At 38.4% G+C, this 102,123-nt stretch overlaps 1 long non-coding RNA gene and 25 other non-coding genes across 27 annotated transcripts; 17 read left to right on the plus strand and 9 right to left on the minus strand.

The window, feature by feature from the left end:
• Positions 1 to 2,092: 2,092 nt before the first annotated feature.
• trnap-agg (transfer RNA proline (anticodon AGG)) lies at positions 2,093 to 2,164 on the plus strand. The gene has a single exon. It is a non-coding gene; the product is annotated as a tRNA-Pro (tRNA).
• Positions 2,165 to 2,463: 299 nt separating this feature from the next.
• trnap-cgg (transfer RNA proline (anticodon CGG)) lies at positions 2,464 to 2,535 on the plus strand. Its single transcript has one exon. It is a non-coding gene; the product is annotated as a tRNA-Pro (tRNA).
• A 5,358-nt stretch (positions 2,536 to 7,893) lies between these two features.
• Positions 7,894 to 7,965, plus strand: trnap-cgg (transfer RNA proline (anticodon CGG)). The gene has a single exon. It is a non-coding gene; the product is annotated as a tRNA-Pro (tRNA).
• Positions 7,966 to 10,898: 2,933 nt separating this feature from the next.
• Positions 10,899 to 10,970, plus strand: trnap-ugg (transfer RNA proline (anticodon UGG)). Its single transcript has one exon. It is a non-coding gene; the product is annotated as a tRNA-Pro (tRNA).
• Positions 10,971 to 13,434: 2,464 nt separating this feature from the next.
• Positions 13,435 to 13,506, plus strand: trnap-agg (transfer RNA proline (anticodon AGG)). The gene has a single exon. It is a non-coding gene; the product is annotated as a tRNA-Pro (tRNA).
• A 9,640-nt stretch (positions 13,507 to 23,146) lies between these two features.
• trnar-ccg (transfer RNA arginine (anticodon CCG)) lies at positions 23,147 to 23,219 on the minus strand. The gene has a single exon. It is a non-coding gene; the product is annotated as a tRNA-Arg (tRNA).
• Positions 23,220 to 23,956: 737 nt separating this feature from the next.
• Positions 23,957 to 24,029, minus strand: trnar-ucg (transfer RNA arginine (anticodon UCG)). Its single transcript has one exon. It is a non-coding gene; the product is annotated as a tRNA-Arg (tRNA).
• A 1,838-nt stretch (positions 24,030 to 25,867) lies between these two features.
• Positions 25,868 to 25,940, plus strand: trnar-acg (transfer RNA arginine (anticodon ACG)). The gene has a single exon. It is a non-coding gene; the product is annotated as a tRNA-Arg (tRNA).
• A 1,480-nt stretch (positions 25,941 to 27,420) lies between these two features.
• On the plus strand, positions 27,421 to 27,492 carry trnae-uuc (transfer RNA glutamic acid (anticodon UUC)). The gene has a single exon. It is a non-coding gene; the product is annotated as a tRNA-Glu (tRNA).
• Positions 27,493 to 28,121: 629 nt separating this feature from the next.
• Positions 28,122 to 28,194, plus strand: trnar-acg (transfer RNA arginine (anticodon ACG)). The gene has a single exon. It is a non-coding gene; the product is annotated as a tRNA-Arg (tRNA).
• A 20,988-nt stretch (positions 28,195 to 49,182) lies between these two features.
• On the minus strand, positions 49,183 to 49,255 carry trnar-ucg (transfer RNA arginine (anticodon UCG)). The gene has a single exon. It is a non-coding gene; the product is annotated as a tRNA-Arg (tRNA).
• Positions 49,256 to 52,851: 3,596 nt separating this feature from the next.
• Positions 52,852 to 52,923, plus strand: trnae-uuc (transfer RNA glutamic acid (anticodon UUC)). The gene has a single exon. It is a non-coding gene; the product is annotated as a tRNA-Glu (tRNA).
• An 86-nt stretch (positions 52,924 to 53,009) lies between these two features.
• Positions 53,010 to 53,096, plus strand: trnay-gua (transfer RNA tyrosine (anticodon GUA)). Its single transcript is given in 2 exon segments — positions 53,010 to 53,046; positions 53,061 to 53,096. It is a non-coding gene; the product is annotated as a tRNA-Tyr (tRNA).
• Positions 53,097 to 53,181: 85 nt separating this feature from the next.
• On the minus strand, positions 53,182 to 53,253 carry trnae-cuc (transfer RNA glutamic acid (anticodon CUC)). The gene has a single exon. It is a non-coding gene; the product is annotated as a tRNA-Glu (tRNA).
• A 295-nt stretch (positions 53,254 to 53,548) lies between these two features.
• On the plus strand, positions 53,549 to 53,621 carry trnar-acg (transfer RNA arginine (anticodon ACG)). Its single transcript has one exon. It is a non-coding gene; the product is annotated as a tRNA-Arg (tRNA).
• A 1,616-nt stretch (positions 53,622 to 55,237) lies between these two features.
• Positions 55,238 to 55,324, plus strand: trnay-aua (transfer RNA tyrosine (anticodon AUA)). The gene is given in 2 exon segments: positions 55,238 to 55,274; positions 55,289 to 55,324. It is a non-coding gene; the product is annotated as a tRNA-Tyr (tRNA).
• An 85-nt stretch (positions 55,325 to 55,409) lies between these two features.
• Positions 55,410 to 55,481, minus strand: trnae-cuc (transfer RNA glutamic acid (anticodon CUC)). The gene has a single exon. It is a non-coding gene; the product is annotated as a tRNA-Glu (tRNA).
• A 295-nt stretch (positions 55,482 to 55,776) lies between these two features.
• On the plus strand, positions 55,777 to 55,849 carry trnar-acg (transfer RNA arginine (anticodon ACG)). Its single transcript has one exon. It is a non-coding gene; the product is annotated as a tRNA-Arg (tRNA).
• An 8,214-nt stretch (positions 55,850 to 64,063) lies between these two features.
• Positions 64,064 to 64,136, plus strand: trnak-cuu (transfer RNA lysine (anticodon CUU)). The gene has a single exon. It is a non-coding gene; the product is annotated as a tRNA-Lys (tRNA).
• Positions 64,137 to 66,288: 2,152 nt separating this feature from the next.
• Positions 66,289 to 66,361, plus strand: trnak-cuu (transfer RNA lysine (anticodon CUU)). The gene has a single exon. It is a non-coding gene; the product is annotated as a tRNA-Lys (tRNA).
• A 1,303-nt stretch (positions 66,362 to 67,664) lies between these two features.
• trnak-cuu (transfer RNA lysine (anticodon CUU)) lies at positions 67,665 to 67,737 on the plus strand. Its single transcript has one exon. It is a non-coding gene; the product is annotated as a tRNA-Lys (tRNA).
• A 3,362-nt stretch (positions 67,738 to 71,099) lies between these two features.
• Positions 71,100 to 71,173, plus strand: trnan-guu (transfer RNA asparagine (anticodon GUU)). Its single transcript has one exon. It is a non-coding gene; the product is annotated as a tRNA-Asn (tRNA).
• Positions 71,174 to 74,173: 3,000 nt separating this feature from the next.
• si:dkey-59l11.7 lies at positions 74,174 to 76,519 on the minus strand. Of its 2 annotated transcripts, none has more exons than XR_015942717.1 (5): positions 76,319 to 76,519; positions 74,732 to 75,965; positions 74,613 to 74,660; positions 74,411 to 74,491; positions 74,174 to 74,333 (listed from the first exon to the last, which is right to left on the minus strand). It is a non-coding gene; the product is annotated as a si:dkey-59l11.7 (long non-coding RNA). The 2 variants fall into 2 exon arrangements; XR_015942718.1 differs by lacking the exon at positions 76,319 to 76,519 and having other exon boundaries at positions 74,732 to 75,253; positions 75,330 to 75,501.
• A 12,267-nt stretch (positions 76,520 to 88,786) lies between these two features.
• trnag-gcc (transfer RNA glycine (anticodon GCC)) lies at positions 88,787 to 88,857 on the minus strand. Its single transcript has one exon. It is a non-coding gene; the product is annotated as a tRNA-Gly (tRNA).
• A 1,366-nt stretch (positions 88,858 to 90,223) lies between these two features.
• trnag-ccc (transfer RNA glycine (anticodon CCC)) lies at positions 90,224 to 90,294 on the minus strand. Its single transcript has one exon. It is a non-coding gene; the product is annotated as a tRNA-Gly (tRNA).
• Positions 90,295 to 91,177: 883 nt separating this feature from the next.
• trnag-gcc (transfer RNA glycine (anticodon GCC)) lies at positions 91,178 to 91,248 on the minus strand. Its single transcript has one exon. It is a non-coding gene; the product is annotated as a tRNA-Gly (tRNA).
• Positions 91,249 to 102,123: the final 10,875 nt, after the last annotated feature.

Below are 102,123 nucleotides of genomic sequence, written 5' to 3' on the forward strand. Positions count from 1 at the left end.
CTGTTTTGCAGTGGCTCGGTGGTCTAGGGGTATGATTCTCACTTAGGGTGCCCTTGATTCGTTAGGGAAAGATTTCTGACTATCTGACGCCTTGTGAAATTCTCTCAATTTAGTGGTTCATTGGTCTATCTGTATGATTCTCGCTTCGATTGCGAGAGGACCCGGGTTCAATTCTCGGATGAGCCCTTGCAGGTGTACTGTGTTTTACAGGGCATTATATCTTTCGTAAAAACGTCTTTCAAAGAATTGCAAATTGTCAGCAGATAGTGTCGCCACATAAAATATTTCTTGCATAGTGGCTTGCTGGTCTAGGAGTATGATTCTCGTTCATGCCATGAGAAATCCTAGGTTCACATTTCAGTTGAACCCTTACAGTTGTCTTTTGTTTTGTAAGGGCGTTGTGGCTTACACAGAGGCCTTTTTCTGAGAATGCCGGTTTGTCAGCAGATAGTGTTGCCATGTAAAGTTACTGTTTTGCAGTGGCTTGTTGGTCTAGGGGTATGATTCTGGCTTAGGGTGCCCTTGATCCGTCAGAGAAAGTTTTCTGACTATCTGATTCTTCTGACGCCATGTGAAATTTTATCACAGTAGTGGCTCGTTGGTCTAGGGTTATGATTCTCGCTTTGGGTGTGAGAGGTCCCGGGTTCAAATCCCGGACGAGCCCTTGCAGGTGTCATGTGTTTTACAGGGCACTATGACTTTCATTAAAATGTCTTTCGAAGAATTCCAGTTTGTCAGCAGATTGTGTCGCCACATAAAACATTCCTTTGCATAGTGGCTTGCTGGTCTAGGAGTATGATTTTCGTTCATGCAATGAGAAATCCCAGATTCAAATTTCGGTTGAGCCCTTACATTTGTCTGCTGTTTTGTAAGGTTTACGGGCTTACACAGAGGCCTTTTTTCTGAGAATGCCAGTTCATCAGCAGATAGTTTTGCCATGTAAAGTGGCTGTTACAGTAGCTAGTTGGTTTAGGGGTATGATTCTCGCTTAGGGTGCCATTGATTCGTTAGAGAAAGTTTTCTGACTATCTGATGGTTCTGACGCCATGTGAAGTTTTATCAATGTAGTGGCTCGTTGGCCTAGGGGTATGATTCTCGATTTGGTTGAGAGAGGTCCCGGGTTCATATCCCGGACGAGCCCTTGCAGGTATCATGTGTTTTACAGGGCACTATGACTTTCATTAAAATGTCTTTCGAAGAATTCCAGTTTGTCAGCAGATAGTGTCGCCACATAAAACATTCCTTTGCATAGTGGCTTGCTGGTCTAGGCGTATGATTTTCGTTCATGCAATGAGAAATCCCAGATTCAGATTTCGGTTGAGCCCTTACACTTGTCTGCTGTTTTGTAAGGTTGTTGTGGCTTACACAGAGGCCTTTTTTCTGAGAATGCCAGTTTGTCAGCAGATAGTGTTGCCATATAAAGTTGCTGTTTTGCAGTGGCTCGGTGGTCTAGGGGTATGATTCTCACTTAGGGTGACCTTGATTCGTTAGAGAAAGATTTCTGACCATCTGACGTCTTGTGAAATTCTCTCAATTTAGTGGCTCATTGGTCTATGGGTATGATTCTCGCTTCGGTTGCGAGAGGACCCGGGTTCAGTTCCTGGATTAGCCCTTGCAGGTGTACTGTGTTTTACAGGGCATTATGTCTTTCGGAAAAACGTCTTTCAAAGATTTCCAATTTGTCAGCAGATAGTGTCGCCACATAAAATATTTCTTGCATAGTGGCTTGCTGTTCTAGGAGTTTGATTCTCGTTCATGCCATGAGAAATCCTAGGTTCAAATTTCAGTTGAACCCTTACAGTTGTCTTTTGTTTTGTAAAGGCGTTGTGGCTTACACAGAGGCCTTTTTTCTGAGAATGCCGGTTTGTCAGCAGATAGTGTTGCCATGTAAAGTGGCTGTTTTGCAGTTGCTCGTTGGTCTACGGGCATGATTCTCGCTTAAGATGCGAGAGGTCTCGTTTTCAAATCCTGGACGAACCATTGCAGAAGTCCCGGGTCCAAATGAAGCAAAAGCCCTGCTTCAATGTTTGTTAGATAAGGATTTCTGACCATCTGTTCCTTCTGATGTCTTGTAAAATATTCAAGCTTTTGTGGCTCGTTGGTCTAGGGGTATGATTCTCGCTTAGGGTGCGAGAGGTCCCGGGTTCAAATCCCGGACGAGCCCTTGCAGTTATTCTTTTGTTTTACAGGGCATTATGGCTTTCAAAAAAAACGTTTTTCGAAGAATTCCAGTTTGTCAGCAGATAGTGTCGGCACATAAAGCATTCCTTTGCATAGTGGTTTGGTTGTCTAGGACTATGATTCTCGTTCATGCCGTGAGAAATCCCAGATTCAAATTTCGATTGAGCCCTTACAGTTGTCTGCTGTTTTGTAAGGGCGTTGTGGCTTACACAGAGGCCTTTTTTCTGAGAATGCCAGTTCGTCAGCTGATAGTGTTGCCATATAAAGTTACTGTTTTGCAGTGGCTCATTGGTCTAGGGGTATGATTCTCGCTTCGGGTGTGAGAGGTCCCGGGTTCAAATCCCGGACGAGCCCTTAAAGGTGTTATGTGTTTTACAGGGCACTATGTTTTTCATTAAAATGTCTTTCGAAGAATTCCAGTTTGTCAGCAGATAGTGTCGCCACATAAAACATTCCTTTGCATAGTGGCTTGCTGGTCTAGGAGTTTGATTCTCGTTCATGCCATGAGAAATCCTAGGTTCAAATTTCAGTTGAACCCTTACAGTTGTCTTTTGTTTTGTAAGGGCGTTGTTGCTTACACAGAGGCCTTTTTTTCTGAGAATGCCGGTTTGTCAGCAGATAGTGTTGCCATGTAAAGTGGCTGTTTTGCAGTTGCTCGTTGGTCTACGGGCATGATTCTCGCATAAGGTGCGAGAGCTCCCGTTTTCAAATCCTGGACGAACCATTGCAGAAGTCCCGGGTCCAAATGAAGCAAAAGCCCTGCTTCAATGTTTGTTAGATAAGGATTTCTGACCATCTGTTGCTTCTGATGTCTTGTGAAATATTCAAACTTTTGTGGCTCGTTGGTCTAGGGGTATGAATCTCGCTTAGGGTGTGAGAGGTCCCGGGTTTAAATCCCAGACGAGTTCTTGCAGTTATTTTGTTGTTTTACAGGGCATTATGGCTTTCATAAAAAACGTTTTTCGAAGAATTCCAGTTTGTCAGCAGATAGTGTCGCCACATAAAATATTTCTTGCATAGTGGCTTGCTGTTCTAGGAGTTTGATTCTCGTTCATGCCATGAGAAATCCTAGGTTCAAATTTCAGTTGAACCCTTACAGTTGTCTTTTGTTTTATAAGGGCGTTGTGGCTTACACAGAGGCCTTTTTTCTGAGAATGTCGGTTTGTCAGCAGATAGTGTTGCCTTGTAAAGTGGCTGTTTTGCAGTTGCTCGTTGGTCTACGGGCTTGATTCTCGCAAAAGGTGCGAGTGGTCCTGTTTTCAAATCCTGGACGAACCATTGCAGAAGTCCTGGGTCCAAATGAAGCAAAAGCCCTGCTTCAATGTTTGTTAGATAAGGATTTCTGACCATCTGTTGCTTCAGATGTCTTGTGAAATATTCAACCTTTTGTGGCTCGTTTGTCTAGGGGTATGAGTCTTGCTTTGGGTGTGAGAGGTCCCGGGTTCAAATCCCGGACGAGCGCTTGCAGGTGTCATGTGTTTTACAGGGCACTATGACTTTCATTAAAATGTCTTTCGAAGAATTCCAGTTTGTCAGCAGATTGTGTCACCACATAAAACATTCCTTTGCATAGTGGCTTGCTGGTCTAGGAGTATGATTTTCGTTCATGCAATGAGAAATCCCAGATTCAAATTTCGGTGTAGCCCTTACATTTGTCTGCTGTTTTGTAAGGTCTACGGGCTTACACAGAGGCCTTTTTTCTGAGAATGCCAGTTCATCAGCAGATAGTTTTTCCATGTAAAGTGGCTGTTACAGTAGCTAGTTGGTTTAGGGGTATGATTCTCGCTTAGGGTGCCATTGATTCGTTAGAGAAAGTTTTCTGACTATCTGATGGTTCTGACGCCATGTGAAGTTTTATCAATGTAGTGGCTCGTTGGCCTAGGGGTATGATTCTCGCTTTGGTTGAGAGAGGTCCCGGGTTCATATCCCGGACAAGCCCTTGCAGGTATCATGTGTTTTACAGGGCACTATGACTTTCATTAAAATGTCTTTCGAAGAATTCCAGTTTGTCAGCAGATAGTGTCGCCACATAAAACATTCCTTTGCATAGTGGCTTGCTGGTCTAGGCGTATGATTTTCGTTCATGCAATGAGAAATCCCAGATTCAGATTTCGGTTGAGCCCTTACACTTGTCTGCTGTTTTGTAAGGTTGTTGTGGCTTACACAGAGGCCTTTTTTCTGAGAATGCCAGTTCGTCAGCAGATAGTGTTGCCATATAAAGTTGCTGTTTTGCAGTGGCTCGGTGGTCTAGGGGTATGATTCTCACTTAGGATGCCCTTGATTCGTTAGAGAAAGATTTCTGACCATCTGACGTCTTGTGAAATTCTCTCAATTTAGTGGTTCATTGGTCTATGGGTATGATTCTCGCTTCGGTTGCGAGAGGACACGGGTTCAGTTCCTGGATTAGCCCTTGCAGGTGTACTGTGTTTTACAGGGCATTATGTCTTTCGGAAAAACGTCTTTCAAAGATTTCCAATTTGTCAGCAGATAGTGTCGCCACATAAAGTATTTCTTGCATAGTGGCTTGCTGTTCTAGGAGTTTGATTCTCGTTCATGCCATGAGAAATCCTAGGTTCAAATTTCAGTTGAACCCTTACAGTTGTCTTTTGTTTTGTAAGGGCGTTGTGGCTTACACAGAGGCCTTTTTTCTGAGAATGCCGGTTTGTCAGCAGATAGTGTTGCCATGTAAAGTGGCTGTTTTGCAGTTGCTCGTTGGTCTACGGGCTTGATTCTCGCATAAGGTGCGAGAGGTCCCGTTTTCAAATCCTGGACGAACCATTGCAGAAGTCCCGGGTCCAAATGAAGCAAAAGCCCTGCTTCAATGTTTGTTAGATAAGGATTTCTGACCATCTGTTGCTTCAGATGTCTTGTGAAATATTCAAGCTTTTGTGGCTTGTTGGTCTAGGGGTATGATTCTCGCTTAGGGTGCGAGAGGTCCCGGGTTCATATCCCGGACGAGCCCTTGCAGTTATTTTGTTGTTTTACAGGGCATTATGGCTTTCATAAAAAACATTTTTCGAAGAATTCCAGTTTGTCAGCAGATAGTGTCGCCACATAAAACATTCCTTTGCATAGTGGCTTGCTGGTCTAGGAGTATGACTTTCGTTCATGCAATGAAAAATCCCAGATTCAAATTTCGGTTGAGCCCTTACAGTTGTCTGCTGTTTTGTAAGGTCGTTGTGGCTTACACAGAGGCCTTTTTTCTGAGAATGCCAGTTCGTCAGCAGATAGTGTTGCCATATAAAGTTGCTGTTTTGCAGTGGCTCGGTGGTCTAGGGGTATGATTCTCACTTAGGGTGCCCTTGATTCGTTAGGGAAAGATTTCTGACTATCTGACGCCTTGTGAAATTCTCTCAATTTAGTGGTTCATTGGTCTATCTGTATGATTCTCGCTTCGATTGCGAGAGGACCCGGGTTCAATTCTCGGATGAGCCCTTGCAGGTGTACTGTGTTTTACAGGGCATTATATCTTTCGTAAAAACGTCTTTCAAAGAATTGCAAATTGTCAGCAGATAGTGTCGCCACATAAAATATTTCTTGCATAGTGGCTTGCTGGTCTAGGAGTATGATTCTCGTTCATGCCATGAGAAATCCTAGGTTCACATTTCAGTTGAACCCTTACAGTTGTCTTTTGTTTTGTAAGGGCGTTGTGGCTTACACAGAGGCCTTTTTCTGAGAATGCCGGTTTGTCAGCAGATAGTGTTGCCATGTAAAGTTACTGTTTTGCAGTGGCTTGTTGGTCTAGGGGTATGATTCTGGCTTAGGGTGCCCTTGATCCGTCAGAGAAAGTTTTCTGACTATCTGATTCTTCTGACGCCATGTGAAATTTTATCACAGTAGTGGCTCGTTGGTCTAGGGTTATGATTCTCGCTTTGGGTGTGAGAGGTCCCGGGTTCAAATCCCGGACGAGCCCTTGCAGGTGTCATGTGTTTTACAGGGCACTATGACTTTCATTAAAATGTCTTTCGAAGAATTCCAGTTTGTCAGCAGATTGTGTCGCCACATAAAACATTCCTTTGCATAGTGGCTTGCTGGTCTAGGAGTATGATTTTCGTTCATGCAATGAGAAATCCCAGATTCAAATTTCGGTTGAGCCCTTACATTTGTCTGCTGTTTTGTAAGGTTTTCGGGCTTACACAGAGGCCTTTTTTCTGAGAATGCCAGTTCATCAGCAGATAGTTTTGCCATGTAAAGTGGCTGTTACAGTAGCTAGTTGGTTTAGGGGTATGATTCTCGCTTAGGGTGCCATTGATTCGTTAGAGAAAGTTTTCTGACTATCTGATGGTTCTGACGCCATGTGAAGTTTTATCAATGTAGTGGCTCGTTGGCCTAGGGGTATGATTCTCGATTTGGTTGAGAGAGGTCCCGGGTTCATATCCCGGACGAGCCCTTGCAGGTATCATGTGTTTTACAGGGCACTATGACTTTCATTAAAATGTCTTTCGAAGAATTCCAGTTTGTCAGCAGATAGTGTCGCCACATAAAACATTCCTTTGCATAGTGGCTTGCTGGTCTAGGCGTATGATTTTCGTTCATGCAATGAGAAATCCCAGATTCAGATTTCGGTTGAGCCCTTACACTTGTCTGCTGTTTTGTAAGGTTGTTGTGGCTTACACAGAGGCCTTTTTTCTGAGAATGCCAGTTTGTCAGCAGATAGTGTTGCCATATAAAGTTGCTGTTTTGCAGTGGCTCGGTGGTCTAGGGGTATGATTCTCACTTAGGGTGACCTTGATTCGTTAGAGAAAGATTTCTGACCATCTGACGTCTTGTGAAATTCTCTCAATTTAGTGGCTCATTGGTCTATGGGTATGATTCTCGCTTCGGTTGCGAGAGGACCCGGGTTCAGTTCCTGGATTAGCCCTTGCAGGTGTACTGTGTTTTACAGGGCATTATGTCTTTCGGAAAAACGTCTTTCAAAGATTTCTAATTTGTCAGCAGATAGTGTCGCCACATAAAATATTTCTTGCATAGTGGCTTGCTGTTCTAGGAGTTTGATTCTCGTTCATGCCATGAGAAATCCTAGGTTCAAATTTCAGTTGAACCCTTACAGTTGTCTTTTGTTTTGTAAGGGCGTTGTGGCTTACACAGAGGCCTTTTTTCTGAGAATGCCGGTTTGTCAGCAGATAGTGTTGCCATGTAAAGTGGCTGTTTTGCAGTTGCTCGTTGGTCTACGGGCATGATTCTCGCTTAAGATGCGAGAGGTCTCGTTTTCAAATCCTGGACGAACCTATGCAGAAGTCCCGGGTCCAAATGAGGCAAAAGCCCTGCTTCAATGTTTGTTAGATAAGGATTTCTGACCATCTGTTCCTTCTGATGTCTTGTAAAATATTCAAGCTTTTGTGGCTCGTTGGTCTAGGGGTATGATTCTCGCTTAGGGTGCGAGAGGTCCCGGGTTCAAATCCTGGACGAGCCCTTGCAGTTATTCTTTTGTTTTACAGGGCATTATGGCTTTCAAAAAAAACGTTTTTCGAAGAATTCCAGTTTGTCAGCAGATAGTGTCGGCACATAAAGCATTCCTTTGCATAGTGGTTTGGTTGTCTAGGACTATGATTCTCGTTCATGCCGTGAGAAATCCCAGATTCAAATTTCGATTGAGCCCTTACAGTTGTCTGCTGTTTTGTAAGGGCGTTGTGGCTTACACAGAGGCCTTTTTTCTGAGAATGCCAGTTCGTCAGCTGATAGTGTTGCCATATAAAGTTACTGTTTTGCAGTGGCTCGTTGGTCTAGGGGTATGATTCTCGCTTCGGGTGTGAGAGGTCCCGGGTTCAAATCCCGGACGAGCCCTTAAAGGTGTTATGTGTTTTACAGGGCACTATGTTTTTCATTAAAATGTCTTTCGAAGAATTCCAGTTTGTCAGCAGATAGTGTCGCCACATAAAACATTCCTTTGCATAGTGGCTTGCTGGTCTAGGAGTTTGATTCTCGTTCATGCCATGAGAAATCCTAGGTTCAAATTTCAGTTGAACCCTTACAGTTGTCTTTTGTTTTGTAAGGGCGTTGTTGCTTACACAGAGGCCTTTTTTTCTGAGAATGCCGGTTTGTCAGCAGATAGTGTTGCCATGTAAAGTGGCTGTTTTGCAGTTGCTCGTTGGTCTACGGGCATGATTCTCGCATAAGGTGCGAGAGCTCCCGTTTTCAAATCCTGGACGAACCATTGCAGAAGTCCCGGGTCCAAATGAAGCAAAAGCCCTGCTTCAATGTTTGTTAGATAAGGATTTCTGACCATCTGTTGCTTCTGATGTCTTGTGAAATATTCAAACTTTTGTGGCTCGTTGGTCTAGGGGTATGAATCTCGCTTAGGGTGTGAGAGGTCCCGGGTTTAAATCCCAGACGAGTTCTTGCAGTTATTCTGTTGTTTTACAGGGCATTATGGCTTTCATAAAAAACGTTTTTCGAAGAATTCCAGTTTGTCAGCAGATAGTGTCGCCACATAAAATATTTCTTGCATAGTGGCTTGCTGTTCTAGGAGTTTGATTCTCGTTCATGCCATGAGAAATCCTAGGTTCAAATTTCAGTTGAACCCTTACAGTTGTCTTTTGTTTTGTAAGGGCGTTGTGGCTTACACAGAGGCCTTTTTTTCTGGGAATGCCGGTTTGTCAGCAGATAGTGTTGCCATGTAAAGTGGCTGTTTTGCAGTTGCTCGTTGGTCTACGGGCTTGATTCTTGCATAAGGTGCGAGAGGTCCTGTTTTCAAATCCTGGACGAACCATTGCAGAAGTCCTGGGTCCAAATGAAGCAAAAGCCCTGCTTCAATGTTTGTTAGATAAGGATTTCTGACCATCTGTTGCTTCAGATGTCTTGTGAAATATTCAACCTTTTGTGGCTCGTTTGTCTAGGGGTATGAGTCTTGCTTTGGGTGTGAGAGGTCCCGGGTTCAAATCCCGGACGAGCGCTTGCAGGTGTCATGTGTTTTACAGGGCACTATGACTTTCATTAAAATGTCTTTCGAAGAATTCCAGTTTGTCAGCAGATTGTGTCACCACATAAAACATTCCTTTGCATAGTGGCTTGCTGGTCTAGGAGTATGATTTTCGTTCATGCAATGAGAAATCCCAGATTCAAATTTCGGTTGAGCCCTTACATTTGTCTGCTGTTTTGTAAGGTCTACGGGCTTACACAGAGGCCTTTTTTCTGAGAATGCCAGTTCATCAGCAGATAGTTTTGCCATGTAAAGTGGCTGTTACAGTAGCTAGTTGGTTTAGGGGTATGATTCTCGCTTAGGGTGCCATTGATTCGTTAGAGAAAGTTTTCTGACTATCTGATGGTTCTGACGCCATGTGAAGTTTTATCAATGTAGTGGCTCGTTGGCCTAGGGGTATGATTCTCGCTTTGTTTGAGAGATGTCCCGGGTTCATATCCCGGACAAGCCCTTGCAGGTATCATGTGTTTTACAGGGCACTATGACTTTCATTAAAATGTCTTTCGAAGAATTCCAGTTTGTCAGCAGATAGTGTCGCCACATAAAACATTCCTTTGCATAGTGGCTTGCTGGTCTAGGCGTATGATTTTCGTTCATGCAATGAGAAATCCCAGATTCAGATTTCGGTTGAGCCCTTACACTTGTCTGCTGTTTTGTAAGGTTGTTGTGGCTTACACAGAGGCCTTTTTTCTGAGAATGCCAGTTTGTCAGCAGATAGTGTTGCCATATAAAGTTGCTGTTTTGCAGTGGCTCGGTGGTCTAGGGGTATGATTCTCACTTAGGATGCCCTTGATTCGTTAGAGAAAGATTTCTGACCATCTGACATCTTGTGAAATTCTCTCAATTTAGTGGCTCATTGGTCTATGGGTATGATTCTCGCTTCGGTTGCGAGAGGACACGGGTTCAGTTCCTGGATTAGCCCTTGCAGGTGTACTGTGTTTTACAGGGCATTATGTCTTTCGGAAAAACGTCTTTCAAAGATTTCCAATTTGTCAGCAGATAGTGTCGCCACATAAAGTATTTCTTGCATAGTGGCTTGCTGTTCTAGGAGTTTGATTCTCGTTCATGCCATGAGAAATCCTAGGTTCAAATTTCAGTTGAACCCTTACAGTTGTCTGCTGTTTTGTAAGGTCGTTGTGGCTTACACAGAGGCCTTTTTTCTGAGAATGCCAGTTCGTCAGCAGATAGTGTTGCCATATAAAGTTGCTGTTTTGCAGTGGCTCGGTGGTCTATGGGTATGATTCTCACTTAGGGTGCCCTTGATTCGTTAGGGAAAGATTTCTGACTATCTGACGCCTTGTGAAATTGTCTCAATTTAGTGGTTCATTGGTCTATCTGTATGATTCTCGCTTCGATTGCGAGAGGACCCGGGTTCAATTCTCGGATGAGCCCTTGCAGGTGTACTGTGTTTTACAGGGCATTATATCTTTCGTAAAAACGTCTTTCAAAGAATTGCAAATTGTCAGCAGATAGTGTCGCCACATAAAATATTTCTTGCATAGTGGCTTGCTGGTCTAGGAGTATGATTCTCGTTCATGCCATGAGAAATCCTAGGTTCACATTTCAGTTGAACCCTTACAGTTGTCTTTTGTTTTGTAAGGGCGTTGTGGCTTACACAGAGGCCTTTTTCTGAGAATGCCGGTTTGTCAGCAGATAGTGTTGCCATGTAAAGTTACTGTTTTGCAGTGGCTTGTTGGTCTAGGGGTATGATTCTGGCTTAGGGTGCCCTTGATTCGTCAGAGAAAGTTTTCTGACTATCTGATGCTTCTGACGCCATGTGAAATTTTATCATAGTAGTGGCTCGTTGGTCTAGGGGTATGATTCTCGCTTTGGGTGTGAGAGGTCCCGGGTTCAAATCCCGGATGAGCCCTTGCAGGTGTCATGTGTTTTACAGGGCACTATGACTTTCATTAAAATGTCTTTCGAAGAATTCCAGTTTGTCAGCAGATAGTGTCGCCACATAAAACATTCCTTTGCATAGTGGCTTGCTGGTCTAGGAGTATGATTTTCGTTCATGCAATGAGAAATCCCAGATTCAAATTTCGGTTGAGCCCTTACATTTGTCTGCTGTTTTGTAAGGTCTACGGGCTTACACAGAGGCCTTTTTTCTGAGGATGCCAGTTCATCAGCAGATAGTTTTGCCATGTAAAGTGGCTGTTACAGTAGCTAGTTGGTTTAGGGGTATGATTCTCGCTTAGGGTGCCATTGATTCGTTAGAGAAAGTTTTCTGACTATCTGATGGTTCTGACGCCATGTGAAGTTTTATCAATGTAGTGGCTCGTTGGCCTAGGGGTATGATTCTCGCTTTGGGTGAGAGAGGTCCTGGGTTCATATCCCGGACGAGCCCTTGCAGGTATCATGTGTTTTACAGGGCACTATGACTTTCATTAAAATGTCTTTCGAAGAATTCCAGTTTGTCAGCAGATAGTGTCGCCACATAAAACATTCCTTTGCATAGTGGCTTGCTGGTCTAGGCGTATGATTTTCGTTCATGCAATGAGAAATCCCAGATTCAGATTTCGGTTGAGCCCTTACACTTGTCTGCTGTTTTGTAAGGTTGTTGTGGCTTACACAGAGGCCTTTTTTCTGAGAATGCCAGTTTGTCAGCAGATAGTGTTGCCATATAAAGTTGCTGCTTTGCAGTGGCTCGGTGGTCTAGGGGTATGATTCTCACTTAGGGTGCCCTTGATTCGTTAGAGAAAGATTTCTGACCATCTGACGTCTTGTGAAATTCTCTCAATTTAGTGGCTCATTGGTCTATGGGTATGATTCTCGCTTCGGTTGAGAGAGGACCCGGGTTCAGTTCCTGGATTAGCCCTTGCAAGTGTACTGTGTTTTACAGGGCATTATGTCTTTCATTAAAATGTCTTTCAAAGATTTCCAATTTGTCAGCAGATAGTGTCGCCACATAAAATATTTCTTGCATAGTGGCTTGCTGTTCTAGGAGTTTGATTCTCGTTCATGCCATGAGAAATCCTAGGTTCAAATTTCAGTTGAACCCTTACTGTTGTCTTTTGTTTTGTAAGGGCGTTGTGGCTTACACAGAGGCCTTTTTTCTGAGAATGCCGGTTTGTCAGCAGATAGTGTTGCCATGTAAAGTGGCTGTTTTGCAGTTGCTCGTTGGTCTACGGGCATAATTCTCGCTTAAGATGCGAGAGGTCTCGTTTTCAAATCCTGGACGAACCATTGCAGAAGTCCCGGGTCCAAATGAAGCAAAAGCCCTGCTTCATTGTTTGTTAAATAAGGATTTCTGACCATCTGTTGCTTCTGATGTCTTGTGAAATATTCAAGCTTTTGAGGCTCGTTGGTCTAGGGGTATGATTCTCGCTTAGGGTGTGAGAGGTCCCGGGTTTAAATCCCAGACGAGTTCTTGCAGTTATTCTGTTGTTTTACAGGGCATTATGGCTTTCATAAAAAACGTTTTTCGAAGAATTCCAGTTTGTCAGCAGATAGTGTCGCCACATAAAATATTTCTTGCATAGTGGCTTGCTGTTCTAGGAGTTTGATTCTCGTTCATGCCATGAGAAATCCTAGGTTCAAATTTCAGTTGAACCCTTACAGTTGTCTTTTGTTTTATAAGGGCGTTGTGGCTTACACAGAGGCCTTTTTTCTGAGAATGTCGGTTTGTCAGCAGATAGTGTTGCCTTGTAAAGTGGCTGTTTTGCAGTTGCTCGTTGGTCTACGGGCTTGATTCTCGCAAAAGGTGCGAGTGGTCCCGTTTTCAAATCCTTGACGAACCATTGCAGAAGTCCTGGGTCCAAATGAAGCAAAAGCCCTGCTTCAATGTTTGTTAGATAAGGATTTCTGACCATCTGTTGCTTCAGATGTCTTGTGAAATATTCAAGCTTTTGTGGCTCGTTGGTCTAGGGGTATGATTCTCGCTTAAGGTGCGAGAGGTTCCAGGTTCAAATCCCGGATGAGCCCTTGCAGTTATTTTGTTGTTTTACAGGGCATTATGGCTTTCATAAAAAACATTTTTCGAAGAATTCCAGTTTGTCAGCAGATAGTGTGGGCACATAAAACATTCCTTTACATAGTGGTTTGGTTGTCTAAGACTATTATTCTCGTTCATGCCGTGAGAAATCCCAGATTCAAATTTCGGTTGAGCCCTTACAGTTGTCTGCTGTTATGTAAGGGCGTTGTGGCTTACACAGAGGCCTTTTTTCTGAGAATGCCAGTTCGTCAGCTGATAGTGTTGCCATATAAAGTTACTGTTCTGCAGTGGCTCGTTGGTCTAGGGGTATGATTCTCGCTTAGGGTGCCCTTGATTCGTTTGACAAAGATTTCTGACAATCTGATGCTTCTGACGCCATGTGAAATTCTCTCAATTTACTGGCTCGTTGGTCTAGGGGTATGATTATCGCTTAGGGTGCGAGAGGTCCCGGGTTCAAATCCCGGACGAGCCCTTGTGGTTATTTTGTTGTTTTACAGGGCATTATGGCTTTCATAAAAAACATTTTTCGAAGAATTCCAGTTTGTCAGCAGATAGTGTCGGCGCATAAAACATTCCTTTGCATAGTGGTTTGGTTGTCTAAGACTATTATTCTCGTTCATGCCGTGAGAAATCCCAGATTCAAATTTCGGTTGAGCCCTTACAGTTGTCTGCTGTTTTGTAAGGGCTTTGTGGCTTACACAAAGGCCTTTTTTCTGAGAATGCCGGTTTGTCAGTAGATAGTTTTGCCATATAAAGTGGCTGTTACAGTAGCTAGTTGGTTTGGGGGTATGATTCTCATTTTAAGGTGCGAGAGGTCCGGCTTCAAATCCTGGACAAACCCTTGCAGAAGTCCTAGGTCCAAATGAAGCAAAAGCCCTGCTTTAATGTTTGTTAGATAAGGATTTCTGGTCCATCTGTTGCTTCTAATGTCTTGTGAAATAATCATGCTTTTGTGGCTCGTTGGTCTAGGCGTATGATTCTCGCTTAGGGTGCCCTTGATTAGATAGAGAAAGATTTCTGACTATCTGATGCTTCTGACGCCATGTGAAATCCTCTTAATTTAGTGGCTCGTTGGTCTATGGGTATGATTCTCGCTTCGGTTGCGAGAAGACCCGAGTTCAATTACTGGATTAGCCCTTGCAGGTGCCCTGAGTTTTACAGGACATTATGTCTTTCATAAAAATGTCTTTCGAAGAATTCCAGTTTGTCAGCAGATAGTGTCGCCACATAAAACATTCCTTTGCATAGTGGCTTGCTGGTCTAGGAGTATGATTTTCGTTCATGCAATGAAAAATCCCAGATTCAAATTTCGGTTGAGCCCTTACAGTTGTCTGCTGTTTTGTAAGGTCGTTGTGGCTTACACAGAGGCCTTTTTTCTGAGAATGCCGGTTGGTCAGCAGATAGTGTTGCCATCTAAAGTGGCTGTTTTGCAGTGGCTCGTTGGTATAGGGGCATGATTCTTGCTTCGTGTGCGAGAGGTCCTTTGTTCATATTCCAGATGAGCCGTTGCAGTTGTCTAGTGTTTTACAGGGCATTATGTCTTTCGTAAAAATGTCTTTTGAAGAATTCCAGTTTGTCAGCAGATAGTATTGCCATGTAAAGTGGCTGTTTTGCAGTAGCTTGTTGGTCTACGCGCTTGATTCTCGCATAAGGTGCGAGAGGTCCCGTTTTCAAATCCTGGACGAACCATTGTAGAAGTCCTGGGTCCAAATGAAGCAAAAGCCCTGCTTCAATGTTTGTTAGATAAGGATTTCTGACCATATGTTGCTTCTGAAGTCTTGTGAAATATTCAAGCTTTTGTGGTTTGTTGGTCTAGGGGTATGAATCTCGCTTAGGGTGCCCTTGATTCCCTTTAGAGAAAGATTTCTGACTATTTGATGCTTCTGACGCCATGTGAAATCCTATCACTTTAGTGGCTCATTGGTCTAGGGGTGTGATTCTCGCTTTGGGTGTGAGAGGTCCCAGGTTCAATTACCGGATGAGACCTTGCAGGTGTCCTGCGTTTTACAGCACATTATGTCTTTCATAAAAATGTCTTTCGAAGAATTTCAGTTTGCCAGCATATAGTGTCGCCACAAAACATTACTTTGCATAGTGGCTTGCTTGTCTAGGAGTATGATTCTCGTTCATTCCGTGAGAAATAACAGGTTAAAATTTCGGTTGAGCCATTCAGCATATAGTGTTGCCCTGTAAATTTGCTGTCTGAGAAAACTATGCTTTTAAGCCAGGGGTCACCAAACTTGTTCCTGGAGGTCTTAAAATGACAACCAAAGAGGTTGTTTACAGTTTTTTCCAGTTGTTTACACACATTTTCTGAAAGCATGTCTCATATTGTCAGAACTCTACACACAAATCACAAGACACACACACATTGGGCAAAACTCTTCAATTCTTATGCAAAATGAAATTATAAGTTCAAAACAATGTGATTTCTTCTCAAAAAGGTATTTTGTTTTCAAATGACACACACAAGCCATCACATTAATAGATATTCATAAGATCAGTTGAACACTAATGTGCTTAATGTAAAACACTATGACCACTTCTTCTCTATTCATCATAATGACTTTCTGTAAGCCTTCTTCTGTTCAGTGTTACACTTACTACAGACAGTACATAGACCTACAGAAGTGCATTGTAAAATTTTTCGAAAATTGTTTTAATACAAAACAAACAAATACCAAATATATTTTACTGTATTTTCCTCACAAAAACAGCGTACACAGTGTTCATCCCAACCAACACAAAGTTGCAGAAAATGTGGTCTACATATACCATCAACAGAAGTGTTTACTAAATACAGTTACAGAAAATACATAAATAAATAAATAAATAAAAAACAGCTATACTGCATTCTCTTTTCTGTTTTGGTGTGGCCAAGCAGTGGGGCAAATGTCACCTTGCATGGCAAATCCAGCCACGAAAAGCATCAACTGCTATAGCTTGGAGAAGGGGTATACATGTGTTTGGATTTCGGTCATACACTTTTCATCTCCAGGCAGGAAAAAAATCCTCAATAGGTTTGAGGAATGGAGAATATGGAGGGGGAGATAAACAACTTAAAAACATGGGTGTGCAGTCAACTAGTTGTGAATCAGATGAGCTCTTAAATGTAACTCATTTTGTCGCACTATCCATTATGCCTCAAAGCTATACAGTTTTATAATTAATTTCGTTAATCTCTATAAAAAAAGCACACGCACCACCTGAACTAAGGCGCTGATGGGATTTGAGCCCAGGATCTCCTGTTTACAAGGCATTTTGACCAGCTAAGATACAGCGCCACAAAAATTAATTGTAAGAGACATTTGCCCGATAACAAAAATCGAAGAAGAAATAAATATACAACAAAAACCAGCATGTCAGGATGCAGAAAATGCTGACAAGACGGACGTGGTCTTTTAGAGTCTGGATGATCATGTCTCAAACCTGACCGGTAACCTGGCCTCTGTTCAAGATCAAAGCAAAAAATGCATTATTTTATTTTTATTTAATCTACCCTTAATCATGTGTTAATTGTTTTTTGGAATATCCACTTTTGATGAGAGTTTTTAAGACTTAATGAAAACTGATGTTTTTTTTTCAGACCTAATTGAAGAGAATGAGGGAAGTAAAGAGGAGGAACATCATGTCAAAATTGAGGAAAAAAACAATTTACAGACTGATGGTATTTTAAAAAGGAGAGACAAGAATGCTGTTTATTTACAAATGTGTTAAGCTGAGATAATGCATACACTGTAAAATGCTAATGGTTTTTTTCTCCCCTTTGTTTGTTTGCTTGTGCATCTTCTTCTGGTTTTTCATTGGTGAGATGTTCTATTAAAGTCAGTTGCTGAATGTGATCTGCTCTGCATTCAAATTAATTGAAGTGTGAACTCTTTTCTGGATTTGGATTGTCTCAACTTCCATCGGTGCGTGTCTAATTGTGGAGTTGGACTGGCGAGCCTCCCATTAAGTGGATTTTTTGGATACACCCGTTGGAAAGATACAAAGTGAAACCTATTCAGCGTCATGGTAAGAGTGTAAATTTACAACAAACTCACAAGTGCAACATCCTGGATCTCTGGAACTGAATTTGCAACCTAGTTGTTTTGCAAAAGAATCTTTTTGAGTGTTCATCACCTGTACTGGACTTTTGGGAAAATTTGAAATGTTTTAAGTAAATGTTTTATTTTCATTTTTATTTTATTTGTACATTGTTTCATTGGAGTGTTCATTTGTTGCAATTTTTGAAGCTTTATAGAGAGAAGTTAATTGGTTTAAGAAGGGAAACCTTGATTATATATTAAATAATAAAACAATTTTAATATTGTACTATTAAGAGGGTTTTGGACGATGGCATTATATAGCATGGTATGGTGATGCGTAACCAATTGGACTTTAAAATTTTTAAGTCTAGACATTCAAACATGCAGTGCTATCGTTTTTACCGTTTCTTTTTTCGATTAAACAATTACCCCCTGTCTGGTTTTGTGGCTTAGTTAGTCAAAACACCTGTCTAGTAAACAGAATATCCTATGTATGAATCCCAGCAGTACTTTATCTGCAGTGAGCTGTGCTTTTATGGTATGAGAGTACCAAAAATTGCTTTCTGTGCAACAGTGCTAGAGGCAGGAGCTCTGTGGTGCAATGGATAGTGCATTGGACCTCTAGGCTGTGAGCTGAGGCCAGTGCGAGCCAGGACGAGCCGGGGCAATTGCCCAGGAGGTTAAGCAGTGAGGCCGAAATCATGTTGCGTTTCCACTGTCGGGCTAGTAGCTCGCAGCACGTCACGCAAACCCCGCCCCATAACATCCCCCGAATCAAACGTCACACAACCCGCCCACTTCAGCAGGAATCAGCCAGATAAAGCACACCATCACATCCTCACGAAACCATTCAAATAAAGACAACTGAAACAAACAATTGACACGTTACTGTACAACATTACATTTTATGTCTATACGCACATGCCTGTGTGTTCTCATTCATCATATTCATTTACTCACCGACCGACTGAATTTGAAACTAATTTTCATGCGAAGCAATACGCCCCTTCAGCTACTCCAGAACGCAGCAGCATGAGTGGTCTTTAATGAATTGAAAAGAGCACATGTCACTCCGCTACTCACCCGTTTGCACTGGCTGCCAGTTGCTGCTCGCATCAAATTCAAAGCTCTGATGTTTGCCTACAAAGCAACCTTTGGCTTTGCTCCCTCTTATCTGCTCTCACTTCTGCAGATTTATATGCCCTCAAGAAACTTGCGTTCTGTGAATAAACTTCGCCTCGTGGTTCCATCCCAAAGAGGGAAGTAATCACTTTCCCGAACTCTCGCATTCAATCTGCCCAGTTGGTGGAATGAACTCCCTAACTGCAACAGAACGGCAGAGTCACTTGCTGTCTTCAAGAAACGACTAAAAACTCAACTATTTAGTCTCCACTTCACTTCCTAATCTGCAATTGCCTCTAGCTATACCACTAACTGTACTCAAAAAAAATTCTTACATTACTAATGCTTTCCTTTTTAGACTTTACACACCTGAAACTTGCCTACAGCACTTATTTATTGTTGCTCTTATAGTTGTGAAAATTTCTTCCTTGTCCTCATTTGTAAGTTGCTTTGGATAAAAGCGTCTGCTAAATGACTAAATGTAAATGTAAAACAGCGAGCTGTGTACACGCCCCCAAAATGACACATTATAACACATCATAATAAAAAATCTGAATTGTTTTTTGAACTGAACCTAAACTGGCACACTCAGAAGAACCATAATAATAATGTTAAATCATAAAAAAGGGGTAAACTATGTTACCTTTAAGCAATGTGTTAACTTTACTATTTATTCTATAATCATCAAGATTGATAAAAAAGTTCAACACATTCACACAGCAGTGAACGTGCACACACACACACACACACACACACACACACAGTTGGTACAGTAGGCCTACATACTGCATCTACCTTGGAAGAAGCGATGTGGTCCTTTAAAGTGTTGTTTTACATATGGAACCTGATTAAATTTTACTATAGTGTCTTTGTAAAAACAGCTGTCCAATCCCTGAAAATAGAAAAAAAAAGTTGTAAATAAAGAAACTGCAAAGAAACGATTCAATCATATTGAAGAAATTTGAACTAATTTTCTAACACAGCTAGCGGTCTAGGTCCCTGATGGAATATGGCTCCCCAGACATGAATTTTTCTGGATGCTTTGCTTTCGGTTTTACAACATGGCGGTTTATTAATAGGGTAGTATAAAGCAAATAGCCTAAATAAAGAGATGCATGAATGAATGTTAATTGAATCTTTTCATTATGGCATTGATCAAAATGGCTTACCTGGCTTTTCCATAGGTCCACCTGAGTTGTTTTAATGGTTTTCTAATAGTGCAGACTGATGCTTTTAACTGTATTCTAAACAGAAGCTCGCTCTGAATCTTTTTAGCAGATCGCTCATTGTCCTTGTGCAGTTTTTCGTCAATCGTTTTAAGTGCAGCACTATACAACAAACAAACACATACAAAAAATTTATTAATAACTTTTTGACATCAGTGTTGCTGAAATACTTGATTTGACAAGATGATAATACACAATACCTGTTCATTTTCCTTGCAGTTGTTTTTCTAGGAAGGCCTACAGGTCTTTGATGTCTATAGAGTCGTCTTATAGTGGTGTTGTAGACGTGCACACCCGACTGCAACAGGAAAGCCCTGATGTCAGCAAGAGAGTGCTTTGATGTGTTGATGCATCAGTTTTTTTTTCACTGCAATAATTGGTTGAAATGATCTGAAATTAAAGCTATAAATGAAACACAAAACGGTTATGATAGCTAAGTGATTTTGAGTCGATTTGTTAATGTGCTGCAATATGCAGAAAGGTTGTTAACTGTGCCCGATGAACTGTGAAGTTTGCGGCCATCCATTAACATGATCATCAACGTAAATGGATGAATAAAACTAGCGCACGCATTGCACTGGCAAAAATAATCATCATGATTATGAATGTGTTGCTTAAATGTTTGTATAAACGCATATTATGCAAAAAGCTTAGTTTGGTATTGTGAGAATGAAGATATCTGCACATTTGTAGTCAGTTTTTTGTAGTTAAAGTTTGCTTAACCAAAGATTGATCTTATCCACCTGTGACCCACCCATAAGTAAATATGCAGACAAGTTTTTGATTAGCTGACCGGAGCATTAACAGCACCCAGTGATATAGCTGAGGAATCAAGTGGGATAAACATGATAGAGGGATTAAATGGTAAAGTACGGGGGAATTTCGACAAAAACGCAGGGTTAAGTTGCCTAAAGAAACTTTCCGGTAATAGGTCAGTAAAAAATATATATTTTATAACATCCTCTTTTTGATAGACGTCGTCAAACATTCTGCCCAAATGCTCAGGAGAAACCTAATCATATTAACATTTCCCTAGACTATATGACACTTGATAGGTAATTTCCCTTTATTTATGAGAATAATTTAAGGATGTTGCATATTATTCGGTTATCAAGGAAATTGTTAAGTGTTGCAGGACATAAGTGCAAGTAATAAAATATAGACTAGGCTATAGCTTATATTTTATTCATTCATTCATTTTCTTATCAGCTTAGTCCCTTTATTAATCCGGGGTCACCACAGCGGAATGAACAGCCAACTTATCCAGCAAGTTTTTACACAGCGGATGCCCTTCCAACCGCAACCCATCTTTGGGAAATAGCCTTTATCTCCTTGCGCTCAACAGCTATAATAAAGCTTTACATTTATTTTATTTATTTATTTTTTTATTTAACCATGTCAGACAAAAACATAAACACTTGTTTGCGCAGGACTGGATGACAGAAAAGAAGGTAGGTTTCTGATGGTTTTACTCTCTGTTTGCGTAATTTCTAAATGCTCTGTTTGCGTGATTTGATTAATGTCATCTTATCCAAATGCTTCATATTTAATATTTCAAAACTCTTTTGTTGTGTATTGTTTTTTGTACATATAATTTAGCTATGCCCCATATGGTCCAAAACCTTACAGGTAGACAAATCTAAGCTTAAGTTTTTAATAACACAAATATAAATATGCATATAATAAACAATACTGCTGCTAATAATAACATTATAAAAAAAGCAAGTTGTTATGAATGAACTAAAAACAAGCCACCCGAGATGAAGAAGGCATGGAGGCAGCAGTTTTTATATTTATGTAGAAAATAATAACTTTTGTAATATTTTAATCCTTTGAAACATATTTGCGTGTTGCTGTAACAACTTGTCTATTGCTACTTTGCAACAATTTTTTGTAAAAAAAAAAAAAAGAAAGCTAAAGGATTAGGGTAAGTTGATAAATTTAGGCTACTGTATACAGTACAGGCTATTGACATATTCAAAAGATAGGCAAAGATTCACAGCTTTGCATTCCCACCCACATTTCACAACCTGTATGAGCCCATAAGGCCGCAAGTGCCACAGACCCTGTAGAACTTTTCTTAGCTGATCTTCTGCGTGACCTATTTAGTCATTAATAACAGCTCATCTTTTTACGGAAAGAGGACCAGGAACTCAAAAAGGGTAATTATTACACCATTCTTTCTTTCCGTTATCTCCTTCATGATTATTTGTACTGTTTTCCTACATTTCATGTTTTAAAATCATTTTAACTAACTTAAGAAAACAGTGGAGAAGAGGGTGAAGAAGCGCATGGTCTCCAAAATAGCGGTAATTTAATAATATAATAATATATATGTATAATAAAAAAAATATTTTCTGAAATCAACTCGGCTGGCCCGATTCCATATTCAAGTTGGTAAACCAATTTACTGTTCCACCAAACATTATCATACACCATAGTAGCATGTAGGCTATAAAAAGGCAACATATCGACTTATGAGCACGATGATTGACATATAATATTTGTAAATGAGTGGTTGGTAAAACCTCTTCTTGGTTCACCGCAAATCTTGCCTTAAAAGGAAAGTGCATAATTTAGCCTTACCCTGAGTTTGTTTACACTCTGCCTGTATTAACATACATGCTGTATTTTAATATGGCTAATTTGGATGAATTGGCTCTAACTTTTGACAGCTTTTTCTTCTTTTTACGCGGTTATGTGCAAATTATATTTCACACGCAAGGTGACTAAAAATTAAAATTAAAATACCAAAGATACTGAGCCATTACTACAAGTAAAAAAACCAAACAAAAAACAAAACAACAATTATACTTTAAAGGAGAACATTGACGTTTCGAAAAAATGAACTGAACTACAACTAAATTATTAAAAATAAACTTGCGGGACTTCATTTATGTCCTGCGGCAAAATGATTTTTTTTTTTTTTGTACTTTTAGTGATCTGCTTGAGGTAGGTGAATTTATTTTTATGCTTAATCAACAACAAAATCATAAGTAAAAATGTAAATGAAGATATAAATGAAAAAGCTTAATAAATGACTGTCCTAGTCCTATCAAAATAGCAAACAACATCTTTTTATATTTAGGCTAAAAGACTGCTTTATTTATTTATTTAGGCCTACTTATTTGTTCTGAATGTTTGTGCTTATATTTGAGTTGTTTTTTATTTCTTCAATTCTACTTTCCAAAATAAATCCTCATTGCACTTAACAAGTTTACAATGATAATAAAGCGTGTTAACAAATGTTTAATGATTAATAAAGGAATTATAATGCTTTGTTTTATCGTTTCATCTTTATTTATAAGAACAGTAGCATATTTACAGCTGCTGTATAGGCTATTTCTGTCTGTTAGCATCCCTTTGTGCCCCCTGGCGGCATATTCACAGACTGCGGTCATACATTAAAAACTCGTGCTTGTCCATTTAAAGCGGCGGCGGTATATGCCACGGCGGTAATAGCCACATTGAACTCTCAACTACTGTAAATCATTCTAACATGTACAATACAGACAAAAAAGCAGTGGCAATGGTTTGGTTATTAGATTTGTTTATGGATCTTGAAAAACCCACCAGCTTTATATGTAAGCACAGAGTACCCTTTTAGTCATAACAGGAAATATGTATGACAATGAAGGAAGTTAATGACACACAAACACATCTCAAGAAGGTTTTCACAGCTACTGTGTTTTATCCAACAACCATTGCTCCCAAGTTGAAGTGAGACCTTCAAAAACAACCCAGGTGGGACTTGAACCCACAATCCCCAGCTCCGGAGGCTGATGCCTTATCCATTAGGCCACTGGGCCACGTCACTAATAGTACAAACATTTTATTTCTGCTGTCATTCACATTCTTGTCTCATCGGTCCTGGGGTATGGTTCTAGCGTATAGTGCGACTGGTCTTGAGAGTTTCAAATTCCAGTCAAGGCCACTCTCATTAACTTGAAATCACAACCTTTCTGCTGCTATTTTCTTGTTTGCATTTCATCATCATCCACCTAACATGAGACCATTATTTGAAAGCCACCGGGTACTTGAAGTCAAGATCTCCATTACCAGAGCGTAACGTGATTGGATAATTCACGCAAGATTGGATGAATCTTAATTGAAGTGTGCAGCAAGTCTGAGAATTTGAAGCGAACTATTGACCTTGGATCATCACGCATAAGCTTTGAGGAGACATGTCAGGATTTTTTCCATACAATTTATATGTAACCCAACAAACACAACCCAAATGGGACTTAAACCCACAATCCCTAGCTTTGAAGGCTGATTCCTTATCCATTAGGCCACTGGGCCAATACTAGCGTTTGCCATATCTGTTGTATGGCTCAGGAAGTTCTTATAACTCAGAAAACAGCACTTTAGGATTCCTATACCATATTGCATTCAGACGATCTGGTGTGTACACCTAATGACAAAACAGATTCTCTAAAGAGTTTTCCATTGTCATGTCTTTTTGACCTAAGGGTATAAACCTAGCTTTTTGAAGATCACACTGAATTGTGCTGCATAGCCAACTTAATAAGAACTGTATCAAAGACAACCCAGGTGGGACTTGAACCCACAATCCCCAGCTTCGAAGGCTGGTGCCTTATCCATTAGGCCACTGGGCCATTTGTACTGCCTGTGAACTGTAATACGCATCCAGGGAGTTGCTGACGCACATAACAAAAAACAACATGAACAAAAAGTAGATTGGACCGGTTTCACTGAATTTTTTTGTGGCACTGCCAAACAGACAAAAAAGTAGCATCTTATAGGATTTCTTTGAAGGAATTCAATTAGAATTTTGATCATATTTTGGAACCATTCCTATAGGATTGTTTTATAGTACAATACATAAAAATCCTTTTGGATAATTTCTACAGTATTTCAATGAGATCTAATTTATATCTTAATTAAGATATGCTTTTTTTTTATAAGATATGCTATTTTTATACAATAGTTTTGAATCTATTATGCTGTTTGCTAAAGCTCACCTTCATGTACTTGAGTGTACAGTATTACTGCACAAATTTCCAAAGAAACATGTCCATACCAAAAACATATACAATGTTGCTAGACCAAACTGTGGGCTGGTCCACTCGAAACAGAATTTCACTTTGGGCCCATAGCAAGTCCACACAAAGTGGAGTGTATATAGCCACAATGGGCGAAGTATAGGTATACTATCTGAGTCAGAAGTATGTCCTATGAGCATGCTCTGTGGGCATTTAGTAATTAACAAAATAGTTAGGTCCCACTAATACTAAGTTGAGTCCAGGCACAAAATGTGCCTATAAGGTCCCAGTAAAGCACTTTTATGCAGGGCCATTGTGGCTTTAACACAAAACAAAACTAGTTCACTTCTACTATGTAGCAAAACAGCACAATATCACTTCAACTGCATAATTACATATTTTGAAAGAATAAACTAAAATCAGTAATAAATGAAACATCTAAAAATATAAAGACAACATGGACTATTTTTCAAAGGTTTGGGACAAAACTGCTTTAGTTTATAAAAATGCAGATATAAAAGTAACCTTGTAAATAATTATTCCTTTTTAATATGTTAACTTTTCCATTTGAATATGTTAAAATATAATTTATTCCAATGATGTTAAAGCTGCATTTGAGGCATTTGTGTCCTACATAAAATAATTTGAGACAAAACAACAAAACATATAAAATATACTTAGTTAAAAGAAAAACAAAGTAAGATTTTCATGTGTGTATTTGTACCTTAAAGGGTCACGAAACTCCAAAACACATTTTTTGAGCTGTTGACAGTCATATATGTTGTCCCACACTGCTAAAAACACTATTAGGACACAAATATTTCACTAAAAAGTGTAAATTGGTTGTTTTTGCGTGATTTCAAGCAAATTTGTACTTGCGGTTTGAAACTAATTTTTGAAGCTGCGTCTTAACCATGAGATAATAGTGTGTATTCCAGTGTGCAGACTGGATGTCTGTGCCAGAGTGTGTCTTATTACGTCTTACAGTGCGGCTCGAAGGACATCTTTTGCATTCAGAGCTGCTTTCGTGAAGAGATCATCGGCAACATTGCTCAAAGTTTACCATAGAGGTGAAAAGGAAGTTCCCTGACCGGGAATCGAACCCGGGCCGCGGCGGTGAGAGCGCCTAATCCTAACCACTAGACCAACAGGGAAGGTCTGGCTGAAGGTTGCCCTCAAGTCTAGCTGTGGGCCTCCACCCAGGTGTGCTGCAGCTGCTCTGACAAAAATAACTCTAACCTTTGCAACCTCCTCCTGGGGAAGAGAAAGTCTCAGAGCCTGGATCACAGTTCTTCTTGGGAGGGACTGTCACATGCTCGGTGTAAGAGCATCCTATCGACACCACAACTTGCCATGACAACAAAGCACAGCATGCGTTGAAGGAACTCTGTGTTCACCGAGCCGTGTCCTCTTTCCAATCAGCATGCTACTGAGCACTGCTGACGCGGACTGGGCCAGTGGCGCAATGGATAACGCGTCTGACTACGGATCAGAAGATTCTAGGTTCGACTCCTGGCTGGCTCGTTCAGGATCTTTTTGCGTTGCTCTCAGTGCAGTGTGGTCGCGGTTTGCCCCTGCCGGAGTTGTTCGGTTCTACTCTGGAGTGAATCGAGTTTCTGGGGCCGCCAGCACAGAGCCTGTGGGGTGCTCTCCTGGGTTCAAAGGCTGCCCCATCTGCTCTCATGTCTTGGTCCCGTACGTCCCTCAAGACTTCCAGAAGAAACCAGTACAGCCACTCTCCTGGGAAGACGGCAGTGACAGCTTGTAGACCAAATAGTTTGCTGTGAGGCTAAGGCGTTCTACTGCAGCACAGATACGCATTCGAAAATCAGACAATATTCAAAAACAAAGTGCCAGCCTAAAACAAGATTGCAGTCAAAATGACCACCTCAGACAAGTGTGAGCAATGTTTCCGTCTCTGTTATATGTCGGCAAATATGCCACACAGTGCAGACGCTCATACTACTGAAAAGGAAGTTACCTGACTGAGAAAGGTATCAATAGAAATCGGAGCCTGCTCCAAATGGCCTGGTCAGCTCCAAGCGGGTGAGACTTGAGCTCCAAGTGGGCTGTAAAAACTTACTGGAGTTTTCATTCATTTAATGTCTGGTACAAGACACTGCGCCCAACCAATTATGTTTGAATGTCAAACCTACCCCAATCCTTAACCCAACCTCACAGTTTCCTGCTGTGTTTTATCAACCTCCCAACCTACCCCAACTCTTAACCCAACCTCACAGTAACAAACCTCCATGTGGGTTTCATTGATTCAATGTCTCGTACATGGCGCAGAATACAACCTATCGCAGTTTATTAAAATCACACCTACCCCAGCCCTAGGCCCAACCTCACGGTAACCTGCTGTGTTTTATTCAATTTTACTCCTACCCCAACCCTAAACACAACCTCAGAGTAAGCAGTTTATATATATTTTTTATTTTTGTGAATGTCTACTACAGCTACATCAATCGCAAACCCAGCCTACGTGCGGCATAAGTGCCTACCACTTAGAGGTCATCCAGGCAACTTGCAGTGTAATCTCCTCCACTTGTAGGTCTCTGAGCTGCAGCAACACCTAAGCGCTCTGACACACAGACACAAAAGAAACCATTGCTTTTAAACTCCTCTTGGAGAGGAGAGAGTCTCCGACCCTGGATCTCAGCTCTTCTATGGAGGGACTGTCAGGAATCCTGTAAGAGCATCCCATCCACACAACCTCTTGCCATAAAAACAAAGCAGAATTTGTGGTGAAGGAACTCCGGGTTGACAGAGCCTTGTCCTTGCTCCAAGCAATGTGCTAACAAGGTGCTGAACAGAGTGACGGCGGCACAAAGGTTAGCGTTTATGACTACGGATCAGAATGTTCTCAGTTACGGAAACCAAGAAACTGTGTATGAGAGAGTGCGTAAGTGTATGAGTGGCACTTGTGCAAGCGGAGCAGAGACGTGCCAGCGATCAGAATGAACTGGAGTTTGTGCCAAGACTGGCTTTCCAAAGTGGCAGCTTCCATATGGTCTAGCGGTTAGGATTCCTGGTTTTCACCCAGGCGGCCCGGGTTCGACTCCCGGTATGGGAAGGCTTGAGTGCTTTTGCTTCTGTCCTTTTTGGCCAGCGGTCGGACTGCAGCTACCTTATAGGATGTGGTTGTGAAACTGCCCCGTAAGCCTTCGATAGTTCAGTTGGTAGAGCGGAGGACTGTAGGTGGGATGATGGCAATCCTTAGGTCGCTGGTTCGACTCCCCCTCGAAGGACATCTTTTTCGCTCAGAGCCGCTTTCTTGCCTTCGTCAAGTGAGTTCACGACTGCTCAAAGTTCCGCATGGAGATGAAAAGGAAGTTCCCTGACCGGGAATCGGACCCGGGCCGCGGTGGTGAGAGCGTCGAATCCTAACCACTAGACCACAAGGGAAGGTCCGGCTGAAGGTTCCCCTCAAGTCTAGCTGTGGGTCTCCACCCAGGTGTGCTGCAGCTGCTCTGACAAAAATAACTCTAACCTTTGCAACCTCCTCCTGGGGAAGAGAAAGTCTCAAAGCCTGGATCACAGTTTTTCTTGGGAGGGACTGTCACATGCTCGGTGTAAGAGCATCCTATCGACACCACAACTTGCCATGACAACAAAGCACAGCATGCGTTAAAGGAACTCCATGTTCACCGAGCCGTGTCCTCTTTCCAATCAGCATGCTACTGAGCACTGCTGACGCGGACTGGGCCAGTGGCGCAATGGATAACGCGTCTGACTACGGATCAGAAGATTCTAGGTTCGACTCCTGGCTGGCTCGTTCAGGATTTTTTTGCGTTGCTCTCAGTGCAGTGTGGTCGCGGTTTGCCCCTGCCGGAGTTGTTCGGTTCTACTCTGGAGTGAATCGAGTTTCTGGGGCCGCCAGCACAGAACCTGTGGGGTGCTCTCCTGGGTTCAAAGGCTGCCCCAACTGCTCTCATGTCTTGGTCCCGTACATCCCTCAGGACTTCCAGAAGAAACCAGTACAGCCACTCTCCTGGGAAGACGGCAGTGACAGCTTATAGACCAAAATGTTTGCTGTGAGGCTAAGGCGTTCTACTGCAGCACAGATACGCATTCGAAAAGCAGACAATATTCAAAAACAAAGTGCCAACCTAAAACAAGATTGCAGTCAAAATGACCACCTCAAACAAGTGTGAGCAATGTTTCAGTCTCTGTTATATGTCGGCAAATATGCCACACAGTGCAGACTGGGCCAGTGGCGCATACTGGCACCTGTAAGTCGTGGTTATTCTTGGCTACACCGGCCAATCACGTTCCGAGTTGGAACCAAGATTTTTCTTAATTCATGGTTACGCTGGCCAATCACGTCCCAAGCTGGAACCAAGATTCACCCTATACTTGGTTACGACAGCCAATCATGTTCCGAGTTACAATGAACGCTATGGCCAATCAGAGCCCTTATACCATTCAAGATTTGTACTGTAATACCAGATTTCGTTGCAGATTAATTCGGACAACAATTGCAAACTAAGTATTTTTATAACAAGTTGGTTTAAATGAATAACCATTACAGTAACATTAATTACTACAACACGATTATTATATGATTGTTATAGATGTTGTATAACGTTATTTGGTAAGATTAACTTAGCTGACCAAGCACTCTTTAAAGTTTTACTACAAACATTTTAATGCAGTTATTATACATTACAACACTTTATATTATTATTTACTACCATAGTTACAATAATGCCCGTGCATTATTCTAACACATCAATGAATCACTCACTTATAATAAATATAAGGCTCATTTCATCAGTCACTGATTATAAACAAATATTATAATAACGCTCACATATGACTACATCACTAATCATAAACTAATCTAATAAATCAATCACAAAGCAAAAAAACAATATGGATCACGCATGAATGCATCACTAATAATAAACCAATAATAGAATAATGCTCACACATTAATTCATCACTAATAATAAAGCGATAATATAAGGGTCACACATTAATGCATCTTCAATAATAAACCAATAATATAATAATGCACACGCATTAATTTATCCCTAATTATAATCCAGTAACAAAGTTTACATTAATAATCTTCTTTAATTTTCTATTTCACAGACAAAGATTAAATTTAGTAACAGACTAAAATATAAGTAACTTCAATTAAAAGTAATAGTTTGATATATTGAATATGTATGAAGACAGTTGTGCCTTGTCTACTAAAGAAAGACAATTGATTGATTTATGTTTAATACAAGCAAGGCGTATTGCTTTATGCTGGAAAAAAGTTAATCGTCCCTCCATTGGATTTTGGTTGAGAAACCATATAACATGCTTGGCTCTTGAAAAGCTCACATATATAATAAGGAAAAAATCCGCTGAATTTTGTGACATCTGGGAATTGTTTTTGAACTTTGTAAAAAACGGAGATATTGAAGAAGCTTCGGAAGTCTGAAGTTGTGGGATGTTAATTGGTGCTTGATTTTTTTTTATTTATTTATTTATTATATTTTTTATGTGTATATGTATATGTGTAATTTATTATTTTATTTATTTGCATTTTTTTAATTATTTATTTATTTTTATATTTTTTTTCCCTTAGCCTGTCTAGGGTAAGTTTTGGGTTCAATACTCAATAAAGACATGTTATACAAAAGTAATAGTTTGAATGCACTGCTTTTACATGTAATAAAACAGTAGTTTTCAAAATGTAGAAAATATTTTCTTTTTGGAAATGAAAATGTTGTCTTCAAAAAATGTACGTATGTAAATTACGTATGTAATGTACATTATTACATTACAAAAGAGATAAAATAAAATTTCACTTATTCACTGTCTCAACTAGGACAAACATTGTTATTAATGATGTAATTATTTTATTGATGGCAGCCTGAATCTGACAAATAGAGGCAACAAAAGTAAAGGAAGCTAACAAAGGAAAGTCATACAGAAAACTGTCCCCAGAGGCAGTACTGGACAAGACCAAAAAAACTTAAATGAGCACCACGGAGATGTGATTAACAGAAAACATCTGCTGGGTTTCTTTGAAATCCAGTTTGGTGAATTTTGTGGCCAAACATTCAGGTGGGTGGCTGAAAATGCGAGCTGGAACCGAGGAATCATCAGGGTGAAAAGAGAGGTATAGCTGGGTATCATCAGCATAGCAGTGGTAGGAAAATCCATGTTTCTGGATGACTGGTCCTAAAGATGTTGTGTAGATGGAGAAGAGAAGTGGCCCAAGAACAGAGCCTTGAGATACCCCACTGTTTAGATGCTGTAGGTTGGACACCTCTACCCTCCAAGACACCCTGAATGACCTGTCAGTGAGGTAAGATCTGAACCATTGTATAACAGTGCCCGCAACGCCCAGTGACTCGAGCGTAGATAGCAGGATCTGGTGGTTTACAGTGTCAAAAGCAGCTGACAAATCCAGAAAGATGAGGACTGATGATTTAGAGTCTGCTTTAGCCAGTCTGAGATCCTCCACGACCGAGAGCAGGGCAGTCTCAGTTGAATGGCCTTTCTTAAAGCCAGATTGCCAGCTTAACTAGACTAAAAGCTTACCTCTTGGAAATGTAGCAAGCTAAGCTAAAAACTCCTTGGCAAAAGTAGTGTAGCTACACCCAAGCTAATTTTACAATATTCATATTTAAATCGAAGCAACTTAAATCCAAGTCAATCATATCTTAGTGATCAATAAAACTGTCAATGAAAAATGATTCAGTTCAGTTATTTACTGTAAATATTATGTTGTACCAAACAGAAACAAATTATGTCATATAACAGCAAAAACTAAAAATCCAATAAAACCAGGTGTTACACAAATAAAATACTATAGTTATTTATAGTAAAGGGAAATACTCTGCAATAAGCATTATATTGTATATATTTTTACAACTTTTCATTAATGAATTACACCCTAATCTAATCTTTCTGTCATCTTTTATTCAAGCAAGTTTCTCGTGTCAGCCCAATGATTGTTTGGCTACATCACCAACCAGAGCAAGAGGTGGCAGTAACGCATCAAAAACTTTGTTATCGACCACCGTAAAACAGGAAGAAGAAGAAAATGTCATTCTTCTAAGGTAGAAACTTCTTTGTTATTGATCGGTAAAGCTGTTTCAGTAACCGAAGAGGCCTCCGGTGCACAGAACTGCACAATAGGTGGTTGGCGCTGACAAGCAGTAATACACACGTTGTGTTTGGCAACCCCCCATATGGGAGTCCAGGGCCGTAACATCCACTGTCTCTAACATTAGCTTAAAAGATTTCCGGCATCAAAAGCAGTAGGCGTTGCGGTCATTTCCTGGCACAGGCTTAACCCAAACTCAATTCGGATTCCTTGGCCACAGCGACACTTTCCCATTTTAGCCGACAAACTGGGCTAGTGACTATCTTGTTCTGTACCTCACCTCAAGTAACCATATGACGGGTGCGCACACTTTCGCGATTTCTGCTATAACGTGGAGGTAGAGGTGCACTCAACGTTACGCTGCATTAATTTTAAAATAGCCTACATTTGTAACAGTTCATTTTGTTACGGTATGAACTTAATCCTAGGAAAGGCAACAAAATGCATAAAATTAAGACCTTTGTAACAAAATTCAAGATGTTGTATACCAAATTCAAGGCTATAAGGCCTTAATTTGAGATTATCAAATTTAAGACTTTTTCAATGCTTTTAAGACCCCACGGGTACTCTGGACATGGACCTTCAGCATGCAGTGGTACAGTTTGCTGCTGAGTGTGACATGGCAGAGAAAGAAACAGCACCTCTAAGTCAGAAACCATAATGCTTGAATGGAAAACAGTGGCCACCTCCAGTTTGGCAGAGTCCTTACCCCAAATAGAGTGTCTGATTTTTTTTTTTTTGCCATGAGGAATGTAATATGAGATTAAAAGATGGATCAGTGCAGCGGCAGCAGTAATAATAATAATAATTCCTTACATTTATATATGATTATATATGATAATAAATGATTTATTATAAAATGTAACTCATAGAACAATCAATCAATGCAACCAACAAATGTCTAGGGATACTAATGAAGATAAAGAACTTTGGATATAAATCACAACAACACTTTAACTACATGGTATAAGTAATGCAAAACAAAACCATAAGGTTAAAGAATCAATGAGATGGGAGGTCTTGACATGAGGACTCATGAGTAGCTAGCACAACAACTTTTATATATCCATTGATGAGTAATGCAGGCATCCAGTCACGATTTACCACATACTCCAACCTGGATTTCTCATTCAGGGAATCAGACAGATAACATCATCCAACACAACACTAGCTACATGAACGCACTGGAGAGTGGATAACAGATGAGATTTCAAGCCGCAGAGGTGCTGTTTGCCAAATGTTTATGAAACTGTACTTCTCTCAGCCGCCATCATTGTGTTTACATAAATGCGAGGAGCGCGACACATTTACAACCCCACCTACTGCAGTGTAGGAAAACAGTATACCGTTACTCAGCCTTTTCAAACATTATTCAGACATGAAACATCCTGTGAGAAAATGTTTTGCTGCATTCATGTCATGTGTGCAACTTTTTGTCCATGTGTTTTTAAGCTGCTGCGAATGAGCGAAACTCTGTAGACACTGATCAGATTTGTACGTTTCTCTCCAGTGTGAATCCTCTTTTGTGTTTTCAGATGTGTTTACTGATTAAACCTCTTGTCACAGTTTGAACAATTGTACGGTCTCTCCAGTGTGAATCGCTTGGTGCAGTTTTTGGAGCTGAAATAAAAGTCTTCTCACACTCAAAGCACATATACTCTTTCACACCAGAGTGGACCTTCATGTGTTTATTAAGGTTTTCTGATTGGTTTAAGCTTTTCCCACACTGAGTACATGTAAATGGTTTCTCTCCAGTGTGGAAGTCTATGGGCATAAAAGTCCAGTGTGACCGCAGCTTAAGTGCAAGTGAATGGTTTCTCTCTAGTGTGGATCCTCATGTGTTTATTAAGGTATGATGAGCAGTAAAAATTCTTCCTACACTGAGTGCATGTAAATGGTTTCCTTCCAGTGTGAATCATCATGTGTTCATTAAGGTGTGATGATTGGCTGAAGCTCTTTTCACACTGAGTGCAAGTGAATGGTTTCTCTCCAGTGTGGATCCTCATGTGTCGATTAAGGGAGGATGAGCAGTTAAAACTCTTCCCACACCGAGTGCATGTGAAGGGTTTCTCTCCAGTGTGGATCCTCATGTGTAGATTAAGGTGTGATGAGCAGGTAAAACTCTTCCCACACCGAGTGCATGTGAAGGGTTTCACTCCAGTGTGGATCCTCATGTGTAGATTAAGGGATGATGATCGGCTGAAACTCTTACCACACTGAGTGCAAGTGAATGGTTTCTCTCCAGTGTGGATCCTCATGTGTTTATTAAGGTGTGATGAGCAATAAAAATTCTTCCTACACTGAGTGCATGTAAATGGTTTCTTTCCAGTGTGAATCATCATGTGTTGATTAAGGGATGATGATTGGCTGAAACTCTTCCCACACTGAGTGCATGTGAATGGTTTCTTTCCAGTGTGAATCATCATGTGTTCATTAAGGTGTGATGATTGGCTGAAGCTCTTTTCACACTGAGTGCATGTGAATGGTTTCTCTCCAGTGTGGATCCTCATGTGTTGATTAAGGGATGATGATTGGCTGAAACTCTTCCCACACTGAGTGCATGTGAATGGTCTCTCTCCAGTGTGAATCCTCATGTGAATCTTAAGTTTGCTTTTGCTTGCTAAACTCTTTCCACACTGAGTGCAAGAGAATGGTTTCTCTCCAGTGTGGCTCATCATGTGTACATTAAGGGATGATGAACGGATAAAACTCTTCCCACACTGAATGCATGTGAATGGTCTCTCTCCAGTGTGAATCCTCATGTGAATCTTAAGTTTGCTTTTGTTTGCCAAACTCCTTCCACACTGAATGCAGGTGAATCGATTCTTGTCTTTCCTTTTCAAAATATCATCAGTCTGTAAATGAGTTTTTTCCTCAGTTTTGACATGATGTTCCTCCTCTTTACTCCCCTCATTCTGTTCAATTAGGTCTGAAATAAATAAATAAAAAATTAGTTTTTATTAAGTCTTAAAAACTCTCATCAAAAGCTGAAAAGTGAAAAGACACTGGAAACATTGGCTACACACTGTAATTTTGATGCACATTAAAAGTAAAATAAATCAGATCATATTTTGTTAAATCCATTAACCTGTACATATTAAAGCAGATGCAATTCAATTCATCTTTATATATCTAGTGCTTTTACAACGTAAATTGTGTCAAAGCCGCTTAACATAGAAGTTATAGTAAATTAAAACTGTGTCAGTCCACATAGTTATGAGAGTTTCTCATAAAAGTAATTTTGATCATATTGATAAGACAAAGAAAAAAAGCTGTTAATGGCCTATTAATATTCGTGTATATTCACTATTTATGTTTTTATGTATTCATATATATTCAAGTATATGAATACTTGTTTATGTGCCTGACTGGTAAACACATCAGAAAAAAAGTTCTGGGGTAACAGCTGAATATTTGCCTTGCAGACATAAGACATACCTGTACAGCATCTGCATAAAGGCTGGAATGTGCACGTACCTTTCCCCTTGTGTGTTGTAATAATAATAATAATAATTCCTTACATTTATATAGCGCTTTTCTGGGCACTCAAAGCGCTTTTACACAATGGGGGGGGGGGGGGGGGGGGGGGGAATCTCCTCATCCACCACCAGTGTGCAGCATCCACCTGGATGACGCGACAGCAGCCATTTTGCGCCAGACCGCACACCACACACCAGCTGATTGGTGGAGAGGAGACAGAGTGATGATATGCCAATCATGATATGGGGAGGTTAGGAGGCTAATGTTGTTGGGTCATTTTAATCTAGTCTAGGGTGATTTTAAGGTTTATTTGAAAAAAAAATCCTTCTCTGTGTTTCAGCAAATTAACTGATATTTGGGGACATCCATTTTTTGACGTATTCTGGAAAAATGCTTTGAAATAAAAAAATAAAAAAATTCAGTACACTGTAACGTACAGTCCGTAGATAAAAATGACGTATTGATTTTATAAAGGAGTCTGAGTCTCCTCTGCGTGGGCTTATGACTCCTGGTGCCACATAGGCCATACTCACACTATGTACAGTTGCCTCGAACCAGGCCAAGGCATGCTTGTCCCCCCTCCCGTCTCCCTCGATGGCCCGCACTTACACCACAATCAGGCCTGGGCACGCTTACGTCATTGATGCTGTGCTGCGTTGTTCAGTAGGGAAGCGCTCTCGCTCAGCACAGTAGAGATTTCTCTAGTTATATCGTTTCAGTCGTTTGTTATGCAGTGACATGCAGTCAAATATTTCGCCATACAGTCCTTAGGGATGCGATGACAAGCCGTCAGATATTTTGCCGAACAGATCAACCACTTTTTGCGCTCATAAACAATCTTAAAGCCCTCGTGGTGCAGGAATGAGGAGGTTCGCTGAAGGTGCGCAGCTGTCGTGCAGTGAGGTGTTTGTGTCTTTATAAAACTACGGCAGTTTGTGTTCATTGAACAGTAAGATTGATTAATAGATCCATATGAATCAGTCCCTTAAAACTCACGTCCTGCTTTCAGTTTCGGGCTTTGGCGCGTTTTGCACTCACACTACAAGCCCAAGTAAACCACGCTCATGCCCACCTCTTCCAACCGGGCCAGGGCCGGCAAAGTGAACCGTTCCTGAGCCCGATTCAGCACACTCGCACTTCTCAAACGATCTGAGAAACGGGCCTGGGCACGGTTCGGATAGTATAGTGTAAGCACACCCAAAGTCTGTTGATGCTGTTGGAATATCAAGCTAATTCCATGCGTGTTCAAGAGAAAAGGTCTGGAGAGGTTTTTCTTCAATGCCAAAAATCGTAACAATTTATTAGATACAAATGAATAATTCGATGACAGAGCTCTGGGTTACATTACCCCAATGCAATACAAGAATTACATTCAAGAGGTTCGCAACTAACATATATTTCCTGACTTCAGCATATATACACCACTGATCTTAACAGGTGGAGTTTTGGTGTAACGTCACTTGTCAGTCATTGTTCAGTCCTCCATTGGCCGCCCCTTCGGCATACTTCCTCTTTTTCTATGAATTCTCTGCCCAACAACAAAGTATACATCTTTCTATGTTCTGTGTTCAGTTTTAACACCTTTCTTCAGACAGGAAGTTTCTGCAGAGCTGAATTTAATTTTGGAACCGCATCTATCTACTTCTGCAAAAATGCTAATTAGTATGCACAGCACTCACCCACAACATTAGAAATTCACTTAATATATGACCCTTACATGACCAATACAAATAATTGTTTGATTAAAAGAAAAGAGACAAAAAATAATAAAAAATGGTTCCTATTATTCAATAATCCCCCTTTCTGCTCCTCATTGGAGCAGACAAAAACAAAAACAGATAATCAAATCCCCACAAATGTTTTAACTGTCATTACTGCAGGCCTTTGCCTAAATCTTTGTTTTACCTCTTATTCAAAATAATCTCTAACATCACAGTGCTCTTTCAGTGTTAGATGATGCCCAAAACCCCTTTTAACTCAATTTCTTTAACTTTTCTGGATTCAGTTCATAATTTCCACACTCTTGGTTCTCCTCTTCGGTGGTGCCGTCTCTTCCCTCTTGAAGTCACTCCGATATATTCTTTTAATAAGATTTATACTTGCTATATTCAGGCTTATTACTCCCAACACTCTTATTAACTTCCAATTATCCCATAATTCAAATTTTCCATTCGTATACACTTTAGCAATAAAGGTAATTTTTTTTCTTCTTCCCCAACAAAATTAGAATAAGAATGAGAATAATAAACAGCAAACAAAATTTAAAAACTCCAACACAAAAAAATAAAAATCTTATTAAAAGGAAATCCACACCCATAAAGATATGCTCTAATTAATAATCCCCCTTAATAGTTCAAACTGAATTTCAACATTTTAAAGTCATTAAAGAACAAAATCACAATTGAGTTTTAGGATGAAAAATCAACAGCTTCAAAGTAGGATTAAACTCGACAATTATTAAAATGAAAAGTTCAGAACTAAATCATAACAAGTTTATTAAACTAACAATTCAAACTCGTCACCAAATTTTTAAAACCAAAATTCAAACATATAGATTCTTTTTTTTTTTTTTTTCAATGTCTTTAAATGGGAAAATCAAAAGCACAACAATGTACTTAAAATAAAAATCTTAAGAATCTCTTCAAATAAAAGGTTCAAAAGCAACAATGGCTTAAAATAAAATCTTAAAATGTCTTTAAATGAAAGATTTAAAAACAACAATGGCTCAAACTAAAATAATCCTTAAAAATGTGTTCAAATAAAAGAATCTTCAAATAAAAGAATCTTACAATCATAATGATGTGTTTAAAATAAAATAATCTTAAAAATGTCTCAAAATAAAAGATCCAAAAGCATCTTAAAATAATATATATATATATATTTTTTTAAAGCATTGAATGTATTAAAATAAAAGATTATGACAAACGTCTTTAAAATAACAAAGGATTTAAAAAGCATTAGAAAGGTATTAGAATAAAAGATAAAAAGTCATGGAAATTTCTTAAAATGAAAGATAATAAAAATATAAAAATGTCTTCACATAAAAGATAAAAAATGTGTCTTAAAATAAAGAATAAAAATACTAAAAAATAAAATAAAAAAACTAATGTGTAAAATAAAATAATATTAAAATAAATTTTAAATATTAAATTTTTCTAAAATTTCTCCAGTCTAATTTGTCCAATTCATTCATTCATTCATTTTTTTTTTTTTTTTAAAGCTTAGTCCCTTTATTAATTTGGGGTCCCCACCGTCAGTGAAATGAACCGTCAACTTAACCAACATATGTTTTACACAGCGGATGCCCTTCCAGCTGCAACCCATCTCTGGGAAACGTCCATGCACACTTTCTGTCAGATTGTCATCTGCTAGTAAATCAGTCTTAGTTTCTCTTTCTATTTTAGAATTTAATGTGGTTTTCGGTTCTTTTTTGTGTTGGCCTGTATCTAATATACAGTTGGCCTCATGCATTGGTGGTGCAGCGTGTTCAGCTCCCACACCAATACATGCTTACACACTCCAATTAGATATCAGATATCCCCTTTTTGTGTTTTATCCCCCTTTTTACACCCCTATATTGACTGTCAAGTTAATCCGGCCAGCCTCACACCTTCAGCAACCTGTTTAGAAGAAATAGGGAATAAGATTGTTAATTTGTCATTATATAATCTCTACATAAGTGATCCACTGCACATCCAAGCTGCACCAGGTCCCCAAAACTGCAGTCCTGTAAACAATGCAAAAGTCATTAATTCCATTGTTTTGTTCCATAACAAACTAATACCCCTCAACATGATTTTTATCCAATTCAGTTTGGTCTGTGCACAGAATTTTGCCAATTGTGTTTAACTTTGAATCAATTTTCTCTACCTTTCCCTGTAATTATTAGTCTTACACCATCCCTAAATTCATGCTTTAGGCCCATTACTTGCTGCAATTTCAAATATTCATTATTTCAGTGTTTATCATTATCCAATCTAGTTCTTACTCAACATCTATTTGTTTCTAAATCGTCGTTCATTAAACACTTCATCACTGTCTGACTGTACTCCTTGCTTGCTGGCCACTCCTCTAGCCATTCACTATAGCTGTCAATCATGACTAGCACATATCTTTTTATTCACCTGTTCTCCCATATCTCTATAATCAATTATAACCTCACCCTCATTCTTCTCTTGCAGTTTCTGATATCTCTAAATATAATTTTGTCTTATTATCAATATTAGTCTTATTATCATGTCTTTTACAGTCACCAGTTTACAGTTATTTGAAATGGCTTATTTATTTAGTGATCTGACTCCACCTATCCCAGACATCACTTGTCCCAATATTATGGCGTGTTATCTAATCACCTATAATTTTTTATTTACTTCCTTTAAATCTAGTTCCATATAAATGTCATAACAACTGCTTACTTCTAATCCATTAGTTGTCCACTTTTTTTCTGCAAGTAAGACTTCATCAACATGCTTAATCAACACCACTCTCTCTGATAATTCAAAAATCAATCACTTTACATTTTTTATCAGTATGACCAGATTTCTTCATACACTATTATTTTATAATCCTCCATTTAAGTATTTCACTAATAATCAATCAGTTTTTGAATTTGACACTACTTTTGATAATTCATTTTCTCAACTATTTATTACTTAGTTTGTTCTAATCATTTTTATGATTTTCTTTTGGCTACTAATTAGTTCTACGTCATTTTGGTTCAACTAGTTGCCCATACACTTTTTATATACTTTTATAAGCTAACTAAAAATCACTACATTTTTTCATCCGTTTCTTTCAGCTGTATTTTGACTTCATCATTAAACTTCTTCACATGGTTACATGTGAAAGAAAATCTGTTTTCTTAAACTCTCTTATTCTGTTTCAATTCTTTTATCAGATTAGAACTATTAATTTTTCCCCGATGACGTGAGTTCAGTTTTTCATGTTTCAATTTCTTCTTTACACATAAATAATTTTTTCTGTTACCAACCTTTTCAAGTTTTTAATTTCCCATCTTAATTTAGATGATTCAACATTATATTTTGCTTTTAGTAAATCTTTACTTAAATAATCAATTCCATCAAAATTGATAATTTAAATTACTTCTTCAGTTACCAATAGTTGTTTCTTCTTCTTTAGTCACCACCATACATTGTACTTCCTCCCATATTCTGTTCCTGCCCTGTATCAGTAAACCTATAAAAATTTGCAAAAATAGTTAAATATCATTTCAACATTTTACATTTAGAGATTCATTGTATATTTTCCTTTAAGTCTTTTTCTTAGTTATTATTTTCATAAAACCTTAATAAATTCTGTCTCTTTTATATTACCAGTCATCATATGGTCTCAAATGGTTCTTGACAGCACCCTGCCTCTTACTTTACCCACAAGTTCCTTTTTCTGAGTGTCTGATCTCCAGACATATTTAGCAGTTTGCTGTGGTCTGGTTTGGAGGAGCCCACATTTCTGAGCGAGACCACTGATCTTTCACAGTGCCCCTCAATACTCGGATGCTCTAGGCCTTTCAAGCATCACTGCTCCACTCCACAACCATCTCACTCAACACCTGCCTACCTGTACAGGTGCCTAGTCTCCGCGACAAAATTCCTGGCTTAGGTCGCTCCCGGTGGCCAACGAGAGTCTTACCCGTCTTTGGAATAATGTCTCATGGAGACCAGTTACTGCTCTTCTCCACTGCCACCTCCTTCTCAGTTTTCCTTCAGAACTTGGTATCTCTGATGTTAGGGAAACATGCACTCAAGAACCATGTGAGCCACTGAGACTACATTCTAGAGTCTAACCAATGAGACAGGTTTTATTAAGTTTAAAATCAATTTGACCTCCAATAATAGTTTTAAGTAAAGTTTGGCATCTTCACTCCCATCCACTCAGCACTATGGTCTGCTTAGTCTGCAGGCAAAGTTGTAGGGCACTACAATGGTGGAGACTAAAAAACAAGACAAAGTTGGGTTATTATTCATAAAACACAAATTATGACATGGCCTACCCTGTGGTATAATTGTTCAACATTACTTCTATATCTCATGGTTCATATTAGGCATTGACCCCACATATTTGTTTAAAATGTTGTTGTTTTTTTTATCTGAAATAAAATGTTTAATTATCAATTTCTTTCTTGGTGTTTATCATTTTTAAATTTAGAAAAATTGAACTCACTTCATCTTGTTCATCCACATCCACTAAGTGTCCATGATTTTTCTTTGACCCTAGATGATGGCTTAGATAGTCTTATGCTGTTGACTTTCAAAGATGAAAACAGCCAGTGTAAGCCATAACAATTTTTTTAAATCATTATTATTACTAATATTATTATTCTATTTAGTTTTGCACCTAAACTCAGTCTTGTCCTCTCACATCAAATCTCAGTTCCTCAAAGTTGTACTTCCCCAAAGTGTTACAAGTGCAACTATTTTTCTAGTTTCTATCTCATCGGTTTAATGTCTCTGTCTTTCTCTCTCTCTATGTATATAATATTTTTCAAACATATTTCAATATATTTTAAACATATCTTCTTCTTTTTTCTATCAAACCATAACTTGGATTTCTTTAATTCTAAGCTTTTAAGTTTTTCTTATCCATATTTTTTATCTTCCTTACATATTTGCTCATTAACTCTTCAGTTGATCAATATTAAACTGTCACATTTTCTTCTAATTTTTCTCTTCATCGACCAGAGACTTATGCCAATTTTATCTCTTTGCTGTTTAACAGCTCATCTCGAAGTCATGTTCCTCATTTTTCCTCTAATGTATTTATTCTAATGTTTCTTTAGTAGCTGGTCTTTATGTTGTATGTTAATTTCTCTTTATTTTTCCTATTAGTATTTATAATTTATTTGTTCTTATTGTTCTAGTCAACAACTACTGGTCTATTGTTTAAGTCATCCTCCTCTATTTAGTAAATTCATTTCTTTATTAATATATTCATTCAAATAGCTTCAAATTCCATTTCAACAAATATAACTGTATTAAGCATATTTCCCATTATTTCTTTATTTCACTTGTCTTTTTTATACCGATTTGTAATAGATCTGTTTATTTTGTAACTGATACTATATCCCTAATTATTATATCACAGTCTATCCTTATTTAATCAAAACAATTTTATATACTCTTTTAATAAAATTTACTCTCTTCTGCCCCTACTTCAACTGCTTCTTCCTCATGAAAAGGAGTGGCTTCTTTTTTCTGACTTCCTTTTTGTTGTCAGTCTGTCTAAGATTGTCTGCCTGAGCACTTCCTCTTTTTTCTACCCTCATCTGTCTTTCTACAGCCGTTCCAACAAATGCCAAAATCATGCCACATTACAAATTCCAACAATTTTTTTCCATTTCTTACTGCCACAACATCGTTATGGCCCCCTTTTGCTATGTTATTAACTTTGTAAAACTCAAATTCTCTGTTTCTCAAAATTCTTCTAAATGACATTTCATTGAATATCATATACGCTTATATACAGCGGCTAAATATCTGTACACTATGCTTATTTCAACTGTTAGTTACTAACGCAACAGACTAATCTGTCTAATCGACCACACCTTAACAGAGTCGACTTTTCTCTGTATTTTCTACAGCGTCACAACCTCAGTGAAGCAAATTATCCACACACAGTCACAACCTCGGCGACTAAACTGTCCCTATTTTTTAGATTATTTACAATCTGACCCTATAGCTGTCTTTAACGCTTGGACCTACTAAAACGTTGGGATTTGCACCCGGACTGTTCGGGACCCCCCGTCGGTTCGTCTGCTGGGCTCCCGCCCTTAGAGTCCAAAAAATTCAGGTGATTCGTCAAACACCTGTCCAGGTAAAATCACAGTATTCAGTACTCGGTAGTCACCTGAACAATACACCCTAGGATGGTATTTTATTCAATTCCGTGTAAGAAGCACAGACCTCGTCTGATCTTTCCTTCTACCAAACAAGCAAAAACAGTCAAAGTGTATCAACTTATGTTCTGATTTACTTAGTGAATGCCATATGACAAAACCGTAATAATACCCGAAGCGGCAGTTACCCCTGGTTGCCCCACAACTCTATACTAACGACAGTTACCCCTGGCTGCCCCACAACTCTATACTAACGACAGTTACCCCTGGCTGCCCCACAACTCTATACTAACGTATCCTAATATTTACAAACCAGTTAACACTTAAAGCAAATATACATTTAAATTCATCAAATTATTCAAATGCTTATACTTTTAACTACATCAATCCTACAAATCACATGACATCATTTAATTTAGATTAGGCCAATTGCAGAAATTCGATTTAACAGGTTTTCTGCTTACCTTATTTTTTCGGCGCCGATGATGTCAATGCAATACGACAGATCAATAACTTCTTCTCCCCCTTTTCCACGTCGGAGGTCACCAAATTGTTGGAATATCAATCTCTATTCCATGCGTGTTCAAGAGAAAAGGTCTGGAGAGGTTTTTCTTCAATGTCAAAAATCGTAACAATTTATTGGATACAAATAAATAATTCGATGACAGAGCTCTGGGTTACATTACCCCAATGCAATACAAGAATTACATTCAAGAGGTTCGCAACTCGCATACATTTCCTGACTTCAGCATATATACACCACCTATCTTAACAGGTGGAGTTTTGGTGTAACGTCACTTGTCAGTCATTGTTCAGTCCTCCATTGGCCGCCCCTTCGGCATACTTCCTCTTTTTCTATGAATTCTCTGCCCAACAACAAAGTATACATCTTTCTGTGTTCTGTGTTCAGTTTTAACACCTCTCTTCAGACAGGAAGTTTCTGCAGAGCTGAATTTAATTTTGGACCCGCATCTATCTACTTCTGCAAAGCTGCTAATTAGTATGGACAGCACTCACCCACAACATTAGAAGTTCAGTTAATATATGACCCTTACATGACCAATACAAATAATTGTTTGATTAAAAGAAAAGAGACAAAAAATAATAAAAAAATGGTTCCTATTATTCAATAGTACCTAACCAGGTTATCAGCATAGTCACAGTAATGGGCACAGAGGGTTGAGGAAAGCATCAGATATATACTAACCGACAGTGATTGGAAGTTGTTGTAAAATGGTGTTGGAAGAATATTCTTTAGTACTACTGGACCAGTGTACAGAAGAAACTGCCTAAAGTCAGTAGCTTTCTAGCGATCCAGTTCAGAGAGTGATCGTGGCTTTCGTGCAAATTCAGAGGGTATGTATTTTGACATTCCTACAAGACTCTCTGAGATGTTACTTATTATATGGGAGCTCTGTCTGTTTTTTAGGTTGCCCTTGGTCCAAAAATTGATCATCTTTCTTGTCACACCAAGGCAAACAACATGCATATAATCCAGCACGAGTTGTCTGACCATTCCCAAACTTAATGTACTGAGTATGGAGTGACCTCTGTGGTGGTTTTCATCATGCATTTCTGTAAAGGACTCATCTGTCCTGAGTGGAGCATGTGTTTCTGGGAATATAATTTTCCGTTCCTTATAAGATCCTTCCTGCGTGCAACGATCGCAACCACTATAACCTCCATGCCCCTTTGTTTGTTTTATGAATGATCGTGCAGGAGCATCACAGATAAAGCAGTCCAGGGAAAGATGAAACAGCCTTTCATCCACAGTGAAACCTTGTTCTAGTGCGGAAACCTCCTCTGCAAAATCTTGGGAGATAAAATCTTGCTGTTTCCACAAAAGACACCAATGACAAACGGGTCCCTTTCAAAATAAATTTTTCCTAAATTTGGCCAAATTTGTTTCTGTGAGCTTTTGAATAATGGCAGTCCATCTATATTGACCTGCATCTTAATTTTGTCAGTTTGTGACATCAGGGCATCTCTGTTTTGAAGCAAGTGTTCCAATATTCCAAAATGGACATAATCCCCATCATCCATTTTTTTGACTTTACGTGTGTGTGAAATTTTCATCAAAGTTCTCACACATTTAGGAAGTAAGGGGATGTGTTTGTTTAGAATTTTAAGTAGGCTGTCGACGGCATTTTGTGTCACACCACACTCTACAACCCACTGACGCAGCTCATCTGGCAAGTCATCAAAGGAGCCTCTGTCTTGTGTGTCACTAAAATCTAAATATCTATCTTCTTCCTCGCTGAAATTGCTGAGGTAGTCTGTAAATCTGTCATCATCATCATCATCAGTGACATCATCAATGTCTCTTTCAAGGTCAGTGTTGGTGTTTGTGTTGTTTGAAATTTGAGATGTTATCACAGTTCATTTCTTCATCTTGTCCTGTTTCAGAATTTGCCAGAAGATATTCATTGAGACCAGCCACTTGGTTGTTGATGTCAAGTGTTTGTGTAGTATGGAGATTATGAAGTATATTCTGGACACGCCTCCATTTGGTAACTGAACTCACACCTCCAAATTTTCCATGTTTCTGAAAGAATTAAAGCACAAAAATTTACATAAAATGTTTTTTTTTAAATAACATTTTAAATAAATGTTAATGTAGAGCACCAGTCACCTGGCCACATTACCATCATAATATTTTCTAAAGAAGATTCTTATGCTCATCGAGCCTGCATTAATTTAGTGCATTAACATTAATATAATAACATATTTTTCTATTTGACATTTTTATTTACTATAATTACATATTATATACAAATTTTTTTTTTTGCTTTTTTTGTACAAAAAAATATATATATATATATTTATTTTTATTTTTTTGTCAAAATGTTCCATAAATGTATTGCTCAGTCTGCAATAAATGTCTTGTCAATTCAAAAATACAAGTTGCCAACTAGTACAGCTTAACATTTTATGTTGCCTTAACTAAAAGCAGCAAGAACAATAATGTTTTTACAGTGTAGATAAGAAATTGTTCAAAGACTTTGACTAATTTAGCTGCCACATTAAATTATTATCTGATTAATTATGTGAAGTCTGTCTAATTTGCCTATTTGATAACTAGTCTACTTTTGGACTTTGTATTCTCACTATAAAAGCTAGCCCCTTTAATATTGCCTAACCTAACTTAAAATATAATCAATACTTACAATAAAAATCTGTAATGAAGCAAAGAACAGAGGTTTCTAACTATCTTCCTAGTGCTAGTGCGTGATTGGAATTTCTGAACACGGCAATCAAGTATACTTTATCAGCTCTGTTTTAAAATCTCAATCATCTGTTCAGACGAATAAAATGGGGAAATCCCTAAATGGGATCCGCCTTGAATACGTGCCTGGAGCAACTAGCAGTCACATCACTGGAAGATAGATAATCTTTAATAAAGGTAAGTTAAACGTTGTTTTATTCTAATTGAATTAGATTTTATGTTTTTTTGACGCACAGCGGCTATGAACCAATTGAAGTTTTACTCACCAGTGTCCAGTCGCGGAGACAGTGATGTAGACGCTAAAACTTTAGTTAAACTACAAAACAACGATGCAAACTACTTAAACACTAGTAAATAGTTAACTTAATGATTATTAGACGAACACTTGATCAGCAAAAAACTTAACGTTATATATACAACCTGCACTAAGTAAACTACAAACCTTAACCCATCAAACTGTACACTAAAACTACAAATACTAACAATACATGAACAATATAAACACTACACAGTATACTTTAACCTAAAACCAAAATAACTAACTTTATCTACACAATATTTATCTAAAAAACGCGAATTCAATAGGACCAGGTCTATTTCCACCACCGTCTGCAATCAACAAACGTTAATCTAGTTTTTTCCGTTATAAGTACCGCTGACAAGAAGCATTACGTTTAATTCAAAAATTTCCCCCTCTCGGTCAGGATCTGAATCGCATAACTACATAAGTATCACAGCATCACATAATCAGTTCAAACAACTGGTTATCTTCTGCAAATTAGGGAAATAGTGTGTGAGTGTGTGTGTGTGTGTGTGTTTATCTATACAGATACACAGCTGTCAAGTCAAAATTCCTCCTGTAAAGAACAAAGGAATCTTCACAGTAATTCTTATAAATTTCCCGGATTCCATATCCGGGACCAGGCCATATCCTGAGCTGCTGCTGCGCTGATGGTCGTGGGGAGTGGAGAACATGAGTCTGATTCCAGCGACGCTCCAGGGATAGACGAGTCTTCGCTGAGGCCATCTTCCAGCCTAAACCACGGCGAATGAAGCTCTGCACAAGACTTTTGGCCAGTGGAGAAATTAAAATGGCCGTGCCCAACTGAGTCTGGTTCTCTCAAGGTTTTTTTTCTTCACTCCCCTCAGGTAAAGTTTTTTTTCCCTCTCCGCTGTCGCCACTGCCTCGCATAGTTCAGGATTGGTAGAGCTACGCATCGATGAATTGGCTCTTCAGTGTTTGAACTCTCAGTAGTGATTAAATCACACTGAACTGAGCTAAACTGAACTGAACTGAACTTAAACACTAAAACCTGAACCACACTGTTCCAGTTACTATGACCATTTATGTGCAGCTGCTGACACAATCTACATTGTAAAAGCGCTATACAAATAAAGCTGAATTGAATTGAATTAAAAAAATATTTCTTGTAAAAGTCAGTTTTTATAGTATTCCTTTATTTTAGTTTGGCTTAAATAAAAGCAATTAAACTATTTTAATGTCAATAATATTAGCCTCCTTAAGAATATATTTTATTGTTCACAAAACAAAGTTATCCAGTAACTTTCCTAGTTAACCTGCTTAATCCTTAAAATTGCACTTTAAGCTGAATGCTGGAATCTTGCAAAATAACTAGTAAAATATTATGTACAGTCATCATGACAGAGACATAAAAAATTTTCCTTTTTTTGAAAAATGAATATGATTTTTTTTCAGAGCTTGTTCATCCAGAATAATTCTTTAATTAAAGTTAACCTATACACTCTCTCAGGATATATTATAAGTGTTATTCAGCAACCCAAAAAGCAGAGGTGCCCTGAGAAAAATTTCTTAGTGGTGGCCAGAAAAAGCCACACCGAATCTTTGGGTGGAACACAAAAAATAATGAATTCAGTGTAACATTATATTTTTGTTTCTGGTAAATGAAATAATGTGTTTTTAATTTATTTAATTAATTAATCTTGAAATATTCCAATTTATTCCTTGAGGTAATTCAGCAAGTACATGTGCGAACCAAAAAAAATAAAATATATATATATATCAATATTTAGTTTATTTTGTCTTCATGTTTTTGGTTATTGAATTCATGTAGAAAATTGTGTGCCTGGTTTAAAAATGTTCTTGTTCATGACATCATGAATGGTGAATGTGTGTTTTTACAGGTCAGTTGATAGCAACGTTGTCTAGTGCCTGGAGTGCCAGAAGCCACAGACCACTCTCTCTGTACACCTGACCAGGCTGTGCATGAAGGCCAGCACACCAGCGGAGAGAGCCAAGGAGCTTTCAACAAGATGCCAATGCATGGAAAACTGCACTTTAGGATCTTAATGCCAGTTTGCATTCCGTCAAATAAGATATGTGCAACTAATGGACAAAAATTTTCTTTGTGCAATCATCCATATTTGTGTTTAATTGGTCCTGGGGTATGGTTCTTGCGTATGGTGTGACTGGTCTTGAGTTTCAAATTCCAGTCAAGGCCACTCTCATTAGCATGAAATCACAACCTTTCTGCAGCTATTTTCTAGTTTGCATTTCATCATCATCCACCAAACATGAGACTATTAGTTGAAAGCCACCGGGTACTTGAAGTCAAGATCTCCATAACCAGAGCTTAGCTAAACCTTTTATGTTTGTAACGTAATTGGATAATTCAAGCAAGATCGGATGAATCTTAATTGAAGTGTGCAGCAAGTCTGAGAATTTGAAGCTAACTATTGTCCTCAGATCATTACACCTAAGCTTTGAGTAGACAAGTCAGGATTTTTTCACACAACTTAAAAGTAACCCAACAAACACAACTTGAACCCACATTCCCCAGCTTTGAAGGGTGATGCCTTATCCATTAGGCCACTGGGCCAATACTAGCATTTGCTATATTTGTTGTATGACTCAGGAAGTTCTTGTAACTCAGAGAACAGCACTTTAGGATCCCTATTGCATTCAGACGATCTGGTGTGTGCAACTAATGACAAATCAGCTTCTCTGAAGAGTTTTCCATTATAATGTCTTTTTGACCTAAGAGTATGAACCTAGTTTTTTGAAGGTCACACTGGATTGTGCTGCACAGCCAACTTCAAAAAACTGCATCAAAGACAACCCAGGTGGGACTTGAACCCACAATCCCCAGCTTCGAAGGCTGGTGCCTTAAACATTAGGCCACTGGGCCGTTTTTTACTGCCTGTGAACTGTAATATGCATCCAGGGAGTTGCGTAACAAAAACAACATGAACAAAAAGTAGATTGGACCGGTTTCACAGAATTTTTTTCTGGCACTGCCAAGCACTTCTACATGGCTTATTGGTCTTGGGGTATGATTCTCACTTAGGGTGCAAAAGGTCCTGGGTTTAAATCCTAGACGAGATCTATGTCTGTCACAGAAAAAAGCAGTGGTGCTGTGCTGTGCTGTCTAGGGTGTTTATGTGTTAATTGTAGCACCTTCAGCTGTGTTTTCAGTTAATGAACATGTAGTGGATTTCTGATCTAAATCAGTCTAACTTTTACAATTATACAGACACAAAAGAAGCATCCTATCAGATTTCTTTGAAGGAGTTATTTTAGAATTTTCATCATATTTTGCAACCATTCCTATAGGATTATTTTATAGTACAATACAGGAAAATCCTTTAGGATAATTTCTACAATATTTTAATTGGATCCAATTTATATCTTAATTAAGATATGCTTTTCTATTGTCTCTCTAAGCCTATTATACAATAGTTTTGAATGTTTAATGCAGTTTGCTTAAGCTCACCTTCATGTACTTGAGTGTACAGTTTTAGTGCACAAATTCCCAAACTAACATGTCTATACCAAAAACATATACAATGTCGCTAGACCAAACTGTGGGCTGGCCCACTCGAAACAGAAGTTCACTGAGGGCCCACAGCAAGTCCACACAAAGTGTAGTGTATATAGCCACAATGGGCGAAGTATAGGTATACTATCTGGGTCAGAAGTATGTCCTATGAGCATGCTCTGTGGGCATTTAGTAATTAACAAGTTAGGTCCCACTAATACTAAGTTGAGTCCAGGCACAAAATGTGCCTATAAGGTCCCAGTAAAGCACTTTTATGCAGGGCCATTGTGGCTTTAACACAAAACAAAACTAGTTCACTTCTACTATGTAGCAAAATAGCACAATATCACTTCAAATGCATAGTTACATATTTTGAAAGCATAAAGAAAAATCTGTAATAAATGAAGCATCTAAAAATATAAAGACAACATGGACTATTTTTCAAAGGTTTGGGACAAAACTGCTTTAGTTTATAAAAATGCAGATATAAAAGTAACCTTGTAAATAATTATTCCTTTTTAATATGTTAGCTTTTCCATTTGAATATGTTAAAATATAATTTATTCCAATGATGTTAAAGCTGCATTTGAGGCATTTGTGTCCTAAATAAAATAATTTGAGACAAAACAACAAAACATATAAAAATATACTTAGTTAGAAGAAAAACAAAGTAAGATTTTCATGTGTGTATTTTCTCTACCATTTGTACCTTAAAGGGTCACGAAACTCCAAAACACATTTTTTTAGCTGTTGACAGTCATATATGTGTCCCACACTGCTAAAAACACTATTAGGACACAAATATTTCACTAAAAAGTGTAAATTGATTGTTTTTGCGTTATTTCAAGCAAATTTGTACTTCCGGTTTGAAACAAATTTTTGAAGCTGCGTCTCAACCATGAGATAATAGTGTGTATTCCAGCGTGCAGACTGGATGTCTGTGCCAGAGTGTGTCTTATTACGTCTTACAGTGCGGCTCGAAGGACATCTTTTGCATTCAGAGCTGCTTTCGTGAAGAGATCATCGGCAACACTGCTCGAAGTTTACCATGGAGGTGAAAAGGAAGCTCCCTGACAAGGAATTGAACCCAGGCCACAGCGGTAAGAGCACTAAGTCCTAACCACAAGACCACCAGGGAAGGCCTGGCTAAAGGTTGCCCTCTAGCCTAGCTGTGGGCCTCCACCCAGGTGTGCTGCAGCTGCTCTGACAAAAATAACTCTAACGTTTGCAACCTCCTCCTGGAGAAGAGAAAGTCTCAGAGCCTGGTTCACAGTTCTTCTATGGAGGGACTGTCACATGCTCTGTGTAAAAGCATCCTATCGACACCACAACTTGCCATGACAACAAAGTACAGCATGCGTTGAAGGAACTCCATGTTTACCGGTCCATGTCCTCTTTCCAAACAGCATGCTAATGAGCACTCCTTGAACAGTGTGTGCCAGTGGCGCAATGGATAACGTGTCTGACTGATCAGAAGATTCTAGATTCGAGTTTTGGCTGGCTCGATCAGGATTTATTGCATTGCTCTCAGTCAGTGCACTGCAGTTGCAGTTTGCCCCTGCCAGAGTTGTTTGGTTCTACTTTGGAGTGGATCAAGTTTCTGGGGCTGCCAGCACAGAGCCTGTGGGGTGCTCCCCTGGGTTCAAAGTCTGCCCCAACTACTCTCATATCTTGGTCCTGTACATCCCTCAGGACTTTCAGAAGAAACCAGTACAGCCACTCTCCTGGGAAGACAGCAGTGACAGCTTGTAGACCAAAATGTTTGCTGTGAGGCTAAGGCGTTCTACTGCAGCACAGATACGCATTCGAAAAGCAGACAATATTCAAAAACAAAATGCCAACCTAAAACAAGATTGCAGTCAAAATGACCACCTCAGACAAGTGTGAGCAATGTTTCAGTCTCTGTTATACGTCGGCAAATATGCCACACAGTGCAGACGCTCATACTACTGAAAAGGAAGTTACCTGACTGAGAAAGGTATAAATAGAAATCGGAGCCTGCTCCAAACGACCTGGTCAGCCCCAAGTGGGCTGTAAAAACCTCCTGGAGTTTTCATTCATTTAATGTCTGGTACAAGACACTGCGTCCAACCAGTTATGTTTGAATGTCAAACCTACCCCAATCCTTAAACCAACCTCACAGTTTCCTGCTGTGTTTTATCAACCTCCTAACCTACCCCAACTCTTAACCCAACCTCACAGCAACAAACCTCCATGTGGGTTTCATTGATTCAATGTCTCGTACATGGCACAGAATACAACCTATCGCAGTTTATTAAAATTACACCTACCCCAGCCCTAGGCCCAACCTCACGGTAACCTGCTGTGTTTTATTCAATTTTACTCCTACCCCAACCCTAAACACAACCTCAGAGTAAGCAGTTTATATATTTTTTTTATTTTTATGAATGTCTACTACAGCTACATCAATCGCAAACCCAGCCTACATGCGGTATAAGTGCCTACCACTTAGAGGTCATCCAGCCGACTTGCAGTGTAATCTCCTCCACTTGTAGGTCTCTGAGCTGCAGCAACACCTAAGGGCTCTGACACACAGACACAAAAGAAACCATTGCTTTTGACCTACTCTTGGAGAGGAGAGAGTCTCCGACCCTGGATCTCAGGTCTTCTATGGCGGGACTGTCAGGAATCCTGTAAGAGCATCCCATCCACACAACCTCTTGCCATAAAAACAAAGCAGAATGTGTGGTGAAGGAACTCCGGGTTGACAGAGCCTTGTCCTTGCTTCAAGCAAAGTGCTAACAAGGTGCTGAACAGAGTGACGGTGGCACAAAGGTTAGCGCTTATGACTACGGATCAGAAGATTCTCGGTTACGGAAACCAAGAAACTGTGTATGAGAGAGTGCGTAAGTGTATGAGTGGCACTTGTGCAAGCGGAGCAGGGACGTGCCAGCGATCAGAATGAACTGGAGTTTGTGCCAAGACTGGATTTCAAGTGTGGCAGTTCCCATATGGTCTAGCGGTTAGGATTCCTGGTTTTCACCCAGGCGGCCCGGGTTCGACTCCCGGTATGGGAAGGCTTGAGTGCTTTTGCTTCTGTCCTTTTTGGCCAGCGGTCGGTCTGCAGCTACCTTAGGATGTGGTTGTGTAACTGCCCTGTAAGCCTTCGATAGCTCAGTTGGTAGAGCGGAGGACTGTAGGTGGGATGATGGCAATCCTTAGGTCGCTGGTTCGACTCCGGCTCGAAGGACATCTTTTGCGCTCAGAGCCGCTTTCTTGCCTTCACCAATCGAGTTAACCAATCCTCAAAGTTCAGCATGGAGGTGAAAAGGAAGTTCCCTGACCGGGAATCGAACCCGGGCCGCGGCGGTGAGAGCGCCGAATCCTAACCACTAGACCACCAGGGAAGGTCTGCGTAAAGGTGGGCCTCAAGTCTAGCTGTGGGCCTCCACCCAGGTGTGCTGCAGCTGCTCTGACAAAAATAACTAACGTTTGCAACCTCCTCCTGGAGAAGAGAAAGTCTCAGAGCCTGGATCACAGTTCTTCTTCGGAGGGACTGTCACATGCTCGGTGTAAGAGCATCCTATCGACACCACATCTTGCCATGACAACAAAGCACAGCATGCGTTTTAGGAACTCCATGTTCACCGAGCCGTGTCCTCTTTCCAAGGACCATGCTAATGAGCACTGCTGATGCGGACTGGGCCAGTGGCGCAATGGATAACGCGTCTGACTACGGATCAGAAGATTCTAGGTTCGACTCCTGGCTGGCTCGTTCAGGATTTTTTTGCCTTGCTCTCAGTGCAGTGCGGTCGCGGTTTGCCCCTGCCGGAGTTGTTCGGTTCTACTCTGGAGTGAATCGAGTTTCTGGGGCCGCCAGCACAGAGCCTGTGGGGTGCTCTCCTGGGTTCAAAGGCTGCCCCAACCGCTCTCATGTCTTGGTCCCGTACATCCCTCAGGACTTCCAGAAGAAACCAGTACAGCCATTCTCCTGGGAAGACAGCAGTGACAGCTTGTAAACCAAAATGTTTGCTGTGAGGCTAAGGCGTTCTACTGCAGCACAGATACGCATTCGAAAAGCATACAATATTCAAAAACAAAGTGCCAACCTAAAACAAGATTGCAGTCAAAATGACCACCTCAGACAAGTGTGAGCAATGTTTCAGTCTCTGTTATACGTCGGCAAATATGCCACACAGTGCAGACGCTCATACTACTGAAAAGGAAGTTACCTGACTGAGAAAGGTATAAATAGAAATCGGAGCCTGCTCCAAACGACCTGGTCAGCCCCAAGTGGGCTGTAAAAACCTCCTGGAGTTTTCATTCATTTAATGTCTGGTACAAGACACTGCGTCCGACCAGTTATGTTTGAATGTCAAACCTACCCCAATCCTTAAACCAACCTCACAGTTTCCTGCTGTGTTTTATCAACCTCCCAACCTACCCCAACTCTTAACCCAACCTCACAGTAACAAACCTCCATGTGGGTTTCATTGATTCAATGTCTCGTACATGGCACAGAATACAACCTATCGCAGTTTATTAAAATCACACCTACCCCAGCCCTAGGCCCAACCACACGGTAACCTGCTGTGTTTTATTCAATTTTACTCCTACCCCAACCCTAAACACAACCTCAGAGTAAGCAGTTTATATATTTTTTTTATTTTTATGAATGTCTACTACAGCTACATCAATCGCAAACCCAGCCTACGTGCGGTATAAGTGCCTACCACTTAGAGGTCATCCAGCCGACTTGCAGTGTAATCTCCTCCACTTGTAGGTCTCTGAGCTGCAGCAACACCTAAGGGCTCTGACACACAGACACAAAAGAAACCATTGCTTTTAACCTACTCTTGGAGAGGAGAGAGTCTCCGACCCTGGATCTCAGGTCTTCTATGGAGGGACTGTCAGGAATCCTGTAAGAGCATCCCATCCACACAACCTCTTGCCATAAAAACAAAGCAGAATGTGTGGTGAAGGAACTCCGGGTTGACAGAGCCTTGTCCTTGCTTCAAGCAAAGTGCTAACAAGGTGCTGAACAGAGTGACGGTGGCACAAAGGTTAGCGCTTATGACTACGGATCAGAAGATTCTTGGTTTACGGAAACCAAGAAACTGTGTATGAGAGAGTGCGTAAGTGTATGAGTGGCACTTGTGCAAGCGGAGCAGGGACGTGCCAGCGATCAGAATGAACTGGAGTTTGTGCCAAGACTGGATTTCAAGTGTGGCAGTTCCCATATGGTCTAGCGGTTAGGATTCCTGGTTTTCACCCAGGCGGCCCGGATTGACTCCCGGTATGGGAAGGCTTGAGTGCTTTTGCTTCTGTCCTTTTTGGCCAGCGGTCGGTCTGCAGCTACCTTAGGATGTGGTTGTGTAACTGCCCTGTAAGCCTTCGATAGCTCAGTTGGTAGAGTGGAGGACTATAGGTGGGATGATGGCAATCCTTAGGTCGCTGGTTCGACTCCGGCTCGAAGGACATCTTTTGCGCTCAGAGCCGCTTTCTTGCCTTCGCTAATTGAGTTAACCAATCCTCAAAGTTCAGCATGGAGGTGAAAAGGAAGTTCCCTGACCGGGAATCGAACCCGGGCCGCGGCGGTGAGAGCGCCGAATCCTAACCACTAGACCACCAGGGAAGGTCTGCGTAAAGGTTGGCCTCAAGTCTAGCTGTGGGCCTCCACCCAGGTGTGCTGCAGCTGCTCTGACAAAAATAACTAACGTTTGCAACCTCCTCCTGGAGAAGAGAAAGTCTCAGAGCCTGGATCACAGTTCTTCTTCGGAGGGACTGTCACATGCTCGGTGTAAGAGCATCCTATCGACACCACATCTTGCCATGACAACAAAGCACAGCATGCGTTTTAGGAACTCCATGTTCACCGAGCCGTGTCCTCTTTCCAAGGACCATGCTAATGAGCACTGCTGATGGGGACTGGGCCAGTGGCGCAATGGATAACGCGTCTGACTACGGATCAGAAGATTCTAGGTTTGACTCCTGGCTGGCTCGTTCAGGATTTTTTTGCCTTGCTCTCAGTGCAGTGCGGTCGCGGTTTGCCCCTGCCGGAGTTGTTCGGTTCTACTCTGGAGTGAATCGAGTTTCTGGGGCCGCCAGCACAGAGCCTGTGGGGTGCTCTCCTGGGTTCAAAGGCTGCCCCAACCGCTCTCATGTCTTGGTCCCGTACATCCCTCAGGACTTCCAGAAGAAACCAGTACAGCCATTCTCCTGGGAAGACAGCAGTGACAGCTTGTAAACCAAAATGTTTGCTGTGAGGCTAAGGCGTTCTACTGCAGCACAGATACGCATTCGAAAAGCATACAATATTCAAAAACAAAGTGCCAACCTAAAACAAGATTGCAGTCAAAATGACCACCTCAGACAAGTGTGAGCAATGTTTCAGTCTCTGTTATATGTCGGCAAATATGCCACAGTGCAGACTGGGCCAGTGGCGCATACTGTCACCTGTAAGTTGTGGTTATTCTTGGTTACACCGGCCAATCACGTTCTGAGTTGGAACCAAGATTTTTTTTAACTCTTGGTCATGCTGGCCAATCACGTCCCGAGCTGGAACCAAGATTCACCCTATTCTTTGTTACGGCAGCCAATCATGTTCCGAGTTACAATGAACGCTATGGCCCTTATACCATTCAAGATTTGTACTGTAATAACAGATTTCGTTGCAGATTAATTCGGACAACAATTGCAAACTAAGTATTTTTATAACAAGTTGGTTTAAATGAATAACCATTACAGTAACGTTGAATACTACACTGTTAAAAATTGTCCCGTTAAAAAACAGTAAAATACTGGCAGCTGCAGTTGCCAGCAATGTACTGTTATTTTACAGTATGTTGCTGTAAAAATACATGGACTACATTGATTTGCACAGTACTCAAGTGAACTCATTTTGCTCACTGAAAGCAACTGCCTCAACTTGGTCAACTGCTGAATGAGTTTATGAGGTAATGTGCTATATATGCTTAGAAGCATACTTATAATGATAACTTATTTTAGTTAATTAGAAAAGTTCGGTTTAACTCTAATGTCTTATTCTTCACAACAGCACACATACATGTAAATCTGGAATCACCAGAGAGATTCTGACTGCATCAGCAACTAAACAGCTGCTATCTTTAAATAGAAAAAAACCATGCAGAATAACATCAGCAGTTCATTGTTCATCTTTAACTAATACACTGGCTCTACTCTCCTCCACAACGGTGACAGACAGAAGAAATTAGCTTCAGGTCTTACAGTAAAATACTGTTTTTTCCTTGATTTAACAGTAATCTACTGGCAGCTGTGGTTGCCAGCAATCTACTGTTTTTTACAGTCTACTTCCGTAGTTTAAGTTAACAGTATATTACTGTTAAAATACATTTTTCACTGTGTTTTTACCTCTCACACCTTTAACCCTTTAAACCCCAGAGCATATACTTCAGTTTTTATTGAAGTGTCCACACTACTGAGTGTTCAAGAAACATGTAGCAAAGCTGAAGTAAATTCATTAATTAACTGACTAATTAAATGATAATGGAAGATTAACAATGAATAAATGAAGAAATAGTGAAGGGGAAAAAACAAGAACAGAACATACAAAACTTTAGTCACAGCTTTATAATGAAATAACCTGAAGAACAACAAATGATTAAATCATTTAAATGATCAGCGGATGATTAAACAACTCTACAAACATCATCACCAGCTACACTTATTACTTAATACATGTATTTTTGTATAACATCTACTAAAGTTCTTCTTGAGAAAAAGTTAAAGTTTTACGTCACCATCATGGAGAACAGAGTTTGCTTTAGTTGGGCTCTTAGCCCTGTCATTTTTAACATTTATATATCTTGGCTGCTGCAATTGTTAAGAACTTTGTTTAAAAAGCTCCTTTGTTGAGGCAAGCCAGCCGAAAACCTAAATAAGATCTGGTGATATTCATGTTGCTGTTAAATGGCAGAGTCTGTTCTCATTTAGTATAATAAAATTTACTGCTGCTATTCAATGTTAAATCTATTGTTTTACATTATATGTCTATATATGGCAATGATTTCTGGAAGTTTTTAAGAATATCTTGGACAATAACACTGCTCTATGGTGTAAATTGCACTCAAAGAGACATCAATAATCAGCATATGAACCTCAATAATGGTGACAACTAACAAAATTAACAGTTTAACTCACAAACAGGCAACTGAAAGTCGAAACATAAACAACAGCAGAATCAAACACAAATAAAGAAAACTGTTAGACCATTATACAACATTTATTTATAGCGCAATGCATCTTGGGATATTTGTATTGTGCCACTCCCAGCATGCATTGCAGCATGAAACATTTGAGATGTTACCATTGTTGAGATACAAGGTCAGATTCATGAGGTCTGAGTGTGTATTTGTCATAACTGAACTGTTTTTGTATGTTATTTCTTAACTGTTAAGTAATTACGGAGCCATCTTTTCTGTTTCCACTTCTCATTAATTAAATTAATACCTGCAACTAAGCATAAAATCTATTGCATGAGGCCCTTCTTCCAGATTTATACCGAAACATTTATCAGAACTAATTTCAGACAAATAGATTTCTCTATTTATTGACTTCCCAACTTTATTGCTATAGTACAAATGATTTGTAAACTCTGCATTACAGCAATTGGAAAGTCTTCTTAAACGAGTTCAAGGGTGAAGAGCCCAACTAAATCAGCCCCTCACTCCATTACGGTGACACAAAAAACACCTTAATTTCTGTTGGATCTCAATGAGAATAGTATGGAAGTCAAATCAGTCAGTAATAAGTGTGTCTGCTGTTGTTTGTGGAGTTGTTTAATGATCCTCTGCTGAGACTGAAGCTGTTTTATTTTACTTGATTTTATTTAATGTTGTAACTCAAGTCACTGTTTGTATTTCTTGTTTATTTTCTTCAGTAATTGTAATTATTAACAGCAGGTGTTCATCAGTGTCTGAATTCACTCATTAGTGTTCATTAACTCTGTCAGGTGAACTATATTAGTTAACTAGTGTATGAAATAGTGAACAAGGGCACAAAGTGTGATTTTAAACACAGACTTCAAAACATTGAATCTGAACTCTGTTAGCTCACAGTTTTCTGCAGTTGGTTACTTTCTCGAAAACAAAAATGTTACCCAGAAAGCACTGTTTTTAACAGAATATTACTGTTTTAGTGAAAAAACATTATTTTACCATAGAATCTGACCGTTTTTTAACAGCAATTTTTTACAGTGTGTTTGTTGCCGTTTTTAACCGTTGTAAATTCATTTGAATGACTATTCGACTATTCATTTGAGATTATTAACGCATTTATAGGGTAAAATTGCTACTTTTTACTGTCATTCAATGTGTTTTGGTCATTATCAATGCACTGTCACTTTAATTGAGCGTGAGCAGTGTGGCAAAAATAGACCCAGCGCCGAAACTATCGCTGCACTGCTGCTTCGGCGACGCTCACGCCTCGCTCTGACGCGCTGCTGCTGCGTGGGGTATGAAAGCTCTAATCTGTTAACATGGACGCTGAAAACACACGCGCTGCTCACGCTCTGCTCATGCGCCGCTGACGCTTGCGGTGTGAAACAGGCGTTATGTAGAGATTATATAATGAGAAATTAACAACCTTATTCCCGATTTTTTCTAAACAGGATGCTGAAGGTGTGAGGCTGGCCGGATTAACTTGACAGTCAATATAGGGGTGTAAAACGGCCTGGAGCTAGGCCCAGGCCGAAAGGGGGATAAAACACAAAAAGGGGATATCTGACTAATTGGAGTGTGTAAGCATGTATTGGTGTGGGAGCTGAACAAGCTGCAACACCAATGCATGAGGCCAACTGTATATTAGATACAGGCCAACACAAAAAGGGGAACCAAAAACCACATTAAATTCTAAAATAGAAAGAGAAAATAAGACTGATTTACTAGCATATCACAATCTGACAGAAATTAAGTGTGTATGGACGTTTCCCAGAGATGGGTTACAGCTGGAAGGGCATACGCTGTGTAAAACATATGATGAATAAGTTGGCGATTCATTCCACTGTGGTGGCCCCAGATTAATAAAGGAACTAAGCCTTAAAGAAAATGAATGAATGAATTAATTGGACAAATTAGATTGGAGAAAATTTAGGAAAAATTAAATAAATGATCACATTTTAAAATTATTTTATTTTATTTTACACACGTAAGTTTTTTTAATTATTTTTATTCTTTTATTTTAGACATATTATTTTTTTATATTTTATGTGAAGACATTCTTTATATTTTTTATTATCTTTTAATTTAAGAAATTTTTATGCTTTTTATCTTTTATTTTAAGACATTTGTATGTTTTTCATAATCTTTTATTTTAAGACATTTTAAGATTATTTTATTTTAAACACATCATTATGAGTTTAAGATTCTTTTATTTGAAGAGGATTTTAAGATTCTTTTATTTGAACACATTTTTGAAGATTATTTTAGTTTGAGCCATTGTTGTTTTTAAATCTTTAATTTAAAGACACTTTAAGATTTTCATTTTAAGCCATTGTGGTTTTTGAGCCTTTTATTTGAAGAGATTCTTAAGATTTTTTTTTTTTATTTTAATCACATTGTTGTGTTTTTGATTTTCCCATTTTAAGACATTGAGAAAAAAAAAGGAATCTAGTTTAAATATGTTTGAATTTTGGTTTTAATCATTTGGTGACGAGTTTGAGTTGTTAGTTTAATAACATTGTTACGATTAAGTTCTGAATCTTTCATTTTAATAATTGTTGAGTTGAATCCTACTTTGAAGTTGTTGATTTTTCATCCTAAATCTCAATTGTAATTTTTGTGCTGTAATAAATTTAAAATGTTGAAATTTAGTTTGAACTATTTATGGGGATTATAATTTTGTATTAGTGAATTTCTAATTCCAATCACATGTGTTTTCACAGGTGTTGATCTTTGATCGTAGTTATACAGTGGGATTTTTAATTAGAGCATATCTTTATGGGTGTGGATTTCCTTTTAATCAGATTTTTATTTTTTTATGTTGGAGTTTTTAAATTTTGTTTACATTTTTATTATTGTCATTCTTATTCTAATTTTGTTGGGGAAGAAGAAGAAAAAATTACCTTTATTGATAAAGTGTATAAGAATGGAAAATTTTAATGATTGGTTAATTGGAAGTTAATAAGAGTGTTGGGAGTAATAAGCCTAAATATAGCAAATAAAATCCTTATTAAAAGAAGATATCGGAGTGACTTCAAGAGGGAAGAGACTGCACCACTGAAGAGGAGAACCAAGAGTGTAGAAATTATAAACTGAATCTAAAAAAGTTAAAGAAATTTAGTTGAAAAGGGTTTTAGGCATCATCTAACATAATGAATGAGCACTATAATGTTAACGATTGTTTTGAATAAGAGGTAAAACAAAGATTTAGGCAAAGGCCTGCAGTAATGACAATGGGACATTTTTGTGGAGATTTGATTATCTGTTTTTGTTTTTCTCTGCTCCAGAGAGGAGCAGAAAAGGGCAATTGTTGGAGAAAAGGAATTTATTTTCATTACTTTTGTGTTTTTTTATTAGGAAAATGTTTAGACTAACAACAGATTAATCAATCTTTTCTATTGTATTATAAAACATCTTGACCAGACAAACTTCCTCTTTTTTACTGTGCTGCATACTTTTTAGAAGAACTGCTGACAAGTGGAAAAAGCAGAATAAGAATAAATTTAGGTTTGTTCCAGAAGTCTAGACATGTCACAAGTTGTCATGATGCTTGTAGAAGTGTGAAATATATTAAAGATGCACGGAAGTGTTCAGTTCTGGTATGCAGAGAAAGGTTGCAGAAAGAGGAAGTAATGTCCAGGGGTAACAAAGGGCCAAGGGATTGCAGAATGACTGATAAGTGACGTTAAACCAAAACTCCACCTGTTAAGGTCAGTTGTGTATATATGCTGGAGTCAGGAAATGTATGTTAGTTGCGAACATCTTGAATGTAATTCTTGTATTCCATTGGGGTAACGTAACCCAGAGCTCTGTCATCGAATTATTCATTTGTATCTAATAAATTACTAATATTTTTAGCATTGAAGAAAACCCTCTCCAGACCTTTTCTTATTGAACACGTATGGAATTGGCAAGATATTCCAACAGTAGAGCATGAGACTCTTAATCTCAGAGTCCTGGGTTCGAGCCCCACGTTGGGCGTTTCTGTTACTTTTCTCTCTCTCTCTCAGGAAACTTACATTAGGGTTCAAATAGCAGACCTTTTGAGACAAAGTTCCGCCTTTCTACCACTGTAGGTGACCTTTCCCTAAGTCTTTCTGGCGCAATCTGTTAGCGCGTTCGGCTGTCAATTGAAAGGTTGGTGGTTCAAGCCCACCCAGAATCAAATTAGGCATTTTGCTGCCTTGCAACTGCTTAACACGTGCACTGGGCATATTAACTGGGCCACATTCTGTCCAGCGTTACAAGATGAAATCAGGATTTAGCAGAAGATTGTCACGGGTAGGGAAGGTATTACTGTAAACGGTGTCTAGCTCTTAAACGAGCTTCAGCCGGCTAATTCAGTTGGTAGAGCATGAAACCCTTAATCTCAAGGTCGTGGGTTCGAGCCCCGCGTTGGGTGTTTCTGTTGCCTCTCTCTCTCTCAGCAAACTTTCATTAGGGTTCTTATAGCAGACCTTTTGAAACAAAGTTCCGCCTTTCTACCACTGTAGGTGACGTCATACTCAGTCTCTGTGGCGCAATCGGTTAGCGCGTTCGGCTGTTAACTGAAAGGTTGGTGGTTCAACCCCACCCGGGGACGAATTAGGCATTTTGCTGCCTTACAACTGCTAACACGTGCACTGGGCATATATCCTGGGCCACATTCTGTCCAGCGTTACAAGATGAAATCAGGATTTAGCAGAAGATTTTCAAGGGTAGGGAAGGTATTACAGAAAACAGTGTCTAGTTCTTGAAAGAGTTTCTCATCAGCCCGGCTAGCTCAGTCGGTAGAGCATGAGACTCTTAATCTCAGGGTCGTGGGTTTGAGCCCTTCGTTGGGTGTTTCTGTTACTTTTCTCTCTCTCTCTCAACAAACTTACATTAGGCTTCGTATAGCAGACCTTTTGAGACAAAGTTCCGCCTTTCTACCACTGTAGGTGACTTCTTACTCAGTCTCTGTGGCGCAATAGGTTAGCGCGTTCGGCTGTTAACTGAAAGGTTGGTGGTTCAACCCCACCCAGGGACGAATTTGGCATTTTGCTGCCTTGCAACTGCTAACACGTGCACTGGGCATATATCCTGGGCCACATTCTGTCCAGCGTTACAAGATGAAATCAGGATTTAGCAGAAGATTGTCACGGGTAGGGAAGGTATTACAGAAAACGGTTTCTGGTTCCTAAAAGAGTTTCTCATCAGCCCAGCTAGCTCAGTCGGTAGAGCATGAGACTCTTAATGTCAGGGTGGTGGGTTCGAGCCCCACGTTGGGCGTTCCTGTTACTTTTCTCTCTCTCCCGGCAAACTTACATTACGGTTCGTGTAGCAGACTTTGAGACAAAGTTCCGCGTTTCTACCACTGTAGGTGACCTTTCACTAAGTCTCTGTGGCGCAATCGGTTAGCGCGTTCGGCTGTTAACTGAAAGGTCGGTGGTTCAAGCCCACCCAGGGATGAATTAGGCATTTTGCTGCCTTGCAACTGCTAACACGTGCACTGGACATAGATCCTGGGCCACATTCTGTCCAGCGTTACAAGAAGAAATCAGGATTTAGCAGAAGATTGTCACGGGTAGGAAGGTATTACTGTAAACGGTTTCTGGTTCCTAAAAGAGCTTCTCATCAGCCCCGCTAGCTCAGTCGATAAAGCATGAGACTCTTAATCTCAGCGTCGTGGGTTAGAGCCCCACATTGGGCGTTTCTGTTACCTCTCTTTCTCTCAGCAAACTATCATTAGGGTTCATATATCAGACCTTTTGAGACAAAGTTCCGCGTTTCTACCACTGTAGGTGACCTTTCACTAAGTCTCTGTGGCGCAATCGGTTAGTGCGTTCGGCTGTTAACTGAAAGGTTGGTGGTTCAAGCCCACCCAGGGACGAATTAGGCATTTTGCTGCCTTGCAACTGCTAACATGTGCACTGGACATAGATCCTGGGCCACATTCTGTCCAGCATTACAAGATGAAATCAGGATTTAGCAGAAGATTGTCACGGGTAGGAAGGTATTACTGTAAACGGTTTCTGGTTCCTAAAAGAGCTGCTCATCAGCCCGGCTAGCTCAGTCGGTAGAGCATGAGACTCTTAATCTCAGGGTCGTGGGTTCGAGCCCCACGTTGGGCGTTTCTGCTGCTTTTCTCTCTCTCTCCCAGCAAACTTACATAAGGTTGCATGTAGCAGACTTTGAGACAAAGTTACGCGTTTCTACCACTGTAGGTGACTGTAGGCGTTTCTGTTACTTTTCTCTCTCTCTCCCAGCAAACTTACATTAGGGTTCATGTAGCAGACTTTGAGACAAAGTTCCGCGTTTCTACCACTGTAGGTGACCTTTCAGTAAGTCTCTGTGGCGCAATCGGTTAGCGCGTTCGGCTGTTAACTGAAAGGTTGGTGGTTCAAGCCCACCCAGGGATGAATTAGGCATTTTGCTGCCTTGCAACTGCTAACACGTGCACTGGACATAGATCCTGGGCCACATTCTGTCCAGCGTTACAAGATGAAATCAGGATTTAGCAGAAGATTGTCACGGGTAGGAAGGTATTACTGTAAACGGTTTCTGGTTCCTAAAAGAGCTTCTCATCAGCCCGGCTAGCTCAGGCGGTAGAGCATGAGACTCTTAATCTCAGGGTCGTGGGTTCGAGCCCCACGTTGGGCGTTCTTGTTACTTTTCTCTCTCTCTCCCAGCAAACTTACATAAGGTTGCATGTAGCAGACTTTGAGACACAGTTACGCGTTTCTACCACTGTAGGTGACTTTTCACTAAGTCGCTGTGGCGCAATCAGTTAGCGCGTTCGGCTGTTAACTGAAAGGTTGGTGGTTCAAGCACACCCAGGGACAAATTAGGCATTTTGCTGCCTTGCAACTGCTAACACGTTCACTGGACATAGATCCTGGGCCACATTCTGCCCAGCGTTACAAGACGAAATCAGGATTTAGCAGAACATTGTCACGGGTAGGGAAGGTATTACTGTAAACAGTGTTTAGCTCTTAAAAGTTCATCTCATCAGCCCGGCTACCTCAGTTGGTAGAGCATGAGACTCTTAATGTTAGGGTCGTGGGTTCGAGCCCCACGTTGGGCGTTCCTGTTATTTTTCTCTCTCTCTCCCAGCAAACTTACATTAGGGTTCATTTAGCAGACTTTGAGACAAAGTTCCGTGTTTCTACCACTGTAGGTGACCTTTCACTAAGTCTCTGTGGCGCAATCGGTTAGTGCGTTCGGCTGTTAACTGAAAGGTTGGTGGTTCAAGCCCACCCAGGGACGAATTAGGCATTTTGCTGCCTTGCAACTGCTAACATGTGCACTGGACATAGATCCTGGGCCACATTCTGTCCAGCATTACAAGATGAAATCAGGATTTAGCAGAAGATTGTCACGGGTAGGAAGGTATTACTGTAAACGGTTTCTGGTTCCTAAAAGAGCTGCTCATCAGCCCGGCTAGCTCAGTCGGTAGAGCATGAGACTCTTAATCTCAGGGTTGTGGGTTCGAGCCCCTAGTTGGGCGTTTCTGTTACTTTTCTCTCTCTCTCTTAGCAAACTTACATTAGGGTTCATATAGCAGACCTTTTGAGACAAAGTTCTGACTTTCTACCACTGTAGGTGACCTTTCACTAAGGCTCTGTGGTGCAATCGGTTAGCGCCTTTGGCTGTTAACTGAAAGGTTGGTGGTTCAAGCCCACCCAGGGACGAATTAGGCATTTTGCTGCCTTGCAACTGCTAAACCGTGCACTGGGCATATATCCTGGGCCACATTCTGTCCAGCGTTACAAGACGAAATCAGGATTTAGCAGAACATTGTCACGGGTAGGGAAGGTATTACTGTAAACAGTGTTTAGCTCTTAAAAGTTTATCTCATCAGCCCGGCTACCTCAGTCGGTAGAGCATGAGACTCTTAATGTCAGGGTCGTGGGTTCGAGCCCCACGTTGGGCGTTCCTGTTATTTTTCTCTCTCTCTCCCAGCAAACTTACATTAGGGTTCATTTAGCAGACTTTGAGACAAAGTTCCGCGTTTCTACCACTGTAGGTGACCTTTCACTAAGTCTCTGTGGCGCAATCGGTTAGTGCGTTCGGCTGTTAACTGAAAGGTTGGTGGTTCAAGCCCACCCAGGGACGAATTAGGCATTTTGCTGCCTTGCAACTGCTAACATGTGCACTGGACATAGATCCTGGGCCACATTCTGTCCAGCATTACAAGATGAAATCAGGATTTAGCAGAAGATTGTCACGGGTAGGAAGGTATTACTGTAAACGGTTTCTGGTTCCTAAAAGAGCTGCTCATCAGCCCGGCTAGCTCAGTCGGTAGAGCATGAGACTCTTAATCTCAGGGTCGTGGGTTCGAGCCCCACGTTGGGCGTTTCTGCTGCTTTTCTCTCTCTCTCCCAGCAAACTTACATAAGGTTGCATGTAGCAGACTTTGAGACAAAGTTACGCGTTTCTACCACTGTAGGTGACTGTAGGCGTTTCTGTTACTTTTCTCTCTCTCTCCCAGCAAACTTACATTAGGGTTCATGTAGCAGACTTTGAGACAAAGTTCCGCGTTTCTACCACTGTAGGTGACCTTTCAGTAAGTCTCTGTGGCGCAATCGGTTAGCGCGTTCGGCTGTTAACTGAAAGGTTGGTGGTTCAAGCCCACCCAGGGATGAATTAGGCATTTTGCTGCCTTGCAACTGCTAACACGTGCACTGGACATAGATCCTGGGCCACATTCTGTCCAGCGTTACAAGATGAAATCAGGATTTAGCAGAAGATTGTCACGGGTAGGAAGGTATTACTGTAAACGGTTTCTGGTTCCTAAAAGAGCTTCTCATCAGCCCGGCTAGCTCAGGCGGTAGAGCATGAGACTCTTAATCTCAGGGTCGTGGGTTCGAGCCCCACGTTGGGCGTTCTTGTTACTTTTCTCTCTCTCTCCCAGCAAACTTACATAAGGTTGCATGTAGCAGACTTTGAGACACAGTTACGCGTTTCTACCACTGTAGGTGACTTTTCACTAAGTCGCTGTGGCGCAATCAGTTAGCGCGTTCGGCTGTTAACTGAAAGGTTGGTGGTTCAAGCACACCCAGGGACAAATTAGGCATTTTGCTGCCTTGCAACTGCTAACACGTTCACTGGACATAGATCCTGGGCCACATTCTGCCCAGCGTTACAAGACGAAATCAGGATTTAGCAGAACATTGTCACGGGTAGGGAAGGTATTACTGTAAACAGTGTTTAGCTCTTAAAAGTTCATCTCATCAGCCCGGCTACCTCAGTTGGTAGAGCATGAGACTCTTAATGTTAGGGTCGTGGGTTCGAGCCCCACGTTGGGCGTTCCTGTTATTTTTCTCTCTCTCTCCCAGCAAACTTACATTAGGGTTCATTTAGCAGACTTTGAGACAAAGTTCCGTGTTTCTACCACTGTAGGTGACCTTTCACTAAGTCTCTGTGGCGCAATCGGTTAGTGCGTTCGGCTGTTAACTGAAAGGTTGGTGGTTCAAGCCCACCCAGGGACGAATTAGGCATTTTGCTGCCTTGCAACTGCTAACATGTGCACTGGACATAGATCCTGGGCCACATTCTGTCCAGCATTACAAGATGAAATCAGGATTTAGCAGAAGATTGTCACGGGTAGGAAGGTATTACTGTAAACGGTTTCTGGTTCCTAAAAGAGCTGCTCATCAGCCCGGCTAGCTCAGTCGGTAGAGCATGAGACTCTTAATCTCAGGGTCGTGGGTTCGAGCCCCACGTTGGGCGTTTCTGCTACTTTTCTCTCTCTCTCCCAGCAAACTTACATAAGGTTGCATGTAGCAGACTTTGAGACAAAGTTACGCGTTTCTACCACTGTAGGTGACTGTAGGCGTTTCTGTTACTTTTCTCTCTCTCTCCCAGCAAACTTACATTAGGGTTCATGTAGCAGACTTTGAGACAAAGTTCCGCGTTTCTACCACTGTAGGTGACCTTTCAGTAAGTCTCTGTGGCGCAATCGGTTAGCGCGTTTGGCTGTTAACTGAAAGGTTGGTGGTTCAAGCCCACCCAGGGACGAATTAGGTATTTTGCTGCCTTGCAACTGCTAACACGTGCACTGGGCATATATCCTGGGCCACATTCTGTCCAGCGTTACAAGATGAAATCAGGATTTAGCAGAACATTGTCACGGGTAGGGAAGGTATTACTGTAAACGGTTTCTAGCTCCTAAAAGAGCTTTTCATCAGCCCCGCTAGCTCAGTCGATAAAGCATGAGACTCTTAATCTCAGCGTCGTGGGTTAGAGCCCCACATTGGGCATTTCTGTTACCTCTCTTTCTCTCAGCAAACTATCATTAGGGTTCATATATCAGACCTTTTGAGACAAAGTTCCGCGTTTCTACTACTGTAGGTGACCTTTCACTAAGTCTCTGTGGCGCAATCGGTTAGCGTGTTTGGCTGTTAAATGTAAGGTTGGTGGTTCAAGCCCACCCAGGGACGAATTAGGCATTTTGCTGCCTTGCAACTGCTAACACGTGCACTGGGCATATATCCTGGGCCACATTCTGTCCAGCGTTACAAGATGAAATCAGGATTTAGCAGAAGATTGTCACGGGTAGGAAGGTATTACTGTAAACGGTTTCTGGTTCCTAAAAGAGCTTCTCATCAGCCCGGCTAGCTCAGTCGGTAGAGCATGAGACTCTTAATCTCAGGGTCGTGGGTTCGAGCCCCACGTTGGGTGTTCCTGTTACTTTTCTCTCTCTCTCCCAGCAAACTTACATAAGATTGCATGTAGCAGACTTTGAGACAAAGTTCCGCCTTTCTACCACTGTAGGTGACCTTTCACTAAGTCTCTGTGGCGCAATCGGTTAGCGCATTCGGCTGTTAACTGAAAGGTTGGTGGTTCAAGCACACCCAGGGACGAATTAGGCATTTTGCTGCCTTGCAACTGCTAACACGTGCACTGGACATAGATCCTGGGCCACATTCTGTCCAGCGTTACAAGATGAAATCAGGATTTAGCAGAAGATTGTCACGGGTAGGAAGGTATTACTGTAAACGGTTTCTGGTTCCTAAAAGAGCTTCTCATCAGCCTGGCTAGCTCAGTCGGTAGAGCATGAGACTCTTTATCTCAGGGTCGTGGGTTCGAGCCCCTAGTTGGGCGTTTCTGTTACTTTTCTCTCTCTCTCTTAGCAAACTTACATTAGGGTTCATATAGCAGACCTTTTGAGACAAAGTTCTGACTTTCTACTACTGTAGGTGACCTTTCACTAAGTCTCTGTGGTGCAATCGGTTAGCGCGTTTGGCTGTTAACTGAAAGGTTGGTGGTTCAAGCCCACCCAGGGACGAATTAGGCATTTTGCTGCCTTGCAACTGCTAAACCGTGCACTGGGCATATATCCTGGGCCACATTCTGTCTAGCGTTACAAGATGAAATCAGGATTTAGCAGAACATTGTCACGGGTAGGGAAGGTATTACTGTAAACGGTTTCTAGCTCCTAGAAGAGCTTTTCATCAGCCCCGCTAGCTCAGTCGATAAAGCTTGAGACTCTTAATCTCAGCGTCGTGGGTTAGAGCCCCACATTGGGCGTTTCTGTTACCTCTCTTTCTCTCAGCAAACTATCACTAGGGTTCATATAGCAGACCTTTTGAGACAAAGTTCCGCGTTTCTACCACTGTAGGTGACCTTTCACTAAGTCTCTGTGGCGCAATCGGTTAGCGCGTTATGCCTGTTTCACACCGCAAGCGTCAGCGGCGCGTGAGCAGAGCGTGAGCAGCGCGTATGTCGAGCAGTAGCAGCACGCAGGCGTTTGCCTTTCACACCAGCTGCGTCTGCAGCGCAGCTCTTCGGCAGCTGCTGCTGAGATCAACCTATCTCTGTCTATTCTATCTAGTTACCCCTCTATATACAAATACACTTTTTAAACTTTTCATCTGTACCAAGGCCCCTCCTATGCTGTTTCATTAACCTGCAAATGTTTATTTTACTAATTTTATAGATCAAATAGTACTGTATGCTTCTCAAGCTAACTTATATGAGAATTGTCTACAGTCGGAAAACAATCGCCTGTGATATCATGTCATTTGTTTTTTGATTATCAGGTTGCTGTAGACCTAGTTATAATCATATTTATACAATATAGTTATAATGATATTTATACATGATCAAACTAGTGTTAATTTCCCCGCTTCAGTGATGTCCAGCGGCAGAATAACAGCTCGTTAATTCATGCTCGTGCAGATGATGAGACGGACAAAAGTAATTAATGCATGCCATTCTTTTACTTATTTTCGTGTTGTCAGATTCACAGTGCAAACAGCTCCCGGTAGGAATAATTCGAGTGAACATAAAACAAAGCCGATTAAAACTTTCTTGCTCTGCTAGCTGCACAGAACACAGCGAGCTCACATAATCCAGCATGCGTGTCGCACTACACTAACGTTACCCACAATACACTTCGCTATGGACTACAAATCCCGTAAATATTCCATTTCCCCTCTCCTACAACACTAGTGTGCAACTTAAGCAAAACTGGTAGTAAAATAGTTTTACATTTGGTTTTGTAGTTCGGGCCTAAATAAATGTTTGTTGCCGTTTTTAATCGTTTTAAGTTCATTTGAATGACTATATATAAACCATTTGACATTATTAACGCATTTATTGGGTAAAATTGTTAGTTTTTACTGTCATTCAATGTGTTTTGGTCATTCTCAATGCACTGTCACTTTAATTGAGCGTGAGCAGCGCGTCAAAAATAGACCCAGCGCCGAAACTATCGCTGCACTGCTGCTTCGGCGACGCTCACGCCTCGCTCTGACGCGCTGCTGCTGCGTGCGGTATGAAAGCTCTAATCTGTTAACATGGACGCCGAAAACACACGCGCTGCTCACGCTCTGCTCACGCGCCGCTCACGCGCCGCTGACGCTTGCGGTGTGAAACAGTGTTTAGCTCTTAAAAGTTCATCTCATCAGCCCGGCTACCTCAGTCGGTAGAGCATGAGACTCTTAATGTCAGGGTCGTGGGTTCGAGCCCCACGTTGGGCGTTCCTGTTATTTTTCTCTCTCTCTCCCAGCAAACTTACATTAGGGTTCATGTAGCAGACTTTGAGACAAAGTTCCGCGTTTCTACCACTGTAGGTGACCTTTCACTAAGTCTCTGTGGCGCAATCGGTTAGCGCGTTCGGCTGTTAACTGAAAGGTTGGTGGTTCAAGCCCACCCAGGGACGAATTAGGCATTTTGCTGCCTTGCAACTGCTAACACGTGCACTGGACATAGATTCTGGGCCACATTCTGTCCAGCGTTGCAAAATGAAATCAGGATTTAGCAGAAGATTGTTCTAGTAGGAACTCCTCATCCACCTGGCTAGCTCAGTCGGTAGAGCATGAGACTCTTAATCTCAGGGTCGTGGGTTCAAGCCCCACGTTGGGCGTTTCTGTTACTTTTCTCTCTCTCTCTCAGCAAACTTACATTAGGGTTCATATAGCAGACCTTTTGAGACAAAGTTCCACGTTTCTACCACTGTAGGTGACTTTTCACTAAGTCTCTGTGGCACAATCGGTTAGCGCGTTCGGCTGTTAACTGAAAGGTTGGTGGTTCAAGCCCACCCAGGGACGGATCAATCATTTTGCTGCCTTGCAACTGCTAACACGTGCACTGGACAAAGATCCTGGGCCACATTCTGTCCAGCGTTACAAGATGAAATCAGGATTTAGCAGAACATTGTCATGGGTAGGGAAGGTATCACTGTTAACAGTGTCTAGACAAAGTTCCGCGTTTCTACCACTGTAGGTGACCATTCCCTAAGTCTCTGTGGCAATGTGTATATTTGGTTTTATTAAGAATTCCTCTGATGTAGTCACAAATGATTGACTGGGACTGCTCATTCTCAATGTAGACAGGCACTTGAGAACGGGGTTTTAGTGGAAACCAATTTGACCTTTTCCCACCGAGTATATCCTTTGGGCCATAGAAGGAAATTATATTTCATATGTAAATGCACAAGTAATTAATTATATTTGGCAAATAATAGTTAAATTGTCACTTGACTATATTTAAGTCAACCATACTCAGAGTCTAGAGGAGTAATTTAAAGTGGAACCATCTATACCACCAAATGCTGCTCTGCTGATTTTGATGTGATAATCAAGTCCACTAATCTTTTGTCATTCCTTTCCCGATCTTGAACTGCTTGGACATGTGCCGGAAGATTGAATGTGGTTTTTCTTTTCACCCTAAAAAGGAGTAGAATCTTTCCATCCAAGACACTTCTTGCCTCCTCAGTCCAGAAAGCAAATCTGTGCCCATAGCTTTTAATAACAAGACAAGACAAAATCCATAATTACTGTGTAACGAGGAGACTGACACGGAGGGATCCATTATGCAGTATTTATTAATCAAAACTTCACTCAAACACACAATATGCACCGGAGTGCACACACACATCCACAGTAGTAGTATGGGTATCAAGACTGATGATGAACAGACACAGAGTGAGTTACCAGCCATGAGTGGAAGGGAGTGAGCGAGAACCAGGATCCGTTATGCAGGCTTGGGTCAAGGGCAGGCAGCAAGGATCAGAGTCCGTATAACAGGCGTGGTTCGTGGGCAGGCAAAGAGAGAGTCAGAGTCCGTATAACAAGCGTGGGTCGTGGGCAGGCAGAAGGCGAAGCAAAGTAAGAGACAGGCTGGAGTCGTGTGTAACGGAGGCCAGCTAGTGTGTGCTGTGCAGGTAAACCTCACTCCTCTGACCTCTAAAGGTACTCTAGTGACAGACGCTAGAGGCCATGCTATTTAGCCTCCTTGGTAAAGCACCTGACTCCCATGCGGAAAGTTGCCGGTTCGATACCAGCTCGGAGCAGGTTGGGTGGCATAGGACCGGTGGGGTTACACGTGCACAGGAGATCAGGATGGAGATAATGCTCAGAAATGCTGGCCGGGGCTAAACAAGACTTCGCCCTGAATGAGTGTTTGAGTGCGGCTTATAAGAGGTACGTGGGTCATTAGCCAGATTCCAATCAGGTGTATGCGCAATCAGTGTAGATGGATGACGTAATGCTAAAAGTCTGGAGATGGTGGCCTCTGCTGGCCAGCGAGGGGAGTTACTGGGACCGAGTCGGTGACATACTGGTCACCGGTAAGAGAGATTTTAAGTATGTTTTGTTATTCATGTTACAAGTTGTTGTATTGACTCAATATAAATTTTTAATTTTACAGATTTACAAGAAAAATAAATAAATACTGACATACCCATCAATTTGAAATCGTTCCATGATTAGAAGGCACCACCACTGACGGATGATAGGCATATCCATCTGAAAGAAAGACTGTTTAGTCTGACAGTTAACCAACATGTTTTTGTTAATACATGATGTTGGGTGTGCTTGCAATAACCATGCCCCTTTTTTTTTTAAAGATATGTTGCTTAGAAGAAAGCAAGATAATATACATTAAAATAGTTACATTTTAGCTATGATTAAGAAAAGCACAAACAAAATAAAGTTACATAAATAATAAAATAATACCTCCTGGAATTGAAACCCAATGCCACACACCATTGAGAGGGTGTACTGAAAAGAGAGAAGCCACAGTCATTTACAATGTTTACAAAATCTTTAAATCAATTAACTCAATTTATATCTTACCAAGAGTACAAAAACACCACAATCATCCCCTTTTGTCTGACGTGGCAAAGCCTAAAATAGGCAAAGCAAATCAATTTTATTTTAGAATAATGTACAAAAAATTTAATTGTTGTAAAAGTATAAAATAATTTTTTTTTTTTAAGTTGATTCCTCACTGGAAAATCATATCCAGTCTTTTGATCTTGGTAAGCAATTTTCCTGTAAACCAAACATATTAGTAGTAATACTAACAATTACAGCTCACCTCAACTCTAGAACACCATGCATAAAAAAGGCTAGATGAACATAGCCAGAAGTTCAAGAAACGGCTATAGGAACGTAGCCAAATGTGACAGAACTATAATACATGGTTAGGAAATAAATAGAATCGGCTATAGGAACGTAGCCATATATCACATAAAGGCTGAAACATGTCTTAGTTTATTGATAGACCTAAAAATTGCCCTGTATTCCTCATCTCCAAATCCTGATTCATGCTCTGCGTACAGAGAGTCTAAAAACACCATCCCTCTTCGAAGCGGCATCATTATCTACAATGTTAAAGGTGTAAAAATATTTCATTTGAACATTATTGCTTCTTCCAAGATTTTTCAGTGTTTTATTTTAGAAACACACACATTGCAATACCAATTAATGTATGCACTAGACATTTCAATATTTTCTTACACAGACAACAAAGTGGTCTGGTCCATTGGCATTTGTCCATGCTGGAAAGGCTAACAGGTCTTTCAAGTCTGCATCTTCCTGAAATTGATCAGGACAGTTATGTCGTTTAATTTAGTTTGTACTTCTCACACAGTAAATACAGTACATACACGCACCGGTAATCCAGTAACAATGTTGTTAGGAGTTTCTTTCCACACAGGGACAACATAAAAGTCCTCAATGTATATGTCCTTGCCCTACATGAATAAAAAGAAACTGTTGACAATGACATTAACATTTTCACACAGTTTAGAAATTGTTTTTTTTTTTTTTTGGATCAAGTTAAAACAATCTATATAAATATTGTTTTATACATACAATTTGTCGAGCCATTTCACAAATAAGCTTCATGCAGGCGTTTCCAATCTGCAATAAATACTTTGATAAGTCAATGTTTTTAATAAAAAAAAGTTATAATAAAAAAACAGACTGCTTACATGGGAGTCCATGTCCCTCAACAATCCAAGGCTCCAAAATTCTTCTCGAATAAGGCACACTTGCCCCTCCTTCACAATTATTTCACTGCCAGGGCGATTTCGGTCCAGCACATAATCAAGCTGTAATAATAATAACAATAAATGTGTTTGTGTGTGTGTGCGTTTGCATGTAATGGTAATTGTTCACCAGTTTCTCTTGTAATGGATGCCAGTCCCTCTCCCAAGGCTTAGTAGGTTCCGAAAAATTCAGAAGAGTGGTAGGTTCACAAGCTGTTTTTTCTGTAATTGGTACTGATGACAGAGAAGATGTAACTGATGTTATGCTTGGTGATGCAGCGGTCGTTTGTAAAGTCACAATATTTTTGGCAGTGCTGTCAGTGGTCCTTAGAGTACATTAAAGCATCAAAATTAGAAAATAACACATAATAATTAGTGAACAGAAACTTGACACTGAGCAACTGGAAAGAACAGTCAAATTACCAAGTGACATGTCCATGCATTTCTCTGTGGAGGATGGATTTTCTATAAATACAAATATACACATAAGTACAGTTATGGATATAGTGATGTATTTGTTACAAAGTAAGGGAAACATTACCTAACACAACCTGGCTGTGGTCATTCATGTGAATGTTTGTGTTGAATTCCTTTTTTATGTCATGAAGACGTTTCTCGTTTTTTCTGACATTGTAATGGTGGATGATGTTTCGCATGAGGAAAACATGTGTGGATGGCAATGCCATGTTCATAAAGTAGTTATTTTTCTTTAGCTTTGAAGAAAGCTGTTCTGCAGCCGGACTGTTAACTTTGCCAGCTAGTTGAGGCACAAGACGAAGCTTCCTCAGTGAATCACGAGGATCTTTTGTGTTGTCTTCGTGAAAGCGGTCATACAGAACATAGTGTTCTGCAGAACCAGTTATTGGATAACCATCCGGATCTGGACTTTGCTTTTTTGCAGTGAGCCATGGCAGAGTTACCTGTAATTTTCCTGATTTTGCTTTTGCAATATTTTCAGTGGTTGGTTCGAGTAACCTTCCCTCGAAAGGTGTGAAAGTTATGGGTTGCCTCAAATTTGTGTGGGTGGACAGTCCACGGGCAAAGTCATAAATAACAACATTAGGCAGATGCTTCAAAAACAGAAGCATATCTGCAAAATCCCGTGGACTTTCTGCTCGCAGATTACATTTTATACTGTAAACTATGCCACAAGGACACATGATGACAGCCCAACCTCCTGGAACAGACAAAAAAGATAAGCAAATAGTTAAGAAAACATAATCAAATCCCATTAATGACATTGGGACTTAAATGACCATAGGTTATGATGGAGGGCAGTGGCATTAACCTTAACAAAGTATACTTTTAAAAAATTTAAAGATGCAGTGCCTCAGAGATGTAAATACACTCCCCCACACGGAAAGCAACAATAGGTGTCAGACGAGGCCACCTCCAACACCCCCCCAGAGCTGTACACCACCAGTCACTCCCCAATCAGTGCCAAGCAGAAAACAGGACCCATTATGTCTATGTGACTTTGTACATTTCTGATTTATTTGTAATATTTTAATGTGCAACATTGAGGTTTACCTGAAGCAGCCCAAATCTTTTCAAAAACCTTGTCATAGGCCTCCCTTGACCTCATCTCCTCCGAAAGTCGCAGGAGTAGATCTGTGCGAGAGCCTTTGGCATCTAAACCACACTCTTGACACAGTCTTCTTATCCCTCCCACCTATCACATAAAACACACATGTTAAATGAAATGCCAACACTGACGAATAATACATATAATTAGCATTAAATATTTTACTTTCTGTTTTTCCTTTAAGTTCGTTCTTTAAGCGATCTTCAGAGACAGTTATTTCTGTTCGTTCTGCAGTTTTTGCTTTGTGCACTTTCTCAAATTCAGTGTTGAGAACAACATTCGCTATGCGAGTCTTACTCCCGATCCAGGGTGCCTAAAAGTTGTAACTAGGTGTAACACAAAATGGATTGTTTTTTTGACCTTTAGGACAAACAAACATGTTAGTACATCAGTGAATTTAGATTGTACTCCTGAAAACACTTATGAAATTAAATAATGATGACATGCCATTTCTGATATAATAAATTTCCTTACTTGAAAAAAATCCTCGAGCAATTCGTTCTTCTGTCATTGCCTTCCAAAACATATCTAAATCCACCTCTCCATTAAAATCTTGTGGAGGCTGTGAAAGATCACTCACTAAAAAAAATAAATACATACTATAAACTTACTAATAGTTTTACTAATAAGACTTACCTCTCTGCAGTAAAAAGGAAAGATATTTGCCAGAGAGATAAAAGGATGCCTTCTTGTGGAGGTCCATTATGACCACAGGTGGATGGTCACCACAAGATACACATGAATACTCGTATTCATGGTCAGTTAGGGCCTCAAAATGCAGATAGCCGTGGAGAAGAGTAACTGCTGAGGGGAACTGTACACCTGGAGTTACCTCCAAGTACTCCACTACTCTGCTGACTGCTGTATGCACCTATGATAAAGAAATCACAGTTAATCAGTACTTATATAGGCAAGGCAAGGCAAGTTTATTTATATAGCACATTTCATACACAATGGTAAGTCAAAGTGCTTTACATAAACAAGAATAAAAGAGACAAGTATAAGAAAATAAAAACAAAGAATAAAAATTATTTAAAAAACAGTTAAAAACAGAAAACATAATAGTGTGAACTGTCGGACGTAGCACAGTGCTCATTCAGTAAAGGCACAGCTAAACAGATGTGTTTTAAGTCTTGATTTAAATGTACCTAATGTTGCCTAACATAAAATCAACACTATGAAGAAATCCTATTGTTGTAAAAAATGTAAAATATGTATAACATATAATATATGTATTGTATAACGATTACCTGCAACAGGTTTCTTATGGTGAGGCAGAGAGAGAGTTCAAGGAGGACATGGTCATTGAAGTTATGCAAACCATTAGCCCACTCTTGGTAACGGTACACCATTCCACAGAAAGGACAGAATTTGTAGTAGGTTGAAATATCTGCACATACAGAATGTAAATTAAATGGTTTAGTATCTTTTTCATAATTAAAATAAAATAAAAAAATGTAAGTAACAATTATCCACCTTGGACAATTACTGTAGTTGTACGAATTTTCGCTTTACGTGTAATGCAGACAGGATCACTGAGCAATGTGCGTTCTGAGCAGTGGTAGCACATTGTCTCATCAGGGATTAGGTGTTTTGGAAATTCCTTATAGTCTGAAGAAAGCCTCAAATGACTGGGAATAGTAGATGGTAGCTTTTTATTCATTAAGATGTATTCTACCATGCTCTTTACTTTAGCAATGTCCTTTGGAGGGTAATTCTCACTTTCATCACTTTCCTCCATCGCTGCTGCCTGAAATTCTTCAGCGCTTTCAGTGCTCCGAACTTTTCGGAAGAGTTCAGGGTGAATTTGAAAGAGGTGCCATTTTGCTATGTATTTATGGGTACATGATCTCTGGGTTTTTGCACAGGGACAGTGCCATGAATTCTTCTTGGTGTCATATGATACCATGACTCTGCCCAGTCTACTATAATATGATATATTAGGCTCGTAGACCGATATGAACCTTTTTGTTGGTGGGACTCCAATCTTGGATTCAACTGCCAGCCGTCGGTGGTTTGCCGTCTGAGGAATGTCAGGTGCTTGTAGCGGGAGGTTGTTTCGTTAGCGCTTCCGCTTTCGTTAGTGAAGTTCTTTTGCGGAACGTTTGTAGATCCTGTTGTGTTCTTCAAGCTATGTCGTTTGAGCACTGTGCTGATAGGCTGACGTAAGAAAACAGGACACAAAATATACAAGGCAAAAGTGCAAAGCACGGAGCTCTAGGCAAAGGCGGTCCGAACCGCAGCAAAGCAGGAGGTCGACATGTCCAAATAGACCAAATCAGAAACTAAGCAGAGAAAAACGGCATCTGTAGAGAAAGAAAACCGATGGAACAGGTGGTTTGCAAGCACAGGTACGTCTGCTGCAAGTACAGCGCCGTCAGGAGACAGGGGTTGCTGGCCCATTCCCCAAGCTCGGTGGCTGGACATCACCGTCCTGGAGTACGGCCGATAGAAAACGGCGGCTGACGGCTGAATTTTTGAAAAAGAACAAAAAATGAAATATTTTTAAAAAATAACAAAAAATCAAAAAAAATTTTAAGAATAAAAAAATCGAAATTTTTTGAAAAATAACAAAAAAAAATTTTTTTTTTGAAAAATCACCAAAAAATTAATTTTTTGAAAACTCACCAAAAATGAAAATTTTATGAAAAATCACAAAAAATGAAAACATTTTGAAAAAATAACAAAAAATGAAATTTTTTTGAAAAATCACCAAAAATTTATTTTTTTGAAAAATCACCAAAAATGAAAGTTTTTCGAAAAATAACAAAAAATGATAATTTTTTGAAAAATAACCAAAAATTTATTTTTTTCTAAAAATCACCAAAAATGAACAATTTTTGAAAAATAACAAAAAATTACATTTTTGAAAAATCACAAAAATGAAAAAATTTTGAAAAATCGCAAAAAATCACAAAAAATGAAAGTTTTTCGAAAAATCAAAAAAATGAATATTTTTTGAAAAATTGCAAAAAATCACAAAAATGAACATTTTTTGAAAAATAACAAAAAATCACAAAAAATGAAAAATTTTTGAAAAATCGCAAAATATGACATTTTTTTGAAAAATCGCAAAATATGAAATTTTTTTGAAATATCACAAAAAATGAAAATTTTTAGAAAAATCGCAGAAATCATAAAAAATGAAATTTATTCGAAAAATCACAAAAAATGAAAATTATTTGAAAACTCACAAAAAATGAAAATTTTTTGAAAAATCGCAGAAATCACAAAAAAATTAAATATATTTGAAAAATCACAAAAAATGAAATTTATTTGAAAAATCACATAAAATGAAAATTTTTTAAAAAATCGCAAAAAATGAAAATCTTTTTAAAAATCACAAAAAATGAAAAATCACAAAAAATGAAATTTTTTTGAAAAATCACAAAAACTGAAAATATTTTGAAAAATCACAAAAAATGAAATTTATTTGAAAAATCGTAAAAAATGAAAATTTTTTGAAAAATCGCAAAAATCACAAAAAATGAAATTTATTTGAAAAATCACAAAAAATGAAAATTTTTTGAAAAATCAGAAAAAATGAAAAATTTTTTAAAAATCGCAAAAAATGAAAATCTTTTGAAAAATCACAAAAAATGAAATTTTTTTAAAAAATCACAAAAAATGAAAATCTTTTGAAAAATTACAAAAAATGAAAATTTTTCGAAAAATCGTAAAAAATGAAAATTTTTTGAAAAATCGCTAAAATCACAAAAAAAGAAATATATTTGAAAAATCACAAAAAATGAAAACCTTTTGAAAAATCACAAAAAATATTTTTTTTTGAAAAATCGCAGAAATCACAAAAAATGAAATTTTTTTGAAAAATCACAAAAAATGAAAATTTTTTGAAAAATCACAAAAAATGAAAATTTTTTGAAAAATCGCAAAAAAATTAATTTTTTTTAAAAATCACAAAAAATGAATTTATTTTGAAAAATCGCAAAAAAATAAAATTTTTTTGAAAAATCGCAAAAAAAGAACATTTTTTTGAAAATTAACACAAAATCGAAATTTTTGAAAAATCTCAAAAAATGAATATTTTTGGAAAAATAACAAAAAAACAAAATTTTTTGAAAAATCACAAAAAATTAAAATGTTTTGAAAAATCACAAAAAATGAAATTTTTTTTGAAAAATAACAAAAAATCTAAATTTTTGAAAAATCACAAAAAATTAAAATGTTTTGAAAAATCACAAAAAATGAAATTTTTTTGAAAAATAACAAAAAATCTAAATTTTTTAAAAAATCACAAAAAATGAAAATTTTTTGAAAAATCACAAAAAAATCTAAATTTTTTGAAAAATAACAAAAAATCAAAATTTTTTGAAAAATAAAAAATTGCAATTTTTTGAAAAATCGCAAAAAAATGAAAATTTTTGGAAAAATAACAAAAAATTAAAATTTTTGGAAAAATAACAAAAAATTAAAATTTTTTGAAAAATAACACAAAATCGAAATTTTTTGAAAAAACGAAAAATCACAAAAAATGAAATTTTTTGGAAAAATCACAAAAAATAAAAAATGTTTTGAAAAATCACAAAAAAGAAAATTTTTTGAAAAATCGCAAAAAATTAAAAAATTTTGAAAAATCGCAAAAAATCACACAAAATGACATTTTTTTGAAAAATCACAAAAAATGAATTTTTTTTGAAAAATCACAAAAAATAAAATTTATTTGAAAAATCGTAAAAAATGAAAAATTTTGAAAAATCGCAAAAAATCACACAAAATGACATTTTTTTTGAAAAATCACAAAAATGAATTTTTTTTGAAAAATCACAAAAAAATGAAAATTTTTGAAAAATCGCAAAAAATCGCACAAAATGACATTTTTTTTGAAAAATCGCAAAAAATGAAAATTTTTGGAAAAATCGCAAAAAATTTAATTTTTTTGAAAAATCGCAAAAAATGACTTTTTTGAACATTTTTTATTTTTTGCGATTTTTCATAAAAATTTAATTTTTTGTGATTTTTCAAAAAAATAGATTTTTGTGATTTTTGTGATTTTTCAAAAAATTTTAATTTTTTGTGATCTTGTGATTTTTCAAGATTTTTAGTTATTTTTAAAAATAATTTACATTTTTTGCGATTTTTCAAAAAATTTGCATTTTTTGCGATTTTTTAAAAAATTGTCATTTTTTGTGATTTTTCAAAAATTTTTCATATTTTGTGATATTTTGTCATTTTTCTAAAAATTTTCATTTTTTGTTATTTTTCAAAAATTTTTAATTTTTTTGTGATTTTTCAAAAAAAAATCATTTTTTGTGATTTTTTTAAAAAAAGTCATTTTTTGCGTTTTTTTTAATTTTCAGTTTTTGTGATTCTTCAAAAAAATTCATTTTTTGTGATTTTTTGCAATTTTTCAAAAAAATTTCATTTTTTGTGATTTTTCAAAAAATATATTTATTTTTGGTGATTTTTCAAAAAATGTTTTTTTTGGTGATTTTTCAAAAAAAAAATTCATTTTTAGTGATTATTCAAAAAATTCTCATTTTTTGTGATGTTTTGCGATTTTTCAAAAAAAATTCATTTTTTGTGATTTCAAAAAAATTTCATTTTTTGTGATTTTTCCAAAAAATTTCATTTTTTGTGATTTTTTGCGATTGTTCAAAAAATATTCATTTTTGGTGATTTTTCAAAAAAAAAAAAATTTTTGTGATTTTTCTAAAAAATTTCATTTTTTGTTATTTGTCAAAAAATTTTCATTTTTGGTGATTTTTCAAAAAATTTTCATTTTTTGTTATTTTTCAAAAATTTTTCATTTTTTGTGATATTTTGTGATTTTTCAAAAATTTTCATTTTTTGTTATTTTTCAGAAAATTTTCATTTTTTGTGATTTTTTGTGATTTTTCCAAAAATGTTTATTTTTTGTGATTTTTCAAAAAATGATCATTTTTTGTGATTTTTCAAAAAAATAATTTTTTTGTTATTTTCCCAAAAATTTTCATTTTTTGTTATTTTTTTAAAAAATTTCATTTTGTGTTATTTTTCAAAAAATTCTTTTTTTTGTGATTTTTCAAAAAATGTTTATTTTTTGTGATTTTTCAAAAAATGATCATTTTTTGTGATTTTTAAAAAAAAATCGATTTTTTGTCATTTTTCAAAAAAAATTCATTTTTGGTTATTATTAAAAAATTTTGCATTTTTGTTATTTTTAAAAAAATTTGCATTTGTTATTTTTCAAAAAAATGCATTTTTTGTTATTTTTCAAAAAATTTGCATTATTTGTTATTTTTCAAAAAATTTGCATTATTTGTTATTTTTCAAAAAAATTGCATTTTTTGTTATTTGTAAAAAAAAATTCGATTTTTTGTTATTTTTCAAAAAAAATTCATTTTTGGTGATTTTTCAAAATATTTGCATTATTTGTTATTTTTCAAAAAAATTTCATTTTTTGTTATTTTTCAAAAAATTTGCATTTTTTGTTATTTTTCAAAAAAAATTGCATTATTTATTTTTCAAAAAAATTTCATTTTTGTTATTTTTTTAAAAAAAATCGATTTTTTTGTTATTTTTCAAAAAAAATTTATTTTTTGTGATTTTTCCAAAAATTTTCATTTTTTGTGATTTTTTGCGATTGTTCAAAAAATATTAATTTTTGGTGATTTTTCAAAAAAAAAATTTTTTTGTGATTTTTCAAAAAAAATTCATTTTTTGTGATTTGTCAATAAATTTTCATTTTTGGTGATTTTTCAAAAAATTTTCATTTTTTGTTATTTTTCAAAAAACTTTCATTTTTTGTGATTTTTTAAAAAATGTTCATTTTTTGTTATTTTTCAGAAAATTTTCATTTTTTGTGATTTTTCCAAAAATGTTTATTTTTTGTGATTTTTCAAAAAATGTTCATGTTTTGTGATTTTTCAAAAAATTTTCATTTTTTGTTATTTTTTAAAAAAAAATTCATTTTTTGTGATTTTTAAAAAAAAAATCGATTTTTTGTTATTTTTTAAAAGAATTTCATTTTTTATGATTTTTCAAAAAATTTTCATTTTGTTATTTTTCAAAAAATGTGCATTTTTGGTGATTTTTCAAAAAAAATTGCATTATTTGTTATTTTTCAGAAAATTTTCATTTTTTGTGATTTTTTGTGATTTTTCCAAAATTGTTTATTTTTTGTGATTTTTCAAAAAATGTTCATTTTTGTGATTTTTCAAAAAATTTTCATTTTTTGTTATTTAAAAAAATTAATTTAGTTATTTTTCAAAAAAATTTCTTTTTTTGTGATTTTTCAAAAAAAAAATTTTGTGATTTTTTTTTTAAAAATCGATTTTTTTGTTATTTTTTAAAAGAATTTCATTTTTTATGATTTTTCAAAAAATGTTCATTTTTTGTTATTTTTCAAAAAATGTGCATTTTTTGTTATTTTTCAAAAAATTTGCATCATTTGTTATTTTTCAAAAAATTTCATTTTTTGTTATTTTTCAAAAAAATTGCATTGTTTTTTATTTTTTTTTCAAAAAATTTGCATCATTTGTTATTTTTCAAAAAATTTCATTTTTTGTTATTTTTCAAAAAAATTGCATTGTTTTTTATTTTTTTTTTTTCAAAAAATTTGCATTATTTGTTATTTTTCAAAAAATGTTCATGTTTTGTGATTTTTCAAAAAATTTTCATTTTTTGTTATTTTTTAAAAAAAAATCATTTTTTGTGATTTTTAAAAAAAAATCGATTTTTTGTTATTTTTCAAAAGAATTTCATTTTTTATGATTTTTCAAACAATTTTCATTTTGTTATTTTTCAAAAAATGTGCATTTTTGGTGATTTTTCAAAAAAAATTGCATTTTTTGTTATTTTTCAAAAAATTTGCATTATTTGTTATTTTTCAGAAAATTTTCATTTTTTGTGATTTTTTGTGATTTTTCCAAAATTGTTTATTTTTTGTGATTTTTCAAAAAATGTTCATTTTTGTGATTTTTCAAAAAATTTTCATTTTTTGTTATTTAAAACAAAATTCATTTAGTTATTTTTCAAAAAATTTTCTTTTTTTGTGATTTTTCAAAAAAATTTAATTTTTTGTGATTTTTTTTTTTAAAAATCGATTTTTTTTGTTATTTTTTAAAAGAATTTAATTTTTTATGATTTTTCAAAAAATGTTAATTTTTTGTTATTTTTCAAAAAATGTGCATTTTTGGTGATTTTTCAAAAAATGTGCATTTTTTGTTATTTTTCAAAAAATTTGCATCATTTGTTATTTTTCAAAAAATTTCATTTTTTGTTATTTTTCAAAAAAATTGCATTGTTTTTTTTTTTTTTTTCAAAAAATTTGCATTATTTGTTATTTTTCAAAAAAATTGCACTTTTTGTTATTTTTTAAAAAATTAGAATTTTTTGTTAATTTTCAAAAAAAATTCTTTTATTGTTATTTTAAAAAAATCATTGTTATTTTTCAAAAAAAATTCTTTTTGTGATTTTTCAAAAAAATTTCATTTTTTTTGATTTTTTTAAAAAAATCGATTTTTTTGTTATTTTTCAAAAGAATTTCATTTTTTATGATTTTTCAAAAAATTTTCATTTTTTGTTATTTTTCAAAAAATGTGCATTTTTGGTGATTTTTCAAAAAATTTGCATTTTTTGTTATTTTTCAAAAAATTTGCATTATTTGTTATTTTTCAAAAAAATTGTATTTTTTTTTTTTTAAATTAGCATTTTCGTTATTTTTTAAAAAAAATCTTTTATTGTTATTTTTCAAAAAAATTCGATTTTTTGTTATTTTTCAAAAAAAATTCATTTTTTGTTATTTTTCAAGAAAATTTCATTTTTGGTGATTTTTCAAAAAATTTGCATTATTTGTTATTTTTCAAAAAAATTGCATTATTTGTTATTTTTCAAAAAAATTGCATTATTTGTTATTTTTCAAAAAAATTTCATTTTTTGTTATTTTTCAAAAAATTTTCATTTTTTGTTATTTTTCAAAAAATGTGCATTTTTTGTTATTTTTCAAAAAATTTCGATTTTTTGTTATTTTTCAAAAAAATTTCATTTTTGTTGATTTTTCCAAAAATGTTCATTTTTTTTTAAATTTGCATTTTTGTTATTTTTCAAAAAAATTGCATTTTTTGTGATTTTTCTAAAATTTTTCATATTTTGTGATATTTTGTCATTTTTCTAAAAATTTTCATTTTTTGTTATTTTTCAAAAAAATTTAATTTTTTTGTGATTTTTCAAAAAAAATTCATTTTTTGTGATTTTTTTTAAAAAAGTCATTTTTTGCGTTTTTTTTTTAATTTTTTAGTTTTTGTGATTCTTCAAAAAAATTCATTTTTTGTGATTTTTTGCAATTTTTCAAAAAAAATTCATTTTTAGTGATTTTTCAAAAAATATATTTATTTTTGGTGATTTTTCAAAAAATGTTTTTTTTTTGGTGATTTTTCAAAAAAAATTCATTTTTAGTGATTATTCAAAAAATTCTCAATTTTTGTGATGTTTTGCGATTTTTCAAAAAAAATTCATTTTTTGTGATTTCAAAAAAATTTCATTTTTTGTGATTTTTCCAAAAAATTTCATTTTTTGTGATTTTTTGCGATTGTTCAAAAAATATTCATTTTTGGTGATTTTTCAAAAAAAAAAAATTTTTTGTGATTTTTCTAAAAAATTTCATTTTTTGTTATTTGTCAAAAAATTTTCATTTTTGGTGATTTTTCAAAAAATTTTCATTTTTTGTTATTTTTCAAAAATTTTTCATTTTTTGTGATTTTTTGTGATTTTTCAAAAATTTTCATTTTTTGTTATTTTTCAGAAAATTTTCATTTTTTGTGATTTTTTGTGATTTTTCCAAAAATGTTTATTTTTTGTGATTTTTCAAAAAATGATCATTTTTTGTGATTTTTCAAAAAAATAAATTTTTTGTTATTTTCCCAAAAATTTTCATTTTTTGTTATTTTTTTAAAAAATTTCATTTTGTGTTATTTTTCAAAAAATTCTTTTTTTTTTGTGATTTTTCCAAAAATGTTTATTTTTTGTGATTTTTCAAAAAATGATCATTTTTTGTGATTTTTAAAAAAAATTCGATTTTTTGTCATTTTTCAAAAAAATTTCATTTTTGGTTATTATTAAAAAAATTTGCATTTTTGTTATTTTTAAAAAAATTTGCATTTGTTATTTTTCAAAAAAATGCATTTTTTGTTATTTTTCAAAAAATTTGCATTATTTGTTATTTTTCAAAAAATTTGCATTATTTGTTATTTTTCAAAAAAATTGCATTTTTTTTATTTGTAAAAAAAAATTCGATTTTTTGTTATTTTTCAAAAAAAATTCATTTTTGGTGATTTTTCAAAAAATTTGCATTTTTTGTTATTTTAAAAAAATTCATTTAGTTATTTTTCAAAAAATTCTTTTTTTGTGATTTTTCAAAAAAAATTTCATTTTTTGTGATTTTTTTTAAAAAGAAATCGATTTTTTTGTTATTTTTCAAAAGAATTTCATTTTTTGTTATTTTTCAAAAAATGTGCATTTTTGGTGATTTTTCAAAAAATTTGCATTTTTTGTTATTTTTCAAAAAAATTGCATCATTTGTTATTTTTCAAAAAAATTCATTTTTTGTTATTTTTCAAAAAAATTTGCATTGTTTGTTATTTTTCAAAAAAATTGCATTATTTGTTATTTTTCAAAAAAATTGTATTTTTTGTTATTTTTAAAAAAATTAGCATTTTCGTTATTTTTCAAAAAAAATCTTTTATTGTTATTTTTCAAAAAAATTCGATTTTTTGTTATTTTTCAAAAAAAATTCATTTTTTGTTATTTTTCAAGAAAATTTCATTTTTGGTGATTTTTCAAAAAATTTGCATTATTTGTTATTTTTCAAAAAAATTTCATTTTTTGTTATTTTTCAAAAAATTTTCATTTTTTGTTATTTTTCAAAAAATGTGCATTTTTTGTTATTTTTCAAAAAATTTCGATTTTTTGTTATTTTTCAAAAAAATTTCATTTTTGTTGATTTTCCAAAAATGCTCATTTTTTTTTTAAATTTGCATTTTTGTTATTTTTCAAAAAAATGCATTATTTGTTATTTTTCAAAAAAATTGCATTATTTGTTATTTTTCAAAAAATTTGCATTATTTGTTATTTTTCAAAAAATTTGCATTATTTGTTATTTTTCAAAAAAATTGCATTTTTTGTTATTTTTCTAAAAATTTGCATTTTTTTGTTATTTTTCAAAAAAAATTCATTTTTTGTTATTTTTTCAAAAAAATTTCGATTTTTTGTTATTTTTCAAAAAAATTTCATTTTTGTTGATTTTTCAAAAATGTTTCTTTTTTTGTGATTTTTCAAAAATATTTCATTTTTGTTATTTTTCAAAAAATTCAGCCGTCAGCCGTCGTTTTCTATCGGCCGTACTCCAGGACGGTGATGCCCAGCCACCGAGCATGGGGAATGGGCCAGCAACCCCTGTCTCCTGATGGCGCTGTACTTGCAGCAGACGTGCCTGTGCTTGCAAACCACTCGCTAGTAACTGTGGCAACGCATGAAGAGTTTGAGCTTCCTCCAGATGCTTGCTTTGTGTTTTGTCATCAGTTGGGCTGCCAACACATGGATTCCACTGGACGCACTCGATCTGGGGATAACAGACCCTCTATGAGGGGAGGGGATCCTCCTGTTCTTTCTTTCTTTTCCTCCATCTGTTTTCTTTCTCTACAGATGCTGTTTTTCTCTGCTTAGTTTCTGATTTGGTCTATTTGGACATGTCGACCTCCTGCTTTGCTGCGGTTCAGACCGCCTTTGCCTAGAGCTCCGTGCTTTGCACTCTTGCCTTGTATATTTTGTGTCCTGTTTTCTTACGTCAGCCTATCAGCACAGTGCTCAAACGACATAGCTTGAAGAAGACGACGGGATCTACAAACGTTCCGCAAAAGAACTTCACTGACGAAAGCGGAAGCGCTAACGAAACAACCTCCCGCCGCAAGCACCTTACATTCCTGGGACGGGAAACCACCGACGGCTGGCTGCGAAATTGCCTCTGGTTCAGATTGGTTTAGAACCGTCCCTCTGCCAAAATCGCCACAGACGTCTGCAAAAGATTGCAGTTCTTGTGGGGTGTGATTGCTGCAAGGCTGTTACCCAGAGCTGGAAGAGTAGCTACACAAAACAGGAAATGCAATGGACAGGAATCAGACCAGGGTCTTCCGTGTGTCAGGCAAGAGATCTACCACTGAACCACTAATGCTTATATGCTTATGCTGCAGCGCTAGTGGGGTGTGATTGATGCAAGGCTGTTACCCAGAGCTGGAAGAGTAGCAGCAAAAAACAGAAATCGCATTGGCCAGGAATCAGACCCGGGTCTCCAGCGTGGCAGGTGAGAATACTACCACTGAACCACCAATGCTGATAAGCTTATACTGTTGTCCTAGTGGGGTGTTATTGCTGCAAGGCTGATACCCAGAGCTGGAAGAGTAGCAACACAAAACAGCAGTTGCATTGGCCGGGAATCGAACCCGGGTTTCCCGCGTGGCAGGCGAGAATTCTACCACTGAACCACCAATGCTGACCCATGTTCTTACCTGCCTTTGTGTTGTGTGACTGCTAAAAGGCCGTCAACCAGAGCTGAAACAGGAGCCACACAAAACCACACATGTATTAGCCGGAAATCGACTCAAGGTCTCCAGCGTGGCAGGCGAAAATTCTACCACTGAACCCTCAATGCTGATATGCATATACTGCAGCGCTAATGGGGTGTGATTGTTGCAAGGCTGTTACCCAGAGCTGAAAGAGTAGCAACACAAAACAGGGATTGCATTGGCCGGGAATCTGACCCAGGTCTCCCGCGTGGCAGGCAAGAACTCTACCACTGAACCACCGATGCTGACCAATCTTGTTCCTTGCCATTGTGTTGTCTGAGTGCTAAAAGGCCATCAACCAGAGCTGGAAGGTTAGCAAAACAATATAGGAATTGTATTAGCTGGGAATGGAACCCAGGTCTCCCACGTAACAGGCGAGCATTTCACAAGTGTACCACCAATGCTGATATGCTTACACTGCAGCCCTAGTAGGGTGTGATTGCTGCAAAGCTGTTACCCAGAGCTGGAAGAGTAGCAACACAAAACAGAAATTGGAATGGACGGGAATCGGACCAGGGTCTTCCGCGTGGCAGGCGAGAAAACTACCACTGAACCACCAACGCTGATATGGTTATTCTGCAGCCCTAGTGGGGTGTGATTGATGCAAGGCTGTTTTTCCAGAGCTGGAAGAGTAGCAACACAAAACCACACTTGCATTGGGCGGGAATCAGACCTGGGTCTCCCGCGTGGCAGGCGAGAATTCTACCACAGAACCAACAATGCTGATATGCTTATGCTGGATCCCTATTGGGGTGTGATTGCTGCAAGGCTGTTACCCAGAGCTGAAGAGGAATTTCCTTGGAAATTTCCTTGGAATTTCCTTGGCCGGGAATCGGACAAGGGTCTCCTGCGTGGCAGGCGAGAATGCTACCACTGAACCACCAATGCTGTCCCATGTTGATAGTTGTCTTTGTGTTGTGTGAGTGCTAAAAGGCTGCCACCCAGAGCTGAAAAAGGAGCCACAAAAAATGCACTTGTTTTAGCCGGGAATCGACTCTAGGTCTGCCGCGTGGTAGGCGAGAACTCTACCACTGACCCACCAATTCTGATATGCTTTTCCTGCAGCCCTAGTGGGGTGTGATTGATGCAAGGCTGTAACCCAGAGCTGGAAGAGTAGTAATACAAAACAGGAATTGCATTGGCCAGGAATCGGACCAGGGTCTTTTGTGTGGCAGGCAAGAAATCTACCACTGAACCACCAATGCTGATAAGCTTTTACTGCAGCCCTAGTGGGGTGTGATTGCTGCAAGGCTGATAACCAGAGCTGGAAGAGTAGCAACACAAAACATGAATTGCATTGACCGGGAATCGGACCCGGGTCTCCCGCGAGGGAGGCAAGTATTCTACCACTGAACCACCAATGCTGATATGCTTATGCTACAGCCCTAGTGGGTTGTGATTGCTGAAAGGCTGTTACCCAGAGCTGGAAGAGTAGCAACACAAAACAGGAAAAGCATTGGCTGGGAATTGGACCCGGGTCTCGCGCGTGGCAGGCAAGGTTTCTACCACTGAACCACCAATGCTGACCCAAGTTCTTCCTTGCCTTTGTGTTGTGTGAGTGCTAAAAGGCCGTCAACCAGAGCTGAAAAAGGAGCCACACAAAACTGCATTACTATTAGCCAGGACTCGACTCATGGTCTCCCGCGTGGCAGGTGAGATTTCTACCCCTGAACCAGCAATGCTGATATGCATATACAGCAGCCCTAGTGGGTTGTGATTGCTGCAAGGCAGTTACCCAGAGCTGGAAGAGTAGCAACACAAAATAGGAATTGGAATGGATGGGAATATGACCAGGGTCTTTCACGGTGGAGGCGAGAAATCTACCACTGAACCACCATTGCTGATATGCTTATTCTTCAGCCCTAGTGGGGTGTGATTGATGCAAGGCTGTTACCCAAAGCTGGAAGAGTAGCAAAACAAAATAGGAATTGTATTGGCCAGGAATCGGACCTGGGTCTCCCACGCGGCAGGCGAGAATTCTACCACTGAACCACCAATGCTGATATGCTCATAGCTCTGTCCTAGTGGGGTGTGATTGCTGCAAGGCTGTTACCCAGAGCTGGAAGAGTAGCAACACAAAAGTTGATTTGCATTGGCCGAGAATCGGACCCGGGTCTTCAGCGTGGCAGGAGAGAACTCTACCACTGAACCACCAATGCTGATATGCTCATATTGCTGTCCTAGTTGGGTGTGATTGCTGCAAGGCTGTTACCCAGAGCTGGAAGAGTAGCAACACAAAACAGGAATTGCATTGGCCGGGAATCGGACCCGGGTCTCCCGCGTGGCAGGCGAGAATTCTACCACTGAACCACCAATGCTGATATGGTTTTACTGCAGCCCTAGTGGGGTGTGATTGCTGCAAGGCTGTTACCCAGTGCTGGAAGAGTAACAACCAAAATCAGAAGGTGCATTGGGCGGGAAACGAACCTGGGTCTCCCGCATGGCAGGCAAGACTTCTACCACTGAACGACCAATGCTGACCCATGTTGTACCTTGCCTTTATGTTGTGTGAGTGCTAAAAGGCCATCAACCAGAGCTTAAACAGGAGCCACTCAAAACCTCACGTTTTAGCCGGGAATCGACTCTAGGTCTCCCACGTGGCAGGCGAGCATTCTACCACTGAACCACCAATGCTGATATGCTTGTTCTGCAGCCCTAGTGGGTTGTGATTGCTGCAAGGCTGTTACCCAGAGCTGGAAGAGTAACAACAAAAAACAGGAATTGAAATGGACGGGAATCGGACCAGGGTCTTCCGTGTGGCAGTCGAGAAATCTACCACTGAACCACCAACGCTGATATGGTTATTCTGCAGCCCTAGTGGGGTGTGATTGATGCAAGGCTGTTTTTCCAGAGCTGGAAGAGTAGCAACACAAAACCACACTTGCATTGGCCGGGAATCGGACCTGGGTCTCCCGCATGGCAGGCGAGAATTCTACCACTGAACCACCAATGCTGATATGCTTATACTCGATCCCTATTGGGGTGTGATTGCTGCAAGGCTGTTACCCAGAGCTGGAAGAGTAGCAACACAAAACAGGAAATGCATTGGCCGAGAATCGGACCCGGGTCTCCCGCGTGGCAGGCGAGAATTCTTCCACTGAACCACCAATGCTGACCGATGTTGTGTTTTGCCTTTTTGTTGTTCAATTCAATTCAATTCAGCTTTATTTGTATAGCGCTTTTACAATGTAAATTGTGTAAAAGCAGCTTCACATAAATGGTCATAGTAACTGGAACAGTGTGGTTCAGGTTTTAGTGTTTAAGTTCAGTTCAGTTTAGCTCAGTTCAGTGTGATTTAATCATTACTGAGAGTTCAAACACTGAAGAGCAAATTCATCGATGCGTAGCTCTACCAATCCTGAACCATGTGAGCCAGTGGCGACAGCGGAGAGGGAAAAAAACTTCACCTGATGAGAGAACCAGACTCAGTTGGGCACGACCATTTTAATTTCTCCGCTGGCCAAAAGTCTTGTGCAGAGCTTCATTCGCCGTGGTTTAGGCTGGAAGATGGCCTCAGCGTAGACTCGTCTGTCCCTGGAGCGTCGCTGGAATCAGACTCAAGTTCTCCACTCCCCACGACCATCAGCGCAGCAGCAGCTCAGGATATGGCCTGGTCCCGGATATGGAATCCTTGGCATCATCTCGTCGCTGGTCTTGGATCCAATCAGTAACTCTGCATAATCTGAGGACCTCGGGATGAGTATCCCCAGGTGAAAATAGAGAATAAAGAAAATAATTAGCGTAGCTGCTGTTCATAGTGTATATAAACAAGATGCAGAAGCCTGTGTGGAACCCGCTAGGTGATGCATTGAGTGTATGCTTTACTAAACAGATAGGTCTTTAATCTAGTTTTGAACTGGGAGAGTGTGTCTGAGTCTCGGACGTTATCAGGAAGGCTATTCCAGAGTGTAGGAGCCATGAAAGAGAAGGCTCGATCTCCTTTACTTGATTTTGCTATTCTAGGTACTACCAGAAGCCCTGAATTTTGAGATCTTAAAGAGCGAGTTGGTTTGTAGCGAGACAGAAGGTTGGTTAGATAAACAGGAGCTAGATTATTTAGTGCTTTATAGGTGAGAAGTAATATTTTAAATTCAATACGAAACTTAACAGGCAGCCAGTGTAAGGAGGATAAAATTGGGGTTATATGATCATATTTTCTAGACCTGGTCAGAACTCTGGCTGCTGCATTTTGTACTAATTGAAGTTTGTTAATAGAGGATGCTGGGCAGCCAGCAAATAGAGCATTACAGTAATCCAGTCTCGAAGTCATAAAAGCATGGACTAGCTTTTCTGCATCTGAGATGGATAGCATACTTCGTAATTTAGCGATATTTCTCAGATGAAAGAAGGCAGTTTTTGTGACATGGGATATATGGTTTTTAAAAGTTAGATTGCTGTCTAATATGACACCCAGATCTTTTATAGTAGAGCTAAAACTAACTTTGTATCCCTCTAATTGTAAATTGAGTTGCGAGATCTGCTGTGTGCAAGATTTAGGCCCAATAAGTAATAATTCTGTTTTGTCGAAGTTTAAGAGAAGAAAATTGTTGGCCATCCAGTCTTTGATGTCTTTGATACACTCAGTTAGTTTAGAAAGTTCAGACGTCTCGTCAGGTTTAGTTGAAATATATAATTGAGTATCATCTCATCTGCATAGCAGTGAAAGCTGATCCCATGTCTTCTAATAATGTCTCCCAGAGGTAGCATGTAAATTGTAAACAGTAAAGGGCCTAAAACTGGTCCTTGAGGCACCCCATACTTTACTGGGCTGATTTGTGAAGGCTGTCCATTAATATTCACAAACTGGTAGCGGTCAGTTAAGTATGACTTAAACCATTGTAGAGCCTGTCCCTGGACACCTGTAGACTTTAAGCGATTTATGAGGATATTGTGGTCAATGGTATCAAATGCCGCACTAAGATCGAGTAAAACTAATAGCGAGACGCACCCTCGGTCAGCAGCTAAGAGTAAATCATTGGTTATTTTCACTAAGGCTGTTTCTGTACTGTGGTGAGCCCTGAAACCTGACTGAAACACTTCAAAAATATTGTTCGTCTGCAGAAAAGAGCATAATTGAGTAGAAACAACTTTTTCTAGTATTTTAGACATAAATGAAAGATTTGAAATAGACCTATAGTTAGCTAAGTTGTTGGTGTCTAGTTGCGGTTTCTTAATAATAGGCTTAATAACAGCTAGCTTGTAAGAGTTTGGAACATGGCCTATAGATAAAGAAGAGTTGATAATGTTAAGAAGAGGTTCTCCTATAGCAGGTAGCAGCTCTTTCAGTAATTTTGTTGGAATTGAGTCCAGCATACACGTAGCTGGTTTAGAGCTATTTATAATTTTTACTAACTCTTCATGTTCTATGATTTTGAAGCAGTGTAGGTTAATATTATGATTCAATTATATATATTTACAGGATTTGGAGTATAAGCCGGTGCAGAAAGTTTGGCATCTCCTATTTTCTGTCTAAAGCCTTCTATTTTATTACTGAAAAAATTCATGAAGTCATCACTACTAATTTGCGGTGGAGTAGTTTGTTCCAAGGATGACCGATTATTTGCTAATTTAGAGATGGTGTTAAATAAAAATCTAGGATTGTTATGATTATTTTCTATCAGTTTGCGCAGGTGCTCAGTCCTGGCAGATTTTAGAGCCTTCCTATAGCTGGACATACTGTCTTTGTACGCAATTCTAAAGACCTCTAAATTAGTTTTTTTCCATTTACGAACCAGGGCGCGGGTTGCTGTTTTGAGCGCATGAGTATGACTATAACAGCCTTGCAGCAATCACACACCACTAGGGCTGCAGTAAAACCATATCAGCATTGTTGGTTCAGTGGTAGAACTCTCGCCTGCCATGCAGTAGACCTTGAGTCGCTTCCCGGCTAATACAAGTGCAGTTTTGAGTGGCTCCTTTTTCAGCTCTGGTTGACAGCCTTTTAGCACTCACACAACACAAAGGCAAAAAGTAACATTGGTCAGCATTGGCGGCTCAGTGGTAGAATTCTCGCCTGCCATGCGGGAGACCCAGATCCGATTCCTGGCCAATGCAATTCCTTTTTTGTGTTGCTACTCTTCCAGCTCTAGGTAACAGCTTTGCAGCAATCACACCCCACTAGGACAGTAGTATAAGCATATCAGCATTGGTGGTTCAGTGGTAGAATTCTTGCCTGCCACGTGGGAGACCCGGGTCTGATTCCCGGCCAATGCAATTCCTGTTTTGTGTTGCTGCTCTGGGTAACAGCCTTGCATCAATCACACCCCACTAGGGCTGCAGTATAAGCATATCAGCATTGTTGCTTCAGTGGTAGATTTCTTGCCTGCCACACAGAAGACCGTGGTCCGATTCCCGTCCATTACAATTCCTGTTTTGTGTAGCTACTCTTCCAGCTCTGGGTAACAGCCTTGCAGTAATCACACCCCACTAGGGCTGCAATATAAGCATATCAGCATTGGTGGTTCAGTGGTAGAGTTCTCGCCTGCCACGCGGGAGACCCGGGTCCGATTCCCGGCCAATGCAAGTGCTATTTTGTGTTGCTACTCTTCCAGCTTTGGGTAACAGCCTTGCATCAATCACACCCCACTAGGGCTGCAGAATAAGCATATCAGCAATGGTGGTTCAGTGGTAGATTTCTCGCCTCCCCCGTGAAAGACACTGGTCAGATTCCCATCCAATCCAATACCTATTTTGTGTTGCTACTCTTCCAGCTCTGGGTAACAGCCTTGCAGCAATCACAACCCACTAGGGCTGCAGTATAAGCATATCAGCATTGCTGGTTCAGAGGTAGAAATCTCGCCTGCCACGCGGGAGACCTTGAGTCGATTCCTGGCTAATACAAATGCAGTTTTGTGTGGCTCCTTTTTCAGCTCTGGTTGACGGCCTTTTTGCACTCACACAACACAAAGGTAAGAAAGAACATGGGTCAGCATTGGTGGTTCAGTGGTAGAAGTCTTTCCTGCCGTGCGCGAGACCTGTGTCCAATTCCCAGCCAATGCAATTCCTTTTTTTGTGTTGCTACTCTTCCAGCTCTGGGTATCAGCCTTGCAGAAATCACACCCCACTAGGGCTGCAGGAAAAGCATATCAGAATTGGTGGTTCAGTGGTAGAATTCTCGCCTGCCACGCGGCAGACCTAGAGTCGATTCCAGGCTAAAACAAGTGCATTTTTTTGTGGCTCCTTTTTCAGCTATGGGTGGCGGCCTTTTAGCACTCACACAACACAAAGGCAACTATCAACATGGGACAGCATTGGTGGTTCAGTGGTAGAATTCTGGCCTGCCACACGGGAGACCCTGGTCCGATTCCCGGCCAAGGCAATTCTTCTTCTGTGTTGCTACTCTTCCAGCCATTTAGCACTCAGACCCCACTAGGACAACAGTATGAGCATATCAGCATTGGTGGTTCAGTGGTAGTATTCTCACCTGCCACGCCGGAGACCCCGGTCTGATTCCTGGCCAATGCAATTTCTGTTTTTTGCTGCTACTCTTCCAGCTCTGGGTAACAGCCTTGCAGCAATCACACCCCACTTGCGCTGCAGTATAAGCATATAAGCATTGGTGGCTCAGTGGTAGATTTCTTTCCTGCCACACGGAAGACCCTGGTCTGATTCCCGTCCATTGCAATTCCTGTTTTGTGTAGCTACTCTTCCAGCTCTGGGTAACAGCCTTGCAGCAATCACACCCCACTAGGGCTGCAGTATAAACTTATGAGCATTGGTGGTTCAGTGGTAGAATTCTCGCCTGCCACGTGGGAGATCTGCGTCTGATTCCCGGCCAATGCAAGTGCTATTTTGTGTTGCTACTCTTCCAGCTCTGGGTAACAGCCTTGCATCAATCACACCCCACTAGGGCTGCAGCTTAAACATATCAGCATTGGTTGTTCAGTGGTAGATTTCTTGCCTGCCACGCGGAAGACCGTAGTCCGATTCTCGTCCATTCCAAATCCTGTTTTGTGTTGCTACTCTTCCAGCTCTGGGTAACAGCTTTGCAGCAATCACACCCCACTGGGTCTTCCGTATAAGCATATCAGCATTGGTGGGCCAGTGGTAGAGTTCTCGCCTCCCACGCGGGAGACCTGGGTCCGGTTCCCAGCCAATGCAATTCCAGTTTCGTGTAGCTGCTCTTCCAGCTCTGGGTATCAGCCTTGCAGCAATCACACCCCACTAGGACAGCAGAATAAGCATATCAGCATTGGTGGTTCAGTGGTAGAATTCTCCCCTGCCATGCCGGAGACCCCCGTCTGATTCCCGGCCACTGCAATTCCTGTTTTGTGTTGCTACTCTTCCAGCTCTGGGTATCAGCATTGCAGAAATCACACCCCACTAGGGCTGCAGTATAAGCATATCAGCATTGGTGGTTCAGTGGTAGAATTCTCGCCTGCCACGCGGTAGACTTAAAGTCGATTCCTGGCTAATACAAGTGTGCGTTTGTGTGGCTCATTTTCAAGCTCTGGTTGACGGCCTTTTAGCACTCACACAACACAAAGGCAAAAAACAACATCGGTCAGCATTGGTGGTTCAGTGGTAGAATTCTCGCCTGCCATGCGGGAGACCCGGGTCCCATTCCTGGCCAATGCAATTTCTGTTTAATGTTGCTACTCTTCCAGCTTATCAAGCAAGTTTTTACGCAGCGGATGCCCTTTCAGCCGCAACCCATGTCTGGAAAAAACACACACACACACTAAAGACAATCTAGCCTATCCAATTCACCTGTACCACATGTCTTTGGACTGTGCTGGAAACTGGAGCACCCTGAGGAAACCCACGTGAATGCAGGGAGAACATGCAAACTCCACACAGAAACACCAACTGAACCGAGGCTTGAACCAGTGACCTTCTTGCTGTGAGGCGACAGCACTACCTACTGCGCCACTGCTTCACCCAGCATAAAAATGTACATACATAAATCACAATTTAAATGGACAAATAATTATATATGTTTAAATTGTGTTTTTAACCCCCTGGGGTCGAAGACAGCGTATACGCGTTCTGACAAGTTTTTACCTCATTGAGCTGAAATGAACCTAAATTACACTTTCAGTTTTGATCGTACAGATAAGATCAATACATCAGTCGAATCTGTTAGGTGTCTACTTTTAAATGTGTACACTCACAACAAAAACAAATGTGTGTGCTTTTGCAAATCAAGGATAATAAACAGTGTAGGCATTCTGTCTTTTCTCTCTCCGTGAACTGTTTTTAGAAACGTGTCAGCAAAATGCGCTGAAACTCCGCGAAAACAATACACCCAGACACGAGACACATATCTTTATAAAGCTTGAAGTGTCTACTTTTAAACGCAGCTATGCATGTTGAAAACAAATATTGTTTAATAAAGTAATCAGTATGAAAGCAACGCTATGTCTAGCTTCTCAGTCTGAGCTCATTAGAGTTATTGCGACCACGCCCACGAAGCTTTGACATTACAAACAGCCTGCATGAGGAGCGCGCAACAGTAGACTGTGTCAGGAAAAACACGTCATTAAAATGAACTGAAACTCAGCAAATACTCGACAAAGAAACATGTGAGATGTTTCTAAAGAAAGCTTGATGTCTACTTTTGCATTAACCAATATAAGTCGAAAACAAATAATCTTTCAAGTAATTCGTATAAAAGTAATGGCAGGTACTGATTCTCCTGTCGCCTCATTACAGCGAACGTGATCCCGCCCGCAGTGTAGGCGCATTTCATATGGAAATTAACTGAGGTGAGCCAGGTGATAATGTAAACGCTCCCCGAGACATGGCATCAAACGACAAGCTTTATTATAAGTACTTATTATGTTTGAACGATGGCATGCTACACGGGTGAAGAAGCACAATATAAAAATAATATAAAAATAAACACAATATAAAAATAAAAATATATAAATAAACTTATTTTTTCTCAGATTCTTTCTTGAAACTCTTAGTCACATACCTGTCTGATGGCTCATTATGCAGGTCTTTGTCTTCTCTGGTGTTACTCACTGCATAGTAATGATAGTTCACGCCTTCTCGCATGAACTATTTTCACACAGAAAGTGACTTAGAAATTTTAAATCATAGTATTTTTTTCTGTGAGCAAGTGAACAAGATGATTCTCACATCATTTTGAAGCAAAAACACTAGACTACCAGATCCAGTTCTCAAAAGTCTTGTGCACAAATGTTCTCTGTGTGTTTCACGGTCTTGTTTCAGGGATTTCAAAATTTTAGTTTTTCACTAAACACGCATAAACGTTTCTTTCTCAAAAACACAAACACATACAAACATGCTGCTTAGGTATCATTGTAAACCAACTTGTGCCGTTTACAGTGTTATCACACATTAGCCATTAAAATGTTTTTAAGATACTGAAAACAACACAAATGTCAGTGCATGTCAAAACTTCTCCAGAGCCCCAAAACACCCTCAGACCCCAGATGGTTAAAAGTCATTTAATTAGGCAATAAAACAATGCATTACAAAAACATTTTAAATGTATAAATAAATAGACACTTTTATTACTGTATTTTTATTTAATTCATGTTTTAAAGGCTGATTAATCAAACAGTAAAAACTTTTAATAATAAATCACAAAACACATTTTAAACAGCTTTTTAAATAAGCATTTGGCAAATGCTTTTCTCCCTATTTGCCGCTTGGTTTTCTTTTTCTTTTGCCACATGCTTTTCTCAAATTAAAAATAAAGCAAGTTAAAAATGGCTCTGCTGTAATGAGCTATTGTTTTCCTCTGTTAAAAAAAAAGACAGTTAACAGTTTTATCTAGATTAAATGACCTTGGTGATAAAGATTTTCTTGGAGATATTGAACAAAATGAACTTCGTATTTTGCCATCAGAGTTGGATGACTACTATACAGAGAAAGCTAAAGGAGCTTTACGATCTAGAGTGAAATGGATAGAGGAGGGGGAGAAAAATTCTTCATATATTTTTTTAAATTTAGTAAAGCATAGACAAGCTTCAAAAACTATTAATAAACGTAGCATAAATAACAATGTAAGTGAAGAGAAAACTTTGATTGATGATCACATCTATTCATATTATTATATAAGTCAAAATTTAAAGAGAGTGATTGTGACTTTTTCTTTTCCTTTTTAAAAGATAAAGTTCCTATTATAGATGACAGCTTCTGTGAAATGATGGAATCTGAAATTGTTATCTCTGAACTTGATGTTGCTATTTCTAAAATGTCAAATGGAAAATCCAGGCATATACGGAATTACAGTTGAGTTTTATAAACATATTTGGCCAGAGATGAGATTTTTAGTGTTTGAAGCACTTAAGAAAAGTAAAGACAAAGCAGAACTATCGACTTCTATGAAGCAGATTTTAATAATTTTAGTTCCAGAGCCAAGCAAAGACAAATTATTTTTAAATAATTGGAGACCCAAAACTGTTTTGTCCAATGATTTTAAATTGCTCTCTCATGTATTTGCCAATAGACTCAAAAAAAGGTATAGGCGAGATAATTAATGAAACACAATCAGCTTTTATTGTATTAAATTTATTTTTTATTGTATTATCTTTTATTTTTAATGTATTAAAGGGAGAATTATTCAGAATGATACTTGATATGCTCGATTATTTAATTCCTCAGACAAGTTTATTTCTATTTCTAGACTTTTTCAAGGCATTTGATACCCTTGAGCATCCTTTTTTGTCTTTAGAAAGTCTTTAGAAACTTTTGGGTTTGGTCCGAGCTTTTGTAGGGTAATTTTCCATGTTCTATACTGATATATTCAGTAGAAAATCCCTGAATTTAGGATCATTTCCTAGAGTATACATCAAAAGATTAATCCATCAAGGATGTCCCATCTCACCTTTACTTTTTAATATAGCTGTTGAACTTATGTCATTATATTAAAAAAAATCAGAGTACACTTTAGGTATTGATATACTTGGTAGGACTTTTACTTTAAGTCAGTTTGCTGATGACACTCTATTAATTCTTAAGAATAGGGAGCTGCTCCTTTTAGCTCTTGTCAAAATTTCTGTTTCCTAAAGCTTCTGAATTCACCTTAAACCTAAGAAAATGTGGAATATTAACTATTCAGAATTGTACTTTAAGAGAGTTAGAAGGTATTCTAGTAAAAGAAGAAGTTAAATACTTGGGAGTTACCATCACCAAAAATTCTGTTAATAGAGAATGTGCAAATTTTAATACTAAAATGGAAGGGATGGAAAAATCCCTAAATCATTGGCTAGCTAGAGACCTTTCCATACAGGGTAAAATTATTTTGACTGGGATTATCTAAAATTATATATTTAACTTATCCTTTATATACTCCTCCCAAAATAGTTAAATCTATTAATTTAACATTTTTTACATTTATTTGTAAAAATAAATCACATTATTTACGTAAGAATCATATGATCAAAGAGTATGAATATGGAGGTTTGAAAGCTATTAATTTTGAATGTCTTCATTGCACTTTTAGAGTTAAATGGTTGAAACAGTGTTTAAGCCTTATTTAATATGGTATCATATCCCAAATAATTTGTTTAAAAAAAATGGTGGCCTTGAATTTGTATTAAGATGTGATTATGATTGTTCAAAACTTCCTTTGATGCTGTCTAATTTTCAATAGCAAGAACTACTTTTTTGGAAAATTATATTTACCCATAATTTTCCCCTCATAAATCCACACTTTGAAATAAAAGGGCTGTTATTATTAACAGAAAATCATTGTTTAAAAGTGTAAATGTACAAATAGTAAATGTAACAACAAGCTTATTTACAACACGCCTTATAATGGGTGATTTTAAGTGTTATCATCTAGGAGTTGTTAAACCCTTAGAAGAGGACAAAGCTTTTACCTTTTCTCTTAAATATCCTGTAGCACCTAAGGTTAAGTAAACTCATTACAGAATTTTATTCAGGATATACCATGTGAACGAGTTTATTCAAAAAAGATTTAACTTTGATGTTGACAAGTGTAGATCTGCTCCAGAAACACTCGATCACTTATGTTTTTCTTGTGAATTTACTTTTAAATTCTGGTTTGACATCCATCCTTGGCTTTCATTAAAGAGGATTTAAGTCCCCCCTATTGTTCTAGAAGATATTTTATTTTACAAAGCTGATTTACATTGTTCTTTCTCTGATGTTGTGAACTTTATTTTACTAATGGGTATATCACATTCATTGTTGTAAGTGGAAAAAGTGCAGACCCATAATGTTTTGTCCGTCCTTTGATGTAGATCTTTTGT

The sequence above is a fragment of the Danio rerio genome, chromosome 4 (assembly GCF_052040795.2).
Source record: "Danio rerio strain M-AB ecotype USA chromosome 4, GRCz13ab, whole genome shotgun sequence".
Lineage (NCBI taxonomy): Eukaryota > Metazoa > Chordata > Actinopteri > Cypriniformes > Danionidae > Danio > Danio rerio.